Source organism: Sparus aurata, chromosome 12 (genome assembly GCF_900880675.1).
Source record: "Sparus aurata chromosome 12, fSpaAur1.1, whole genome shotgun sequence".
NCBI classification, from domain to species: Eukaryota; Metazoa; Chordata; class Actinopteri; order Spariformes; family Sparidae; genus Sparus; species Sparus aurata.
The window spans coordinates 20,941,200-21,084,577 of record NC_044198.1 but is presented as its reverse complement, the minus strand read 5'-3'; the positions used below and the strand labels follow the sequence as shown (position 1 = coordinate 21,084,577).

General features: G+C 41.0%; 7 protein-coding genes and 1 long non-coding RNA gene across 14 annotated transcripts; 5 read left to right on the top strand and 3 right to left on the bottom strand.

Moving 5' to 3' along the window:
- Positions 1-2,325: 2,325 nt before the first annotated feature.
- On the top strand, positions 2,326-35,812 carry csgalnact1a (chondroitin sulfate N-acetylgalactosaminyltransferase 1a). Of its 3 annotated transcripts, none has more exons than XM_030435875.1 (9): positions 2,326-2,678; positions 2,907-3,011; positions 15,031-16,395; positions 19,102-19,318; positions 21,313-21,414; positions 30,877-31,055; positions 31,203-31,297; positions 31,523-31,604; positions 33,768-35,812. In XM_030435875.1, the coding sequence occupies exons 3-9, from the start codon at positions 15,621-15,623 to the stop codon at positions 34,061-34,063; spliced, it is 1,746 nt and encodes a 581-aa protein (XP_030291735.1). In that variant the 5' UTR covers positions 2,326-2,678; positions 2,907-3,011; positions 15,031-15,620; the 3' UTR covers positions 34,064-35,812. The 3 variants fall into 3 exon arrangements, with proteins under 3 accessions (XP_030291735.1, XP_030291733.1, XP_030291734.1); XM_030435873.1 differs by having other exon boundaries at positions 2,853-3,011; XM_030435874.1 differs by having other exon boundaries at positions 2,808-3,011.
- A 4,096-nt stretch (positions 35,813-39,908) lies between these two features.
- Positions 39,909-47,035, top strand: LOC115592764 (phospholipid phosphatase 1-like). 2 transcript variants are annotated; one of them, XM_030435877.1, is made up of 5 exons: positions 39,909-40,120; positions 42,260-42,426; positions 43,170-43,429; positions 45,325-45,382; positions 46,320-47,035. In XM_030435877.1, the coding sequence occupies exons 2-5, from the start codon at positions 42,403-42,405 to the stop codon at positions 46,431-46,433; spliced, it is 456 nt and encodes a 151-aa protein (XP_030291737.1). In that variant the 5' UTR covers positions 39,909-40,120; positions 42,260-42,402; the 3' UTR covers positions 46,434-47,035. The 2 variants fall into 2 exon arrangements, with proteins under 2 accessions (XP_030291737.1, XP_030291738.1); XM_030435878.1 differs by lacking the exon at positions 39,909-40,120 and adding an exon at positions 40,812-41,048.
- Positions 47,036-55,992: 8,957 nt separating this feature from the next.
- On the top strand, positions 55,993-70,681 carry plpp1a (phospholipid phosphatase 1a). Of its 2 annotated transcripts, none has more exons than XM_030436545.1 (6): positions 55,993-56,624; positions 63,041-63,192; positions 65,062-65,342; positions 67,911-67,968; positions 68,963-69,139; positions 69,359-70,681. In XM_030436545.1, exons 1-6 carry the CDS (start codon positions 56,567-56,569, stop codon positions 69,476-69,478), a joined length of 846 nt encoding a protein of 281 aa, XP_030292405.1. In that variant the 5' UTR covers positions 55,993-56,566; the 3' UTR covers positions 69,479-70,681. The 2 variants fall into 2 exon arrangements, with proteins under 2 accessions (XP_030292405.1, XP_030292404.1); XM_030436544.1 differs by lacking the exon at positions 63,041-63,192 and adding an exon at positions 60,333-60,487 and having other exon boundaries at positions 55,996-56,624.
- Positions 70,651-90,816, bottom strand: mtrex (Mtr4 exosome RNA helicase). 2 transcript variants are annotated; one of them, XM_030436540.1, is made up of 27 exons: positions 90,660-90,816; positions 90,122-90,262; positions 89,634-89,700; positions 89,349-89,411; positions 89,068-89,180; positions 88,736-88,910; positions 88,502-88,592; positions 87,965-88,089; positions 87,691-87,789; positions 87,414-87,531; positions 87,181-87,312; positions 83,275-83,354; positions 82,701-82,811; positions 82,212-82,313; positions 80,951-81,076; positions 80,148-80,298; positions 79,631-79,803; positions 79,477-79,545; positions 79,272-79,397; positions 79,077-79,187; positions 78,787-78,975; positions 76,337-76,500; positions 75,814-75,919; positions 74,229-74,285; positions 73,969-74,131; positions 72,204-72,308; positions 70,651-71,123 (listed from the first exon to the last, which is right to left on the bottom strand). In XM_030436540.1, the coding sequence occupies exons 1-27, from the start codon at positions 90,758-90,760 to the stop codon at positions 71,071-71,073; spliced, it is 3,111 nt and encodes a 1,036-aa protein (XP_030292400.1). In that variant the 5' UTR covers positions 90,761-90,816; the 3' UTR covers positions 70,651-71,070. The 2 variants fall into 2 exon arrangements, with proteins under 2 accessions (XP_030292400.1, XP_030292401.1); XM_030436541.1 differs by lacking the exon at positions 90,660-90,816 and adding an exon at positions 90,429-90,559.
- A 4-nt stretch (positions 90,817-90,820) lies between these two features.
- Positions 90,821-100,759, top strand: dhx29 (DEAH (Asp-Glu-Ala-His) box polypeptide 29). The gene is made up of 28 exons (XM_030436539.1): positions 90,821-91,189; positions 91,649-91,722; positions 91,876-91,989; positions 92,074-92,203; positions 92,286-92,425; positions 92,522-92,665; positions 92,842-92,968; positions 93,209-93,367; positions 93,921-94,089; positions 94,189-94,309; positions 94,418-94,810; positions 94,889-95,155; positions 95,288-95,431; positions 95,866-96,042; positions 96,132-96,272; positions 96,360-96,504; positions 96,589-96,709; positions 96,836-96,920; positions 97,145-97,233; positions 98,032-98,160; positions 98,273-98,348; positions 98,436-98,660; positions 98,752-98,888; positions 99,001-99,091; positions 99,200-99,484; positions 99,560-99,691; positions 99,831-99,927; positions 100,436-100,759. Exons 1-28 carry the CDS (start codon positions 90,997-90,999, stop codon positions 100,489-100,491), a joined length of 4,161 nt encoding a protein of 1,386 aa, XP_030292399.1. The 5' UTR covers positions 90,821-90,996; the 3' UTR covers positions 100,492-100,759.
- Positions 100,760-100,763: 4 nt separating this feature from the next.
- On the bottom strand, positions 100,764-114,199 carry pstpip2 (proline-serine-threonine phosphatase interacting protein 2). Of its 2 annotated transcripts, XM_030436542.1 has the most exons (14): positions 114,043-114,199; positions 112,870-112,970; positions 108,918-108,992; positions 108,131-108,165; positions 107,921-108,027; positions 107,762-107,824; positions 105,694-105,792; positions 104,664-104,709; positions 103,761-103,840; positions 103,567-103,665; positions 103,205-103,301; positions 102,994-103,078; positions 102,849-102,886; positions 100,906-101,828 (listed from the first exon to the last, which is right to left on the bottom strand). In XM_030436542.1, the coding sequence occupies exons 1-14, from the start codon at positions 114,196-114,198 to the stop codon at positions 101,773-101,775; spliced, it is 1,137 nt and encodes a 378-aa protein (XP_030292402.1). In that variant the 5' UTR covers position 114,199; the 3' UTR covers positions 100,906-101,772. The 2 variants fall into 2 exon arrangements, with proteins under 2 accessions (XP_030292403.1, XP_030292402.1); XM_030436543.1 differs by lacking the exon at positions 102,849-102,886 and having other exon boundaries at positions 100,764-101,828.
- Positions 114,200-117,508: 3,309 nt separating this feature from the next.
- Positions 117,509-118,387, top strand: LOC115593020 (uncharacterized). The gene is made up of 2 exons (XR_003986248.1): positions 117,509-117,632; positions 117,745-118,387. It is a non-coding gene; the product is annotated as an uncharacterized LOC115593020 (long non-coding RNA).
- Positions 118,388-119,855: 1,468 nt separating this feature from the next.
- On the bottom strand, positions 119,856-126,328 carry LOC115592890 (Golgi phosphoprotein 3-like). The gene is made up of 5 exons (XM_030436113.1): positions 125,899-126,328; positions 125,231-125,362; positions 123,949-124,063; positions 123,432-123,592; positions 119,856-122,374 (listed from the first exon to the last, which is right to left on the bottom strand). The coding sequence occupies exons 1-5, from the start codon at positions 126,106-126,108 to the stop codon at positions 122,111-122,113; spliced, it is 882 nt and encodes a 293-aa protein (XP_030291973.1). The 5' UTR covers positions 126,109-126,328; the 3' UTR covers positions 119,856-122,110.
- Positions 126,329-143,378: the final 17,050 nt, after the last annotated feature.

The following is a 143,378-nucleotide window of genomic DNA, read 5'->3' as shown; positions in this document are numbered from 1 at the left end:
TGAAAAAAAAACAACATTTGGAAAGATCCCGGGTTTTTTCCATGAGGAAGGAGGAGTGGATGTGATTTACATTACAATTCAGAAATAGGTTATTGAATTTGACATAAATAATTATCAGAGCCCGACCACAACTGGAATCTTGGGGCCAGTGCTGATATCGAGATTAAGTGTGAGGGAACTTCCGATATTCATGTGTCGGCCCATGTACACGCGTTTTTCGCAGTGATCCCTTCAAACGAAATATGAAACAGAAGCAGGATATTTCACAACTTGACAATAAACGTTATATCCGTGCATTGAAACAGTTAACTTCAGTTAAAGTGTTAAAACGTTTCAATTGTTTTGGGAAAGAAATTTGGATAAACAAACCCACTTCATTTTCACGACTGAATAAAGTGTGTGGCGGACCCTGCCACCTTTTCTAGCTTCAAACTGTGTTCTGGGGACCTTCATTTCCTCTGAGAAAAGCTTTTTTATTCAGTCATGGAGATCCCAAATGTTTTTTGTTTATGTGTGGTCTTCATGTTGGCATATATTGGTCAACATATACACTGTTACCAATATATCTGTGATAGGCTAATATCAGCCAATAACACTGGCTAAACAGACATATCGGTCAGGCTCTAATTATTGTTATTATTTGTGGTATTTGAGTGTTTCTCTATACCTTAAATGTGTGTTTGGAGGGGATCTGTAATGCTCACATCCTGTGCACTCTCACCTCTCCATGCCCAATCTTTCCTCGTATCATCCGGCAGTCGGTCTATCTTATTACAGGCCTAACTAATTACATCATCCTAATGGGTGTACGGGTGTGTGTGACTCCATTATCATCTCAGCTTTAAGACCCTGCCAGTGTGTGGCATGATGTGAGGTCAAAGGTCAATATTTTCCCCCCCATTTTTTCTGGCCCTGTAGACTAACACACTGGATGTGGCTTGAGTGTTTTTACACAGTGGTATTGCTGTTTGAGTTGAGTGAAAGACTCGAGCACTTCTGTGTAGAAGTAATTAGGTAATTGAAAACATGCCGGCCAAAGCTCACAGAGGAATACTGTCACCACACAGTTACAGCTGACATCTACATGATTTTATCCACATGGTAGCTGCTGACTGCTCTGTTTTTCTCTATTAGCTTCCTGCCTGCTGCCTGATTGAGAGCCCGGTCTGTGCGGAGACCTCTCAGGTCGCTTTAAGATTAAGACGGATCTTTATGTCGACTTCACGTTTATAGGAGTCAGTCGGACTTCTTGTTGCCTTCGGAAATGAAAGGCAGTAGTGTTTCCTCCTCCTGTAACGGTGTCTTGAATTGAACTAACAAGGCTGTCTTTATGTGCGAGGCAGGGAGGAGGGGAGGGAGGAGAGGAGAGGAGAGCCGCTGGAGCCCGCATGAAGGAGCGCCGGTGTCAAGTTCACAATGGCAACAATCTGGACTTCCGTTCAAGACCTTCACAATAAGACGCGTGCTTGTTTGAGCGCTCTGCGTGACCATAAACATAAGAACTACAAGGCCTTTGTCTGTATGATAATGAGAGGTGGCAGGCCATCTTAGATAATATACTTAGTTATTTTACTTAATTAAAAATAGCAATATCACAGTGTAGCCTAGCCTAGTAATACCTTGCAATAGTAAATACACTTGTATCGGCTATGTTTATTGGTGTTTTTAATATAGGCTACACCGTCTTTTTTTGAGCATGCTACTATAAAGTGCTGTCCTGCACTGCACTATTCACCATTATATATTTCTTGTTCCTTGCTTTCAGGTCTTGATTTTTTTGGCCGTGAGAGCTTTATATTTCAATTGTAGGACATTTAATGATGTATAGTTTGTGATGCATGTTAATATCTTAAGCCTGTGGTACCCACAGACATAATTTCAAAATGCTAACTGTTTTCCGGGTTTTGGGACTTAAAACTACATAATCACTCCACTAGAGACACAGTTCTGAATTTATTGCATAATATGTATGCAGATAAATTACATGTTATGACTAAATTCTTTCTCATTTTCTTTTTGGGATAGTTGGAACATTTAAAAAAAATACATAGTTCAGTTCCAAAAATGTAGAAACTTTGAGGCACTTTCTAATTCTTGAATTACTGGATCTAGAGCACACATAAAGTGGGGATTCAGGAAAATACTTTATTTTCTTTAGAGAGTGTCAGATGAGAAGATTGACACCTGTCTCATGATACAAATGGCATAAATATATAAAGCTACTGCTGGCAACCGCTTAGCTTAACTTAGTTTATCTTAGCATATTAACTGAAGCAGCGGGAAACAGCTAACCTTGGCGTACTTCCTGGATTTCCCCTTGTTGCCTGGCAACCTCACCGAAGATCGAAATACGCCATCACCTAGCTAAACCCTGTTGAAACCGTCATTCTTTTGTTTTCACGCTTGTTCAATTCCCATATAAACAGGATATAGCCTATATGTTAGTCTGATATAAGTGAGGTTTGGAGGAGCTGGTGGCCTACGGAGTCAGGCTAGCTTTCCCCGTTTTCCAGGAACGTTATGACAGCTAACGCTAAGCTAAAGATAACTTCTTAACTCAGAACTTTTCTCTCAAGCAAGCAAACAAGTTTACCTTTAACTGTTAACTTTGGGTCATATTGAAACTGAAACCTACTTAAAGCAATGAATGTTTTTTGGTCAAAATCATCGTGAAGCAGGTTTGTAAGGTAGTTTAGTGGGCTTGTAAAAAAAAACCAAAACATTTTAACTGGATAAAACTGTGTTTTCGCTATTGTTACTAGATTCGGACCCAGTAACACGAAGCTTGTACTGTATTTATTGTGAAGGCATCATCCCTCATGTTCCGGTGTTACTCTGCCTGTCTCCGGCAGGCTTGACGCCACACGGCGGCACAAACGCTCACACCCGCTCCTGCACTCCGCAAGTGTCGGCATTGGACCGGTGGAGGGCTGCGGGACGGGACCGCAGCACCGGGACAAAACAAGACCTTCACTCAGGATGGACTGAAGCAACGACTGGGGGAGCAAGAGGTCAGTTGGGTGCCGGGTGAGAGGGCATGGTAACTACAGATATAGTCAGCTGACAGGCATAATGTAAAAAAAAAAATATGATAGCCACAACATCTTAACCGCGAATTTGTGTTGATCACTCGCACGCTGCTTACTGTTAACTTTAAGTTTGCTGCACTCATGAGACACATTCAGCTACTTTTCATGTGCAGTGTGATCAAATCAAGTCAGTTTCGCTTGCACGTTCACTATGAAAGCTGACAAACATGTGGCTGAGAATAACTTGTATGTCCTCATCCATCCTTGCAGCCGAGACAGACTTTTTCTGTCATATTTAATATAAATGAAACAGCCCTCAATTGCAAATACTATCAAAGAGCAGCCAGGTAATCAATCAGTCGGGCACTTTAAAGCGAAATCAAAAAGCAGGAATTAAAAAAGGAAACTAAACAAATACGCCCACCGTAATTTCAGTTATATAGAGCAGACCGAGATAACAGAATTACATGCACTCAGTGTAAGTGCGGGCTTCTTTTTTTTTTCACAGTGTTCCTCTGCATCTCGCTCACACAATCACAAACACACACACACACACACACACACACACACACGCATGCATACAGCACACAGCATACAGGGTGTGCTGGTGGGTTTTATCAGGGAAAATGGTTCTAATCCTGCTTAGTGCACTCACTAGCAGGCACCTAGCACCCAGAAATATTTGGTTTGCAAGCTGCCAGAGTTGTTTTGCTCATATTGGAAGAATGAGACGGGAGATTATGTGGGATTTGGGGTTGTTTAGCAAGCAGAGAAGAGAAAGACTTTGCAGAGTGTACACATATGCGGTATGCACTGGGTGAAATTACTGACATGCCTGTACCCTATATGAGTGATCCACTGGAATAATTGATGTGATACTTGATGACATATATGTGTCTTTCCGTGCCTGGAAGATAAAGTTGCCCCCTTTAGGTGCTCAATACATGTGTGGTTGTGTGTGAGTGTGTGTGTGTGTGTGTCCTACATGTGTGTTTAGAGCATGTCTGTGAGTGTGTGTCTGCAGCCTGGCAGACAGCATGTACTCTCATGTTTCACAGATCAGATAACAGGATCTCGCCGGACATTTTAATGGCACTGATGTAACGTCCCCTGCAGCGTATTGACATGCTACCTCTGATGATATTACAGTTGCCCTTGCTCGCTCAGATAATGTTGGTGTATGTAAAGCGTCGAATTAAAAGTAGAGCTTATGCACGGCAATCAAGTGTTATTGCCCCTAGGTTTAACTGTCATCATGTGAGACAATATTGACTTTAAACCGCAGGAGGTGGAGCTGTTTCAAATTGTTACAGAACTTGTCGTGATAAACACCAAACCACTTACTGTGTGCTTTTGCATGTGAAGTGGCTAGAGTTGAGAAACGTCTTCTGTTTGGCTGGGTAATAATTTCTGTGTGATAGTTTACCGTCCAGGGAGAAGAGGGAAGTAATGAGCTCTGGCCCTCACTGCTCTTGGCCCGTGGTTGTCGCCGCTTTCACAACTCACTTGCCAAACATTTCCGTACGATAGTTTCTCATTCAGTGGACATCTGTTGCAAGTGGCAAGAATTGCAAAAGTGATGATGCGCAATTATGATGGTGCGTTGCAGGTGATAGGCTGTGATGAACAGTGGCCTTTATGACAGACTCTGAGCCCAGATAAAAGGCAGATACTCCATAAAATGAATTGCACACAAACACACAATTAAAGGTCTTGATTTAAAAAAGAGGAATGAATGAAAGCATTAGTGTCTTACAAGGAGACAGTTCTATGAATTCTATTATACCAATGTCTCCACAACTGGGATTGGTAGCATGTCGTGCTAAAGCTTGATAAGGATGTTTTTACATTTCGGTGATATTTAAGGGGGTTTATGTAACAATTTACTTAATTTACAATTAACATGTATTAATCACTATTTTATTGGCCATACGTGAGCGGATTGTAACGTGGTGTGAAAAATGACACCCCCAGCATTTCTCTTGGTTGCATGTACGAGCCTGTGGAGGATTTGTTCAAGTTGTTTAATGCTGCTGGACCTTGGATTTTTTTGTGAAGAAATCCCAAACTACATATATCACCATCATCAACATGACCGTTGCAGCGTAACAGCGACACTCTCCCTGGACCTTCGTTGTAAGCTCACATTTTGGTTAGGTTTAGGCCCTGAAACGACTTTGGACAACATAGTTGGGGTTAAAATCACGGTGTAACATCTTTAACTTCTGTTACAAGTGATGTTGCTACCCTACATTAGTACTGTAAGTCAAAAGAACCACTCCACAAGATCATGTGCATACATAATACTTTTCAGTCAAGTAATACCAATCTCACATCCACTATTAGAGGCTTTCAGTTTCAGTTCGTCAATATAAAGATTAAATCTTTTCTGATATTATCACCTATTGATAATGTTCCACTTGTAAATTCACTGTCAGCAACTGAGAAGCCTGTGGCAGAGGGAGTGTCTTACCGAACACACCAAGGTTTATTGTATCGCACCATAATTAGGCAGAGATGAGCAGTGCCCTACTGGAATTGTGTTGTGGTTTTTCATTGTGTTTTACTGAATGAGGAGGTGCCCACCAATTTCCCCATTCTGGACAGACACAAATAGCACATTGTAGAATTGTGTGGTGTCTGGTGTTGTTGTATTGGTTAATGAAAGAGATCAATTTTGTTTTTTTGACTCCAACGGGCACTAAAATCAATGTTTGTGTGCCCCATTGTTCATTTTGGATAGAATCAGAGTCACTTGTTTATGATGGCTGACAGATACTTCTTGTGTCTTTATACAGCAACAAAGCACATCGCCCCATTCTCAATAAGAGCCAGACAGACACTCGATGTCCAAATAGGATACAGCAGCTGACATTTTGAGACAATTTGATATGCAATATACCAGTAAACACATGACATAAACAAGGACCCCTTAAGGGATTAGTTCACCCAAAAATGAAAATGATTTTTTTTCTAATCAGCTTTAAACCGTCCGTCTATGTTTAAACTTAAACTGTCATTGCAGACTGATAAAACAGAGATCATTTGTATACTAGGAAATATTTAGTAATGTTTAACCTGTCTTTGAATAACTTGTGCTGGGAATCTATTCTGGTCGTTTACTACTGTGTTATAGTTTTGTATTGTGTTTGTGCTCCACACCATGATTTAGTGATCAAGAGTGAATAAAAAGAAATCTGAATCTGTACCCCCCAGATTTGAATTACACCAGATGAGCGGTATGGAGCCATGTTGTGCCATGTCCTGGAAATCTGGGCTGTGTGTAATATTAAATTCTTCTCCACTTTTTAGTGGCAACAATCAGACAACTTCTGTTAATAATGTTATGTTGTAGTAAACACATAATAACACATTCTGACAAATCAAAATGCCTGATGTAACGGTAGGATAACCAGCTGATCCCATAGCTGAACTGCAAGACCAAAACAATGAGCTGAAAGACATTAAAATGTTCAGTAAAGAGTGTCACATATACAGCGGCAGTAGGGCTGCATTTAATGATTATACTCATTACGAATAAACTGCTTATAAATAGTCAGAAAAGCGTGAAAAATCTCCTCTATCCATCTCTGTTTCTATATTCTCTGCCGCTGCTATGACCCATTTTCCCCATGGGGCCCATTAATGTTTCATCTGATACAATCTAACCTAACTTCGAAGAAATGGGACACTTTGAGGACCAGCGGAGAGAAAGGGAGAGGGGGGGAGGAGGAGGAGGAGGGATGGCAGTGGATGAATGTTAACACGGGCCGCTTGTAGTGAAGTAGAGGAGTGTAATGTGGTGTTTTTTAAGGGCCTTCCAGATGGCACGTCGACAGGAAGGTTCCGGGGAAACCGGCCCCTAATGAATGGGAGGCAGAATCACCTGAGGGGACAGGAGACATCAAAGAAACCTTTCTCTGAGTCTCGCGCCTTCTTTTCCTCCCACATGCTCACTTTATACTGATTCTCTCCATTCTCTCCTCTCACCATGTATCTGATCTACCAGCTTAATAGTTCCCTCAAGTAATCCGTGGGCATGGTTGACGTTCTCACCAGTCTCCTTTTTTTTCTTTTTTTTTTTCCACGCTCATTTTCACATTTATCTTAATTAATCTCTCCTCTCCTCTCCTTGTTTCCTCCCAAGAGGACATTCCTCATTTTTACAGTCAGATAGCTGCAGGGCAAGTTCAGACAGAGCCGTCAGAGCAGACGAAGCCCTGACATTCACTGAGGCCAGCGTGCTCATAAAATGCATTAACATCCTTGACCTGTAACAAATACACAGCCCACTAGAGGCTGTAGGAAGACAGGAGAGGGAGACGAACGCAGACAGTATGGAGCAAAGTTTACACATGGATGGTTCTGTGGTTTATCTGGTTGTTTGCACTGATCACGGAGGCCACTTTCTGAGATAGATTTGATGTGTATGTGAGGAGGGGGTGCTGTTTGAAAGATTAATGCACCCAAGCGCTCTCATATAAACGTGTCTAGTTTTGGGATGGGTATTGGATGAGAAACCCTGAGTTTAAAGAACTTCTTTTTTTTTTTTTTGCATTTTATAGCTGATTTTCTCCAGATAAAATATAGTTTCCTTTAGGATTGCACAATATATATCCTACCAGTAAATTATTGGGCTGATACTTGGAGATCGAGCCAATAATATGAAGCCAAATTGCTTCCGGCATTCACACACTCTGATACAGTGGCTGGCTGTTTGCACCTTGAAAGTTGGTTTGCGATCAAGAGTGGAGGAAGTAGAAGAAGAAGAATATGGGATATTAATGTATGCATCATCGCTTATTACATTTAAGCCTTTCTTACGCTCAGGTGTGCATAAACTACAGATACCAAACTTCTTTCTAATATTCAAAAATGTGAAATCATCGGTTATCTTATTTGGTAGCGGCCATGAAAAGCAGGTAATTATTGGCAATTGGCTGAATATAATCCATGTTGTGCATTCCTATTTACATAACAAATTTTGCAAACCGTGATTATGAAAATGAAATGTACTTTGTGTCAGGCATCCATTGGTTTCCATTAATTACCATACCATCGAAACATCTGATCAGCCTCTCAAACTTTCTTCAGGTGTGTAATTCAACATTTATTACATCAAGGCTGTATTATGTTATTGTGCGGTAGTGTGGAGACTTTTAAATTCGAACTCACATGAAGCTCATCTCACTCATCATGCTCTCCGACTAGTGGAAACAGTTGTATAATGTCTCCAGCGGCTCTTCAAGAGTGAAGTGTGATGATGTCACCGGGGGTTATCTCAGCTTGGGGTTCAATGACGACTCACTCAAAACAAAAAGCCTGTGTGCAATCTGGTGGCCTGGAGTTTGAGAGACCTGGGTGTTTGTCAGTCAGGGATGGTCTAACAAAGAAACACTATTGGTCACATTATGTGAAACCAGGGGTTAATAATGATAGTAAAAAGAGTTCTGTTTAAACCCGCCCTACAAGAAAAGTGCCAAAGATAACACTGTTGTGATTTGGCTCTATATGCAGTAAATAAAACTCACTTGACTTAACTTGACTTAATGATGGTCCTGTCATAGATACCTACTGTGCAGGTTTTGATTTATAGCTCATCACATTCCTTTCATTGACAGCAACACAACAACACTAGATGGATGAATTGTGCCTTATTTATATTCCCAAAGGTACAATAGCTGTGTTCACTGTGGTAGAGGTGTGTTTCTGAAAATGAGAAAATAACAGAGGCTTTTTTTAAAAAACTTGCTTCACGTTGCATCATTCTCATGAGCTGCCGATGCTGAACAGTCCCCATGGTTGTCACTGCTGTTCTTATATGTAGTTTTTGAAAAGGCACACATCAACCTGCGCTGGCAACATGTTAAGGTTCCGTAGCGATGCCTTCAACTCTTAAAGGATAAGTTCAAACAAAAATCTGTCTCATCTGCTCACCGGCATGCTGACGTTGGGTAAAGTTTCACAGCCCACAGGACATTTCTGGAGCTTCATATCATTGTAGTGTTCTCCTAAACCACTGAAGTAGATGCAGACTCTAGACATCTTCATCCATCAGCATGGGTTTGAGTAAATAATGAGTTGTTTTTTTTTCTGTTTTAAAATAAGTCAATTTAATTTATGAAGCCCAAAAGCACTGTCGCTTTGCCTCAGTGGGCTTTACAGTCTGCGGACACCCTCTGTCCTCAGACTCTTTATTCAAGTAAGGAAATACGGTGTAATATAATGTAAGAGAATGCTGCAATGCTGTTTTACTGAGAAGCTCCAGAAATGTTTTGTGGACTTCAACACTTCACCTGACTTTCCACCTGAACTTGCCCTTTAACGCATAGTCAATAATCCTGCTTTAGCCTCTGCTGATCAGATTTTAACCATCCATTTGCTGGACCCTCAACTTTATTGAATGCAACGTTGAATCAATCCAACTGCTTTATATTCATTAAACTTGCAATGATTATGTAACTTTGGCAAAACTTGATACTAAGTGGATTTTAACTGTGATTGATTGTGCAACTCATGTAGCAAGTCTGTTTTTAGATTTGCATAACCTGCAGAAGTTATGGAAAACAATGGCTCTTGAGCATGAACCTGAAAACAGTCAGCGTTTAAGATTAGCTTAAGACTTGAAATCGAAGAGCCCCGACATGGCATCACACTGATGAGATCCTTTAAAGCAGATACACAGTTTCTCTTCTGTGGTTTTCTCCTCTCTTCTCTGCAATTTCTCTCAGACTCAGACACATACTCAAATCCTCTCAATTAATGCATCTGCAGAGTATTCCTGCCTTTGAAAAGAGCGTACACTGTATGGTCTCAGTGCATACATTATTCTTTCAGAGTGACCTGCTTGAGCTCGAATACATTAAATAGCAGCAGCGGGGAAAGAGAACCGGCTCTTTGGATCCGACAGCACGGCCGAGATGCCACATTTGTCATGATGAGAGGGTCACAAGGTTGCTTCTCAAATGCCTCAGACATTTAAAGGTCGGCCTGTGTAGGCTGTTGGACAGAGAGGAGCATACACACACGGATAACCTGTCAGCCATGTGTGATTTCTCCTGTACTAGTGTGACTGTCGACCAGTAACAGGACTGAGAAGAAGTCCACAAATGAGCCTTGCTCAGTACTCTCTTTTTTCTCATCCTCTTATTCCCTTCTGACTCATTTCAATATAGATAAACACAGCACTTTTAACAGGTGTTAAGAGGGAAACATTAATATTTTTGCTGCAAATGGAACAGTTACACACACACACACACACACACACACACACACACACACACACACATACAAATGACCTGTGGGCAGGAAGCAGCAGCAGGAGGTGGGGAAGTGATTTCAGAGGCTGAACCAGATGCTGCAGAGCTCAGCTTTGGGAACATCTCTGGTCACCCACAAGAACTAAATCATCCTCATTCTCCTCTCTCCTTTCCTCTCCTTTTGACAGCTTGATTATTTATTTCATCTCTCTGTGTTTGACCCTCTCCCACTCTCGTCGCAGCATCGCTGTCTATTTCTAGCAGAGAGAATGAAATATGTGAGAAGAGGGGAGAGTACATTTATCAGTTGCCATCTGAGGAAGTGGGAGAAATGTGTCCTCTGTGTTGTTTTTTCAGTTGGTAAACAAGCCTGACAACTTGTAGATTTATTGGTTCTGTTATGCAAAGAGGATTTGGCAAACGCCTCTCCATGAGATCTTTGATGGAGGTAGCGTGAACTGAACAGGTTGAAGCAAATGTGAGGAAATTGTTATCAGCTTCTTGTTCTGCCAGACAGAGTTAGAGAGGGAAGTCGCAGGGAAAAACAGGAAGTGTATAATTTAATGTCAGGGTCACATTTCCCGTTGAAATTAACTGCTGCTGTGATTAAACTATTGAACAGTTTTTTTACAAAAACAAATATGATGAAATATATTGATATACTGTAAAATATGCATATTGTTGGTTGAGGTCAGGTCGAGGTGTTATGGTAAGGTGCCAACGGCAAAGTCACACATTCAGATTATATCAATTCCGTTTGGGTTTACTGGAAAGAAGCGTAGAAAAGAAGTGTATCATCAACAAAGTTCTTCTGTAGGCTATGCTGTTCAGATAACGCAGAGATAAATTGTGATTCAAGTGAAAGACTGCCTTGGGGTAACTTCTTCACTGTGTTAACACGGCTCAGAGTCTGCAGCCATGCTCCGTGTAGGCACATGGATGCTTTGAGCTAAATGCTAACATCAGCATGCAGCATTGCCTAATTAGCACTAAACACAAAACAGCTGAGGCTAATGGGAGTGTCAATAGTTGTGCGGGTATTTGGTTATGAATTAAAGTATTGCACAAATTGTAAAAGATGGCGATGAGGAAAAGTTTTGGGATCATCAAAGTTTGACATTTCACTGAAAACTGAAAGGGAAAAAGTTAGTCAATTGACAAATTCTTAAAGAGAAATCCTCCGGGGTCATTAACGTAAAAAATGCTGATTTGTATGTGAAAAATATCACAACATTTCTTCTAATATTCAGATTTTCCTCTATAGACCATAACAACACTGCACTTCAGGAAACTATGTAAAATTGCTACCAAGAACAGTTTAAGTTTAATGGAAATGCAAAATATTTCCTCTGTGGAAATCTGAATCATTCCTAGTATAATGATATTTGTTTTACACAATGTGCTAAGGAAATATAAAAATCTCATACCAAACATATCAATATCAATATATTCTTTAAAGATAAGCATCATATGGGCACACGTACAATAATTCAAAGCAGGAAATTACAGACGCCTGTGTATGCATCCCTCCACCAAAAGAAATCAGAGATGATTATTTATCTGTCGGTGTCCCTGTGTTGCAGCCGCAGCTATCCCCATGGGGAGTCCAGTAACCAGGACTGAATCGACTCATTCACTCCCAGTGGTTTGACTGTGAGTCTCTGCTCATAAATCTCAGTCACACCAGCTGCCTTGCAGTGATGAATCTTTCTCTTGTTATTTAACAACAGGGTTTGGCAGCTCTGCCACAGAGGATCTGTGCATCTGTTGTGTTTGTGATATCTTTGATGATTTTTAAAAAGTAATATGTCCAAGTTATGTCACGGTGAAAAAATGCAGCGCGGTAAATAACAAACAGATTTTTGTTTCAGTATCATTTTCAAGAATAGCAATGCTATATTTTTTATATTTAGGATGTGCTGAAACTTTTTTCACTGAGTAAGTGCACAAGGATCGCTAGGGTCTAAGTTTCATTGTCAGAGGGTGTAAGGCCTGCCCTCTTCCAGGTCACCAGGGTGGACAGGAGGTCGTGTGACTCGAGCACCACTTGGTGATGCCTCGTCCTGCTCAGTCGTCTCCCGGATCCACTCACTTTACATATGTTGTGTATCAGACATGTTGTTAATATAACTTGTAAACTGTGATTCTTTGCTTTTCTCTGTACACGCGACATCTATTGCATGTCTGTCCGTCCTGAAAGAGGGATCCCTCCTCTGTGGCTCTTCCTGAAGTTTCTTCCATCGTTTTTTTTTTTTGTGTCTTTTTTTCCATCATCATGGCAAGTTTTTCCTCACTCGGACTGAGGGTCTAAGGACAGAGGATGTCGTTCACTGTACAGATTCTAAAGCCCATTGAGGCAATGTGATTGCGATTTTGGGATATATAAATACAATTTGATTTAATTTGAGTATTGGAAGTCTCCAGAAAGATTGGCATAAACGGAACTAGTACATATCCATGATGTCTACAGCTGTATCTATACGTCTGTTTGGGAGAAAATTACTATACTATACTACTAATATATTACTATATTATAATTTACAATTAATTATTGTAAATTGTATGTCCCAGGTGAACATTGTTGTTGATCTGACAAAAACAGCAATTTGAGGCCGTCACCGCTGAGTTCTGGCAACCTATTATGGGCATTTTCATAATTTCCTACATTGTACAGAGAACATGATCAGCAGAAAAATAGTCAACAGACTTATCAATGACAGAAGTTATTGTGTTATTAATTGTTTATTTTTTTGGATTGACTCACGATAAGTGTTTGTGTAAGAATAAGCATGTTGCTCTTGGTTTAACTGTAGTTAAAAAATGCAAAGTAGTGCTTTTGGTCCCTGATAAAAAGGCAAATCGACCTCCACAATGTCAGAACTAAGTGAATGCTTTCATTTGTGTGAAAGGCTTGTGGTCACTCACTGGCATTAGTGTTGTTTGTTATGGGAAGTCATGAAGGCAGGAAAGTCAAAGTCATTTGGGGGAACTGATGTAATTATTTCAAGGTTCCCAGCTTGCGTTCACATGGATACCGGCGTAATGACAGCCGCTTGCGAACCAACCAGAGAAAGTTATTAAGCCGCCACCACACTATTAATGTCACGCCATATTTTTCTGAGGATTTATGGACTCATAAAACGACATCATGAGGATTTTCCTTTAATTGAAAGGATGATACTCCATCACAGCAGCCATATTTTGCTCTACAGCTCTCGCTCATCCACTTCTCCCTGAGCAGCCTTTCCTCAAACATTTTCTAAGTTGGCGGTGGAGGTCCTGCTGGAGAGACGCCCTGTCTCTCCTGATTCAACCGTCTGTTAGAGCACAGTCCAGTATTCACTGCTGCCATATACTAATCCTTTCATTAGGCTCGGCTTCTGGCAGCCCTGTCAAAGAGCTGACTGTGTGGTGAGTCAAGAGAGACTGAGTGATACACAGAGATACATTTACAGATATGTACTGTAACTCAAACACTGAAACAGCCTCCCACAAAAACATATGCATACTCACACATCCTAATACACATCAGTGTCACTCACATTTTCTAAGCCTAATTATCTTAGAATAAAGATTGGAATCAGGGTTAGCATTTGGCATGGCTCTGTCTGAAAATAATCCATAACATTTTTTTCACTTTGGCTTTGGGTTCAGAGGAGTTTGAGGGTGCATTTTGTGAACTTTGGACCGAGCTGTTTACCCTTGTTTCAGGTGTTTATACTAAGCATTTGACATTTTGGGAAATTATACTAATTTGCTCTGTGGCAGTGTTAGATGAGAAAATGTATAAACCTGGTGGTTAGCTAGAAATAGGGGGAAACCGCTAGCTAGGATCTGTAATCACAATCATAATTTGGAGTTTCTGCTGGAAATCTGCGCTTGACCAGTCCATTTTTACACTCAGTTCCTATTAAAGGGGACGGCAACTCCTCTGACTTTTCCTTGCACTCCTTCAGAGGTCTTGACCTCTAGGATGGGAGCCACTTATCAAGAAGTAAACTAAATATTAATGTCTCTTCAGAACTTGGCATAATTCCCTGTTCATATGAAGCTCCGATCCATCTATTATCATCGCTTGCATATTTTGCAGCGTGGCTGGGGAAAACTGGAGCACCCAGAGGTTTGAACCCTGGGCTCAAAATAAACTATGAGAAAAATTTTATTCAAAAACATTGCCTTTGTATCTTTCCTTCAAACTCTCCCATTAGAAATGCTTTATAATGAATGTAATGGTTTTAAATAGACAAGGATGTAATTTGGGGTCTTTTGACAGGGATATCGTATCTCAAGACACACTGTGGTTAAGTTAAACTTGAATAAACACATTTTAAAATTGAACACACTCTAGCAGTACCACACTACAGTCACCTGCTGTATGTATACTGCAGGTGTAGATGAATGTATATGACCCAGATATTCCCCTGTATCCGCTGAACACACTCACAATAACACAAATACGCTGTCATTTGTGTACTTTAAAGCACACACCCTTGCACTCCTCCTTAACATTCACACACATCAGTGACAACATTGTTTTCCGGGAGCTGCAGTCCTGAAGGAATGCTTAGTTTGGCGTTGGCAGTTAAACCCATTGCCATCCTAAGCCAACATTTGAAAGTGGCCTGGCATGTTTCTGATTTTTTAATGACACAAGTGACGTTGAGTAATGTTGGTGGAGGTCAAGATGTTAAGAATAATTTTCTCTCTAATGACAAACATCTGCTTTCTGTTTTCTCTGTCAGGAAAACAACATGAGGAAACCACCGCTGGCCAGCCAGGATTTGCTGTCTAATGAAACAGAGCGTTTTAGGCCCATGCATCACCCTGCTTCATCTGGGCTGATGTGGCTGAATATTCAACCGTTCCCAGACATTTCCCGAGACACTGTGTATGCTTGGTAACAGGCAGGCGGACAGACAGGAAGAGGACATCATGGACTGACTGAGAGAATCAGAGCACATGCAACAGCTGAGTCACATATGAGTTACAGATGATGTAACAATGTAATGATGTCTTCGAGCTGACTGTGGAGCTAATTGGATGAACAGAAAGGGAGACGGTTTATTTTTTACAAGCTCTTGACCCTCACACATTCACATTGCCAATGACAAAACCGGTTACAGTCTCGAGGAATGGAGGGGCAATGACCTAATTCAGTTTAAATGACCTCACACTGATAAGTAGGCAGCCTCCGCTCTGGGTGATGGCCGTGATTGGCCATGATTGATTGGCCATCACAAATGGACTGTTATCATCGAGGAAGAAGTGTGTGAGGTTACATGATGTTTTTGTATGTGTGTGTGTGGATGACTGTTTAACTCTGTGAGTTTTGATGCTACATGCAGCGATGCTGCGGCGTGGAATGCTAGCCTGGGTCTCCCGTGTCGGAGTTGTGCTGGTGCTTCTCTGCTGCTCCCTGTCACTCCTCTATGTGATGACCTGCAGTCCGAGTCTTGCTCTGCCCCGCGCGGGACCCATCCACCCCAGCCTGGGAGGCACACGGCCGGGGGTTGGAGCTGGAGTAGGAGGGCCGGGAGGAGCCCGAGCTCCTGCTCAAAGTGGAAGACCCCCTGGTGTTCAGTCTTATCAGGTGCTCCTACAAGAGCGCGAGGAGCAGCATCGCCTCCACATCTCCTCTTTGAAGAAGGAGATTGCCCAGCTCAAGGAGGCTTTGCAGGAGCGTAGCCAGCAGCTGAAAGGAGTGCAGGAGAGTCTGAAGAGAGCCGCCGGGGGCCCAGCAGAGGGACAGGACACTGGAGCTGGTTTGCAGGGTGGAGGTCTCGGTGAAGCTCAGGGAGCTAGGACGGACCTCCAGGAGTTCCTGCGGAGCCAGCTGTCGAAGGCCGAGGTGAGTGCCGGCACCAGGCTGCCCAGCGAGTACGCAGTGTTGCCCTTTGAGAGTTTCACCCTGCAGAGGGTGTACCAGCTGGAGATGGGGCTGACGCGACACCCCGAGGAGAAGCCTGTAAGGAAGGACAAGAGAGAGGAGCTGGGTGAGGTGCTGGAGACGGCCCTGCACAGCCTCAACACGCCATCATCCCAACAAGATAGCAGGAGTGCAGCTGAAAAGACAAGCAAAGTATATTCACCGTCTGACTTCGTAGAAGGTGAGCACATCAAACATTACGTTTGTGTACAACGTACTTAACAGTATAAATGTCAAGGAAATTATATGCTGCCTGTTTTCAATTTACATTACGAGGAAATGTTAATTAACGTATTAGGAAAGCTTCAAAGTGTTGACCTTGAGCATTCATATTCACTGTATTCAAGTATTTGAAGTGGAATCAGATGACGCCGTCCCCCTTGCATTTCCAAGTTGTATTACTATTGCTGCCTCTGTTGCAAAGACAAGTGGATTATTTCCTTTTACTTCAGATTGTTCTGGTAGAGCGTGCACCCCATGTACAAATAGCCGCGTCCTTCACAGCAGCAATGAACCTCTGTGATCCAAACCCTGCAGCGAGTACACAGCACGCTCTTCCAACTGATCTACCGGGGCACTCCCACAACAAGTTTTTGACATTTAACCGAAACCACAACCTTTCCCTAAGTTTAACTAAAGTACTTTTGTTGTAGGAATCTAACCAAGGTTTAAATATCACAAGACGCTGAACTCCGACAGACCATACTTTCTTCTTCAACCCTGAGATACTTTGATCTTGTTTTTGTGTGTACATGAATCCCTGGAAGGTCAGAAATATGTGAGTGTGTTTGTGTACAAGCACAGGATATCCTCCTAGTTTGTTCTTCAGGGCTCAGATGAGAACCAGGAAATGAACACAGCTGCTCCTCATTCACATGGAGCATCTTTTCAGACATGGTATTTCAGTGTGTGTGTGCGTGTGTGTGTATCTGCTGTGTGTGATCCTCTCTTTGAAGGTCACCATCTTCAGTGTGTGAGTGGGTGGAGGTTTTAAAGTGAGTAATGGGGGCACCTGGCTCAGAGGAAATGAGCCATAGGTCACTATAGGGAGCCTCTTACATGTGTACTGGCCTGTCTAATCTATGTGTGTGTGTGTTTATGTGATGGAGATCTTATGTGCATGTATTTGTGTGCTTGTGTGTGGTCACATAAACAGCCTCTACAATTCCTTAGCAAGACAGAAACAGAGTGCAGGTTGCTCTTAAAGGAGCGGCGACTGCACGCTGCTCAAATTTTGGCTTTTAGTGCTCCTTAATGGACATTGATTATGAGCAAATCTTGTACGAGCAGGGATTTATCCAAGCAACCAGACGAGTGAAAGGCAGCCTAGATCGCCAGACTGACAAAAGCATCTTCAGGGAGCTTTCAGGGCTGCATTAGCAAGCAAGTGAGCTGAAACTGCACACAAACAGTGGAGGTATGCAAAGTGAACCCACCAACTGCTGAGCTCTGTCCTTAGAAAGGGACAGAAAAGTGCAGTGAGACAGAGAGACAGAGACAGGAAGTGAAGGCGTTTAGTCTAAATTGTTCAGCGTGCTTATTAAATGGAAGCTTATCGAGTCCCTCTGGGAAATGAGGCCTCCCATCACAGGAAGCCAGCCAACTTAACAGGAAGGCCTTCATTTCAAGCCGCTATCAGACAGTAAATCTTTGCCCACAGACATCTTTCTGTTGCCTCTCTGCTTCTCCCTCCTCTGTCATTTACTGACTGGCTCTTCACTTTCTCTGTATTACTTATAGCACTCTTCATTTGTAGTTAGGAAAAAAAATGATGAAAACATCGCCTTCATTGACTTTTTATCTCTAAATTTTGACTTTTTTTCCTCATAATTTTCCATCTTTATTTAATAATTATTTATCTCATAATCTGAACTTTTCATATCAGAATGTTTTTATGGTATGTTGTGGTCTTTTGCTTCTTTATTCTGCTCTTTTTCTGTCATGCAAGCTCTCTTTTCAGTTTCGTTTACTTCTGCGTTCTCCCAGTCTGTCTCTTTTCTCACTTTCTGTTTCCATTCTCCTCCAACCCCTTCTGACCTCAGTAGGTCTATTTGCAAGTAATAATCCTTGTAATAGCAGAGTAATTAGAAAACAACATCTCTCTGGAGGGGCAAGCTGACGTACGGCCAGCAACAAGAACATTGGTCTGGATGACCAGAATAGCCTCCCTCTCAGCGTATGTGTGCTGAGTGTGTTATATGAGTATGTACAGTTAATGCTCTTTCCCAAGCAACAGCAGACTGCATGGACAATATCTCCTGTGGCCTAACATGCCCTTATTTCTTCCCCTCACTGTATCAGTCTGTCACAGAGATTTGACAAAGAAAACACGACGGAGCTGAAGCTAAAAATGATCTTACCTTAAAAAATGTTTATTTTTCCAGAAAATCTTCTAAGATTGGATGTTAAAAACTAACAGAGAACAACATGATCCTTGGCACTAAGAGACATAGAGATCTCAAGGGATTTAAACAAAAGCTGCACCCTGGAGAAAGAAAAACAAAATCGCTGCGCCAAAGAAAGACACAAGAGGAACTATAGCCCCAGAAACTAACATTTGAAACAGAAACTCACAGTTGCATTCACATTATGTCCTGCATCATCCATTTTTGTAAGTTACTATTAAGTCAATGTTAATATACTTCCTATTATTAGCAGTTCAATTAATAGAAGTTATTTATTTAAAGCTACAAGATTGAAAGGAACAGTAAAGTATTTTGTGAATTATACTAGCTTGTCGAGAGGGAGATGAGAAGAAATTTCCTACAGCGGTTTATTGTCCCTAGATAATGAAGAATCGAATAAGCACATTTTTTTAATACAGGCTTATATAATGTATATTGCTGTTGTTCATAAACAGCTCATGTCTCTGCGTCTCATCCATCAGGTATCACCCGTACAGAGAAGGACAAAGGGACGCTGTACGAGCTGACCTTCAGAGGGGAGTCGAGTAATGAATTCAGGCGTCTCGTCCTCTTCCGTCCATTTGGGCCGCTGATGAAGGTGAAAAACGAGAGGGTGGACACAGTCAACGTCCCAATCAACATCATCGTCCCGCTGTCCAGACGCACAGACAAGTTCAAACAGTTCATGCACAACTTCAGGTGGGAGTCAGCGATGAAACATTGTGTCTTTATTTTGTTTCCAGCTCTTACTGCACTTACAAAGTCGCAGAAGCATTGTGACATAAACAGAAGCGCCACAGTTAATTATTCAAAATGGTTCTTTGTTTCACACGTAACTAGTTCGGGAAAATGTGATACTCTGTTATTCAAACCCAGTTTCAAATTCAGTTTTACATTTTAATTGGGCAGACAGGGAGAGAGGGAGAGATTAGAAGGAAGAGACAATTTTTCCTTTTTTTTTTTAGGAAAAGGAAGAAACATGTAATTACATTTTTTAAACTGCACTTGAAGTCTTATCAATTAATTTATTTTAGTGCCGGCCGGCATAATCACAATGTAAACAAAACCCAGAGAGATTTGAATGTCTCAAAAATTATGAATAAAGATGACTTTGCAGTTTTTATCAGTCACCGCAGGCCCACAGGAAGTGTCATTTCATACATGTTATTGATACAGCTAATAAGCATCCCAAATGTACCACTTTATACCAAAAATAGATTCAGGCATGTCTGTGTATGAAGTAAATGGGCATTAAAATGTCATCATCTAACAGCAAAACCTGCTTGTTTCAGCGTCAGTTCAGGAAACATCCTCCTTAATGTCTGTGATTCATTGTGTTGCTGCTGCTGCAGCTGCTTATCACAGCTCTTTTTACATGGTAAATCCTGCTTAGTAGCAGTGTTGCAGCCCATTAAAATGCCCCCCCCCCTGGGCAGACCAGCAGTGGTTGATATACGGCATGGAAAGAAGTGTACTTACTTGAAAGACTCTGTGAGTCGCTGAGCAAACACTTTACCCTCATCCATATTAAAGGTGTGCCAGAAGATATTCTGTGTGTGTGTGTTTAGGGTGCGATAACGGCGAGTAACGGCATGTTTATCAAATATTCTTTTTTTACATTCAGACTGAGAAATAACTGCATTTATGATGCACTGTGATATGTTTCCCCAGTGCAGAATATAGAGATAAAATGTGAATTCACACCAACGCAAACAAATTGCAACTATTTGCATTCTGGCACTCTGGAGTTTAAAAAGAAAATGTTGCTCTTTTCACATAATGACATAATAACAAGTGGGTTTTTTTTTTCTACTTTGTGGTTCCAGTGACAAAATGAAGGATGCCTCATCAGATCCCGGCAAAAAATCAATTTATTTCTATTAACGCCAGCTTTTACAGAGAGCCTTTAACACAGCAGCATCTATTATGACAGTGAAAAATCCTATTACTCATGGTTACTCAGCATCTTCTGCACGAATTTAGTCGTTTTAAAGTATCTTGTGCTCATCTAGTTGTGTTTTATGAGACATTTTCCCCCATGTGCTTCTGGGGAAAACTCTGACAAATGTGGCCTTGCTGTGAGAAAGGAGTTGAATTATCTTCAGCATGTGTGTAATATATTTGACATGTCTCCATCAAAGTGCCTGCAGGCATCTCCCACCTGGTCTCTTTTTCACTCACGTACAGTCTCACTTGGTTTTATGTGGAGTCAGAATGAGGAGAGCCGGGATTATAGCTGAAAATGAAGATTATCTTCATAATTAATTAAATTTACGGTTAAATTTGGGATTTATTAGTTCATCTTTTCATCTATAAATGTAAGGAAACAGTCAAAGAAAGAAAATTACAGTCCCCCGGATCCAAAGATGACGTCTTTTTAATGCCTGCTCAGCCCAAATCCCCAGGAGTGGAAATTTATAGTGATAAGCAGTAAATCATCACATTCGGGAAGCTGAACCAGCAAATGTTCGACATTTTTTCTTGATGAATGACTTAAACGATTTAGCTATAAATTATCTGAGTTGTTGTTCGGCTAACCATTCCCGCACTTGCCAGAATCTAAAACAAGGCCTTCATTTTAAAACCTCTAATTTGACCACAGAGCTCTTCCTTCCTGCAACCCAGCCCTGCTCACTTTGAGAGCACTTTCATCCATAATGTCCCTTCCTCTGTGTGTTCGTGTGTACGTACAGGGAAGTGTGTGTGCGGCAGGACGGCCGGGTCCATCTGACCGTGGTGTATTTCGGGAAGGAGCAGATGAGCGAGGTCCGCAGCACTCTGGAGAACACGTCCAGGTGGGTTGGAAGCACTGCCAAAATCAGATCTTTGTATTAGGGGCCAGACGTAGAACACAGAATGCAATTTATTTAATTAAATCAAAAACCGCCGCAGTCATGTAGCCGCCCTGTAAAAATATTTTCCCTTCTTCACATTTTGTTATCTGTCTCCCGCTCTTCCACAACGCACACTCTCTAAACACACACGCACGCCTCCTGGCTCGGCGTCCTGCCACAGCCAGTCATCTATCTGATGAATAATGGAGCAGTGTGCCACCCACACTGAGGAGCTGAGAGCTACCAGCCAAAACAGATAAATTACAACAGACCTGTGATCATCCCTGACTCACGCAAAACCTCTAACATGGACACCCACACCTCTGGAGACAATCGCTGCCGGCTGATCAGGAGTCAGATCCACCGTGAATTGGGCCGCAGATTCCCCGAGGGGGTTGCTATGGTGACGCTTGTCGAAGGTTTTTTTTTTTTCTGTGTGGCCTTGAATCAGTTGGATGTCTAGAATCACACAGCGTCTCTTTGTCCCTCCGTGTCCCTGTCTGCTGCTGTCCCCGAGGGGGAATGTGAAGATAAAAAAAAGGCAGCGTTAAATATCACCTAAAGTTAAAGGTGTCATGTCAAGTGCAAAGACGACAAAATCTGAAACACAACAACAAAACAAACCTGTGATATCAGTGATTTTAGTATGCACGACTTCTTAAAGGAGTGATTGAAAAGGACACACACTGAATGAAGAAGAGTCGGCCAGCGGAAGTAAGTGGCGGTCGAGTCGGCGTCAGAAGAGTGTTGGATAAGTACGCTGTAATTTCTCTCGCTGAGCAGCAGCTCTGCCTTGAACTCTTTCAGGCTTTCTGTATTCTTCTCACAGCCTAACAATGCATTCATTGGTTATGTAGCAGCTTATCTGGGTGTGAATCAGCGCCTGTAATCAGCTCTGTACTCCATTTTTCTTTTATATGGGTTTTAGACTGCGGTCGAGTTGAATGGGAATCATCATGGGAAGATTACTGCCGTTTGTTCCATTATTTTGGAGGCAGACACACACATACAGTATCCAGAGATACAATCACAGACTGCATGAAGGCTCACCGTGCGCATGCGAAATTGGGCTCTGAGTAACTGAGGATAACTTTCTTTATCGAGTTATCTGTTGATTTTTCTGGATCAGTACGTTTAGTTTAGTGTATAAAGCAGTGAAAGCATTGATATGCCAGGTGTGTGTAGTTGAGAATGTTTGCAAGATTTGAACCTTTCTCTCGTGTGCCCTATTTTCTGTCTTTACATAATTATTTCTGTCACTTTTTATGTGTTCAAACAAGAGAAGCACTGTAAATAGCTTCCAGACGAGAGGGACTGAAAATGCAATTCCACCAGATCCATCTTCGTACAGTACCCTTTGTAACCTCTTGAGAAGCTGCTGCATTTATTAACGGAGACTCTTTGACCTGTACGCTACATTCCTGCCTGACATACAGAAAATGTATAAAACTGCAACCGTTGGATTGGATGTTCTAACATCCAATCCAACGGTTGCACCAAAGGAAAAGTCAGAGGATCAACTAAGTCTTCAGGATTTATGGTCTTTTGTCTCGTTGTAATGAACCAATTTCGTGGAATGTTGCTTGATAAATGACTTTGAATTACCACAATTGTCTTTTATTGATCAACTAATCAGTCACACTAATTGACTGATACAGCAGCCTCACTTGGAAATACTAGCGAATTAATCTCATTTAGCTCTTATTAAAATAACTGATAATGGTCATTCGTACCAGCGCAGCCTTTAACCCTAAAAGACAAGGTCCGAACCCGAAAAGAGGATCTGAGTATCATCCAAAATCGCCTCACTCTAAGGAATTAAACTCAAATTGATTCACACAAGGAAGCAGTTCACGCACACACCTTCACTCTCAAACAAGTCAATATCTGCTCCCAGCAGTGATGGCATCATTAGTGGCCGATCTGATTCCACTCTGCCCTTCCTACAAATTAAATTCACCTCCAGAACGTGGTGCGATTTGTGTCAACTCGCTGACAACCTCTAGTTATCTGTCCTTTTTGTGTGTGTGTTTCACATCACGTGCAGTCACACCTCCAGATTTTTAGTAGTACGGTGTCCCCGCTCGCGTTGTTGTTGCCTTTTTATTTCACCATCAACTGCCAACATAAACCACTCGAGGCAAATTTCCAATGTGTCTAGTAAGATCTAAATTGTCTTGGATCTCCTCCATCTGTCTAACCCCTAGCAACTCCTCTTCTGGGGTTAAATGACTCTTAAAGGTGCTTGGATTTCAGGTGCCAGTTATTTGGGTGTGTACATCAAAAGCCAAACCAGTTCCACTGTAACAAAAGCCAGAACAAGTAGACTATGCAAGATCGAAAAACAAATGCTCCAAAAAAATCAGAGCTTCGGTCTTCAAACCCTCTGCCAGACACCAGGGATATTGATTAAAATAGATAGGATCAGCCGCTGAACTTTCAAGTGTATCGCTTCCACATCCATACTTCAAAGCCTGAACTCGGGCGCAAACCATCAGGGGGCATGTACGTTTCTGAGCCTTACACGCAGAAAAATAATGATTCAGAACAACAGCAGATAAAGAGGAAGAGGGAGACGAGGGAAGATAGCTAGTTGGGAGCAGGGAGAAGAATGTCTGATCTGTTTTAAAGAGATACCAGTCGATACGTATGAATAAGCGTCTGTGTGTCAGACGCGGAGGAGAGACGGTGGCTGGGGGGGAAAAACTGTGAGAAAGGAAGTTAGAGGGCAGGTGTGAAGATAAGATGGGAAAGCAAAGCTCGGTGTGAAAAAAAGATTTTTCCCAGCTTGGAAGAAGAGCACAAACAAAGATCCCGGGGGAAGTAGTACGCTAAGATGAAAGAAAGATCCGAAATTTGGGCAGACAAAGAAACGGCGGATGAGATCACTCCGTCGCTCCTCCGTTACCTCATTTTTCTCCCGCGCCACCTTGCAGCCGCCTCTCCAATGAGCCTTTCATGTTATTGTGGCATTTCGTTCAGTTCAGCTCAGGTCAACAACTCTCTGAAGAGCCCCTGACAGCTCTGAGGAGGCAGCAGGATATTGTCGGCCCGAAGGTGACTGAGAAAAAAAATTACGAGTAGAGGAAATGATTGACAAATCACAGAGGAGTTTCAAAAGCTGTCTAATATTCATTTTGAAGGCAGTTTGAGTCTTTACAGACCAACATGGGCCCCATTCATTTAATTACTTTGCTGTTGATAACTTGTTTAGCTTTTCTTGCCTGAGGGGCTGAGCCTGAGAGTGATCACAACAAGTCTACATTTTTTATGGCTGGCACTTACCTTTCCATTACATGCACAGGCTGTTGTCTCCCCAGCTCACTGTAAAGCTTTTTTCCTTCTTCCGCGCAATAGCCCAGAGAGGATACACCAGCCTGCCTGCTCTGCAAACACCAGACAGGTGACAAACAAGCAGGAGAAATGTGTTGTTTGGGAGTCATTGCAGCCATTAAACAATCCCAGGCTGAGGAGAGCTAACAGCTGGCAGTTCAAATGTATTTATGACGCAGCCACTCGCGTAAAGGCCCCCGAAAGGTAGCACAATTTTAAGTTCGCCCCATTGAAATGCAAATTGGGACAAGAGCTATTCATCAGCTCATCTTGTTGTGGGACTCCAGGTGACGCAGAACTGTCAAACAATTCCAAAAACACAATTTGCATGAACTTCAAAATGTGGAGGCCAAAATTCGTATGCAAACTCAAAATGGTTTGCCGAAATAAACAAGATGAAAAAGTGACTCAGAGACTGGGATTTAAGTCTGTGGAGGCAAAGTTTTTTGTTTAACTTGCAAAACAGGTTGCTTATTTAATAGGTGTTGGATTAACCCTAACACCATAAATACAGGTGGAGCATGTCACTCAGTTTGTTTGTTACCTTGGTTCCCATTGAAGGCCCTGCAGTTTTGATTTCCATGGGATGCTCGCGTTGGATGGAATTGTGACCACTGACCTATGAAGAGAAAATCTGAACACAGTGTCAAAGGCCGAGCCCCGTTCAAACCTATGATAGCTGCTCAGATGTCATTAAGCTGAAAACGTTTCACTTCCTGGTAAAATTACCCTGATTTTCCATGGAGCTTCCACATTGTGTGCCTCATTAGAGCATGTGCACTTGAGACTTCAGCCGGCCACCTGTTCTTGGGGGCTTGGGACTGACCATCAGTGTGAACTGGAAACCACGTTCTCTGTCTGAAAGCAAAGGCGGCAGCAGCCTTGGTCATCAGCTGTACACTACAGGCTGCTGCTATTCAATATCCACTAAGTATAATCTCATTACGCAGCTAAAGGGAATTAATTGTTATGAATTAATGTTGCTCCAACACCATTTCCCTCCATTGATCTGTCTGTTGTCTGCTGCTGAAGAGGGGTACCATTTGGAGAAGTTAAATACTTGACAAACTGATGACGTTAGATGAAAAGTCAGAGGATCCCCAAAACCAGAGGACTTGTCTTCTGGGGAAAATGTTGTGTCAATACATCTATTAGTTGTTGAAGGATCTCTGTCTGGACGAACCAACTGACCAACATTTCCATCCCTAGAGCAATACCGCTAGCATGGCTAAAAAAAAAATGCTTCACTGGTATCTCAGGAACGTGTTTGGACTGAGAAGAAGCCTGGATATGGCCACATATAGGAGCTCACAGTCGTGACTTTTCACATTCAATAAGCGCTGTGTCTGCACTCGGTCCTTGAGCTATAACCACACATGAGCAAACACATGGTTACACAGAGGCAGAAAGAAAAGAGGCGCAGAGAGAAAATCTGGTCTCCCTCGTTGTCCTGAGCAGAACTAACAGGATCAGGCCTGCTGCTGAGACACAACATGACAGCTCTTAACAGGCTCCTCACTTCGACACAATTTCAACAATTTAGCCCGTACAAGGTACCAGCCATTACGCCTACAAGAAACAAATTGACTATTTTAGGCCATGATATGGGTGTTGATGCCTGAGGGGAGGAGGGAAGGGAAAAGAGCACAATACAAAAAGTCATTTAGAAAACAAGGATATCGAGGGAGCTTAAAAAGACTCTTCCACTTGACACACAGCAGCAGAGCCTGCGGTCATACTGTACCAGCGGGCTTTTATTTTAGAGACTCAGAAAATGGGTTAGCGGACCCAAAAAAAAATGTTTGAGAATTATTTTAAAAGCTAATGCACTCAGGCGAGCACACTCAGCGTACACTCACCAGCATGAATAATACATCCAATTTAGGCTCTCTGGAAATAGAGACAATTACATTCTCCCCCAAATAAAATCAGCAGTCTGAAAAATATCCCAATCATGAACCCTCCATTTAATTATTTATTACTGTCTTTTAAAATGTACTGTTAATACATACAGCTCACAAAATCATTGCTGGAGAACCACATATGCTTCATGCTGCCAGGTGATGGTTAGCTTAGCTTAGCATGAGGACTGGAAACAGGCAAGGTAAAACCTCATCTGTCAAAATGTTTCAAACTGAAACGACCAACCCCTCTGATGCTCACAAATTAACACATAAATTAGTGACTTAATCCATCGTGTTTAATCCATTCAAGAACCGAAACATAACGACAACTTTAGCTGTAGGCAGATGTTTTACCAAGCTGTCTGTTTCCCTCCTGCTTCCTCTCTTGAAGCAGCAGCATATATTAGCATATCTCATAACCCCATGTTCTCTCCATCTGTATATTAGGTGAGGGATATTGGCTCTCAAGACAGATTTACATCAATTTTAGTTTCCCTCCGCAGAGAAATCAATTGAAGGCTGCAGTGCAAATTCAAACTGGTTCATTGTTTAACTCTGGGCATGCAAATGTTCTATTTAACTTTGCTGAAATTTTACAACAAGGCTCCAAGTAGACCAGAAATCTGTTTTTAAAGGAATAGCTCAACTATTTTATATCTACACTTATATCATTATCATAGAAGCGATCAGTCTCATGACTGTAGGTAAATCTGAAGCTACAGCCAGTTGCTCTTAAGCTTAGCGTAGTTTAAAGACTGAAACCAGAGAGAAAGATAATTCTTGCCAGGGGCAAATGTAACTAAATCTACATACCAGCACCTTTTAAATCTAACATTGTCTCTTCTCTGTTTGAGTCTTACTCCAACACAGAACCTCCTGTAGAAAAATACAAAGAGCCAATAAACAAACAAGATGTATTGTGTTAATATGTGATCTATAGAGGTGCTTGTAGGCAGATTCTTAGCCATGCTAGGTGTTTGTTTAATACAAAAAACTAAATGTACAACAATAAATAAACAAAAAAAAGTGAGTCTGGAGCCCTGATTTAGCATATTCCATAAAATGTACCTTAAAAATAGAAGATATTTTTTCTTAAACAAAATAACATAAAGGTTTATTTGCATGAAACAGCGCATTTTTTTGTCTTCACTCACTGAGATGCTCCTCTTGAAAGTCCACAGTTCTCTCTTCATCTTCCGACAAATGAGCTTGAAAGTTGAGACTGAATCAACATGTGAGAGAGCTGCTGTTGCATTAACATCGTTTGTGACAATCAGAGCTATTGTGCTCTGTCTCTACCATCTGTGTGCGGTCCGGTGCCAGCGGGTGGGTCAGCCTCTCTTGGGACTCGGTTAGATTGTGAAACAGATCGAGTCTGTTTGGATTTATGAACTGTAGACAGACTGAAATCTGCCGACCTACTGACTGACAGCACTTAAACATATAGTTACATAAGGACATCTCAAAATTGTTCATGCTGCTTTAATTATTTTCAGACAAACAAATTAAAGGCTCAGAAGTGGCACTGTGTTTATGGTTTGGTTTATGGCTACCCTGACCAAGATTAAAAGCTTTTATTATGTCTTATTTATGGTCGAGGCTGAGTGGATGAACAAAGGCTTTTACACAGTAACACACACGTTACTTGCTGACTTCTACGCTCATGGCAGCTAGATGGAAATGTGGGAAGCATGATTCAAACAACCTCTGGCAACAGCAGACTGAGCATGTTTCCTCTGGTCATCCTGGTTTCCTCTAACAAAGCTGTGTATGTCTGCCTCTGTTTACCTGCTGTCTCTCTCTCTCTACTGATTCACGTGTTTTAGATCACATGACTGAAGGAGGATGTCAGATCCTGTTTGTTCTGCCTTGGTCGGAAAACCCATTTTTCCTCTGTATTTTCTAACCACAGTCAACACAAGTATGTGTGTGTGTATAATAGTCTGTGTGTCTGCATTCATGAGAAAAGGATTAGTCACCATTAGTGTGAATTGTTATGGTTAAGCAAAAAGGCCACAGCTGTGTACATCTGGATCCAGCTGTGTCTTTTTACTCTCGCCACATCCTTGGAAAAAATTCATGCCAGTGATGGAGGAAGCTTTGTAGTCCCATCCAATAATTTTTCTTTGGTGCCCACTAAAGTTTCTTTGTATTTACTAGTATCTGCGAGGCGAGACCAGGAGTTGGGGAAATGACGCCAGTTGTGCAAAATGTTGTGCTGGTGTGAACTTCTGGGAGAGGTTTTTTGAGGTCATCATGTTTGGGTGGAAGATATTAAATGCATAAAAGGCAGAAAACAGAATAACCAGGATTAGATTCACTGACGAAGTGAGAACCCAGAGCAAAGTTGTAGCCTACTGTACTCCCACTCTGTTGCCTTTTAAGAACCCATTATATGCACCGTACACAGTGTGACAGCTTCATTGTATTTTTGCAACCAGTACCAGTTGCATCATGTCATATACAACGGTATTGTATCATATGATATCATGTCGTCTCGTCTCGTATCGCATCGTATCACATCGTATCGTATCGCATCGCATGGTAATGTATCGTAATGTATCATACCATGTCTTATTGAAGCTATGGATAATAAGCTATAATATCTCATTTTAGGTTACGATACACAGTAGCATATACAGTAATTCATGATATAATATGTACGAATTCTGCATTATCCCAAATGTTTTAAACATTCTTCAAACTCAGCAAAATCCACAAGTTTACTAGAGATAACATTTCAATTGGTCCCTTCCTGCAAATTACCTTGATAGGAAAAAATCCAAGTAATAGACTAAACTTAACATGAATAAAACTTAAAACATTACCATGTCTTTGAATATTTGTGTGTGAGTCACATCAGAAAGATTTTATCAACAGTGGTGATTGTTTAATAGTGTTCAACACCGCAGAGTGTTAATTCATGTTGTTGTGTTTGTGCACTTAAAGTTGGTCAACTCTCACTGATTTCAGCACCAGAGACACCAGTTCTTTCTCTTCTTTTTGCCCTCTCTTCTCTGTAATGTTGTTTGTGTTTTAAAGTAATCACTTCTCGTTGGTAAATGGCTCTGGATCAGAGCAGAATGAGGGTTCAGTCTGGTTGTTTATTCTTCCCAAAGGCCTGGCTCTGCACCTGACTCTCTCCTCCAGAGGAGAGAGTCAGGTGCAGAGCCAGGCCAGCTGTGACATTTAAGTGATGGACTCATTAATGCATTAGTGATTATTAGTATTTTTACTTTTGGTACCTTGTAACAGAGTACTTCTACACTTAAGTAAAAGACCTGAATACTCAATACTGAACATTCTCACTACAAGCTTGCTTCTGCATTTTTACTAAATCTTGATGCCCTTGTCTTGCAGACGGGCAGTGTGCCAAAATCCTGATTAAATATCTCTATTATTTATTTGATACTGTGCTCAAACAGTGCTTGTTCATAAATTTGTGTTTAATCAAATTACAGCAAACTTAAGTAAAAGCAGCAGAGTCCCCACTGAAACCGAGGCTGTGGAGCTGATGCTTCAACTTTCCATGGTCGCTTCAACAAACACATAAACCATCAATCAATATCCCACTTCTTGCTTCTGTCTGTGTCTGTCTGTAAATCGGTGATTTAATTTCAGCCCTTCCCTGTATCCCCTCTCTTTCAATCCAATTAATTTAAGTTATTGGCGCAATGTTTTGATTAAAAACACTTTGGCAATTAGAAGTGCTTTATTTAAGGCAAAGAAATGCTTCAGAAGAACATTTAAACACACACACAATAATTTCGCAATAAGAAAGGGAACACAGCACAGTTAAAAAGAAAATTACATCAATTGAAACAGGAGAAACATAAATAATAAATTTGCATTTCCCCAAGCAAAAGAACAATAGAGTTCATAATTTGGATTTTATATACAGTATTTATATGAATTAATAAACAAATGCAATGAATATATGATAATGTAGTGATATGCACTATAAGGATCGAAACAACTAGATAATGATAACAATATATAAAGCAAGAATATCTCACATTATAATTCCTCCGCGAAATGATGTCTTTAATAAAAGCGGTTATGTATTCTCTTTCCAGTTCACCAAGGAGAGATTGATTATTCTCTTTTTGTTTTGACTAAATTCATCAAAAATGGAATGTCTCCTGGCTCTCTGTCTTACCTAACCGCTATCTTTGTGTCTCCGCAGGGAAGTTAATTTTAAGAACTACACTCTGCTGCAGCTGGACGAGGAGTTTTCTCGGGGACGAGGTCTAGACGTCGGTGCCCGTGCCTGGAAGGGAGGCAACGTGTTGCTTTTCTTCTGCGACGTCGACATCTACTTCACTGCCGACTTCCTCAACACCTGCCGGCTAAACACACAGCCCGGTGAGACATTTAAGATCGAAATATGATGCCATTAAAGAAGTTTCGACTAGTCAAAATCTAACTAGAAAGATAGTGAATTGTCGTTCGTGCTGCCCAGAGGGCAGTGGTGGTCAAGTTGTCTGACCCCTCTGTCTCGCTCCCTCTCAGGTAAAAAGGTGTTCTATCCGGTGTTATTCAGCCAGTACAACCCCACTCTGATCTACGGGAGTCCTGAACACGTCCCACCTGTGGAGCAACAGCTGGTAACTCGCACCAATCAAATCAATCACTTATCCTTCTTGTTTTCTCACTCTCTATGAGCCACTTGTGGAAAATATCATACTCACTGCTGTGCTACATCGCTGCAAGCTTCAGATATATTTCCCTCTCCAGCTGCCAGGTGTTCAATCCACAGAAACACGCTCGTGTTGAAGTGTGTTGGGCTGATATATTTCTGTGTGTAAACTCTCAGGTCTTTTTCTCTGCAGGTAATCAAGAAAGACACGGGGTTCTGGCGGGATTTCGGTTTCGGCATGACCTGCCAATACAGGTCCGACTTCATAAACATCGGTAAATATTACAGAACAACAACGTTTACGGCACAGCATGCACTGCAGTCATGCCCATCGCCACATATTAGCAATGCAGGAATATATAAACAGTTTCTCTTTGGGGGTTGATTATCTGAGCAGAGGCAGAGGCGTTACATAACGCAGGGTAAAAATGGTCTTCCTGGAAGGCTACCAAAATATGTGCAGTGCTATGTTAATGGTTCCATGGCTTAATGGATATGAGAAACATCAGAACACAAATGGTTCAATATTACATTACTGTTCTTAACTGGGGGGAGATTTTATTACATTACTCTGCATGCAACAGCTCTGAGCGATAGCGGCAGCATATATTAGCATATCTCATAGCCACGTGTCAACTCCCCTTTTGTATATTTGGTGAGGGGTTTATGGCTCTCTGGACCCACACACATAAACCCACACACATAAACATGCAAATGTTCTCACTTAACTGTGATGCAATGATGAACAAGGCTCTGAAAAGGCCAGGTCTGTACCCAACATTTTGGGTAAATACACTTTTTCAAGTTCTTGCCAAGAGATATGCGGAGTAGACCTGCAAAGATCTGTAGATTAATCACGGTTGTCAAGTATTGAACGTTTTTTTTTTTTTTTTCTCTATTCCAGCTTCTTATTTTCCGGTGTCTAAAATCCTGTGTTCCAGTAAACAGAAAAGTCTTTAGGTTGTGGACAAAAAAAAAGACATTAGAGGAAGTCATCTTCCTTAAATGATATGAACCAAATGTGTCAAGTTTACTGGGTTTCTCTCTTCCTTCCAGCACCAAGAGACGTACTGCAGGGGTTCCGCACTTGGACCACTTCAGTTTTCTATATTATAAATAATCTCTGTGATAAATCATCAAACGCTGCTTTCTATTTTTATGCAGATGATAGTTATCTATTGCTCATCTTTTTTAATAGTACAAAAATAGTCTGCCTTTGATGTTGTTAGTCATATTTAATTCAACTTAAACTCCTTTTAAATGCAGACATGTTGAAAGTTGGGGTAACCCCAGTAGCTCAGATGGTAGAGTCTCTCCCTTTTCCTGTAAACTATTCAAAGTATCCTGTCAAACAAAGGCACTAAAAAGCCCCAAAATATAAAAAGAATTTAAAAAAAGTCCAATTTCATATTTTAAAATGGCAAAAATTTACTAACAGATTTTCCTAAGATCTCATATGTCTTGAACTGTGGAAAAAGTGATCAACATTTTCACAATTTTCTGACATTATAAGACCAAGTGCTGTTTTTACAGCCAAAGACTAAGCACATTTTTGATGATTTAATTACGAGGATTTATTGTGATTTTAATCTGTATAAAAACGGATGTGAGACTGGTGCACTGACTTCCTATGAAACCACATTTATCGGGGTTTTGGTTTCTGTACAGATCGAACAAACAAGATATAGCATGTTAGTCACTGAGTTTAAGAGATAGGTGGATTTTGTTGTGTTTATACAGAGCCAGTCTATCTGTCTCCCCGTTTCCCCCGTTGCATTCATGCTAAGCTAACAAGCGTCTGGCTGCAGCCTCACATTTACTGTACAGACGTTATCATCTAGCACGTGACAAGTGATGAAAATAGGTGTTTCCCCAAAACGTCACCCTATTTCTCTAAAAGCTGATGAAGTTGTGCTTTTTTTTTTGTTCTACAGAAATAATGCAGTATGTTATTTAGGCCACGAGTGCTTGAACAAAAGCAAATGAACAATTTATCTGTTGGGTTCAAATTCCTGTCTTATCTCTGTTTAGCCCTGGAGCGGGAGATTAAAAAAGAATGACAGAATAATTAAAAATGAAACTGCGGAGAGACACAAAGTGTGAGCAGAAGCAGACGTGATGAGTTCAGATGTCTGGAGATGCAGGTTAAAACACGCCTGGTCAAAAAGTGTTTGGCGGTACATAACATCAGTCCCCACCGCCTCCTCATGAAACAACAAATCAGGCAGTGAGGAGAGAAACTGATTATGATCACACACTGTAGTCTCTAATGAGGATTCATAATCAACATTCCTTGAAGAGGCAGTGAACGCAGCTCTGACAACATTAATTGCTGCATAATGTTTGCATATAAAAAGGTTGTTAATTTACAACAACACATCCTATGACGTCAAAATGACGTTTATTATTAAGCTACATTCCACTTTTCTCGCCTCTAGGAGGTTTTGACATCGACATCAAAGGCTGGGGTGGCGAAGATGTCCACCTGTACAGGAAGTACCTCCACAGCAACCTCCTCGTGGTCCGAGCACCGTCGCGAGGCTTGTTCCACCTGTGGCACGAGAAACACTGCGCCGACGAGCTTCCACCAGACCAGTACCGCATGTGCATGCAGTCCAAGGCCATGAACGAGGCCTCGCACGGCCAGCTGGGGATGCTGTTCTTCAGGCACGAGATCGAAGCTCACCTCCGTAAACAGAAGCTACAGCAGAACTCGAACCCCAAGAAGGCATAAAGCGCTGGTTGAACTAAGATCACCGTGACGACTGCAATCAGTTGAACAATTCAACTGATCTGAACTATGTCAAATTGTAAAGGAATAGTTCAACATTTTTGAAAAAATGCTTATTCACTTTCTTGCCGAAAGTTAGTTGGCTAGAGCCAGTAAGTGGTTATCTTAGCTTAGCATCAAGCAGGGGTAGACTGGGATAAAAATGAAGGCCAATCTCCACATTTACTCTATTTAAACATATTTTGTTAAATTCATTTTTTACTTTTTTTTTTTAAACAAAAAAGGTGGTTATGTGCCAAAATAGTCACTAGATAGAGAGAAAAAATATTTGGTTTTGCGTTGGTTAGAGTCTGGCAAGTTCTGTCTCTGTCTTTATTCTAATCTAAGGATCCGGCACCATATTTACCATACAGATAAGATATGGTACAAAACTTGTCATCTAACTCCCTGCATGAGAGTGAATAGGTATATTCCCCAAAATGTTGAACTTTTCCTTTAATGAAACAATGTGAAGACTTTTTAATACTCTTTTTCAAGGACTCGGAGCACTTAGTTGCTCTGGGAAGGACAACATGAAATAAAGATGACTCAAATCTGAACTGCTTGAGGCGCTCGCCTTGAGAACTGGAGTGGACTTTTTCAACAGATCTCCGGTCTGAAACATCCGTCTGTAGTTTATTGTCCATTTGTAATTTTTTTCTTTGTAACTGCACCAAGGCCTTTCAGAAAGAAAAACAGAAGCAACATTTGAGCTTTGAAGTCTCTCTGAACCGTGTGCCTCCTGTGTATAAAACCCAAACCATCTCCTCAGGATGCTCAGTGGAAATTGAACCGGCCCACAGTTGTTATATGTAGGGAAACAGAGCCACCTAGTGGAGCGAGAGTGACCAGCATGTTGGCAAATAAAAAAAATGAAGGACTCGTTTAAAGCCTGGAAAGGCCTTGTAACACTTTTTTTTTTAAATATATATATATAAATTATTGATCAGTAATCCTCATTCCTTAATTTATGTTTGTTATTATTTTTCAAATGCCATCATTTATAAGAATTTGGATATCTGATCCGGTATTCTGTGTGGAACGTGGGAAAGTGGGAATGATGCTGAGAAAAAAAACATGTCTCTTTTCCTCAAAGGCCTTATAAGTGTGAGACGTACGTATTTATGCCCAAAATATGTCTAAAGATTTATTTTTAAAATGGTTAATTTAATTGTAGGTTCATTTGTGTTCTTTTGTGTCATAACTTATCTGTGGACACTTAACAGATAGAAAAAGGAAAACAATAATTGACTTACAGTGATATTGTTCACTGACGACGACTTATCTTCAGTCAGAGTGAGACTATTGATGTTTAAATTTCTGTTTCTGTCAATCAAATGTGACTCTTGTGTGCCTTGTCATACACACAGAGCGTTAATGAAGAGATAATGTGACATTACATGTGTTACTGCGCAGTCACAGTAACTGGAGATGTTCTTGGTGTAGAGATAAAACTGCCTTGATCGTAACTGTATATTGTTTTTTATACAATCTCCAATAAATCTCGTCCCAGCACTTCTTCTGTCGGTCAGAGCGAGCTGTACTTTTGGTTGATGACCAAAGATGTGAAAAGAGGCACTTTTACAAACATGGTTTTTATTATTTGCCATTGAAGCATTCCTTGTAATGATACGTCGAATAACTGTCTTTACAGTTCAAGTTATTTTTTCACTTCATGTAAATGAATTGAATAAAACATTTTTGTGCATCGTGTGTATTTTATTTTGATGATGTTAATTTTTAATATTATCTTGTGGCAACATTGTGCTTATGACCTGGTTAAGTTAAGGTACAAAAAACAAAACTCAGCTAGGGTTGAGAAAAGCTCCCGTCAAAACTATAAAAAAAAAAAGTGTCAATATTTTATCCTGGCAACTGGGCTCAAAGAAAAGTATTTTTTGTTACTTTTATTTCTTGGCTGGCTAGCAATTATGATACATGGTAATACATAAATGTTATATAGTTACCTTTATTTAGTGGTCACAGACAAATTCTGCAAAAAATGCATGGAGACCAAAAGTGTTCAAAATTGAATAAATTAATAAAAAATTATGTTATAAATAATCACGTAAGGAAATGTGTATAGAAGATGTAATATGACCATGAAAATCATTATGATAAATATAATATAACTATATAACTTGTTTTTTCCTAATTTGAAATAACAAAGTCTGCAAAAAACTGCCAAATTTGACACTTCAGGCCTCCATACAAAAGCAAAAGCTCTGTTAAGATGTTAACAAAAAGTAAAATCTGAACACTTTCACCTTCATGAATGTCAGATTTATTGCAGGACTACAAACTCAGTGTACGATATGTGGCAGTAATTTCTAATTTCTAAAGTTTTTGGAGCTATTTTTTTATTGGTATTCATCACAACTGCCAATATTTTTAAATGATTTTATTAGTGTAATTTAACCTCCACAGCACTAGATGGAGCCAGTGAGCTGATATCAATGACAGTTATGGTTACAGCTGATCTACTACCCTCTTTGTTCCTGAAGGCAACATTAACTGATGATGATTTAATTTATATACCTGTACATACTCAGATTAGTTAATTTGACTGAGACATTCAATAACAGCTGAGTGATTGTTTTTCCCTGAACAGGCCACGCCAGAGTCAATCAAATAAGACGTGAAGTCACTGAGTCATCCTGACATTGGAAAGTGAACATATCCTTGGTTTCAAAACTGACAGCTTAGCGTTTGACAACTTATTTAACAATAATAACATGCTGTAGAATTTTTTTACATATGGCGTGAGGTTTATTATCCACAGAAATGCTGCACAGGCTCATGCAGATAAAACTCTGTCATCCTCATCCAAGTAAGCACTGCAGTGCATACTGAAGTAGGCCTAAAATAACCAGCTAATATCAAATTGAGGTTTTGCCCCAGTTGTGACGTTAGTAGAGTTTATACATGACTCTGTGATTCGTCACCTGTTTTCCCAGCAGCAAGAGAGCCTTAAGAGCCTGACATTTCCATAAACCTACATGTCCACATGTTGAATAATAAAAGTTGTTTTTTAAAAAAGTGCTTTCATGCAATCCTGGCGCCTTCCTAAGTGGGCTAACCCTGGGTTGACACTGTGTGTTTAAAAGGAGCTTGGTTATCCCAGAGTAAAGTCTCTGGGCTTAGGGACAGACCGGGGTTAAGAACATGCTAAGTGAAGAGCCCAGACTGCATTTTACATTTTACTTTTCTGGGCAGACGGAAGATGTCAAGATCACAAAATACATTTACAACAATAAATTTAAGAGTGCGATGTTGCTTTTGCAGTGAGAGTGGATGAGAGCCTGATAGATAGCCAAGTAGCTTAACACAAAGATTGAAAACAGAAGGAAACCACTGGCTGTAATAAAAATCACTTTTTCGTACATATAAAACAAAAATGATATAGACTTAAGTTTAAAAACAACACATCATTGCTTCGAGGGGTTAGGTTACATACCAGACTATTTCTTGTGGTGGACAATATCACATTCAAGATGCAATTCAAGCCCAATGTGCGCTCTCACACAGTACCAAGAGTGAGCCACAGTCAAGGCCGCTTTAATGCACGGGCTTACCTGGGCTGAAGCCCAGGGGCCTCACACGTTCAGGGGCCTCCGAAGTTCAGGTTCACGATGAGCTGAAAAAATCATATTGTTTTGTAACTTGTCAGGTTTTCTGTCAATCACTCTAATCGCACGTTACGTGGCTGCTGATTGATCCAAATTAGGAGTTACCCACGTGGCCCCATAGCCTCTGGCCCGTGGGCTGACCTATCAGAATGTCTATAGTTAGTTTTGAGGTGTGTCCCATGATTGAGTGACATTTAGTGGAAAATGTCGGGGAGGACGTTTGAGAGTGGTGCCCAGAAAAGCAAAAAACTTATTAAGAAAGAGTTGGGCGAAAAAGAATTACTGAAGAGGATCCCGAAGCTTTTTTAAACCAGCTGCTGCTGAAAATGGACCCAGCAGCACCAGGGGAAGCTCGCTATCTCACACACCGGAGGGAGCGGAGGAGGCGCAGGCCGCGCAGGTGGATGGAGCCGGAGAGGAGCAGGGGACCGCCCGCAGCAGTGGAGAGGAGGAGGAGGGGGAGCACACGAGCCCCAGAGAGAGGACCAGGCTGAAAAGCAGTCAGGGGGAGACCCATGTAACAGTGACCCGGGCCGCAGGAGAAACAATACTGATGCAAAAGTGCGCGCTTATTGGGCGAAAATGGGACCGGAGTCCTGTCAAAGTAAAGATGCTAACATGATGGATCACACCCCATGCAAACATGTTCTGTCCTTCTTAATTAATAGAGAGGCGTTAGTGGAGCCTGTTTCATATGTCCACGCTTGCTCTCCATGACTTCTCCACACCGGAGCGCACAACAAGGATGCGCTCCGACTCGGACTGCCCTTCCACCTGGACACCGCATACCTCGACCCCGTACTCGGCCAGAGTTTACCCTACACACGGTTATCGTATTTCTCCTTTCACGGACTCCTCGGCGTGTGTGATTAATCCTTCAGCCTGAGTTCAGCCGCAACAGGAGCGGCTCGAGTGCGCTGCGTAAATGAAGGCCACGCGCGGCCCAGAAAGCATCTGCCGCAGGAGCTGGAAGACAAACGACTCAGCAAGGTGGAGTCACTGCGGGTAGCTATTTACTATATCAATGTTGAGCCTGCTGGACTTGTATCGGGATGGAGGTGTCACTTGGAGACGCGCGTAACTGCGCCGCTGCAGCAGAGGACAGAGTGCAGCAATGATGGCGAATACTCGCTCAAGTTGGCACAGCCATATAAATGTGCCACAAAGTCAACCCAGTGGGAGACTTGGAGATCAGACGCTAAATTCAGATTAGCTGTTGTTAACGCAGTGCTAGCTTGAGCCAGTGTGCAGGCGAAGTTGAGCGCACATAAGGAGAGACAGCAGGGGTTGAGAGCAAGAGTGAGCGGTCTGCAGCGCAGCCAGCAAGAGTCAGTGAGAGCGCAGAGGTTATTATTGCACCTTAAAATGCATACAAGCAAACATGCAAATACATTTATTGAGCACAGAATATATTTCTGTTTCCGCAAATTACATTATGTTTTAAGATTATACTGCAAACCTCCTGTAAATGTTGCTCAGTTTCATCTTTTTGGCACCTGGCATTAGGCCACGTTGCTATCCATGGGGCTGAATGGACTGTGTCTGTGCAGGTGCATGTGATTGGTTCACAGGCCCACTGAGGCCGGAGAACAGGCTTCCACTTTGATCTGTTGCTGTTCTTTGCTTATGCTGTTATTAGTTATTATCAATGTTTGTGCAGACAGGTGATAGTTGGTGTTGTTTTTCATAATATCGTTTGAAATCATATATGCACACATTTTGGTTTTATTATCACCATAAGTTGCTGTATGTGGTTCTCAAATAAAGTGTATTGTGTTTCTGCTCAAGTGGGCTCAGTGATATGTTAATAACAATATTATGGTGTTTTCTGGCTCAAAGAGGGAAAATTCACTGTTGTATGTCTCGAAAGAAACTAATGCATTTTGTGATGTAGATTACCTAGATATTACGCTTTTTTAAAATGAGAATCGAGGGGATGGAGGGCCTACAAAACCTCTCAGCCCCGGGGCCTAACATTAGGTTAAGGCGGCCCTGGCCACAGTTGTTACAAATGGAAAGAAAACAGTAATGTCAGTGACGTAGGGCTCCAGCACATCTGGGACCGTCGCCAGTTAAACTGTCTCACACCTCTTGATTCGCGCCTCTCTCCCGGCCAGGGAGGTCTGCTCGTTCCTTCGGGGGGCCGTCGACGTTTCATTGTGTTTTTTTTTTTTTTTTTTTTTACGCCACTCGCTGGGCTTTCTTTCTTCTTTTTTTTATCGGAAACCCACCGCGGTACCAACAGCAACAGCAGTCAGCGACTTCCATGGTGTTTACTACAACAGGAGAGGACGCCGCGCAGTTCAGGGACTCGAGACGGACAAGAGCGCGAACATGTTCGATACGAGAGGAATCCCCTATGTGGTGATCGACTTGACCTGTCTTATCCTAAGTATGTATATATTTTAACAACAACCCTTTCTTCAGTCCGCTGTGGTTCATTTGTTTTTAAGCTGATTTGTGAGCTGATATAATCCTTGTGTTTGGATGTTTCACAGCCTGCCATCACGTGAAGGGAGTGGTGAATGTCTGAGCAGCACACGAGTGTGACAGCGTGATATAATCAAGCAATACTACCTGAGAAGGTGTGCTTTAACGTCATTTGAGCACGTCAGTGATGCGGTCAGCATGCAGTACTGAAGTGCTCAAATGACGTTAAAGCACACCCTCGAGGGTAATTAACACATGGAAACACATGGGGTCTGACTAATAACTGAAACAAAATCAGTCACTTCAGTAGACTCATATGTGTAATAGAACGTAGTTTACCACTACAGCAAATACCCTTAGAAACGACCTAGCAACAGAAAGTATTTCCTACTAGTCCCAGATGAGTGAACTCTGAGCTGACGTTAATGTTTTATCGCGGTCTCGGAATTTCCCGAACTAAATCAATACTGCACAGATAAACAGAAAATGCATGTTTTTATCGCCGTTTATCGTTTAATTCCTTCCTCACAAATCCGGGATGAAAATGTCACAAACTTCGCCAGCTTCTCGGTGAATTCTCTGGCATCCTTCTGGGCAATAGTTGTCTTCTGCAGGTGAAGTGGTTGCGGCGGAGGAAACGATTCAGCCGACAGGCACTCGCGGCAAACTCCTCATCTCTGCTGTGAGGAGCACATCTACGTGTTATTGAAAGCAAACACAGGCACAATGTGTTTGAGTTAGTTCTGCTATTGTTTCCCATCTCAGTGGGAGGTTTCTGCTCATAAACACCAGCTCTCCTAACCCTGTCAAGAACTGAAGGCGAAGGAGGATGTCCACTGAAAAACTGATGCAAAGTAAAACCAGCAAAAATCGAGTAAATGTAAAGTCCTGTGAGTAAAGTAAAAAAAAAAAAATCATTCTTCATCCTATATGATCTAAATTTTAAAGTTGACTTTACTTTTTTAAAAAGTCAGGACACAGATAACCTCAGAATAAACAAGTAAATTATTAAAATTAAGTTCTACGATTGAAAAAGTTTCAACGATGTAAGATTATTAGTCTATTGGTAATCTGTTTCCTCAATTTTTACAAGTAAAGTCATTTTATCTGATTTTTCTGTTTTTTGTTTTTTTGAAGGTCAGTATTTCTTTTATTCATATGATTTTATTTCTACGCTTCCATATCAACAAAACCAATACCCCCAATCTTAACTAAAAAGTGAAGCCACAACAAAACAAAACTAACAGCCAAAATAACACACATTTAAAGCACACAACAAACCAACAAACTCAAACCAACTTCAGTATGTCACATCTGGTAGTCAACATAAGTTAGATAAGCCACGAAAAATATAACTAAACACATCATATATAAGTTGAATATTTCTCTACTTCCATCTTTTGTGCAATTGTTTTCCAACTGTCCTACACAAGGAAAAACTGAAAAAAACTAAACTAAGTTTTATTAGTATAAAGGCTTTTTATGCACTCAATGCTGTAAGACATTTCCCCACATGATTTCAAATTAAGTTAAAGGTGCAGTATGTAAGAATATAAGAAAACATGTGAGAAAACATTCAAACTATAACTAAAACTGTCAACTGAATGTGAAGAGATAACATAGTTGACAGAGATACGCCGTTGACTGAAGTTAGCATGCTAACCGGTTAGCCCCTGGCCCACTCCGATCCAAAGCTCCTGTGCTGGCCGTGTAAACACCAACATGTACCCCGGTCATCCAAGCTACTGCTGCTCCGGACTGCAGAGGTGCACGGCTATCTGAGCTAACAAGCTAATGGCAGCTGCACTTAGCAGCAGTTAGCAGCTGCTCTGATGTAGCATATGAATTCAACAGGTGGCCAGTTCTTACATATTGCACATTTTAATTTGTTTAAATGATGAATTTATTTTCCCCCACTGTAGCAGAGCAGGAAAGTATGTGGGTTTCCAGTATTTGTATCACTTTCTTTTATACAGTTCATTAATCAGAATGGAGAGAGGAAACTAACATCGTCTTCTTGGGTGGGGGTCCAAGGCACACTGACATGATCTTTTAACCTGTATTTTTATTTTATTTTTTTCTCTCATTGCTTCTCTGCTAGCTGGACTCCCATTTGTAATATTCACTATCACTGGGCCACACACAAACACTATCCGCTGAGACTTTTCCTGTGACTATGAAGGGATCAGTGTCAGGTACCACCATGAAGAAGTCACCATTTCCTATGACTTCTTAGGAGGTGTCATGATTCCCGTCACAATACTCACTGTAAGTGCATCTGTTATGTTTTCTGCTAACAGTTCTGTCTTATGATTCTCATCTTCTTCATGTAATACTCATCTTGATCCACTTCTACACTCTTTTCTTTTTTGTCATAATCCATGGTTGGTGCTGAATACATTATCCCTTTATAATGTATGGGGCTTTTGTATTGCTTGCATACACCACCTGTAGATTAATTTACTAACTGCATGATGTAGAAAAATGTTTTCCAACCTTTTTCAAAACTCTGATCATTCAGAAAGTTGAGCTTTTTATTTTGAAAGCCCTGAATAAGCCTGCAGCTGCAGCAACAGTTTGCAGAAAGACACGAAACAGAGGAATGGGTAATTATCTACCTGTAAAGCTCAATAATTACCCATTATCCCTCATTTGTTTAATTCATACAAAAACTGAAGTGTTGCTGGCAGGCTGTGGGCTGTTTCCCTCTAGTTTACAATCTTTATGCTAAGCTAAGCTAACTGGCTAAAGCTGGTTGTTGCTATTTAGCAAACAGACATGAGAGTGTTGTGGTGTTGATCTTTTTATTTAACAAAAAAGTTAAGCTATTGTTATAATCACTGTTTCAAAACGAGAGAGCTTTGTGTGAAATTTGAGAAACAGGCAGAACTCCATGATTTTAGACCCAGTTATCGATGACGGCTCTGATGTTGTTGGATGTTATTCAGTTGCTTATTTACTCTTCGTATATTTGTACACACCTCTAACTGTGTATCTTCTCCTCCCTACAGATGATCATTGGCGAGTGCCTTTTAGTTTATCTGAAGCGCATCAAATCTAAGTCCTCATTCGGCAGCTATGTCGCCTCTGTTTACAAAGCCGTCGGTACCTTCCTCTTCGGTGCCGCCATGAACCAGTCTCTGACCAGCATAGCCAAGTATAATATCAAGCCGGACTTGGTGGATGTGTGCAAACCTGAATGGAGGCTCGGGAACTGTTCACTAAATTATGACGCCTGCACTGAAGACGAGCCGCTGTCCAATGAGGGCAGGTAGGTCGATGATTTCAGATGTTCGCTGTTAAAATCAGATCCTCATTCAAACTCATAGCTCTCTGGATTCTGGTTTTTGTCGCTCAGCAGCTTAACAGAATCCTCAAACTTTGTGCCCTCACGGAGCAACAAGTTAACATTTATGTAATTCATAACGGTTTTACCACTATGATGCCATGCCTCCGTGAAGCTGTGAAACATTTAGTGTCTAGTAAATATCTGCACTGAGATGACACAAGGCTGTGTGCAGGTAGAGCCATCTACTGCACGAGACCAGAGCCGCTGTGATTGAGTAATATCAGGAATGTGTCGCTTGTTTGGATTTGACTTATCAGCTCAGAGCAGAAGGAAGTACGGTGGGAGGAGAGGATATCCACTTCTGTTTCTGATGTAGGCAAGACCTGCAGTAAATACAGAAGCAGAAGCAGCGATTGTGTCGGCGTATTAATACGTGTTTATTAGGAAGCTTTGAGGAACTTTCGCTTTCCACATCATTTAAAGACAAAGTAGGTTATTCTGTTAACAGAGTGAGTGTTGCCTTCCCGAGAGGCAGCCTTTAAGTCTAAAGGCAGGAACACACCGGCCCCACCGTTGGACGTCTGAAGCGTTTGGGGAGACTCAGACGAGGTCGGGAACAAATATGTTTGGTGTGTTCACCAAGACTTTATTTTTTTTTTTTCAGAAAGGATACTGAAAGCGGAGGCCTCAAGGTGTCTGAACAAACTGCAGTTTTAATGTGATGCCCAGAGGATGTATAGGGCGGCATTATTATTGCATTTACCAGTTGGGTTTTTTGTTACCAAAGTGTGTTTGATCAGCCTGAATTATTCAGTGTTGGTGCTAAAAGTTCACCAAAAAATTTTAATTCAGTCATTTTTGGCTAATCCCTCATGCTGAAGACAAGTCAGGTGAAGTATCGTAAACAACTGAAGTAGATGGGGACTCGATTTAAAATGTAAAACAACAACAACAACAAATAAATACATCAAAAGTCTCCATAGAACTCGTCAGGCATAATCCAAGTCTCTGGAAGCCCTGAGATCACAAATGGTTTTGAAAAGATGCTGTTTACATGCTTTTGAAAACCCAAATCGTCACTGTAGCTGCTAAGCTAAGTGCGTCAGCATGCACCCCGTCTTCAGTGGGTCGAGTCATCAAGGGTGTAAATAATGTCTTTTAATATCAATTTGGGATCTCTGGGCTTCCACATTGCACCTGACAGGCTGTATGAAGCCATTTTATGTTTTTTAAAAACAAAAAATCCTCTTGGTACCAGGAATATTTATACCCTGTGGTCCATTCAGTAGTTTGTTGAGGCATTTCAGTCTGGACCAAAGTGGTAAATTGATCCATCGCTCTAAAATACCCTAAAACCAGTGATAAAGACTTTAATTGTCTGTGTCTGCTGAGGTTTACAGCAGGTTTACGTTGCAGAGTTGAACCCCAGAACCAGGTTCATAGTTAATATTAATCTCTAAATCTTATTGTACACCACAAAGCCCCTGATCCTTCAGTGAGTGCACACAAAATAGGTATGGAGAGCGTAATTTAACACTCTGTGTGTGTAAATTAATGGCTGTTGCTGTGGACGAGGTCCAGACAACACAGCACTGTTATTATAAACAGGTCACTAGGGCAGCGGGGAAGGACTGGAGGGCCTGTTTACTTTTTAGCTGCTGCCATCCACAACATCACACTGAGGGTTCACTGCTCCTGAACGTACAACAAACAAACTTCTCCTTAAACCTGAAATACAGGTGTCCCACATTGTGTTGATGTGACTGACAGACGTCAGGATCTGTTAAACAACAAGATGACCAGGCTTTTTATGTTTGCTGAAGATGATTTAAGTGCATAACAAAGTGCTGAGCGATGCTTTTGTTTCTCTGTTGCAGGCTATCCTTCTACTCCGGCCACTCCTCTCTCTCCATGTACTGCATGCTGTTCCTGGCTGTAAGTACCTGCAACGGTTACATATTGATCGGCATATTGTATTAATCAGTATTTACTGGAGTGTTGTGTTCAGGGGCAGGTTGGCAGAACAGGACATTCTAGTTTATCTAGTAAATTAGATTTTTTTTAAAAAGAACAAAGTCAGGTGTTAGTGAAGTTTTTTACTCCAACCAAATTTACCATCCAGCTGTGGTAAACTTAACAGGCTGCTGATTCATTCAACACTACTATGGAAGTAGAATCATGTCATTAATCAAGAGCATAGATTTTCAGTTTGAGAGCACGATTTCATTCCTTTTCAGTGACACAGCTCCTTCGCATGCTCAGATTTTTTCTCCTCATGCTCACATTTTGTGCTTGCATTTAAATGTCTTCTGCTTTCTTTCAAAATGTCTGCTTGAACTCAAAAATCACATGCCTGTGCTCACATTTCTCCTTCTTGCACACAAAAATTTCGCTCGCATTCAAATGTGCCCTCTGTGCGCTCAGATCTAAGTGCACGCACTCAGAACACACACCTTCTCACAGGTCAAGCTACCTGCTCAGACTCAAGGGTGACCTGTCAAAACTCTGCTCTCGCATTCAAATTTGCTCTGCTTGTGCTCAAACTGTGTGCTCGCACTTGGTTATAACTGCTTGCGCAGTTCTTCTTCTTGCGCTGAGGAAAGTTCTGCTCTCGGATCTCTGCTCACGGATTTTTCTTGTGTATCAACACTGTCAACCAATAGAAGGCCGGCTACTGTTGCCCAATCAGATTATCCCCGCTTCTTTGCGGTTATCTAACTTTTGGCAAGTGCTTTTCCCAAATTGTTGAACTATTCCTTTAATGTTGTTATGAATTCATCGCTTTGAATTCTGTTTTCTTTAAGCAGAGAACGCCTCTAAATGATTCATAATTAACGCTCTTTTTTCTAAATCCTCTCCGTGTATCCTCCAGGTCGTCTTCGTGTCCGACTTTTTCAAGCCATGCGTCGACCCCCGTAAAGAAGCAGACATCCCTCACACAAGCCTGCAGGAGACCCCGACAAATGGAAAGTCCAAACTAAGCTAACCGAGAGGTGGACAATGAACCCCGCTCTGTCCAAGACGCACACCACAACTCTCAGCTCTCTAGCCTTTCATCTTATGCAAATTCTCATCCAAATCCCTGCATGGATTTACAGTGATTTTTACTTCACGGAAGCTACCGGAGGAATGTGCATCCCAGAAGAAGCTTTTGGAAGCTAAACCTCAGGCCTGTTTAGATTTTAAGACGTTATCATTTTAGGCGATTCGCTGTTTTTAGTCCACCGATTCTCAATCTGTAAGGAAACCTGTCGAAGCCTTGTAGACACGCTTCAGAGACTGCTGTAGATTAGAGGCTAGAGACTCTATAAGGACAGAAAACCAACATTTTATTAATGTATGTATCTACTGAGCTGGTGGGAAGACTTCACTGCACGCTCCCACTAAAGGGTCTGACCACTGCTGGAAGGGAGAGAGAGGGAAGGGTTGGAAACCTGTGAATGTAACCTTGCTTTGTGCTTTTTCTGACCTGGAGTCAGTCTGCTAAAGGATCTGATTCAGGATCAGTCCTGTCAGCACCCACAGAGAGGGCCGAGTCTTGTAACTTTGCTGCCTTAAGTCCAGTGTTAATTAAAGGGCTATTTGTTAGAGGAATGTTTGCTTCTCAAGGCTACAAGGTGCTGCACAGTAACACTGACCCTGGACCAGAGGGCAGGGTTTCTGAGAAATAGCAGGTCGGCATCAGAAACCCTGCAGGTGGGGTAAAACTGCTGCAAACCCTCAGCTGCTGACTCCAGGTCACTGCCACTGCCGTCTCACTCTCCAGCCGTCTAACCTCTTACAGTCTGAGTGAGCTCGACTTGCCTCATGTGTGGTTAGACCCTCGAAGAGTAAACGGTCAGTTTCAAGTCCTGTGTTGCCTTTGCTGGACTGCTACCGCTGCTATCACAGCTCCTGTGTATCCAAGAACTAATGTATATGTTACGACCCTAGAGGTCATGAATGTTTCTATTTGTCTGCTTTTTATTATCCCTATTTTACCTGTGAGTATGAGTGTGTGTGAGATTGGTTGCAGGTGTGTTTGAGTGGTTGTAGGTTGTTCCCAGGAGCTGATTGGTTCCAGCCTGGAAATTAGGGTTTAAAGGCCGGCTCCTCCCAGTTCCTGTGGGGGCTCTCTTCTCCATTGTGACTGCCAGCATGCATGTTTGTGTACAATCCGTGTTTGTTAATAAAACCATTTAAAAATGATATTGCTGCTGGTGCTTGGAGGATGGGGAAGGGGGGGAGTCTCACACTCTTGTTGCACCAGGGTTTCCCCTAGGCCCTGGTTGTAACAATATACATCAAGTGAACAGACAACAATGTACTTTTGTATAATTTGTATGTAAAACAAATCACCATACAGACGTCTATTGTAAAAAAAAAGTTAAATATGTACAAATGTCTAAAAGTAGAAGGAAAAAAAGAAACAACAAAGCCATTTTACTTAATATGAACACAGAAGAAACATGTATCATGTCATGAGCCGTCACATAAAATTAAAGCATGACTTGTGTCAAAAGGAAAAAGGAAAATTACATCAATTACAATAGGAGAAACATAAATAATACATTTGCATTTCCCCAAGCAAAAGAACAATAGAGTTCATAATTTGGATTTTATATACAGTATTGATATGAATTAATCAACAAATGCAATGAATATATAATAATGTAGTGATATACACTATAAGGATCGAAACAACTAGATACTGATAACAATATATAAAGCAAGAATATCTCACATTATAATTCTGTTATTCAGCCAGTACAACCCCACTCTGATCTACGGGAGTCCTGAAAACGTCCCACCTGTGGAGCAACAGCTGGTAACTCGTACCAATCAAATCTATCACCTATCCTTCCTGTTTTCTCACTCTCTATGAGCCACTTGTGGAAAATATCATACTCACTGCTGTGCTACATCGCTGCAAGCTTCAGATATATTTCCCTCTCCAGCTGCCAGGGATGACCTGCCAATACAGGTCCGACTTCATAAACATCGGTAAATATTACAGAACAACAACGTTTACGGCACAGCATGCACTGCAGTCATGCCCATCGCCACATATTAGCAATGCAGGAATATATAAACAGTCGCTCTTTGGGGGTTGATTATCTGAGCAGAGGCAGAGGCGTTACATAACGCAGGGTAAAAATGGTCTTCCTGGAAGGCTACCAAAATATGTGCAGTGCTATGTTAATGGTGCCATGGCTTAATGGATATGAGAAACATCAGAACACAAATGGTTCAATATTACATTACTCTATAATCAGTGAGGGGTTTTTGGCTCTCTGGACAGATTTACATCAATTTAGTTTCTCTCCGAAGTGAAATAAATTAAAGGCTGCCGTGAATTTCAAGGTGGTTTACAAGCACACAAATGTTCTCTTTTAACTGTGATGCAATGATGAACAAGGCTCTGAAAAAGCCAGGTCTGTTTTAACATTTTGGGCAAATACACTTTTTCAAGTTCTTGCCAAGAGATATGTGGAGTAGACCTGCAAAGATTTGTAGATTAATCACGGTTGTCAAGTATTGACATTTTTTTTCCCCCCCTCTATTCCAGTTTCTTAAATGTGAACATTTTCCAGTGTCTTAGATCCTCTGTGCCAGTAAACTGAAAAATCTTTAGGTTGTGGACAAAAAAAAAAGACATTTGAGGAAGTCATCTTCCTTAAATGATACTTATCATGTAGAACCAAATGTGTCAAGTTTACTGGGTTTCTCTCTTCCTTCCAGCACCAACAGACGTACCACAGGGGTTTCCAAACTTGGACCACTTCAGTTTTCTATATTATAAATAATCTCTGTGATAAATCATCAAACGCTGCCCTCTATTTTTATGCAGATGATACAGTTATCTATTGCTCATCTCTTTTAATAGTACAAAAATAGTCTGCCTTTGATGTTGTTAGTCATATTTAATTAAACTTAAACTCCTTTTAAATGCAGACATGTTGAAATTCGGGTAACGGTAGGCCCAGAATTTATATTTTAAAATGTCAAAAATCTACCAACAGATCTTCCCAAGATTTCAACTGTCTTGAACTTTGAAAAAAGTGATCAACATTTTCACCATTTTCTGACATTATAAGACCAAGTGCTGTTTTTACAGCCAAACACTAAGCACATTTTTGGTGATTTTAATCTGTGTAAAAACGGATGTGAGACTGGTGCACTGACTTCCTATGAAACCACGTTTATCGGGTTTTTTATTTCTGTACAGATCGAACAAACAAGATATAGCATGTTAGTCACTGAGTTTAGAGATAGGTGGATTTTGTTGTGTTTATACAGAGCCAGTCTATCTGTCTCCCCGTTTCCCCCGTTGCATTCATGCTAAGCTAACAAGCGTCGGGCTGCAGCCTCACATTTACATCACAGACATTAATAATAATAATAATAATAATGATAATGCATTTTATTTGAAGGTGCCTTTCAAAGAACTCAAGGACACCGCACATAACAACAACAGTACAACAAAAACGGGACAGTTTAGTGCAAATAAATAGATAAGTAAGAGGATGCAATTACATGGTGCCGTCTCGGCACAGAATTCAGACTCCGCAGTCCTCACCATACAGTCAACCGGACCAGGTTAGGCAGGGACGAGCTACCGGGGTGAGAATAGTCCAATAGAGTGGAATAAGAATAGGAAAGAGTCTGTGCAGGATTCAGACTCCGCAGTCCTCAGCATACAGGAAGTCAACCGGGCCGGGTTAGGCAGGGTTGAGCTTCCGGGGTGAGAATAGTGCAATAGAGCGGAAAAAGTGGGCAAAAATGTGTGCAGGCTTCAGACTTTCAGTCCTCACCATACAGGAAGTCCACCGGGCCGGGTTAGGCAGGGCTGAGTTTCCGGGATGAAAATTATGCAATACAGTGGAATAGAGATTAGGCAAGAGTGTGTGCAAGCTTCAGACTCCGCAGTCCTCACCATAGAGGAAGTCAACCAGGCTGGGTTAGGCAGGGTTGAGCTTCCGGGGTGAGAATAGTGCAATAGAGTGGAATAGAGAATAGGCAGGCAGGAGTGAGATTATATGATTAGGTTGATACAGAGTAAACCACACAGAATAAGTGTGTTTTCAGGCAAGATTTAAAAGTGGAGGCAGTGTCAGAAGTGCAAATGTCTAGTGGGAGAGAGTTCCAGAGGCTGGGGGCAGAACGGCTGAAAGCTCTTGACCCCATGGTGGTTAGGTTGGCAGATGGGGTAAAGAGCTGGGTGGTAGAAGAGGATCGGAGAGTGCGGGAGGGTGTGTGGATCTGGATCAGGATTTGATAGGGAGCCAGTGGAGTTGCTGCAGGGCTGGAGTGATGTGTTCAGCAAAGGGAGTTCTGGTGATGATATGAGCAGCTGCGTTCTGGACCAGATGGAGTTTATGGAGTGATTTCCGAGGAAGACCATGGAGGAGAGTATTACAGTAGTCCAGACGAGATGTAACCAGGGTGTTTACGAGAATGGCAGTGCAGGCTGGTGTGAGTGAGGTACGGAGGCGGTTGATGTTACGTAGATGTAAGTATGCAGACTGGGTAACATTATTGATGTGGGCTTCAAAGGTTAAGGTGCCGTCCAGGATGACACCCAGGCTCCTTACCTGGGTTGATGGTAGGACAGTGGAATTGTTGATGGACGTGGAGAAGGGGTTGTGCTTTGCCAGGGTGGATCTGGTGCCAACGAGGAGGACCTCGGTTTTGTCACTGTTCAGTTTAAGGAAGTTGAGTGAGAACCATTATTTAATCTCCAATAGGCAGTTGGATAGAGCTGTGGGTGGTAGAGTGGAAGTAGGCTTGGTGGAGATATAAAGCTGTGTATTGTCAGCATAGCAGTGGAATTGAATACGGAATTTCCTAAGAATGTGTCCAAGGGGCAGGAGGTAAAAAGTGAACAGGAGGGGACCAAGGACAGAGCCCTGGGGAACACCACTGGAGACTGAAGAGGAGGAAGATCTTAGGTTCTTGAGTTGGACAAATTGTGTGTGACCAGTGAGATAGGATTTCAGCCAAGCCAGAGGGATGACATTATCATCTTGCACATGACAAGTGATGAAAATAGGTGTTTCCCCAAAACGTCAAACTATTTCTCTAAAAGCTGATTAAGTTGGGCATTTATTTTGTTCTTCAGAAATAATGCAGTATGTTATGTACCGCTAAACACTTTTTGACCAGGCGTGTTTTAACCTGCATCTCCAGACATCTGAACTCATCACGTCTGCTTCTGCTCACACTTTGTGTCTCTCCGCAGTTTCAGTTTTAATTATTCTGTCTTTCTTTTTTTAACTCCTGCTCCAGGGCTAAACAGAGATAAGACAGGAATTTGAACCCAACAGATAAATTGTTCATTTGCTTTTGTTCAAGCACTCGTGGCCTAAATAACATCAGTCCCCACCGCTTCCTCATGAAACAACAAATCAGGCAGTAGGAGAGAAACTGATTATGATCGCACACTGTAGTCTCTAATCAGGATTCATAATCAACATTCCTTGAAGAGGCAGTGAAAGCAGCTCTGACAACATTAATTGCTGTGTAATGTTTGCATATAAAAAGGTTGGGTTTTTTTTCACAACAACACATCCCATGACATCAAAATGAAGTTTAATGTTATCCTACATTCTACTTTTCTCATCTCTAGGAGGTTTTGACATCGACATCAAAGGCTGGGGTGGCAAAGATGTCCACCTGTACAGGAAGTACCTCCACAACAACCTTCTCGTGGTCCGAGCACTGTCGCGAGGCTTGTTCCACCTGTGGCACGAGAAACACTGCGCCGACGAGCTTCCACCAGACCAGTACCACATGTGCATGCAGTCCAAGGCCATGAACGAGGCCTCGCACGGCCGGCTGGGGATGCTGTTCTTCAGGCACGAGATCGAAGCTCACCTTCGCAAACAGAAGCTACAGCAGAACTCGAACCCAAAGAAGGCATAAAGCGCTGGTTGAACTATGATCACCGAGACGGCTGCAATCAGTTGAACAATTCAACTGATCTGAACTAAGTCAAATTTTAAAGGAATAGTTCAACATTTTTGAAAAAATGCTTATTCACTTTCTTGCCAAAAGTTAGTTGGCTAGAGCCAGTAAGTGGTTAGCTTAGCTTAGCATCAAGCAGGGTCAATCTCCACATTTACTCTATTTAATCCTCCGGATGCTCAGTGAAAATCGAACCGGCCCACAGTTGTTATATGTAGGGAAACAGAGCCACCTAATGGAGCGAGAGTGACCAGCATGTTGGTGAATAAAAAATGAAGGACTCGTTTAAAGCCTGGAAGGCCTTGTAACACTATATATATATATATATATCAATTATTGATCAGTGATCCTCATTCCTTAATTTATGTTTTTTATTATTTTTTAAATGCCATCATTTATAAGAATTTGGATATCTGATAAAGTATTCTGTGTGGAACGTGGGAAAGTGGGAATGATGCTGAGAAAAAAAACATGTCTCTTTTCCTCAAAGGCCTTATAAGTGTGAGACGTACGTATTTATGCCCAAAATATGTCTAAAGGTTTATTTTTAAAATGGTTAATTTAATTGTAGGTTCATTTGTATTCTTTTGTGTCATAACTAATCTGTGGACACTTAACAGATAGAAAAAGGAAAACAATAATTGACTTACAGTGATATTGTTCACTGTCCTGTCGCTGACGACGACTTATCTTCAGTCAGAGTGAGACTATTGATGTTTAAATTTTTGTTTTTGTCAATCAAATGTGACTCTTGTGTGCCTTGTCATACACACAGAGCATTAATGAAGAGATAATGTGACATTACATGTGTTACTGCGCAGTCACAGTAACTGGAGATGTTCTTGGTGTAGAGATAAAACTGCCTTGATCGTAACTGTATATTGTTTTTTATACAATCGCCAATAAATCTCGTCCCAGCACTTCTTCTGTCGGTCAGAGCGAGCTGTACTTTTGGTTGATGACCAAAGATGTGAAATGAGGCACTTTTACAAACATGGTTTTTATTATTTGCCATTGAAGCATTCCTTGTAATGATACATCGAATAACTGTCTTTACAGTCCAAGTTATTTTTTCACTTCATGAAAATGAGTTGAATAAAACATTTTTTATGCATCATGTGTATTTTATTTTGATGATGTTCATTTTCAGTACTCAATTTTCAATACTTGTGACAATGTTGTGCTTATGATCTGGTTAAGTTAAGGTACAAAAAACAAAACTCAGCGAGGGTTGAGAAAAGATCATGTTTTGGCTCAAGATACCTGTTTTGGTTGCCACAAACCTCTAACTTCCCATCAAAGCTATACATTTTTTTGTCAATATTTTATCCTGGCAACTGGGCTCAAACAAATATTTTTTTTAATTACTTTTATTTAGTGGTCACAGACAAGTTCAGGGAAAATGTATGGAGACCCAAACTGTTCAAATTGAATACATTTATTAAAAATTATGTTATAGACAATCATGTAAGGAACTGTGGATAGAATGTGTAACATGATCATGAAAATCATTATGAGAAGTATTATATAACTCTGCTAATTTTCACAATACCAGAGTTTATTAATTTATTTTTTTATGTTTGTTTTTTCCTAATTTTTAATAACAAAGTCTGCAAAAAAACTGCCAAATTGAACACTTCAGGCCTCCATACAAAAGCAAACGCTCTGTTTGTTAAGATGTTAAAAAAAAAACCACACAAAATAATGTTAAAACAGACTCACAAATAAGTAAAATCTGAACACTTTCACCTTCATGAATGTTGGATTTATTGCAGGACTTTAGTTTATGCTAGGTGTACAATATGTGGTGGAAATTAGTAATTTCTAATTTCTGAAGTTTTTGGAGCTATTTGTTATTGGTTTTCATCACAATTGGCAATATTTAAAAAAATATATATATATCAGTGTAATTTAACCTCCACAGCACTAGATGGAGCCAGTGAGCTGAAATCAATGAGAGTTGTGGTTACAGCTGACCCATAGATTTACATGTATATATGTCTATGAGCTGACCTACTACCCTCTTTGTTCCTGAAGGCATGGCAACATTAACTGATGATGATTTAATTGATAAACCTGAACATACTGAAACTAGTATGCTTTGACTGAGGCATTCAATAATAATAAGCATTTTTTTTTGTTTGTTTTTACTGTACGGGCCAAGTCATCATGACATGTGGAAGTGAACATATCCTTGGTTTCAAAACTGACAACTTTAAATCGTTTGACATCTTATTGAACAATAATAACATGCTGTAGAAAAAAATGTACAGATGGCGTGAGGTTTATTATTTACAGAAATGCTGCACAGGCTCATGCAGATAAAACTCTGTCATCCTCATCCAAGTAAGCACTGCATACTAAAGTAGGCCTACAATAAACAGCTAATATCAAATTTAGGTTTTGCACCAGTTGTGACTTCAGTAGTCTTACCCAGCAGCAAGAGAGCCTTAATCTATACATTTCCATAAACCTATATGTCCACATGTTTGAATAATGAAAGTTTAATAATAAAAGTGCTTTCATGCTGGGACAATCCTGGCACCTTCCTATGTGGGCTAACCCTGCGTGAGGCTAACTATGGGGTTGACAATGTGTGTTTAAAAGGAGCTAGGTTATCCCAGGGTCTAGTTTTACATTTTACTTTTCTGGGCAGACGGAAGATGTCAAGATCACAAAATACATTTATAACAATAACTTGACGAGTGCTTTGTTGCTTTTCTTGTGAGAGTGGATGAGAGAGCGATAGAAGCCAAGTAGCCTAGCTTAGCACAAAGATAAAAATCACTTTTTTGTACATATAAAACAAAAATGATATAGACTTAAGTTTAAAAACGACATCATTGCTGCGAAGGGTTAGGTTACATACAAGCCTATTTCTTTCTTTTTTTAAAAAAAGTTTATTGAACAAGATAACTAGAAATAACAAGGCAGTTCAATACTGGAATATTAAAAGAACATAATGAGTGTGTGCTGAGCAGGAGAAAACAAAATAAAGAATATATGACTAAAACAAACAAAACCATATAATTAAACTAATAAACCGTGGTAAATTCAAATACAGTGATGGTCTTCAATATGAAGTAAATGTTGATACATTCAGGGTCTGTTGGTTTGTATAATGGTGCACATTTCAGTAGTTCCTTTGCAGATATTAAGTTCATATACGTCATGGATTTACAAGACACTCTTTCTTCTCAATTACAAACTTCCTGGAGTCTCCGCTGGTTGCTTGGCAACCATACAAGTCTCCCGGAAGTAAGTGCGCCTGGGCAGAGGAGATAGTCCAGCACGTAACCCTACATGACACTGCGAATTTTAAACTTACAAACGATATGTGTTAATTCATGTAAATGATCTTTAGTGGTGATGGTAGAGGTGTTTTGTTACCAGTGTTGCTGTTTCCACTTTAGCTGTAGCCTCAAATCTATTTAATTTATTTTCTTAGATTTGAAAGAAACATTCAAAAAGAGATAAAATAATTACAAACACATCAAACTTTCCTTTCCTGTATTCTGTGATTAAATAAGCTGTTAATAAAAAAAATTAATAAAAATTAGAGTATTGACTTCCAACGAGTGCACAAATGAGGTTAAGCTTCGTATTTCCGATATTCCAGCTGGCCCTTTAAGGCAGCACCAGGCCCACAGTCGCTGGTCGCCCTCGCGTGGAGGTTTCCGGGTCGGATAAACGGCTCCAGGTTCAGCGCCACCGGCCACAGCTGTCAGCTGGACAGGTGTTCACCCAGAGAACCTTCCCTCCGTGAGAGTGAGTGTTTATTCTCTTGAGAAAAGAAAAGAAACATGAGAGACTTGTGGAGCTATCGGCTCTGCTGCAGTTCACCGCCAACCGACGACAACTACCACAACAACAACAACAACAACAAGAGGACGTTTCGTTTCTCCTCTTGATTCGCGCCTCTCTCCGGCCAGGGAGGTCTGCTGCTCGTTCCTTCGGAGGGGCGTCGACGTTTCAATTGTGTGTGTTTTTTTTACGCCACTCGCTGGGCTTCTTTTTTTTTTCTTTTCATCGGAAACCCACCGCGGCACCAGCAGCAGCAGCAGCAGCAGCAGCGACTTCCCAAGGAGGAGCATCGTCCCCCTGGTGTTTATTACAACAGGAGAGGACGCCGCGCAGTTCAGGGACTCGAGACGGAGACGGACAAGAGCAAACATGTTCGAGACGAGAGGAATCCCCTTTGTGCTGCTAGACTTGGCCTGTCTTATCCTAGGTATGTATATATATATATTTATTTATTTAAAAAAACAACAACAACCCTTTCTTCAGTCTGCTGCGGTTAATTTGTTTTTAAGCCGATTTGTGAGCTGATATAATCCTTGTGTTGGGATATTTAACAGCCTGCCATCACGTGAAGGGAGTGGTGAATGTCTGAGCAGCACACGAGTGTGACAGCGTGATATAATGTCACTTCACTGGTGTTAACAGTCTTATTTAACCTGTATTGGCGCTACTAATCCATCAATATGTTGATGTCACACGTGTGCAGGGAGTTTTGCTGTAGTTTCGTCTCCATACATTGAGAATGACGTGCTCTTTGTTTCCATTGTATGCAAATTGGAGCCAGTTCATCGTCTTTTCAGTAGTTTCAGATGCTCACAGGCTCCCTAAAGGTTAATGATGGTGTTTTCCTGAGTGCAACAGATGCACCACGACATTAATAATCACTATAATCAATATCATATCCATTATCTTGCACTATTTTATAATGTTTCTGTAGTTGAAAGTCATATTCAGCTTATTATTATTATTATTATTATTATTATTAATAATAATAATAATAATAATAATAATAATAATAATAATAATAATGATGATAATGATAATAATAATAATCACATTTCAGGCCTGAATTCCACCCATTTAAACCAACATATGACTTGGAAACTATGTTTATAAGTGGCATTATTGTCCATTACAGGCTTTTATTTATAGTCATCCAAGTTTCCTGGCTCGTTTAACCGACTGTTTCCCCTCAAAAAGTCCAAAATTATCATGAAGGAAGGTCTTGAAGCTGAACAAAAATATGTATTAGCTACAGTTTACTGGTTACAGTTATCTTCTAAATCCACCTCAAAATTAGCAGGGGATATTGGGATATGTGTGCATGAATATGCATGCGCATTATTTTTTCTCAAAACACAAAATAAAAATTCAGATGTAACAGAATAAACAATCAAGGGAAACACTAAAATATCCAAATATCCCTAAATCATTTTAAGTAGTGTTAACCCACTGTTTAGGAGAGGAAACCTTATCAGAGACTGTGGTGGTAAAAAAGTAAAACAAAGTATATTCTCGGCCAGTCTTTACAGTGTTTACATGTGCATATTCCTGATTTCTACTCATGTAAACTTGCATATATGTTGAAAACTATGTAATAAATGGCACTACTATACAGTACAGGCTTTATTTTAAACTTGCGAGCATTGCTCACCTTAGTTTCCTGACTCATGAAACCACACGGTTTCCTCTCAAAAAGGTCTGAAATCATTTTGAGGGAGGACCTGAAACTGGCGTCAACTACCGTATAATCGGTTAATTTCACTGGCTACAATCTTACATCTAAAACCACGGCGTGAACTATTAACCACCATCAGAAAGTGTGGTGATCTTTACAGATGTTATAAATTGTATTGCTATCCAACAGGTTATATATTAAAGGTTAAAACCAACTAACCACTGAGGACTGTCACAGCTCACCTAAGTTTCCTGCCTCATGTAGCCACACATTTTCCCCTCAGTAGGTCTAAAATCATCACGAGGGAGGGCTCGAGCTGTATTCAGATTCAAATATCAATGAACTACAGTATGCTGGTTCATTTTACTTGTCGTTATCTTACATCTAAAACCACTGTTTCAGATATTAAACATTATCTAGACTCGTAGTAACGCCTAAAAGTAAGTTTATTTCATTTCAGTTGCGTTTATGAATCATTGCTTTGGGTCTCACGTTGTTCTGCAGTTTCAGTTATGCAGTGCAGCCACAGAGATGGTCTTCAGGGGCTTTTACTGCTGTATAAGTCTGATTGTGAATGACTGATTCGTTCCATGACTCAAAGTTATAGCTCCCTTTGAGTCAGGGACGGCACTGTCTACAATAAATCTTACAATGACACATTTGCACGGCTGTTTCTAAATTCTTAAAATCATATTTAGTCTCCAATCCTCAACATCCAGAATCTTAAAATATGTAAACATTGTTCTCCGAGGGCCAGACCTCCGAGATTTCTTTTAATTTGCATCATTTCTTCAGGTCAGCTGTATGACTGTACGAACTATGACTGTGCTGTTTGATGCAGAAGCAAACTCGATTATTCCGCTGGAGACACGGACAATTAGATTATAACCGAGCATCTGTGATAGACTGTCGAGGCTGTTTCCATCAGCTGCATGTGACCTAACGTGCACATGCATGTAGTAATGTTCTGCTCATATGTAACTAGAGCACACACAGCTGATGTAATTTGTTTTTTACTGAGCAGGCTGACATTTAGCCTCGATAAAAGATTAAAATGGAAAGGAACCAACTTGTGTATATGTTTAAATATCCACATTATTCTTTCCGTCTGTGTGTTTTTTATAGATCCAAGAGAGAGTTAAAGTGTAACACTGCTGCAGATAGAAAGTATCTCGGGCGTCCTGCCCTCAGCTCATGTGTGTTTCTGTCCAGACCCTCTCGCATTTCCAGCTGTTGCAGCCAATCGGCTGACAGTGTGGACAGCTGCAGTAACTGCAGTTAGACCACAGATACCAGACTGAATTATAAAGTAGTTTACAGGCTGTTTGTTGAGGTGCATCTTCGTGTGATGGCGTCGCTCCAGCTCGGTAGCAGACCCTCGTTTTCTGCTTGAATGGACGGAGAACTGTGTCTTTTCTTCGCTATACAATGGGCCAAACGGGCCAAACAAGCAGAGAAATGACAGCAGCATTACGTACAGACTTTGAACTGTCAAGAGCCATTAGCATAATCTGTTATCTTTATGGTATTTTATCTGCTGGGAGTGCTTAGCTACGTCCACAGCTCCTTTCACACCGATGTGAGTCAGTGCTCCTGCAAAAAAAGCTTCTCAATCCCCCCTCGCTCCTGAATCACTGCCCAAGAATAACATCATGTTTTAGAGTCATGAAGTCATTGTTGTCGAGTGTCTTTACTGTGTGTAATGTGTAATGTTTCAGTGTCTGCGGCTCAGTGTCAGAGGATATGAAATGTGTTTCAAAACTTACGAAAACAACCAAACTAAAGATGAATTGATCTTAATAACAAGTATCGTCTGTGTAACCTGATGTAGCCTCCGTTTGTCTGCTCAGTGTATTGTCTAAAAAAACTCTACACTGCTGTACAATAAACATGAATGAGTGGATCCCACATACACATCATAACTCGATTGGCTTAAAAAACTTGTTTGATTTACAAATGTGGGATCATGTCATGTCAGTGGTCCTCTGATGGAAAAACATCTGACATATTTCATATATTATTAGTGATTAACTGATAATAAAAGGCAGACACAATTAGAGAAATGCTTAACATTTGCCTCTCTAGTATAGACCTTTGCAGTTGTTGAATAAATGATCTGTAAAGCATTTAGTTCTTTGTGATGTCAAATAACTATTAACTGAGTCTGATTCACTATAAATATACCATTTATTAATAATGACATATCTAGAGATGGACTAATCCGTGGCTGGTTCTGCTCTTCTCATTGTTTTTTTCTGACACTGGGATCTTACAGAATAAAGTCTGACAAAGGTCGAGGTCTCTCATCTCTGTCACAAACATTTTAAATATTATATTCAACTACAGCTCTACGTTCACTTCTATCTAAAGAAGACAGATTTGAAGATCTCAACACTTTGTTCAGGCGCCTGCACTTTTCTTTCTCCTTTGACCTCTTCCCCCTGATCTCTCCGTCCACAGGAGGTCTGCCCCTGGCGGCCTTTAACCTGGGTAAGGTCCGCCCCTATCAGAGGGGCTTTTTCTGTAACGACGACAGCATCAAGTACCCTTTCCACCACAGCACAGTCACCTCCACAGTGCTCTACACAGTGGGCTTCAGCCTGCCCATTAGCTGCGTAAGTAGGGTTCACCTGAGGCATGACGTGTCTCGTGGCAAGTATGTTGACTCGTCACCTGCAGATGTAGCAGATCGTTGTAATGCGTTCTGAGGTGTGCCAGGACATCAGCTCTGGTATGCTGTACGCTGGTGAACTGGCACACCTACATGGAAAGAGGCTGTTATTATTGACGTCAGCTACTCTTGTGCTATTCCTGTTGTGGCGAGGCAACATGTCTGCCGTGAGAAAGGTCTGTTGGGACTGGTAGAGCTAGCACATTCAGAGCCGAGGTTAGCTTCCTGTTTGATAACACTTTGAATTGTTCAGTAGCTGCTACAGTAGCACATTTACTATTACTATTCTACTGTTATTGAAACACTGTTATTGTTTCCCATCTCAGTGGGAGGTTTCTGCTCATAAACACCAGCTCTCCTAACCCTGTCAAGAACTGAAGGCGAAGGAGGATGTCCACTTAAAAACTGATGCAAAGTTAAATCAGCTAAAATCGAGTAAATGTAAATTCCTGTGAGTAAAGCTTTATACTAAAAAAAACCCCAAAACAAACATTTTAAATCCTATACAATCTAAATTTTAAAGTTGACTTTGCTTTATAAAAAGTCAGGACACAGATCACCCCAGAATTACCAAGTTAATTACTGAATTTAAGTTCTACGAGCTAAAAAATTTCAACAACTTAAACGTATTCTGCTGGTAAATTTGAGGTGATCCGTTTTCTCAACTTTTACAAGTAAAGTAACTTTATCAGGTTTTACAGTGAAGGTTTCTTTTATTCATATGATTTTATTTATACACTTCCACATCAACAAAACCAAGACCCACAATCTTAACTAAAAAGTCAAGCCAAAACTAACAGACAGAACAACACCCATTTAAAGCACACAACAAACCAACAAGCTCAAAGCAACTTCAGTATGTCACATCTGGTAGTCGACATAAGTTAAATAAGCCACATCAAATATAAATAAACATACAAACACAACTGTCCTACACAAGGAAAAAACTGTATCAAACTAAACTAAATTTTATTAGTATAAAGGCTTTTTATGCACTCAGTGCTGTAATACATCTCCCCACATGATTTCAAATTAAGTTAAAGGTGCAGTATGTAAGAATATAAGAAAACATGTGAGAAAACATTCAAACTGTAACTAAAACTGTCAACTGAATGTGAAGAAATAACAGTGTTGACAGAGATGCAGTGTCCACTGAAGTTAGCATGCTAAAAAGCTAGCCCCTGGCCCATTCCGATCCAAAGCTCCTGTGCTGGCCGTGTAAACACCAACATGTACCCCGGTGATCCAAGCTACTGCTGCTCCGGACTGCAGAGGTGCACGGCTATCTGAGCTAACAAGCTAATGGCAGCTGCACTTAGCAGCAGTTAGCAGCTGCTCTGGTGTAGCGTATGAATTCTACAGGTGGCCAGTTCTTACATATTGCACATTTTAATTTGTTCAAATAATAAAACATTATTTTTTTCCGCTGTAGCAGTGCAGGAATGTATGTGGGTTTCCAGTATTTGTATCACTTCTTTTATACAGTTCATTAATCAGATTGGAAAGAGGAAACTAACTTCCTCTTCTTTTCAATGAACAGTCGAACCCCTAAATATTTTGGACCATATATGCAAAAGGGAATTAGCAATGTTCTAGTTGGGTAATAATAATAAGATAATATGAAGTAAGTTTCCACTAATCCATTTTGTTTTTATAGTTGATTTATTGGCTGCACTTCCTACTGCTGTTTTTAATTAGTGCAGCAGACATGCAGGCTGCGTGCTGCGTCCCTCCGCTCCTTAAAATAGCTGGAATGCTCTTCTGGAACAGAGCGATTGTTTTTGGAGATGGACGGAGGCAAGAAAGTGCTGCTGCTGCTGCTGCTGCTGCTGGTGTGTGTGTGTGTGTGTGTGTGTCTGCCTGCCTGCCTGCCTGCCTGCCGTCGCTTACTGCTTTGTGGTATGGGTGATTTATGTCTTCCATCTCTGTCTGTAGTCTTTCATGTATGATGAGTAATGGTATCACTAACCTGTAGCACTTTTCTTTAATGTTTTTGTAGACCCAATTTTTAGCAGCTGGGGGAATATGTAGGATTTCGGAGCTGGAGAGTCCGTGTGAAAGAAACTGTGTAACGTTAGAAAGTTTCAGATCCCTCTTACGTCTCAGTCGCTGACAGCTTCAGCTCTCTGCAGGTTTGGTGGTGAGAATTCAATCTAGAAACACAATCCCTGAGAAGAAGAAGAAAAAAAAACACCTGCTGCACCTGCCACAGCTTCAGAGACGAAGTAACGAGGGCTCACGTCTCAGGAATGCCCAATAACCTGCTCAGAAATGTCATTTTTCTCTGTTAACATCAACATGTAACCGACACTTTAACCATTTAATATTTGCACCTTCCTGAAAGTTTGACAAGGACGCCGCCGTCTTCAGAGAGGATGCAACGACCCTCTCACGCGGCTGCTGTGTTGCATCGTGGGTCGGGGGGGTCCAAGGCACACTGACATGATCTTTTAACCTGTATTTTTTTTTTTTTTTTCTCTCATTGCTTCTCTGCTAGCTGGACTCCCATTTGTAATACTCACTGCGCGGCACAGTCCTTTCCGCCGAGGCTTTTTCTGTAACGATGATACAATCAAGTACCCCTATAAAGAAGACACCATTTCCTATCAGTTGTTAGGAGGTGTCATGATTCCAGTCACAGTACTCACTGTAAGTGCATCTGTTATGTTTTCTGCTAACAGTTCTGTCTTCTGATTCTCATCTTCTTCATGTAATACTCAACTAACCCACTTCTGCACTCTTTTCTTTTTTGTCTTAATCCATGGTTGGTGCTGAATACATTATCCTGTAATAATGTATGGGGTTTTTTTGTATTGCTTGCATACACTACCTGTAGATTAATTTACTAACTGCATGTTGTAGAAAAAATGTTTTCCAACCTTTTTCAAAACTCTGATCAATCCGAAAGGTGAGCTTTTTATTTTGAAAGCCCTGAATAAGCCCGCAGCTGCAGCAACAGTTTGCAGAAAGACACGAAACAGAACAGATGTAAAACTCTTCACAGGCAGCGCAGCGGTAAGCTTCTTCAGTCGATGCTGAATGGAATTTTAGAAATGTGATGGCAGGTAAAGAGCCGACGAGACTCAGGCAACTCAGTGTGTATGAAATGAAACAACCCGTTTACAAAAAGCTGAATACAGCAAGTTCAAAATTGATTAAACTGCCATTTCCTACATATAAAACATCCCTTAGCTGTTGTAAGTTAAAGGATAAGTTCACCCAAAAATGTAAATTCAGTCATTCCCTATTTATCCCCATGCTGATGGACAGTCAGGTCAGTTTATTGTCTCCACAAGACATTTCTGGAGCTTCACAGTGTTGCAGCCCTCTCCTGAACAACTGAAGTAGATGGGGACTGTAAAATGTTTTTTTTTTTAAATGCATAAAATGGTTCTGTACTGCTTGTCTGGCATAAACCCAAGTCTCTGGGAGGCTCAAGATCCCAAATTGATTTGAACGGACGTTATTTACACTCTTTTTTTAAGATGAAATCTGCACTGTAGCTGCATCGAGGGTGAAAATATGTTATTTTCAGATCAATTTGAGATCTCTGGCCTTCCGGTGACTTGGATTACACCGTAAGACTTTCTCTAAAGACATGCTATGGACTTTGTTGCTTCAGCTGTAATGCTGTTTTTGCCGTGAAGCTCCATTAAAAAAAAACAATGATTGGATTTAAATGTTTGTGTGAACTTTTCCTTTGAGGAAGAGAGCTCTTTAATATTAAAATACCCATAAGCAGGAGTTTTTACTTCTCCTTTTGAAAGCTTTTTAAATATACAGGAAGTAAAGCTGCAAACACTTTTATCACAGACACATTCACATACACCTGAACCCTGACACACACAACAGAAGGGGTTTATGGATCAAATGTATGACTGCAATTGAAAATTTCAAATACACAAAATGTTCTAGTATAAGATCTGATCAGAGGCTTTTAATAAAAACGTTTAAATGAAAAAAAACCCTGATGCATTCATATTTTAAGTGGACATCATCCTGTGGAACATTTGGGGGAAAATTTGACTGGATCAGCACCACTCTCATATCTCCCTGTTCGACTTGAAGCTACAGCCTGGAGGTGGTTAGCTTAGCTTAGCTTAGCATACAGACTGTAAAAAAGATCACCCTACCAGCTCCTGTAAAGCTCAATAATTAACACATTATCTCTCATTTGTTTAATTTGTACAAAAAATTGAAGTGTTGCTGGTAGGCTGGGTTTTCCCCAGTTTCCTCTCTTTATGCTAAGCTAAGCTACCTGGCTAAAGGAGGTTGTTGCTATTTAGCAAACAGACATTAGAGTGGTGTTGATCTTCTCATCTAACAAGAAAGTTAAACTATTTTAATCACTGTTTCAAAACGAGAGCTTTGTGTGAAATTTGAGAAACAGGCAGAACTCCATGATTTTAGACCCAGTTATCGATGACGGCTCTGATGTTGTTGGATGTTATTCAGTTGCTTCTTTACCCTCCGTATATTTGTACAAACCTCTAACTGTGTATCTTCTCCTCCCTACAGATGATCATTGGCGAGTGCCTTTTAGTTTATCTGAACCGCATCAAATCTAAGTCCTCATTCGGCAGCTATGTCGCCTCTGTTTACAAAGCCATCGGTACCTTCCTCTTCGGTGCCGCCATGAGCCAGTCTCTGACCGACATAGCCAAGTATTCTATTGGCCGGCTCAGGCCGCACTTCCTGGATGTGTGCAAACCTGACTGGAAACTCATCAACTGTTCGGCAGGAGTTTATATCGAAGAGTTCACCTGCACTGGAGACCAGACACTGTCCAATGAGGGCAGGTAGGTCGCTGTAGCTCAAAGCTTTTATATTGTTTGATAGTCTGTTGATTGTTTTAGTCATTTTTCTGAGCACAAATCACGTGTTCCGATTCTCAAATATGAGGATTTGATGCTTTTGTGTGTCACATGTAGTGTACCAAAAAGTCTTTGAAGAAGAGACTCGTTAAGATAATATTTAAGGCCTGTACACAAGTACTAAGTGTGACTGTCAGTTTTACTAAAATGTTATTTTAATACGATATCTTAACGTTTACCTAAGAATGACTTTTGAGTACTTGTTACAACACTGCAGCAGATGAATCATTGATAAAATAATCAGTTGCATTCCTAGATGAGCTGCTGAATGAACTGTGTTGTGGATTCAGATGTTTGCTGTTAAAATCAGCTCCTCGTCCAAACCTTTAGCTCTCTGGATTCTGGTTTTTGTCGCTCAGCGGCTTAACAGAATCTTCCAGGAAAAGCCTCAAACTTTGTGCTCTCCCTCATTGTGTAACACGGTGTATGTACAGAGAGTCTAAAGGTCAGATGTGTCACGGAGCAACGAATTAATGATGATGTAATTCATAATGGTTTTACCACCATGATGCCATGCCTCTGTGAAGGTTGTGAAACATCTGCTGTAGTAAATATCTGCACTGAGATGACACAAGGCTGTGTGCAGGTAGAGCCGTCTACTGCACGAGACCAGAGCCGCTGGGATTGAGTAATATCAGGAATGTGTCGCTTGTTTGGATTTGACTTATCAGCTCAGAGCAGAAGGAAGTACGGTGGGAGGAGAGGATATCCACTTCTGTTTCTGATGTAGGCAAGACCTGCAGTAAATACAGAAGCAGAAGCAGCGATTGTGTCGGCGTATTAATACGTGTTTATTAGGAAGCTTTGAGGAACTTTCTCTTTCCACATCATTTAAAGACAAAGTAGGTTATTCTGTTAACAGAGTGAGTGTTGCCTTCCCGAGAGGCAGCTCAGAGCTGAGAGGAAATGTGCCCACCGCCTGTCTGTCTGGGTTATCTCCTGTACATTTATGAGGGTGTGGTACAGGATACGGTGATTTGTGGCAGATATCCAGAGCTTTCAATGTTTATTTATTTATTTTCAGCGCCGACGTGTGTGTTGGAGGGAAGCCATGGAGCTCATAAACGCAGCAGGAGAGCAGAGAGGAGAGAGAGGAGCTCAGGATCATTTTACTGTAATCTGATGCCTCCTTTGCTTAATTTAACTATCAGAGCAGAAAGGAGGCCGACTGTCAGAGCTGTTCTGAATGTGTTCAGCATTTAATAGGCAAAGATGCCCAAAGCATCTATAGTGCGTGACGAAAACGTATTATTCTTCGTAAGGTGGGATTCCATGACAGACATACAAGTATATATTTCATCAGAACTACTGTCGATATACAATGAGCGGAGGCCTCACAGGGTCTGAACAAACCGCAGTTTTAATGTGATGCCCAGAGGATGTATAGGGCGGCATTATTATTGCATTTACCAGTTTGGGTTTTGTTACCAAAGTGTGTTTGATCAGCCTGAATTATTCAGTGTTGGTGCTAAAAGTTCACCAAAAATTTTAATTCAGTCATTTTTGGCTAATCCCTCATGCCGAAGACAAGTCAGGTGAAGTATTGTGAAAAACTCAAGTAGATGGCGACTTGATTTAAAATGTAAAACAACAACAACAACAACAAATAAATGCATCAAAAGGCTCCATAGAACTCGTCAGGCATAATCCAAGTCTCTGGAAGCCCTGAGATAGCAAGTGGTTTTGAAAAGATGCTGTTTACATGCTTTTGAAAACCCAAATCGTCACTGTAGCTGCTAAGCTAAGTGCGTTAGCGTGCACCCCGTCTTCAGTGGGTCAAGTCATCAAGGTGTAAATAATGCTTCCACATTGCACCTGACAGGCTGTATGGAGCCATTTTATGTTTTTTAAAAACATAAAAAATCCTCTTGGTACCAGGAATATTTATACCCTGTAATCCATTCAGTAGTTTGTTGAGGCACTTCAGTCTGGACCGAAGTGGTGAATTGATCCATGGCTCTAAAATACCAAAACCAGTGATAAAGACTTTAATCGTCTGTGTCTGCTGAGGTTTACAGCAGGTTAACGTTGCAGAGTTGAACCCCAGAACCACGTTCATAGTTAATATTAATCTTATTGTACACCACAAAGCCCCTGATCCGTCAGTGAGTGCACACAAAATAAGTATGTAGAGCGTAATTTAACACTCTGTGTGTTTATTAATGGCTGTTGCTGTGGACGAGGTCCAGACAACACAGCACTGTTATTATAAACAGGAAGTCACTAAGGCAGCGGGGAAGGACTGGAGGGCCTGTTTACTTTTTAGCTGCTGCCATCCACGACATCACACTGAGGGTTCACTGCTCCTGAACGCAAAACAAACAAACTTCACTCCACCATAAACCTGAAATACAGGTGTCCCACGTTGTGTTGATGTGTCTGACAGACGTCAGGATCTGTTAAACTCCAAGATGACCAGGCTTTTTATGTTTGCTGAAGATGATTTAAGTGCATAACAAAGTGCTGAGCGATGCTTTTGTCTCTCTGTTGCAGGCTATCCTTCTACTCCGGCCACTCCTCGTTCTCCATGTACTGCATGCTGTTCCTGGCTGTAAGTACCTGCAACGGTTACATATTGATCGGCATATCGTATTAATCAGTATTTACTGGAGTGTTGTGTTCAGGGGCAGGTTGGCAGAACAGGACATTCTAGTTGATCTATTTTTTTTTTTCTTTTTTTAACCAAGTAGATTTAAAAAAAAAAAAAGAACAAAGTCAGGTGTTAATGACGTTTTTTACTCCAACCATATTTACCATCCAGCTGTGATAAACTTTACAGGCTGCTGATTCATTCAACACCAGCAGATATAAATAGACTCGGGGACAAAGTCCTGGCACCAACACAAAGCTCCCTCTCTCTCTGTATTGAGGGGAAATTAAAGGAACAGCAGCTGACATTTTAAACATGAACCTCCAAACAAACCCTGGAGTGCTTTTTACTTTTCCTCCTACTGACAATTAAACGACCACATATGCGTCAGAAATTAAGTCGGACAGTAAGAGAAGAATGTATCAGGATGAAGCGATTTAGCTTGTTTGTTGGACACGCCCTCAATTCGATAGAAACAAAATGTCTTGTTTATGACGGAATGGAACATTACATTCAGCGGATTCTTTTATGACAGCTCACCCTGCTCAGATGTTGTGATATTTATCAGTCCACGTTTTACTGATAACTTTTATCAGCGATGATCATTTCGAGGTCTGTTCCTCAAAGCGAAATGCAGCTCAGAACTTGAAAGACGGAGGAGGAAATAAATATTGGAGCGGAAGCACAAGAAAAGAGGATGTTTGTTTAATTCAGGGACAGTTTTCTTCCTGATAGATTTGTATCTAGTGTGGAAGTGGAAATGGAAATGCACTGAGTCATCTGCAGCTCATCTTCCTGACACTCCTGCAGGAATGCTGCCTGCCACAAGACTGCCAGACCTACAACAACACTCCCAGTCCTTTGTTTCCCAGTGACACTTGTATTTATTGCGAACAATCTCTAAACATAGCTGCTCCGTACTTTTTTCAAATCAAGGCCCGTCTCTCTTTCTCAGCTCTATCTGCAGGCTCGACTCCAGGCTGAATGGGCGAGGCTGCTGAGACCCACAATCCAGTTTTTCCTGATCGCTGCCTCAGTGTACACAGGACTTTCAAGGGTGTCAGATTATAAACATCACTGGAGCGATGTGCTGACCGGGCTCCTGCAGGGCGCCCTCATGGCCCTCCTGGTGGTACGTTATGTTTCCTAAAGTCACGTCACATATGTGCCAAGTTAAAAATCAAACTTGAGTGATACCGATCTTTTCATCTAACTATTGACAAGTGCATTTCCCAAATTGTTGAACTATTCTTTTGATGTTTACGAATTCTGTTTTTCTTTAAGCAGAGAATGCCTCTAAATAATTCATAATCAATGCTCTTTTTCTAATTCCTCTCCGTGTATCCTCCAGGTCTTCTGCGTGTCCGACTTTTTCAAGCCACGCGTCGACCCCCGTAAAGAGGCAGACATCCCTCACACAAGCCTGCAGGAGACCCCGACGAATGGAAACCACTTCGAGAGTCCGAACTAAGCTAATCGAGAAGTGGACAATGAACTTTGCTCTGTCCAAGACGCACACCACAACTCCCAGCTCTCTAGCCTTTCATCTCACGCAAGGTCTCATCCAAATCCCTGCATGGATTTACAGTGATTTTTACTTCACGGAAGCTACCGGAGGAATGTGCATCCCAGAAGAAGCTTTTGGAAGCTAAACCTCAGGCCTGTTTAGATTTTAAGACTTTATGATTTTAGGCGATTCGCTGTTTTTAGTCCACCGATTCTCAATCTGTAAGGAAACCTGTCGAAGCCTCGTAGACACGCTTCAGAGACTGCTGTAGATTAGAGGCTAGAGACTCTGTAAGGACAGAAAACCAACATTTTATTAATGTATGTATCTACTGAGCTGGTGGGAAGACTTCACTGCACGCTCCCACTAAAGGGTCTGACCACTGCTGGGAGGGAGAGAGAGGGGAGGGTTGGAAACCTGTGAATGTAACCTTGCTTTGTGCTTTTTCTGACCTGGAGTCAGTCTGCTAAAGGATCCGATTCAGGATCAGTCCTGTCAGCACCCACAGAGAGGGCCGAGTCTTGTAACTTTGCTGCCTTAAGTCCAGTGTTAATTAAGGGCTATTTGTTAGAGGAATGTTTGCTTCTCAAGGCTACAAGGTGCTGCACAGTAACACTGATCCTGGACCAGAGGGCAGGGTTTCTGAGAAATTCCTTAATTCCTCCCTTTATCCACACCAAGAGTTAAAGGGGTCCATCCTCCGTCAATCAGTATTTTTTGTTGTAATCCTGCTCATAAACAAACCTCTTTGGTGGAGGTAACTACCAGAGAACAGAAACCCTGCTGGTGGGGTAAAACTGCTGCATACCCTCAGCTGCTGACTCCAGGTCACTGCCACTGCCGTCTCACTCTCCAGCCGTCTAACCTCTTAGGGTCTGAGTGAGCTCGACTTGCATCATGTGTGGTTAGACAGCTGAAGAGTAAATGGTCAGTTTCAAGTCCTGTGTTGCCTTTGCTGGACTGCTACTGCTGCTATCACAGCTCCTGTGTATCCAAGAACTAATGTATACATCAAGTGAACAGACAACAATGTACTTTTGTATAATCTGTATGTAAAACAAATCACCATACAGACGTTTATTGAAAAAAAAAAAAAGTTAAATATGTACAAATGTCTAAAAGAAGAAAAAAAGGAACAACAAAGCCATTTTACTTAATATGAAAACAGAAGAAACATGTATCATGTCATGAGCCGTCACATAAAATTAAAGCATGACTTGTGTTTACTTTCTCGTCAGATTATGCACCACTTTGCTCGTTGTAAGCAAAAAAACAATAAAAGCATGAATGTTCAATGAATAACTGAATGAAAAGTTTTCACATCCTCAGACAAACATCACTCATGTAATTCTGACTGCGGATAACTCGGCTGAACAGGACGTGACAAAGTTCAGGTTGTTGGGATGAAAACAAATCTGATCTTTTTCCATGTGAAAGCCAAATTAATTAACATTTTGGGGTCAATTTATTCTCAGTGTGACAAATGTGACACAAAAAAGTGAAGAAAAATGGAGAGCCAAGAGATCCAAGAAGAGTTTATCTTCATCTGCTGGACTTTATAGATAGAGACTGGCAGCAAATACAATGTCCCTCTTGATCTTCGTTATGCCTGCAGAGACAGAAAATCATTTCTAGCTTCAACAACAAATCTACTTTGACTTTAAAACAGTGAGAAATGTTTCAGTTATGTGTCAAGAGAATAAATATTTACAGAAACACATTTTTTCTGTTACTGGCATACACACAACAAGTCAAGTAAACACACTAAGAAGTTTTACACCTTCTGGGGGAGTGACTGTAAATAAACACATGGGTGAATCATGTTTTAAACTTTCTTAAATGCCTGTGGAGCAGAGATTATACAATTTGTGACTTTTGCAAATGTCAATTCATCTGCCAATTGTTTTTTCTCAAGCAGCCGTCAAGGCGTAGTCCCCACATACACAGATACATGTGAAAAAAGAAAAATCTCCTCAGTCCAGACGAGGGTTTTAGCACCGTTACAGAAACAGTCTCCATCCAAACTAACAAATGGACATTTACCTACACTAGGTGCACCTGTGCTGATATAAACAGGAAGCAGATTGTTTTTATGATTGCAGCAGGACGGCTTTTCCCAGAATCCTCCAGGAAAATGCTGTTTTTATTTAAACATCGTCAGCAGCTGTTTGTCTCTCCTTTCCATCATTGTATTATCAGTGTCCGCTTGTGTAAATATAGATACTATAACATCCTATCCCAATCCTTCTATCAATTTACATGTAACTTACGTGTGTGTACAAATTTAAATATCCAATATCATAATGCACAATCAGAGTTCATATTTGCGTTAGGAAGCGATATCGGTGTCTGTATCAACGTTTCCAAAAATATAAATGTTCTGATTTTCTTCACCCTGAAAGGAGTTTCCCAAAAGGTCAATTTTCAGTGACCTAAACACTGTTGACATGTGTACAAAAGGCCAGATTGTGTTCGTGTGGACAAAAAAAAAAAAAAAGTCAAATTCAAAAGTTAAAAGTTCACTGCTTCCAGCCTCTGATGTGAACATTCTAATGTTCACATCAGAGGCTGGAAGCAGTGAACTTTTGACTTTGTTACCTAAATGGTTAACCCTAACCCCCTAACCCTAAAGACCACCAGTTAATTTCCTGTTGAATTACTTATTACTTATCGCCCTGATCTTTCTTACCTTCAGCAAACTTGTTCTCCAGTTCAGTGTTGCCGATGGCTTTGGCTGCAGAACACATTTGTCTCAGAACCTCCTCCAGACGACGCATGCAGCGGATGATGCTCCCTGCAGGAGACACACACACACACACACAGATTAAAATGTGTGACAAAACTTGACAAAAGACTCCTTACTTTCTACAGAATCTCTTAATAATTTCATAGTGGTTTCGAGGAATGAATCATGTATTTCGGTTCTAATTGTGAGGAACAGTGTTTATGTAGCACTTTTCCAATTAACCTCATTAATTCAAATTAACTGTGACTGCAGCCCAGAGAGTCAATGATGAATCGATTCATATTTCATTTGGTCTAAATGGAGCATTTCTGAATTACTTGGAAATCTGAGACTAAATTAAATTCCCAGTAAAAGGAAATGACACAGCTGTTAAATAAAATGTTAATCAATCATCATTTATTTCCCAATGCTCCGTTTCTCTCCGTCACCAGCACACTTGAGCGCATCTGATACTCCCTCAAGTTTCTCAACTCTGCATGACTTGCTTATTACGCTGACGTTTAATATTTCACAGCTGAAGTCAGTGTTGGGAGTCGGAGATAAAACCTGAGGAGGATAATGGACTCTGAAGCGGATTAAACCAATCCACTCATAATAAATTAATAATGCGCAATAGATGGTGAAGAAATCAAAAGGTGAAAAGGATTTGTAAAGGTCATGTTGTACTTGGCAGAGGTGGAAGAAATAGTGAGAGCCTTTTATTAAAGGGTAACTCCACCCATTTTACGCATTCAAGTTCGTTCACAGGTCTCTGGGAGTTCTACTGCAGATGTGAAAAAGTAGAATAAAGGCTTTTGTGGGCTCCAGAAGAAGCTGCATGTAATCTGATAAACTGCCTCCTGTGATGTCACTCAACAGCCACGTTGCATTGTTGGTAAAGTAGGCGCAAGGGTGTATAAAGCAGTCCACTGGTCTGGACTCGTTATGGCAGTCTAAAAACAAACAACAAAAGGCTGTCGCCTTTTTTATTTTACACATTCTTCCTTGATGTAGAGCAGCATTTTACTGTTTATTTAAAGGAGTTAAAACGCTCTTCCACTTAGAGTTTACTATTTCAGTCCAGTGGCTCCCATGCTGAGGGTCGGCTCCCTTCAAAGGGTCACAGTGTAAATCTGAGGGGTCGTGAGATGATTAACGTGAGAATAAGAAAACATTAAATTCTATGACGCAAATTTCCATTGTTGCCCCCCCCCATATTACCCTATCTTGGATTTGTGTTTGCAAAGTTTGGGATTTTTTGCCATTTTGGAACTTGAACACTCATCAAATAAATTAATCTGAGAAGATTTTAAGAGAAGTCAGTCTTTGTTTGACACGCGCTCACGTGTGTTTACCTACACGAGCTCGCTTTGAAGCGCTCACAAGCTTTGAGAGCTCCTGGTTTAATCTTTAACAATTTAAACTCAAACAATTTTATGAGTTTATTATGTGTTTATTTAATGTTAAACTTTAACCTGAAAAGTCACCTGTAACTTCAGCTGTTAAAACCCTGTAGTGAAGCAGGAAGCATCGTGAATGAGATGCAGTGGAGTAGCCTAAAGAAGCATTCAGTTTAAATGATCAAAAACAAGAACCTGTGCACCGTAGTCTCCCACTGAAAATCTGTTAAAGGTGGACTTGGACTGGTTTAGAGGATCTAATACTGCCTGTATAACACCTGTATTATAACTTCCTGTCTTGTTTGTTGATGTAAGTATTAGCGTTGCACCTTCAAAGACGTCGGTCATCTTGCAGATTTGAGCAAACGTGGCGCCGTTAGCCCAGGCGTACACCACATCCATCAGATGAGGTTTAAACTGGCCGAGGTACGTCTCCTCGTCCACCTCCAGCTTGGCGTCTGCAGAAACTTTGGCGATGCGTTTTGCACACTCCTGTAAAACAACAGACAAAAACAAGTGTTCATGTTTTCACCAAATTCAAACGTTCAATGATTAGAAACATATTCAGGTTTGTTTAACGTCACCTCACCTGCATTTGTCTCAAGGGTGCGGCTAGTTGTTCAGTCAGTTTGGGCATCTCACTGGCCTGGAGGGCAGAATGACATCATCAATGTTGTGATAGCAAACGTGTTTGAGAACAAACTGATCACAAACAGAATCCCTCTGCTGTTTTTCATTTTACCTCAACACTAAAATTAAGCTGCTGACATTTGAACATTTGAACGTCCTGCTTCTTTTTTAACAGAACTGTTTTATATGTTATAACGTCAATACATGTTTTGCATGTCTGTCCACACTGAAAGGGAACCCTCTTCCGTGGCGCTTCCTGGGGTTTTCCCTTGTTAAAAAGGGGTTTTGTTTTTTATTCTGGGAAGTTGTTCTTTACTCTTAGGACAGATGATGTCACCGCACAGACGGTAAAGCCCACTGAGACATTATGATTGGGATTTTGGGCTAAATAAATAAACTAACTTGACTAGAATTTGACCGTTAGCCTCTGAAGGTCCCCGTCTGTATTCTGTTTACAAAACCCTTTTCTCACTCAAAGTGGACAATTTTAAGCAATGTCATTAATATATAGTTTGCCGCTAACAATTTATCTGTTAATCCTGAATTATATATGACACATGCTGGTCGTTTTTATTAGAAACTGTTTTAACCACTGACTTAATCGATGTAGCCCGCTCTGTTTGCATCAAACATTAAGGGTTAAAAGAACAGTTAAAGTAAACACAAAGTTACTTGAAAGATAAACTAAATAACACAAAATAATGACTTCATTTAATGAATTTCATTTTACGAACCTATTTTGTTTTTAATCACAACTGAGGTCAAAATTCTCGCATATACGGTGTTGCCAAATTAAAGCATATTACCTAAAACAAATCACAGGGAACCCTTTATCTAGAACAGTTAATCTCTGTTTAAAGAATGAGGGGACAAAACAAAACAGAGTCCACACTGAGGTGGAGAGAATGGCTCCTTCCTGTGCTGGTTGTTATCGTCGATTGAAGCTCTTTAAATGTCAGATTATGTCATTGGTTTATTAAACACACGCAGGTTGGATGGTTTGCTGTCATCTCAAGCTAAACTAGCAGCAGGTGCTCTTTAGTGACAGGCGACAGCTGTTCACACACACACACACACACACACACGCAAACACACACACACACACACACACACACACACACACAAACACCCACACCCACACACACACACAGTGGTTGTGTATTGGTATGCATTAACAGCTGCCTGTCGTGGTTCCCTCTCACAGAAGACAGACAATGAGAGCCGTGATAGAGTTAAACAGGAGTTTGTTCTGTTGTTCTGAGGACTGAGCGGATGCCGAGCCAAAGAAAAGGTTTGTTGAACCATCTGATGCTCGATTGCCTCGTTGAGAGAACAGGCTTCATTAGGCAAGACAAACACACATCAACCTCGGGTTTCTGTTTTGGTTGCATTGCAGGGGAAGAGGCCAAGAAATGCGATTGGGGCTTGAAACGTGTGCGATGGGGGAATCAGCTGTTTATTTCAAATGTTTGGGAGAGGCTTAAATATCTGTTTGTGCAGAGAATTAAAAGGAATCAAAAGTGTTTGTGGGCATTTGTTCCTACATTCTCCTGGAAGACGAAGCAGGACAGCAGGGCGGTGGCTTGTTCGACCGTGAGATCGTTGAAGAGGCCGTTGAAAATCATCTCCGTCAGCAGGAGCTCGTCACCACTGGAAACATTCACACAGACATTGATTAAATGCTTTTTATTTGTCATTTTATCAGACAGGAACTTAGACATTTCTTCCCTGTTTGGCAGGGGTGTTGGAGGCAATAAGGACAGGTGAATGAAGATGTTCCCTCATGTTTCGGCCCAGTCAGGACTCACAACCACTCAAAAGCAATGTCCGGAAATTTCCAGAAATCATGACCATGTCACTCAAGATAATCCACAGATGTTGTTGTAAGCAGGTTCATGATGGAACTATTTTCTTGCTTCAAACCTTCACCCATAAAAGGAAGCATCATCTACTTAATGTTTAAATCCTGCACTGTCCCAACTACAAGCCTCCTGCTCATGATTCGATGCCGTTTCCTTTGAATTAAGAAGCATTATTACATCTGTATTATATGACAAAGTACCCTACCTGCTTATTTCACATGCGACACGTCCTTTCATCTCGATGACATCGGAGGGACTGGCGAATCCGAGGCGTCGCAGAACTCTCTTCCTGCACTTCAGCTTGTCCATCTGCAGGACAGTCCGAGCTTTCTTCAGCTCTCGCTTGGCTGTTCGAACATCTGCTGCGATCTAAAATGAAAACACGCAAACGTAAAAAGTTTAGCGGATACAAAATTGGGGAAGCGCTTCCAGGGTTTCTATAAAAAGATTAAAATGATTAAAAGCTCTGTGATAACTGCCAGCTGTGATGTGCATGAGCTCACTTTAAACACTTCACTAACTGTCACAGTGATGAAGTGGAATGTTTGAGTTATCTGCCAACAAGTGTTCTTCAGTTTTCTTATCTGTCCTCAATGATTTCCATTATCCACTTTAACCTTTACAACTCAGGGTCAAAAAAGGAAACACATGTACAGAGATGTTACCAGAAAGGTTTATTAATCAGAGATAAGATGTATATTCTAGATAAATCAACCCTATTTTTCTCTGTACTGGTGTGAGATATTCAAAAGGTCTATCACACATGCACTCAGCACGCTACAGAGTTTAAACTTTCTCATGTTCAAGGTAGCAAACGCCCAAAAAGCCCCACGACAAAGAAGAAGCATCAAAACCACGACAGTAGGTGTTGCAACAGGCCTGTAAAGGCCAAGCGGAGGTTAGCTGGAGAAATTAAACAGGATTAGCAGCAGAGAGCTGTCGAGGTATTGTGGAGATGCTGACAGAGGAGCAGGATAATCCCCCACTCGACCAATCAAACATAAAGTAATCCAGTTTACACTCTACTATAAAACCCTATCATTTCACAACACACAGAAAGCCATAGAGGGATGTAAATGTTTATGCAAATTGTCAGACATGGTCTGGTTTGCCTTTTTTCCACAACTCGTAAAGCCAACGAGGCTGCTTTGCGTCCATCACACTCTGCCTTTTTAACTCCCCCGGTATGAGTAGTGTACTGGAGTGAATTGATCTGAATCATCTGACTGAGTCCTTGAAAAACAACATAATTATATCTTTGTATGTTTACTTTTTTAAAATGTAAATGCTTCAGGGACAGAATTGTATTTGGAAAAAAGGTGCACATTCTGACTTCCCCAAACCTGATGTGTCGTTGATATTTTGTTACGGGATCAAATTTCGCTTGTTCTAGTGTTGAGTTCCTACACTGTCCTGTAAAGGGAACGTTCTGTGATTCAGGAACTGAAATTGGTTTATTTCAAATACAATGCAATCAGCTGAATTTATGTTCCTCTCAGGATAAACTGCAAAAAAATTTGATAATCACTTTTCTCATACTTTTGTAATAAGCGCCACCACAAGGCCAAGCATGACTGTACAATGTCACAAAGTCCCTCGTCTGGCTGTGACAGAGTTATTTTAAAAAGGTCCAGTGTGTGGGGCTTTCGTAGCATCTCGCAGTGTGGTTGCAAAAACGGAACACTATAACTGTGAAATGCCCACTCTAGAGCTTGTTTTTGGTTTGTCTGTTCTAGGCTACCGTAGAACAATGGCGGCCTATGTAGAAGTGGACCAACTCCTTCTGTAGATATAAGACATGAATCCATTCTAAGTTAATGTAAACACAATATTTCTTAATTTCAGGTGATTATAAACTAATGAAAACTTAATTGTGAATATTATTTTTCAAGATATCCCCTTAAATCACACACACCCTGGACCTTTAAACAATTAAATGCATGAAAATAATTAATGTATGGTTTTAAATGGTAATGGTTGTTGTCTCTCTACAAGTGCATTTGGGGTATTTGGGTTTACAGATGGCTGTTTTGATTTTAATATGTTTTATAAGAATTTGTTTTGGTCACTGATTTGTTTTATGAGAAGAGTGTGAACCGTGCCCTCTTTTTGTTCCGGACTTCTTCGTGGGAAAGCACAGAGAGAATAAATGCAACATAGACCCTGATTTGTTTTGTTTTATTGTCTGTAACTGCAGAAGATTGTGTGGAGTTGTGCTGCAGCCTTGCAATAAAATGCTGAAATGTCAAAGGAAGTGTGGTCCTCGTCACTTACACAATACTACGCAGAATTAAACCCACCTGGTAAAAAAAAAAAAAAGATTCTTTCCCATGATTGCTGTGGTACGTTTTGTTTTGTTTTCAGGCCTATAACTGAGGGTGAGGCAGTGTATGAATAATGTCCTTTCTGTCTTCCTGTGTTTGTATGAGTATATGGCCAAAGCCGACCTGTCTGGCAGGAGGAGACAAAGGAAGGTCACCTAACAAAAGGTACCCAATGTTGATAAAAAAAAAATTAAAAAAAAGAAATACAGAAAGAACCAAACCCAACTGTGGTCTGTCATTAAATGGCTGGCTTTCAGTAAGGTTTGACGTATAACAGCATTTTCTATGGCTGGCCTTTAACTCTACCACACATTCAAAGTCAGTTACTCACCAGAGCTTTCTTCTCACAGAGAGAATAAACAGATTCCAAGTTGGGGTCGCTGTGCAGGGGGTGGGAGTACATGCGGTGCTCAAAGGCCTCCACTTTCTGAATAACTTTCTTCAGGGCAGGGTCTTTGATGCCCATGTCATCGATGGGGTCGAGCAGAGGAACGCCATCTGGAAAACGTTTCTGTACCTCCTGCAGACAAAATGTTTGGAGGCAAAGAAGCAATAATTTAGATCATGATTCCAGTTTCAGCTGTGCCATTTCTTTGTATTCAAGATGGCTACATCTTGTACCTGTATTGACTTGAGCATGAGCTGTCTGTTGTCAAAGGGCCTCAGGTCTTTGGGGATGTAAAGGCGAACTGAGCTGATGGAGGTCAGGAGATGGAGCATCACTGGGACCACCTGGAAAAAGATTAGAGTTACAGTCAAGCGAGTCACATCGATGTATGTTTTATGCGTGTTCTGCTGTGCATTTGTTTCACCAACCTGCATCTCTCCCGTCTCCCCCAGAGCAGCAGGTTTAGCGGCTTCAGTTGCAGCATCTTTAACGCTGTCCTTACTACAGTGGACCAAAACCTCCACCACATACAGCGGCTCCGACTCTGTACTAGTCTAAAAGAGGAAAAGCATATTAGTCACAGAAAAGCATAAATGGTAGTCACATCTGTGTGACACTGTGACACAGACTTACCTTCACATTAGACTTCTTGCAAAAGTTTACAACGACACCCCAGCCAAAGTCAGCATCTTCGTTTTTCACCTTTGGGATCAAAACAAAGAGTTGTTAAATGATGCATTAAACTCCACAATTTCTGTCATCAAACTGTAAGTGTGTGAAACGCTACCTTGACAAGTCGCCCAGGCTGCAAGAAGGGCAAGCAGTATTTGGGTTTGTGGATGAATTCTTGTATCTCTTTCCCAAGTTTGGCCAGCTGCTGTCTGATTTTAAAGTAAGTGACCACGGCTTCTTCGTTGGGAATCTCAATAGTGTGGTACTGCTCCTCATACTTCTTTATTTCTGCACGGACAAAAAAAATCAACAATATGGTGAAAGATCAGACTAGAATTAAGCCAGCATATAAATTGAGGATTTCCATTCATCAACTTCTCGATATGGAAGATATCATTGTGGAATCAGACTCAAATTGCAGTCATTACAGTCAAAAGTGTGCTTGTGTTTATCTTCTGTATGTCTTTATCAAACACAGTTGTTTGCCATTTATTTATTTTGCAAAATACAGCCTCTGAGAAGATTTTGGCACAGCACAAATTCAGATGTCAGTGACAATGTGGCCGATCTATTCAGTCCTATTATATGTTTAGGTCCACGTGCCTATTTGCACTAAGGTTGGGTATGCTTACTTTCCACAACACCAGGCAAAGCCCTGTAGTGTTGGAACTGGTAGAAAGACTTTTCCAGCATGTACTCCGGGTTGATCTCCTCCACTCGCAGCAGGTTGAGCACCATGTTGTAGGTCAGGTGGAAGGCACTGTTTAAAGGATCTGCTGAGCCCTGCAGAGCACAATAAAAAACAGACAGAATAAAGATAAAGATGAACAGAAAAAGAAAGGCTTTTGTTACAATTATAAACAGCTGTGGTTAATCACATGTTTTCATTGTGTTGTTAGCAATTTACTGAAAGTGCCAAGAAGCTACGAGGTCTAAATAAAACCAAGCTGAAATCACTTTTCTCAAATTAAACAGTGAGGAGGATCTAGCTATCACACCCTCTGAAACTCCACAACCACAGATATGTGTTTGACAGCTTTCTCCAAGACACCACTGGAGTTAACGTCAGTTTTACATTAACACAACCTTGTTCAAAAGCTACACAGCTACAAATTTATAGCAGCTATTAAAGTGTCACATCAAAGACAATAGACTAAGAGCTTCTGGCTTCCTTATGACTGTGAATTGTCGAGCTTCTGACTGAGCACCAAATGGCCTGCTGATCCATAGAGTAACAACTTAAGAGCCACTTCAGCCAATTTCCATTCAATCGTTCAAACTAATTGTCGGTGAGACTGCGGGAAGTGTGTCACTTATGGGACTGAAGCAGAAGGAGGTACGGACGGCACTGAAGTGGTTTGCAAATGCGCGATCGCTGACGAGCAGTTGTATTCAGAAAAATGACTTTAATACATAGCAGCCATATGCACGGTACCTTGAGTAGCTGTTTGCCAATAGCTGGACTCATCTTCTCATCCACCATGAAAATAACAATGCCCCTGTCGTCCATTCCTCTCCTCCCAGCTCGCCCAGACATCTGGATGTACTCACCTGAGGTGATCTAGATCACACAAAAACACACACAACATTAAGAAAGAGAAATGTTAGTGAATGCTTTCCTATGCCTGTAATATGACGGACGTTTGTTTAACAGACGAAGAAATTATACTGCTGAAAAAAGGCAGGGAGACACTGTATTGCATATTTGAGTGAGAAGATGTAATGTTTTGGAAAATGATTGAGGTATTTCTACAATCTGCGGCTAGCCAAGTATCTGCATTACTAACATGGAGATCTAGATGATGAATCTGTCCGACCCGTTCTCCACAAGTCTCTGAGGACTACTCTCTGCATAGCACATGGCTCCGATTCATTTCCACATCTACTGCTCTTTCAGCAATAAAAATGCTGAAAAAGTCTGATAAGATTATTTTTGTGTTGAAATAATCTGATCTTCATTTCAGGCATGCCATGAGATCAGCTCTTGATTTGAAACACAGTGCGCTTCAGGAATGAGAGCTTTGTGTATTTAAACGTGTGAGTGCCTGCGTGGAGCTTTGGCACCATCAGATCCACCAGATGTTCCTGATGAACGTCTTGGAGGGCAGTTTTCCTTCTCTCCCTCTCTCTCTCACACAGCCTTTGTGCGTGTGTGTGAGCTGGAAATCAGTGTGTATGAAGTGAAGATGAAGGGTGCTTCGAAGTGACGGCAGCTCCACACACACAGCCCCCAGCTCTTATAAACAATACGTGGCTGTTTATGTGGCGTTGTGAGCTGCAGGACTTGAAGACCTTATAAAGGCCTCACAGCAACACACTGTGCGACGACTCCACACTGCACACGGGGCAGAACTGTTGTTTTAAAGAGATAGCACAGTTTATGGGGAGCTGCACTATTTTAAACTGGCTACTTACTGAGGGTGCAGTAACCACAGCTCCCCTTAAAAGGCAGAGGAATATTTCCAAAGATGGATGCCTGGTTTACAGAAACTACACTTTTTGGGCTCATTTTCTTAATTATGTGTGCCCACAGCCACAGCTATGGAAATTGCAGTTACACAACATAATTTGCTCTTTAAGACTTTGGATATAACATAGGATGAGGAAAATGTAATGAATATCCAGACATAATTTCCTCTTGACAGGACAATTGACCAATCATGTGACGATAACTGTGTGTGTGTGAGAGCTCTTACAAAGCGATGATTCTTGCCATCAAACTTGCGGGCGCTGGTGAAGAGCACAGTACGAGCAGGCATGTTTATGCCCATGGCAAATGTCTCTGTAGCAAACAGCGCCTGGGGTTGAGAATTAAAAAAAAAAAAAACAACACAACATAAGCATAATATCAACGTAGTATTCTTACAATTGTCATTTTCAATCCAGTCTGCAAAGTTACCCTTTAGAGTTTTCACACAAATTTATGTTTGCATTGAAGGTTTCTCACTAGAAGGCATTGCGTGGATCCTTGAGGCTTAATAAATGTGTTCAATGTGTTTCATTCGTCATGAAAATCATTTATATGGTACGTATGTGATGATTGAACTAAAAAATATCAAACCTAATGTGTGATAGTGTGGGTTGAACATTCCTTGAACAACATTTACAATCACTTGCAGTAACCTTGATTAGACTAATGTCAACAGTTAACACTTCAGTGTGTTTTGATGCAGAGACAGTGGTACCTTGAGCAGGCCTTCAGAGAAAAGGATCTCTATGGTCTCTTTCAGGATGGGTAGAAGGCCTCCATGATGGATACCTATCCCCCTCTTCAACAGTGGCAGCACATGCTCCACCTGATGAACACCCAGGGCAGTGAGAGAAAGATGAGCGTTTAGGTGACAATGCAAACTCAACAGTTCGTTCATAGATGGAGACAGAGTGGAAAAGCGCCTAACCCTCGTAGTGGAAATGTGTGATGTTGGCTTTGCTGATGCTCGTGCCATAGTGGGTTACCCACTGACAGCCATTACCTCAACACTGCTGGTTTTTATAATGTGACTCAGCACAGCGGGGTAGAATAACAGCCGCACAGTGTTTGAGCGCATGTTGACATTATGTGTGCAAGTATTTACAGTAAAGGCAGTTTAACGGTCTTCTCGTAGCAGAAAATGAATGAAAAATGCTGAGGGCATTTTTTTTTCTGAGCTTTTACAAGGTGGCAACACAAAAACTGGAGTGAGAGTAACGTGATGGTCTGAAAAACATCACACGTAATGGGAGGAAACAGAGAGCAAGATCTGTCTTCCTCCTGCTCACCTGAGGGAGTTTCTTGTCTTCGTCTGAGAGACAGTCCACAGCGTTGTTGAACACTTCCTCCACAAGACGTTTCTCATCATCTGGAACACAGAAACCGTGCGTTTGCTAATAACGTCTTCTCACAGCTGTTCAGAAAATGTTCTAAATATTAGCTTCAAGACATTTTTTTTACATCCTGAAACTGTGCGTCTCAGCTTCTCATCCACATGGACAATTTGGGGTAATTTAAAAATGTTGCTTCAGATATAATTTTTTCTGGCACGTGTGGTCAATGTGGGACAACGCGGAGAGTAATTTAGTGAACTGCTTGCAGGAAAAGTTTAAACACCAAGGTTGAGATTGAGCAACAATATAATGATTCGGCATTTGCTGCAGGTCTGTGTTAACTATAGATTCTATCTGATGAACGAAACAGTTTGTCCAATTCATCCCATTTTGTAGAATTTACTTTCAGTTCTTAAAAAATATCCATAACGTTCAATTGTTGTTTTAAAGCCACTGATTGAAGCTGAGTGCTTGACTGCTGCCACATTTTTAACTGACACTTTTCTTGTAATGGGTTGCATGTGAATGTACCGAGTGTCCCAACCAGTGCTTTATTCTTTTTAACAATCATTTGCTGTGGCTGGTTAGCTATACATGTCCATCCTTGTCCATGTGGAAACTTAGTCACAACTCTTTCTTTATCCATTTTGGGTGCCAGTGTTAGTCATAAACTTGGACTTCCACAAAACCCCATGTTGTTTTTTTAACGTCATATGACTTCAGTGTCAGTGAGAATTATTTTAATAGTTTAATAACAAAGCATTACCACAGACAAATACACTCAGAGTCCAAAGTAAAAAGAGTGGTTATCCAAGGCCATGGCTCCAGCCAGTACATCCTCTTTATAAACACAACACCCAGAGTCACAAATCTAAAAACACCTCCACTCACGGCCCCTAGAGCTAGCACAAGTTCATTACACTGAATGTCATTCAATGAGCAAGAAGTCTTGTGTTTTTTCCAGAGGAAGTTAAGAGGGCATCTGAAAAGGAAACTATTCCACCTCTGAGAAGCATGATCGCTCCATAATAATCAGATCTTTGACCTTAATAACATGCAGGTGGAAAAACTGTGATGTTGGTGTTAAAGGAAGGGCAGCAAAAGATAAAGGTGATTCCTCTAAGGGGCTGTAAACATCACGCCAAACTTAAAGGCATTCTGCAAAATGAAACTTGTCAGGGGCTTTAGTAGCAACTTCTGTCAAGTCTGGGACAATGACTCAAGCGACACATTTGTAATCTTTGCTTTGGCAGAGATCTTCATTTCAAACCTTGTCAAGTTCACTCTGGGCCAAAAGCCAGGATAGTTCAGTGTCTGCAGCATCAGTTTTCCCCAAAAACTCCCCCACCTTGACCTAACCGTTGGCCTATTGTTGAACAAAAGATCACATCATCAGGAATTATCCTCTGTGGTCCCATGAATATCCAAATCGGTTCACAGCTATGTGACCCGTAATTGCTGAAATTATGGCTCTGGACCAAACTGCTGGATGAACAAACATAGTTATTATGCTGCTGTACAACCAGAAAACTACTACTGCTGCACATCAGCATCACAACAACACAATCTGGTTTAATGTCCACCTGTCATGTCTCTGCACGAACCAACCAAACATGTATAATTTGTCTGTTTAATGCTGCAGTTCTGGACTCGGTCAGCTGGTTTGTGTTTCGGCACCAGCCGGTCCCCTGACTCCAATGCGGCTCTGCCATTCCACAAAACACTGCCCAGAAACTATGTGTCACAGGAAGGGAGAGGGGGGGGGACTCTGTCTTTAGTGTTCACAAAAACAGAGTGCGCAGAAGATACTGATGGATGGAAGAAAGAAAGCAGAAAAGGTAGAAGAGAGAGAATGGGGGGTGGAGAGAAACCAGGAGAGCTACGTGGCTCCCTCTACTCATTATAACCCACCTACACATACAAACAGAGGAGCTCCATAACACCAACAACCTGCCTACATACATGCTGCTTACACTATCTGGCTTCTCCACTATTTGCTAGAGAGAATTGGCCCCTATGAGTTTCCAAATGACAGACAAAGAAAGAAAACAACTCTAAGGATTGAAACTCGAACTGTTAATAGTTAGGTTTATACCAAGGCTCACTCCAAGTAAAGATGTCAGGAACATTTGTGATACAATTTTTTTGTAGTGATGAGAAACATGGCTCACATTTTGTCATGAACGTTTCTTATTAAAAGATTTGAAGCAGCTTTCATTTTTTATCGATCCTGACGGCCCCTGCAGACAAAAGCAATAAGGGCACAACTGCCTCCTGACATAAAGAGCTCAATCTGGCTCGCACATGCATTTGAAAGGCAGTCAACAATTAAAATTTTAATTGACATGTACGATATGGATTTCTTTTTTTTTTTCAAATATTTTTTGGGCCTTTTTATGGCCTTATTGATAGAACAGCTGAAGATATGACAGGAAACAGGGAGAGAGAGAGGGGGAGTGACACGCAGCAAAGGGACCCAGGCCGGGAGTCGAACCCGGGTCCACCACAGAGCCTCGGCACATGGGACTCGCGCTCCACCAACCGAGCCAAACGGCGCCCGTATGGATTTCTTTTTAAGCGGAACTTTCCTAGTAATAATAACTATGTAGAAATTACCAAGCTTCTCGCTGATGGTCTAAATTTCTTATGTAGATCATCAAGAGGTAACTGTATTAAACTTTCATAAGCAGTTAACAACTCCTTCTACCATGTTTAATAAAATAATAATTTCAATCTGACTTCTACTCCTGGATACCATCAGCCTCATTTTCTAAGAAAATCTTTAAAAGAAAATTCTCACAACCCATGACGCGTTTGGAAATGAGAAATTATGGTTGGCAGAGTTTTTCCATTTTTTTGTAATATTGACGAAAAAATTGGCAGCGCTGTGTTGGGAGAGCTCAGCCTTAAAACAAACCTCCTCATTTATAAAAATGTCACAATGCAGGGAAAACAAACCAAAGACTGGGGAAGAAAATGTTTCCCAAGTAAGACTTCATACGCATCATGTTTTATTTCACTGACAGTGCCTGAGGCAGGTGGATACGAGCCAAACTCAATCTACGGCTGGATTATCTCCCATCCAGCAGAGATTTGTCCTCATGAACCAACATCACTTATCCTCTGGCCCGAACAGCAAGACCAGCTGTGCAGGCACAATAAGCCATATTCATGGCATTCGCTCAGTGGGGAGGATTTATTCAGCTCGGTTTGCCAACAATTTAGCATTTTGGTGTGAGGTTTCGCTTGCCTAATTTCAACTCCCTCCCTGACCCGCATAGCAATTTGACACAAAAATGTATTTATTTTGGCGTTCCAGTGTGCAAAGACAAACTGCTCACCAACTCTGAAACTCACCATGAACGTCATCATTGATCGCTGTGCCGACATTCTGAATTTATATCTGATCAGAGAGTAACGCAGCGAGCAGCCCACAACATCAATTTAGCTGAGAGGAAAATTATATCCAGCTGACATTCGATCACTTTCTACTAGCAAAATAGAAAGATTGGTAATTGCTGCATATGACAGGGAACAGACAGACAAAACCGACATCAAAGACGAAGGCCTGCTGTTGTATCGCCTCATGTCGCCTGTGTCTCAGCCAGAAAGTTGCGCCTGAACACACCACAAAGGCGACAGCTAACTGCCAACTAGTTGATGCATTCTGTGCCAGAGATGTGCCTGTGAGAGATGATTGCTCTCCTAACCACCAGATGGCAGTAGTCTGTTTTCGTCATTCAGAAAGAGAAATCTGAAGACTAATGCCTACAGATAAACAACTTGCAAACTCTTGCTAATATAGCTACTTCTAACTAAGAACATGTCTGATAAAAAATTTTGAATAACAAATACACATACCTCTGTTAAAATCCAGTTTGGCCACCTGCAGAGCGTAGGCTTCACACTCTTTCTTACTGAAGCTGAAAATGATGACAGGCTGGAAGTTCCTCTCCATGATCATCTTCACTATCTTGAACACGCTGGATGGACCTACAGATATCATGTATGTGAGTAACATGAATTATGATGGAAATTACTGATTTTTAACGTTGGGAACTGACACACACACACACACACACACACACACACACCTCTAGTGCCTCCTTTCCGTCCTCTCGGGTCCCACTTGCCTCCTCCACTTCCCCCAGAATCTCCTGTGTCTCTCAGCACCTGCATCGCTGTGTTGAAGTTGTCCTCTCTGAAGTCTCCCTGGAAAAGAAGTAACACACACAAATATTTTATGACTCATTATGAAGTATGGTCCTAATCAACGCATCCAGGTAAATCTAGGCTTCAACTGGATTAATTAGCCACTTGTATTTCATAGCTCTGACAGACCCCAAAAGGGCAGTTTGTGTTGGAGCTTACATTCTCATCAACAACAAGGTGGAGTCCATCGCCCCCTGCTGGGAAGATGTAGTGTTGCAGTGGAGTGGGACGGTAGTCTGTGTAGACTACATGGCATGGCTACAGGAGACAGAAACGTCTTGTTAATTATGTTGCACAAAGGGCAAAAAACAAAAACAATGTTGGTGACCTTTTAATGTAGACAGACATTGTCCTCTCCTCGTATTACATAAAATAGGAGGGACAAAGAAACTTAACCCTTATAAATATATTATGAGCCAGTACAACATTCAACCTGCTTATGTAGGTGGCAGATCCACTCAGCAAACTGCCTGGCATTGGGGATGGTGGCTGACAGGAAGACGTAATGCACATTGTCAGGAAGAAGAATGATGGTTTCCTCCCACACCACACCACGCTCTGAAATACACAAAGAGTGATTTGTTATAATCAAAAGACCTCTCTGAGAAATGTTTGTATTCTTATCCAGAAACCCCGGGCCAGCTGCCAAGAAATGAAAAATCTTCTGTTATCATGAACTAAACAAGCTGTTGTGCTGAAATATGATAATAAAAATAATCTAATCTGTTAAAAACTCTTAAAGTCAAATTAGTCTTTATTTTTGCCCAGTAGAGGAAAACACATTATCTGTACATTCATACAGCAAGTCTAGAAGACTTGCAAACAAGAAAATTCTTTGAGGAAAAAGTCAATACAACAAACAAAGAAACAATCTTGAATCATATGTATATGCCTGCTGGGAATGTATCTATTGATATGAGTGGTTCCTGCAATAGGGCCAAATGTTTTCCAAACTGTATTCGGTACGTACCTGCATCTCTCATGTAATGGATCTCATCAAAGACGACCCACGCCACCTCCCTCATGATCTCAGAGCCTCGGTACAGCATGCTCCTCAAAATCTAGGAGTAAAGCGGTTTATCATGTCAGATCAACCTCTCAGTGCTGTGTCACAATTTCCAAACAACCCTCTAAAATAAAAAGTGATGTTAGACAAAAGTTTTTAATAATGCAATTTTTTTTTAAAGATATAACTTTATCGTACCTCTGTTGTCATGACGAGGCAGGAGGCGGTGGGGTTGATGGTGACATCACCAGTCATCAGTCCCACATCCTGGAACTCCTCATACATTTCCCTGTACTTCTGGTTGGAGAGGGCCTTGATGGGGCTGGTAAAGATCACTCTCTGTTTCTCTCTGAGGGCCAGTGCAATGGCATATCTACAGAAGGAGAACAAAGGGTAAATCAGGTGAGATCACTAATCCTCCATTACCATAGTCAATGAATTACAACTGGAAGTAGGTCTAAAAAGTATTTTCACTGGAAATGTTAACAAAAAAAATCCCTCATGATCTCATGTTAATTGAAGACACTTACTCAGCACAGACTGTCTTGCCAGCAGAGGTGTGTGCAGATACAAGCACGGACTCATTGTTGTCAATACATAAGAGGGCCTCACGCTGGAAAGGGTCAAGAACAAAAGGGTACTCCTGCAAGACAAGCAAGACATGTCAAAAACAGTAGGAGTAATGTTAGTTCATGTAAACCAGCTAGACCTTAAAATATATTGTTACAAAGAATGATTGAATGCTGTATTAATTCATTTCAGTGTTACTGGATGATAAAATATGAATTCCACGAGTAATTAGTTATTATACCTTTGCTGCTTTCCCCACACGTGGTTTCAGTGGTTTATATTCATCACTGGCAGGCAGAGCAACCTGTTAGGAGAGGCAGAACTTTTAACAACTCGAGTTTGACATTCGAAATCAGAGAAATCAGATAGATGACGAATTAAAAGAAAATCCTGGGATCTTGTTGGAATATAAAATGACAACAAACTAAAACACCTAATGAAAATGAACAATGGTCATTACAGTAGAGTTTCAGAAATGTTAAGATTTGTCATCCATCTGTTACTTTGCTTTATATATGTTCTTTACCTCATGTGAGCATCCTTCCACAGTCTCGACTTGCTCCACCTTCACCTGGGGCATAAATTCTGCAAGACTGAAACAAAACAAACAAAACACCTGTTACCTACAGAGTAACTTATAACACATTCTGAATCATCTCAAGCTGATGTCTGTGTGTAAATTTGCTTTAGGTTTACAAAAGAATGTTATTTTTGATGGCTGAGGTAAGTGTGAATGTCTTTGTTGTTGTTTTACTTCATATTCTGGAGGTTAGCTTAAATTGATAAGATTGCAGGATTGGTATATACACATTGACAAAGTATTACAACTACATATTCCAACTGACAGCACTCAGTCATAATAACATGCAGTTGAATCAACACTTCCCTAATTTAAGCTTTAACAAAATGAGATTAATATTTATTGCTAGGGGTACATAAGCAGACACAACTCACACCTGAGCACCCTGTACAGGTACACAGTGTTACGGTAACCTATAATGTAACTCTTCTCACTTTAGGTCATTAGCAGACACCGCCTCATGTCGCGGTCTCTTCCCAAACACCACCTCCTCTCCACCGTCACTATCCGCCTCCCTCTTGGCCCGGGGAGATGGACCACCATCCTTGTCATTGCCATTTTTACTTGGAGGTTTCCTGGAAAAGAGGGAAAACAAACAAGTGAGAACTGCGGTGAGCTAGCTAACCCCGTCTTGTTACGTTACACAGGTACGTTAACAATACACTAACGGTTAGCTGCCTAAATTAGGATACTGTGACTTTAAATCTCCCAACCTCACACAAAATTAGATAAAAGATATACCTAACACACCAAAAATATCCAAAACCCTATTCGAGTTCACGTTTATGAACAAAATCCGGCATTTTAGCATGTGTTTCACTAACGAGCTAGCTAACTAGCATGTTGACGTTACTGACGCTGCTTCACTGTATGGCACGAGCACACATGATGCTACGTTCAGGATCCCTGGACAATCGACGTTTCTGGTATCAAATCGTCAATCGTAACAATGCAACACGCTCAGTAACCTACCCAATATCTGGTGTCAAAGACGCGGGTATCTTTTTGGCTGTCGTAGTTTGTTGTTCATCGTCAAACACGCTGAACAAACTATCTCCAAAAGCGTCTGCCATGATTGTTAGGGGCACCTTTCCCACAATTCAACACGAGGTTTTGCCCGGTAATACTTCCGGGTACGGCAGCCGTGTGGTCCAAAACGTACCCTGCCTGACGTGAATGTGGAGGAGCTCACACGTTAGCGATATTTTGTGCTCTCTGTCCGCAGCGACCACCTCTCAGGACTTTGTATATGACTTGGCATCACCTGGCCACATAGAGGAGGCGAAGATAGGTGGTGTTTTGTGACATAATGGGTGGAAAGAAGAAGAAATCGGCGGCGCAAGCGGCCGCTCCGTTGGCCCCGGCGGCGGCTGGAGCAGCGGCAGCAGCAGCGGGGAGGACTGGTGCTGCTGCAGCGGGGAACGGCGTGGTGGTGGAGGAGGCGAAGAAACAACCAGGCAGCAGCAAACAGGCTAAACCAGGCAAAGAGAGCAAATCAAAAGGTGGGTGTTAGCTGGTTGATGTAATAGATTCATAAACACGACTGGTTACCAGTCGCCAGTCAGTGACGTTGTCGGAAAAGATGTCGATACGGTCATTTTCATGCTGTTGTTATGTGGAGGTGTTGGTACTGTCATGTTCAGCCCTGTGTGTTGTATTATATTTGTGAGATGATGTTAGTGTACTTACACTGCAGCACCTAAGCAGAATAAACATATCTGACAGGTCACAGTTTTATAAAGTTCTCTGTTGCCTTTCTTCTTCTCATAATAAGACACTTTGCAGCTGTTGTATTTGCAGCTTATGAGAAGGGTAAACAAACTGAGGTGACAACATTAGGCAATTTCCAAACAACACAGCCAATCATGTAACCAACTGAATACATAGTTATCAGAATAAAAACACTTGATGGGTGGTGGAGCCATCGCATTTGAGACATTTATGTTTTTTCCCCCCTCCAGCTCCAAAGACCTACAGTCTTGCCAACGCGGCCCAGGTTGACACGGGTGGAGTCTCCGACAAGTCCATTCTTAAAGTAAGTCACTGGTTCCCTTCTGTTTGTCTATTGTGCAGCTTATAACACAATAATATACCATACATAGTGGCGTAATCTCATCCCATTTTATCAAGTGAAATTCGCACTGAAAAACACTGGAAACGTTGATAGTGATTTGGCCTTTTAAAACAGGTTACCATCCAGGCTGACCTGGAGAAGAAGATCATCAAGCTGATCAACGACTTCAGAGAGGAGAATGGCGACAAAGGGCCCATATCGGGCAGACTTACGACCAAGAAGTTGCTGGTAAAGACAAAAACGTCCCCCTGACACTGAGATTTGTTTCCATGACTGAACGTTGCGTTCAGGTTGTCTTGTTTGTGCCTCCAGGACCTGTACACAGCTCTGGAGAAGTTCAAGTTCAAGAGGGAGCACATTGAGGACGCGATGAAGAGCAGCGTGCTGTACGGAGGGGATCTCCACTCCGCTCTCGACTGGCTCTGCCTCAACCTTAAAGATGGTAACCGAGCGTCTGCGGTCATTAAGGTGTCATCACTGTGTAGCATCAAATCTGTGACTTCAATTTTCTGTTTTTACATCAGATGAGCTGCCAGATGGTTTTAGCCAGCAGATGCAGGAGGAGAACCAGAGGAGCAGGCCCAGGTTCCAGCCTCCTGCTCAGCAGAAACCTGCTCCAGCAAGCCCCAAAGCGCCCGTCAACACCCACAGAGAGACCGCCAAGGTTTGTCTGTGTGTTTATTCTATGTGTTATGTGTTAGCCATACAGATGTTGTACTCTTACACCAAATGTACCTGTATATATGTGGTGTTTTGCCAGGCGACAGAGAGGGATGAAGCTGCGAGCATGAAGGATTGGATCTTAAGGTATGCAGAGCAGAGCAGTGAAGATGAGGAGGAGGAGGAGGAAGAGGAAAGAGGGAAGAAGACACACAATCCTGAACTGGATGAAAAGTTTGATCCAGTAAGTTAATTTAAAGCTACTTAAAACTGAGATCTCTTTTTGAAAATGAAAGGAATTGTTCAACATTTTTCGAATGTGTGATCATTCCCTTTCTTGCAGAGCTGTTCATGGACTCTGAGAGTTGTGTCGTTGTAGTGACGTGGTGTACTGACTGTGTGTTGTTTCTTGCTGTGTAGAACGACAGGTATTTGATCCTCACCGCTCAGCTGTATGACGCCAAAGATATGGCAGCTACTGCCAAGACAAAGGGAGACAAGCCAGGCCAGAGGATGGCACAGGACAGGATACGCGTCATACAGCAAGGTGAGTGTGCCTCAGTTCTCACATGCAGAGATCAGAGAGATTCTTCCAACATACTGTCTGACTTACGTAGAACAATTGTCTTAATGTTTAGAGTTTAATACCGTGTGTTCCTCAAAAACCTAATCAGGGAGAAGGACTGCAAATTATGCATCACTTGTATTCTAGATACAACAATGCCAACATGTATAGTCCCTGTCAATTGAAATCTGAAAAATAAATAAACGCATTTCCTGTTTCTAGAAATGAAGCAAATGGAGTCCCACCCGGTCTTCAACCCAGCTTTAAAAGTGGTCGACGTGCCTCAAAAGGAAAAGAAAGTGCTTCCTGCCAAGGAGGACAAAGAAGACCTCAGCTTCAAGTTATTCGAACAAGCAGAAAAGCAGCCGCCTGCGGAGAAAGGTTAGTTCATCATGTGACTTCAGCACAACACGTTCAAAGGTATTTTTTTGGATTTAGCCTGAATAACTTCAGGTTAAAATTGTAAAACTGCAATTCATGTGTAATATACGGTAAAGTATCTCTGCAATAGATGTTCTATACATGTAGGTCACATCCATATTGCCATCCCTAGCCACACAGAGGAGTCTGACACTTCACCTGCGTATTAAATGTATTATTATGGTATACTTGTTCAGATCCCTATTAGCTGTGTCCTAAAGCTACTCTTGCTGCAGTCCACATTCTAAAAAAGGAACATGCATTTAAAAGACATTGAACATAACACTTCAGATGTGAATATTCTGATTTATTAAAAGAAAAAAGTAGTTTTCACATATTTGAAGTGTTGTTGCTGGTAACCATATTATTCAGGTTTTTATTCATTTATTCAGGTTCAGGTTTCTGGGAAAATGGATAAACAGTATTTACTTAACCCATTTTTACTTTAAACTACAAATAGACAGGGCTTTGAGAAAAAAAAAGTCCTTTTAATGATGATTTTGTTCCTTCGCAGTTGTGAAAAAGAATGAGCCAAAGGACATTCGCAATTTCGACTACACTGCTCGCAGCTGGACGGGGAAGTCCCCCAAACAGTTCCTCATCGACTGGGTCCGGAAGAACCTGCCAAAGAGTCCAGCACCGGCTTTTCACAAGGTCGCAGCTGGTCGATACTGGAGATGCAAGTAAGTCAGCAGTTCTTTGTTATTGTGCCATACGCTCTGTTGTTTTTAGTCAGCATATAACTAAATATGAGGATATTTTGTTCTGATTGTATTGATCAGGGTGCGTGTTCAGAGGCCAGATGATGTTCTTGAAGTCTGTCCGACGATCCTGACTGAGGACAACATGCAGGCTCAACATCTGGCAGCCACGCTGGCCCTCTACACCCTGATTAAAGGACAGGTAATGCATGCGGAGGATACCTTTTGTTGTTTTTGTTTCAGCTTGACTCACATTTTCTGTTGTGTCCCCATTCATCTTAATAATTAATTTACTCTAACCACCCCACAGTCGGTGCACCAGCTCCTTCCTCCAACCTACAGAGACGTGTGGCTGGAGTGGAGGGACAGCGATCAGCAGAAACAGGAGGAGAGCCGCACTGCTGCCAACAAACCTCGAGACCAGTTCATCTCGCGGCTTCTGACCAGACTCAAACAGCAGCAGAACCAGAACCAAGAGCAGGAATCTACATCTCAAGGCCAAGTGGGGCAGGGCGGGGATGCAGATGAAGAGCCCGAAGAGTCCTGGGAGAACCTGGCTGGACTTGATATTGGGGAGGGAGGAGACAATCTGGAGGACAAGAGTGAGAAAAGAGGCGTGAGGAAGGAAGGGGCAGCAGCACTTGAGGCATCCAGAGAGCTCTTAAAGAAGCTGAAGAACTCCTCAGTGGCCCACAAGCTAAAGGTAGATATCCTCAGATGATTTCATCTTAAAAATACACAAACTGATAGCGAGTACTTAAACCGCTATCTTTCCTTCAAGGCAGAGCGAGAGCAGCTTCCCGTGTTCCAACACCGGCATCGTGTCCTGGAAGCTCTACAGCGCCACCGTGTGGTGGTGGTGGCCGGTGAGACGGGAAGCGGAAAGAGTACTCAGATTCCTCAGTTCCTCCTGGAGGAGCTGTTAACGGGAGGTAAGGAGGCTCAGCCCTGCAACATCGTGGTGACGCAGCCCCGCAGGATATCAGCCATGAGCCTGGCCTGCAGGGTCAGCCAGGAGCTCGGCTGCGAGGATGGACCGGGGTCGAAGGTGAAATACATTTTTAACAAGACGTCTCAATTCTTGATGTACCTTTATGTGTGTCTTTGTGATATTGTGGGCTGAAAGGATACACTGTGACCTGCTTTAATGATCATGTTTCATGTTGAAATCTCGTTTCAGTCGTCGCTGTGTGGGTACCAGATCCGGATGGAGAATCAGTCTGGGGAGTGGACCCGCCTGCTCTACTGTACGACCGGAGTTCTGCTTCGGAAACTACAGCACGACAAACACCTCAGCTCCCTGACGCACATCATCGTAGACGAGGTACAGGCGGTGTCATGATGAACTGGTCGTCGGTTTCATGCTCTTGACAGCCATCAATTAAATTTTCAAATGATATCCTCCACACCAAAGCCATATTGTTACATTTAAATAATTGATTTAAAATGTAATCACAATATTTCACCCTGTCAACTGGGAATAAAAAGAACAGTCACTAGATGGCAGAAAGGTGCTTTATAATGACAGCTTTATAATGACAGCTGGTGCCTGCAAAAAGCCAGCAAGATAATAATTTAGGAATGAGCAATATCTGTCTTTTTCAGCATATATTGATAACCAATAATAAACTGCTTCTCATCGTGATTTCTTTCATCATCAGTTCGTGATTTTTAACAAGACACTGAGTTGGAAAATCTGTTCTAGTGCTTTCCTTTCATCATCCAACGATCCCTACATCCTCGCCTCTAACTCCTCAGGTCCATGAGCGCAGTGTCCAGTCGGACTTCCTGTTAACCATCCTGAAAGATGTTGTTATGAGGCGATCGGACCTGCAGCTGATCCTCATGAGCGCCACAGTGGACTGTCAGAAGTTCTCCAGCTACTTCAACCGCTGCCCCGTCATCAGCATACCTGGCAGGACTTTCCCAGTGGAGGTCAGAGGAGCTTCAGTTTGTGTTTGTGGATATCAAAGATACGCTGGAGGTAGCAGGATATTCTGAAGCTCCTGTGTTTTTGTCTCCAGGTGTCCCACTTGGAAGACATTGTGGAAGAGATCGGCTACGTCCTGGAGAAGGACTCAGAGTACTGCCAGAGAATTCTTGAAGACGAAGAGGAAGTGAGCATCTCTGTCACGCAAAAAGGTGGCAAGACTGTGCAACACCAGGTAACACCGTCTCTCTGCAGCAGTAACACAGAATGCATGGCAGTGGTGTGTGTTCTGTGTATGTGTAACCCTGCCTGCCTCTTCCAGGAGATGATATTGAGGGACCCCTCTTCCGGCTGGGACCTGGGTCCAGATCTGGACCACTTCAGCAGCAGGACTCGGCACGTGCTGCAGTACATGAACCCTAATAAGATCAACATGGACTTACTGGTTGAGCTCATCGCCTACCTGGGTACAAAACATCATCTCGCTTGTGTCATACAGCACAGTGCACTTAAGTCTTGAGTTAAATGTTTGTATTTCGATGCTCTGCCAGATAAATCCCCACAGTTTGCCGAGTTGGATGGAGCCATCCTCGTGTTCCTCCCGGGCCTGGCTCACATCCAGCAGCTGTACGACCTGCTCTCCTCAGACAAGAGGTTCAAAGACAAAAACAGGTGACAAACACAGACTGATGTAATATACTGTAATCCAGTGTGAGCTCAAAATCACCAGGTGAAATGCACAAACTGTTCTTGTTTGTTTTTATTTGGCTCACTGTGGTTTATGACTGGCTCTTTTAGGTTTAAGATTGTCGCTCTGCACTCAACGCTTTCGTCGAAGGACCAGGGTGCTGCTTTCACAGTGCCACCTGCTGGAGTTAGAAAGGTACTTTATATGATGAAGCCTTCAGTAATAGATACACAGAAAAATCAGAGTAATGTTATGGGATTCAGCACAGTCCTTTTTTAAAAATCTCTGTTGCCGGTAAAACTAGAACTAGAACTGATTCTTATGATTGTTTTGTTTCTTTTTAAAACTTAATCATGTTTTTGGTGCTCCATTAAAAATAACATTCACAAGTTCTGAAAATGTCTTTGCGTCTCCTTTAGATTGTCTTGTCGACTAACATCGCTGAGACAGGTGTGACTATCCCTGACGTCGTGTTTGTCATCGACACTGGAAAGACAAAGGAAAATAAGTAAGGCCACCTGAACACTGAACACCAGAAAAATCTGACATATCGTGATGTTGTTGTTAGATTTTTTTATTTATAAAGTTAAAACAGATCGTAAACTGAAGTAAACTGCCAGATCTTTTTCATGGATTTAGTCAAAAATAATCAAAACATTGATTCTATGAGGCGTAAAAAAAGTAGTGCTGTGATTTAAATGTGACGGGATATTTTCAAGGATTGTAAAGTGCTTGCATATTGGATAAAGCCCTGGAAAAGCTTTATATAAGCTCAACAGGGTTACAGGATGAAAAGTCTACCGAATGGTGTTTCAATTAGTTTTCCTTAAATATGTCATCCTGCTGTAGAATGCTATCCGGAACATAATTTAGGTTGTTTATATCACAGACATATCTGATTTGATGTGATGAAGGGCAATAATAATTTAAATGTATGTTTTGTGTCTAAATATGCTATGTACCACCGCTGCAAGTTGCTGGAAAGCTTGAAATTACCGCTTGAAAATGCTCTAATAGTGCTTGAATTTGACGATGGGAAAGATGTAGGAAGTCTAGACGTAGGAGTAGTGGACAAATGTCAAATCTATCCATCACTCCAAACCACATCTGCAGCATACATTATGTGGGAGCAAGATCTGTACCAAATTTCATGGCAAATTGTTTCATGGCAAAGATGTTGAGATATTTCATTCTAGACCAACGTGGTGTAATTATTGGCCTCTAGCATGGCTGATAATTACATTAATGGGACACGGTGAGTGAATTCTGTTGTAGAGATCTGACTCCAGTCTGCTGTGTCACTCAGGTACCATGAGAGCAGCCAGATGAGTTCTCTGGTGGAAACATTTGTATCCAAAGCCAGCGCCCTCCAGAGGCAGGGGAGAGCAGGACGTGTCCGAAACGGCTTCTGCTTCAGACTCTACCCAAAGTTCAGGTACGGAGGGTGGTGGTGCATCATGGAGCAAAAAAAGGAACTATATAATGTAGGTCAGACTCCTGTTTACAGTCCTGTGCTGATCTGTACTGCTCTTGTTTAACCTCCTCAGGTTTGACTCCTTCATGGATTACTCCATTCCAGAGATACTTCGAGTCCCACTGGAGGAGCTTTGCCTTCATATCATGGTATATAAACCGTTCTGTCACCATATATGGAAACATTATCGAAGCTCCTATTTAAGATGTTTTCTCCTCCTCTCTCGCCTCTGGTAGAAATGCCAGTACGGCTCCCCGGAGGACTTCCTCAGCCGGGCGCTGGATCCTCCACAGCCCCAGTCTGTCAGTAACGCCGTCAACCTGCTGAGGAAGATCGGTGCGTGTCACCCCAACAATCACCTCCTCACCCCTCTGGGACTCCACCTGGCCAGTTTGCCCGTCAATGTGAAGATCGGCAAGATGCTCATCTATGGAGCCATCCTCGGCTGCCTGGACCCCATCGTACGTCCCACCGCCTCGTTATTCAGAAAATAAAACACTAGTTATCTAAGGATTATTACTACTTTATTATCTCACTATATATTTGTTTCAGGCGACCATCGCAGCAGCCATCACGGAGAAGTCTCCCTTCTCCACGCCGATGAACAGGAAGGAGGAAGCCAACCTGGCCAAATCAGCCCTGGCATTGGCCAACTCCGATCACCTGACGATATACAATGCATATATGGGGTATGGACAAAGACAGACTGAGTGCAGGCAAAAATGTGATAACACTACTTGCTCAACACCTCTCTCTACTTTCTGTTGACCTGTTCTTCTGTTAACCTGTCGTTATTGTCAGGTGGAAGAACTCAAGGACTGAGGGACAGAGAGCAGAAATGTCCTACTGTAGGCAACACTTCCTCAATCGTACGGCTCTCCTTACAATAGAGGTAACGCACAGCTGCGTGCACATTCTTTACTGCGACTCTCAGTTTGAGTCAGATTATGTCTCTCTTCCACCTCTTGTCTAATCTCATGTGTTTGACTCTTCTTCCCAGGATGTGAAGCACGAGCTGATGAGGATGATGGAGCAGGCAGGTTTCTGGTCGTCGCGCTCCAAGCATCAGGCGGCCGCTCTGCCCAAGCAGCAGGTCTCAATCCTGAACGCGGTGCTGACCGCGGGGCTCTATGACAGCGTGGCCCGGGTCTTGTGCACCCCCTCCGTGGACGTGCTGGAGCGAGTGGCCTGCACGGTGGAGACGCCCCAAGGCAAGGCCCAGGTCCACCCATCATCTGTTAACCGCAGCCTGCAGACACACGGCTGGCTGCTGTACCAGGAGAAGGTACGGGGGAAGAGTGTACATGTCTATCATCTGCTTTTTTGGGTCAATTTGGTGCTAATTAAAGTCAATCCACAGGTGAAGTACAGTAAGATCTACCTGCGAGACACCACTCTGATATCTCCTTTCCCCATGATGCTGTTCGGAGGTGAGATTGATATTCAGCACAGAGAGAGGCTCATCACTCTGGATGGATGGATCCACTTCCAGGTCAGAGGTCACCGGGGTTTCTCTGGTTTCTCTTCCGTAACAGCAGCAGCTGTTTTCTTGCAAATTTGAATTTGTAGGCCAATGAATTAGATCTTCGTCCAGGTTTATTTTATTAAATCCATGTTGTTCGCCCTCAAAGGCTCCTGTTCGGATTGGTGTGATCTTCAAGCACCTCAGGAAGCTAATGGACTCACTGCTCGAAAAGAAGCTGGAGAACCCAAGGATGAGTCTGGAAGGTAAACCCGAGCGTCTGCATACAACTTATGGCATGAAAACTGCATACAAAATACTGATTGACCTGTGTTTATGGTGCATTTCTGACAATAATTAATCAAATTAATTTCCGTTGCTCTCTACAGTTTATAAAGGCGTGGCCAAAGAGTCGTTTTACATCTGGAATTTATATTATTAGCTATAGTCTTCCTCAAAGTTCCCATATTGTGCTCATTTTCTGCTTCATACTTTTATTCTGGGTTTTTAATAAACATCTTTACATGCATGATCAAGTTAAATAAAAATCTTCGTCATTTTTAGTTTTTCAAGCCAAATGACCGTTCTGTTGTTTACAGATAGAATTCTGTTTTGCTAGTTTTGAAATATATGTACATTTCTGAATAAAATCACATTTAGGTTAATTATATAAAGCTAAACAGGTTTCAAGCTGATGTTTCTGTGAATAAAAATACAATTACATTTCTGTTTGGTTTTTTCCTATATCTGATTTTTCGTCCTTGTCTGTTGTAGGTGAGAGGACCATCCAGTTGATTCTGGATCTGATCAGATCGGAGCACGGCCACTGAACAACCTGCATCCCAGTACATTTTCTTCCTCACAGAGACTGGATGCAGGGAGTGCTTCCTTTTTGTTCTCTGTCCCTTCAGACAAACAGCACCCAGCATACGGAGAGCAATCCTAAAGACAAACTCATGGATACGAAAACTCTTACTCACATTGAGGCTGACTGTATTATATGAAGTGCAAAGACAGTGCTGAAATTCGAGAGGACAAATCATTAAAGAGAAAATTATGTTGCCAAATGTGGCGGGAATAAAGCTGTACACCTTTTTATTGGAAACTTTTATTGTGTCGTGGTTGATAGTCAAAATAAAATGCTGCCGTCACAAGTACATAAATAGATGGTGGTTGTGGAGGCAGGGACAAAACAGAGATTAAAGGTAAAACTGCAATAAAATCAGGAATAATCACAGATTAGATGAACTGTGAAAAGAGAAATATTCATACAAGTTTAATTTGATACAAAACCAACACCAGGCCAGCTGTACACAGAAACGACTTAATCCATCTTTACTCCTGCAGTTTCAAACTCAGTTTACATAAATAAAGCAAACTCAAAGTGCAAATATTTGAACAATCCTCCTTTCTCACAATAGAAAAAGAGCCTTTGTTAAGCACATTCATTTAAAAAGACTTTCAAAACTGTGTTGCAGGCTGAGTGACAAAGAACAGAACTTAACTAAGGAACAGGGTGTGAAGTAATCTCTATATGCACACTGTGAAGACAAGTGTGTGTGATCACCAATCACAAGATCGCTGTCAGTTGACAGACCACTCTCACATCTAAGAGGAAATGAAAACAAGTTAGCAGATGACACGTCATCTTATTTTTTAAAAACTGGATTGAAATGCTGATCCACAAAATAAATACACAACTGACAATAAATTACAATGCAATCATGATGAAGATTGAGCCTTGTGCAACATAAACATGTGGGTAATAAATACGCTCTGTATCCAGACAGGGGAAGTGACATGTTATGTTTATTTTAGCTGGGTGTCCTGTTACATGTATTATAATCTGATTTTCCAGAATGTCCTTTTCATCAAAATACTGGATCAAAGACTTCATTTCCTAAAGAAAAAACTACAATGACATTTACTGTTCTGTTTATAACAGAACTAACGTAATAAAAACATGCATGGACACAATTATCACACTCATTTCCATCGGGTATATGTCCTTATCTTTACAGGAAATACCAGTTGAGGAAGTGATTACACTTGTGTAACCTTCATGTCCGTTACAAACGGTACAACTTCAACTCGTCCAGCTGATGTGTGCGTTAGTACTGGATAACGCTGTACCCTGCGTCCTGCACCGTTGAGTAGATTGAATCACCTGAAATCAAAGCAAAGATGAAAGCAATGTGGTTGAATAAGAAAAGCAGTAGTAAGGGTGGACATTTAGTTTATAATAAAGTAAACATGTACCGCTGTGATCCTACCCCTCTCACTGAAGTTACGTAGTGCAGAAACAAGTGATGGAGGGAGACATAGACACCATTCAAAATGATTTTGAAGCTGTTAATTTAGGTAAAACAGTTATATAATGTTGATTTATTATACAGTAAAATGTTCCATGATTTGTAGACGATTGTTCAACACTTACAATGAGTGTCACCTGACAGAAATGAAAGAGGTTTCAGTTGTCTTAATGTTAATCAGATGCTATCCACCAGCTACTTCAGCGACTGCCCCATCACCACCATTGGAAAATAAAATAATATGGTGTCCAATAACAAAAGTGTTAAAGGTGCACAAAATGAAAAGAAAGAGTCCAACAACACGGCGCTACCATAAATCAGGCTCAAGGTCCGTGATAGAGGAAACCATTCAGTAACGGTTCTTGCGCGACTTTCTATTCTAATAGGGAAGCTCACCCCTGCCTTAAATCTACACAAACAACAATATGGCCGTCATCTCCGCACCAGAGAGGAAAATCACAACAAGTCTGGTCATATTGACAGCTTCAGTTATGTGAAGGGAGAGTTAGCTTTGCGATGTAGCTTGTGTCATGAAGGTCATGTCTCAGATTAATACAGATGCCTCTGTATGATCTGAGAGAAGATCCATTAAGAGTTACTCTTAATGCCCCTCATTGTGTTTGATTTGTGTTGGTTACGTCACAAAATGAAAACTACTTCCAAAACACTATTTTTGGTGTTAAGGAAGTCTCAAGTTTGCTTTGTATCATCTTTTGTCTAAAAGGGGCCATCAGAATAAACAGGAAATGAAAGTTCCCCTAGAAGCTCTAAACTCACTTGCATCCTGCCATGACCAACCACAAGCTGCTCAAACCACAAGCCTCTTCCTCATAAAGCAAGCAACACACCGCTCACAGTCAGTGAGTAAAACATACCTCTACTGTGGTTTGTTGGATCAGGTAATGGTCCCCTCCTGCAATATCACATCAATATAGTCTGTGTTCTCAGGATGAAGCAATGAACTGAATGAAATATTATATGGAAGGGCGGATGAATAAACAGAGTCGCTATCTTGTTCACCTGGTTACTGGTGGAGGCAGTCGAGAGGGTGGAGGTCCAGCTGGAGACTTTTGACCACTGTAGAAGTTCTCATACACAACAGCAGCTGATATAGAAGAAGACAGAGATGAATCAGTGCATGCTTGTGTTTTTCTGATAGCTATCTTCTTCCATGGGTGTACTTTGCATCCAAGCACTGGTTAATTGTTAATGAACATTCCTGTGTTTATACCTGGTGGTTTGTCACCAGTCCGTCTGAGGTTTATGAAGTGCTCAATATCTTCCTGGACATCACACTGCTCCAGTGACTTTCTCACTTCCTCATACAGCTGTGAAGACACCCACACCCCCACACACACACACACACACACACACACAAAGACATAGACCGTAATAAACAAGGTCAGATGAAGCCACGTCTTTAAAGATACGCTTGGAGATTTGTCCAAGAAAGTTTTTCATTTTAGATTCTTCATAATACATTTTTTCTTCATTAGTGAATGAGTTTAAACCTGCATTTTCACATTAAGTACATTAGTTTGATCCATTGTTAATATAAAAATATTGATGACTGCAGCTGTGAAGTTAGAGTACCTCATCACTGCTCACACACTGCTGGGAAAGCTGGTTGAGGTGAGTCCAGACTGTGTTTCTCAGGAAGTTAATGCGCTCCATCGCCTGTTTCTCAAACATCTGTGAGGGGAAACATGACAGAAACTTTTAGCTCATTTACACAGTATACATACTGTTAGTCCAATTTTAACCTTTGTAATCTTTCAAAGTCTTACCTCACAGGCCTTGATATGTTCCTTCAGCCAGTCATCGTGAACCTTTCCCAGTGTGGTCACATTCTGCTGATACAACCTGTCTGCCAGTCAAACACAAACATCAGTATAAACAGTACAAATATGGCAATAATACCCAAACATACTGTATTAAACACACAGTCTCCCAAGTGTTGTATCATAGTATTAGCACTGTAGTCATATTCAAATCAGCCTGGTTAATGTAAAAAACAAAGTTCCTCACACATCACTTATATCGATCTTAAGGGTTATCTAACAAAACTGAGAGCGACTCAGTGAGGCTGTTCTTTGGCACAGCAGGGCTTTGAGCTAAATGCATATCTCAGCATGCTAACATGCTTTGAAGAATGATGTTCACATGCTAATGTTAAACAGGCTCAACCATGTTCACCACATCAGAAAAGTGTGTGAGATATTTGGTCATGAGTACTGAAAAAAATGTGACGCTAGCTGAAAAGTTTTTTTTTGGAATAGAAATTCAGAAACTCAGAAATGTAATACTTACAATATTGTTGAGGTAACAATACAACATTATATATATTTTTTATTTTCCTAACTTAATAAATGAGCCTTCCTCAGAGTAAAATAAGGTCCCAAGAACACAGTTTGAAGTGAGAAAGGTGAAAAACTACCTATTGCACCTTGAAGGGATCACCTGAGTTAACGGTATTCCTCTTGTGTGGAACATGGATGTGCATCCAAAATCACATTGTGATCTATCCAAAAGCTTTTGCTCAATGTGACTAACAACCACAAATGTGAACCTTTGTTCAAAGGTTAGAGGTCAAAAGGAAGGGGATCTTCAAAATCATAAAGATTATACTAGTGTATAAGTGTGTTGCATGAATTAAAGGCAACATGTAGCAGGCTTTTTTGCAAACATACCTGCTTCTTCTGCATTCTGTTTTGCTTGCTGTGCTTTTGCGTAGAGCTGAAAGATGATGAATAAAGAACACACTGTCTTTAACATCGGATCTAACGCATAACAATCAAAGAGCACAGAATTTACTGATCAACAGATCATATGAAAAGTGTCTCTCGGTTGCATCTCAGGCAAAAGTCAGGCACAAAGTACACGGAGGAAGTCTGAGGTACTAAGATAAAATGGAACATGTTATTGTTATCACATTCATGTTTTAACAGTAGCCATATCTGCATCTGAGTCTAAAGTGAGTCAGCCAGATAGGACTAATCACACACACACACACACACACACACACACACACACACACACACACACACACACACAAAGTAATGATTTCTTCCTTTCTCTTGTTTCACATTAGGGGACAAACACAGTCTGAAAACTTTCCCTAAATGGGACATGAGATGCAATAACGCTTATCATAATCTACTCAGAAGCATTGTAATTATTTTTATAACATCACATGGCCAAACAGCACTACAGTGTGCATTTGGCTTCTAGAAATCTCTTTCCCACACACACTCTAAATGTTGTGGATAAAAGCTTTCTAATCGGTCTTTCAGTGGTCCATTAATATGCTGTTTACATCCTGTTTATGAATGAAACTAACAACTTTTATCATTACTGATTCATCTGAGAGAGTCTTTAAAATGGTGAGAACTGCCCATTGCAAATTTCTAGAGCTGAATCTGGTGTCATGAATCTTATTCATGATGTATGGCAAAGCCCTCAAATCTTATGAAAACTATCTTAAATGATAATGGAATATTACAATTGTTTCCATTAACTAATAGCACGCCTTCTCTTTATATTAGGCGACTGACATACTATTGTATGGCTCCAAATTTTTATGTGATGTGGACCAAAATAGGCTAAAAACAACTGTTGTGCGAGTCAAAATGTGGAGAAAATAAATGTTCCAAGGTTGTATTTGATCCTTTGTTGTAACATATTTTATATCCATCAGAAGCTCCACTTCTATCACTCTACCTTCTCTATCTGCTTGGTGTTGTTGGTGTTGGCGTTTCGGTTCACGTTCTGATCTGCTTCTTCTTTATCTCGGCACTTCTGCTCGTACGTCTTCTTTGTCTGGGGACAGCACCACAGTCAGTATTAAACATCTACAATGCACGATAAACATTTATCCCCACAAATTTGATTAAAGGAAGCAGCACCAGCGGAACTGGATCAAGTCTGTCACAAGGTTCATGGTGTACCTCCCGGCCGATTTAATCTACTGGTATCTAGTTCTGTGCAAAGTGCATGAGAAGTACTTCTTCTTTTGGCAGTTATTTTCACGGTGTTAAATGATGCCACGTGGAAAACTTCGTAGACTGGTCAACACAACTTCCCTCACCAAAGAGGAAGAACGGAGTGACCATTGTCACTTTTTTCAGAGCGCAACTGAAACTCTTCAGACATTTATCATAAAAGGACTATCTGCCGTTGTCACTTTGTTCACTGGCAGTTCTGTAAAGATGAAAGACTGCGCCTGACTGAGTGAGCATGTGAGTGAGTCACAAAGCTATATTATTAGACATTCAAGTGCTGCTCTTTCAAAGAAAAAATAGGTGACATCAACAGGATGCCTCTAAGCTTTGCTCATGTCTGTGCGTGCCACCATGAGCTATGAGTGCTCACAGTGGGCTATTGTGCTATTTTATTGTGGTATTCTCTGAAATGCTGGGGGGTGTGCACAACAAAACATTATGATGAAGCGAGAAGTCAAGAAGCACTGCCATCAAAAACACCAGAGATACATACATACTTTGCTATACAGCTCCTCAGTGCTCAGATCTAGTCATAGACATACTGGATTGCCATCACACGATCCCAAGTCAGTTTTAGGAGCAACAAATACATTCTATCGAAACGTAGGCTGAATATCCTGTGAACAACTGAACCCTATTTACTCAGATATTATTCATTCAAATGTAGATTTTTAGGCTCTTTCTTTTCACGTTTTTTTAAGCATTTAAAGAGAAATGGCCGACTGTTTAAAATCCTTGAGCTATGTTAATCTGGCAAATGTTTTTTGCTTTAATTTATCATCATCAAGTAAATGTTAATGGAAGAATAGAAGATCAGTAGAATAATGACACCATCAGAGTCTAGATTGGGTCCCTATAAACCTCTCTTTCACTATGCAATTTTGATTTCCTCCAGGCAGGAAATCTCCTGAAAATGAAGGCGGACAGCAGCAACGATATTACCGCTGGAAGACGGTGGAGGAGGGAAATAGTCCTTTTGAAACAAACAAACGAACAAACAACAGCCTTTGAACTTGTAAAAGTTGAAATGAAAACCCTGGTCTGAAAAATTGATGATGATGACGTGAACGACTTCCCCAGGAGCATGCTGACCATACATGGTAGTGTCTTATACTAGGTTTGACCTAGTCTTTCCTTTCCTCTTACCTTAAAGGTAGCGCAACAGCAGTATTAGTATTTACAAAATAGGAGGCACATCGCAGAGAACCTGTAATGGACGTCAAACATTTCTACCCTGGTAAAGAAAGCTCAGAAACAACTGTATTTCTGAAAGGAAAATTAAAAGGGCATGATTTCTGTACTGAGTTCTTCTACACATTGGAATGGGATGGGAAGGCTCTGAACAGAACATTATTGGTAGCCATCTTCTGAGCATCAGTGTCATCGGTGAGGCAAGGTGTCTGCACAGAGCCCAAAGGATGCTGAAAGTCAACAACCACCCCAGCAACAGTCTGTTCATCCAACTGGCAAAAGATACAGAAGAACCTGCTGCTGTACCAGCAGACTGCGGAGTAGGTTCTTTCCTCAGGCTGTGACACTCTTGAGTTTTTCTTTTGTGGCATAAAATAACAACAGCATGCATTTCATTTGTAGCTGTAGAATGATAAATAATATAATCCTGATTTTGGCTTTGGTTTGGCAGATCAATCTCTATGGGTCATTAATCCTGCGTGTGACTCATAACACACTGCAAGGAAATGAAACTGAATAGTTATGAGGGGAAATCCAAAATTGCCCTTGTAGTATTTCATGTCAGGCCTTTAATAAATGACTCATATTTTACTTACATCCATTGTCTTCTTGAACTGTGAGGTCTTCTGTTTGTGGAGGGCATCCATCTGTTGCTCTAACTGAAATAGAAAAGTTGTATTCAGTTACCAACTTAATATGTGCTGCAAAATGGCGCAGTCACCTCAGTTAATCACAGTGCTGACAAAACAGCTAACCTTTTTCCTCATTTCTTTTTGTTTTTCTCTGAATTCTTCCACTTTCTTGGCCTCCTCCCTCATGCCGTGCGCCAGTTGTAAGTGTGAAAGGCTCACATGTTCAGTCTCTGCGGGGGTTAAAACATGGTTTACATTCTGAGCTGGACAGAAAAACTAAAACTGAAACAAACAGTAAATGTATTTTAAGTATTACTGAAATTTAGGACTTACGTAATTTGAACATATCCAAGGATTTTTTTAATGTGCTAAAAAGTCAAAAGAAAAGAAGATTAAAGAAGGATTTCACACAAAATTTGTATCTGATGAGTTCACAATGTGAGTTAAATACACACAAGACCCTTAGATATGAGCAACACACAAAGAGGAAATTAAAGCTGCAGTGTGTGACGTTTTAAGACTTTTCAACACCAGGCCTTTTTTATTCAGGAAACTGATTTTCTTTTTTTACTTTTGTAAGACCTGCAATGACTTGCTCAATGAATCAAACAATGCATTTGTTAAACAATATGTATTGCAATAATAATAACTCCAAAGGGTGCCTTAACTGAAAAGGATAATAAACCCCTGTGATTTCATGATTTAATAATAGCTGCCCTGTCTCATCCTCCCCGCTTGGTCTTCCTTTTTCTTTGCACAACACCTCCAAACAGAAACAGCAGAGACAATTCACACGGACTGCATGACCACAAACATAAGGGGAACTAGACTTGCTGATACAGTAACAAAATGTCAACATTGACAGATCAAATTTGACTGACTTTAACATCTTTAAGGAACTGCTAAGTAACGCAATCCCTCATTTCTGCTTTTGAACAGCCACAGAGTGAAAAATGACCCCAAGTTTGGTGACCCGACTTTAACATTCTTTTGATCTTTCTGTTTGCATTGGAACTGAGTCACAACTTAAAAGGCACCTCTTCACTTCTCTAAAGAAAGACTCTGTAAATAGTTCTGATCAAACACATAATAACAGCATCCAAACACTGTGGTTGCTTACTTCATCTCATTGTGTCCACACACCTTCTTGGACAAACCAAGGAGATCTTTGGCGTACTTCTCTTCAATTGATGCCCTGAAAGAAACAACCAGAAAAAAAGTGAGTCCAGCATGCAAACATATTGAATTTTGAATTAAGTGAATTTGGTCTCTATCAAATCAAAACAATAAACATTTGCTGGCTGTTGTTTGTGATGTGCAAGGTGGAGCCAGCAAGATCTGGAAGAGAATGTCAGTTGCTCAGAAATTACTTTCTAATTTTTGGGATTGAGCAAGTGGATTTTGTTTTTTCTTCACTCCTATTTATCAACCTGACTGCGGCAGCAATCTGCAGGGATTGTCAGGTGTTTATCTCTCTATAAAAGCAAGGAATCTCTGTCTGTCTGTCTGTCTGTGTGTGTGTGTGTGTGTGTGTGTGTGTGTGTGTGTGTATTTATCAAATATCTCTGCGGATCAGGATCAGACTGACCTGAGACTTACAACATGGCTGCTGCGTGTTTCAAGGGTGTGCGACTTCGCATTTGTTTGGACTGCAATGACACTGTTAATAAATTATTTCATAAATGCTTTACAAATTCGTGAGCATTGTCCACCGAGCCACCACAGTCACGTGCGCACCAGAGCCAATCACTGCAGAGCCCACCGCGACATCCCACCTTAAGAATCAAGCAGAGTTATACCTGCAGCTGCACGAGCTGGACTGGGATTTTGCCGGCGGTTCGGTCCCGTTCTGTTCGGTGCATCTAAACTGAATGTTGTGTATTAATGAGACTAAAAGAGTCCAGACCGAGTCTGTTCGGGTCTGAGGAGATCCGGAGACGCGCGAACAACAAAGTGGAATCGGAATCTGTGGATGTTCGTGTGTAGCTAGCCGCTAGCCACACGGCCCACCTCCCGAGGCGACGGACCGGACGCAACGGCACGTCCAAAACCGGACTTGGGGTAAATAATGTCCACCACACTTTTTCGCGAACATTGCCGTCACGTTTGCTTTGTGTCTGGTGCAGGAAGAAACGGTAAAAACAGGCTTTTGTCACGAAAGTGTCCAAGTTTGGTTGTTGAGGAACAGGAAGTTGTGTGAGGGACAGAGGCGGTGATGCAGACAGCGACAGAGAGAGCGAGTTTTGAGAGTTGAGAGATTTGTGACATATGGCGTGTTTGGAGTGTATAGTTAGTGTGTTATATGGTGTTTGGTGTGGTGTGTTTAGTGTGTTTAGCCTGAGGCATTGCCTGCATTTAAATGTAAATAGATACATATAACTGTACATTTTAAAAACTTATGCAAAAATGTAGCAAACAACAATTTATATTTGCATTATAACTAATGCAATTGGTTCATTAAACTGTTTGTGATTTTCACAGTAAAGAATAACTTTTTCCTACTCTGATTTTATGTTATTTTGTGATTTTAGGTCCATAGTGTTGATATAATATGTAAAAATAAAAAAAATAACTGTACAGTCACATATGCGAGGTTGTGCTGAAAATAATGACACCAAACAAGACAAGGTAAATAGTTCTTAAGGTGAAATAATATAATGGTATAATCAAAAGTTATATCCCTGACGTCCCACCTTCAAACACAACCTCATTTTGCCATCCATGAAAAAGCTACTGAACCTCCCACTTTTCTATAGGAATACATGCTTCCTACGGGCAATGCACTAGTATTCTGTAATGTTGGCAGCTGACTGGAGATGGAGGAGACTACTTGCAGACAGGGGAGAGGAGAAACAAAAGTTGATCTGAATTTAAACATACAGATACATACAGATTTAGTGGCAATGAGCCAAAAACAATTCTATATTTAATGATGCAAAAACACAAATCATCCTGCAGTCAAACATGCTTTGCTGATGGCAAATACGTAATTAAACAACCACCACTGCAGATAAAAATCTATCTGATGTGACTCTAGTCGTAAATGTTCATGGGTGAGATGAAGTTTTAAAGTTTTATTCAAGTTACCTTTCATCTCATAAACTGACCTCCCTATCCCGGAAGTAGTGGCAGGCGACCAAATGAAACGAACGATGTAAGCAAACAACTCAACAAATTATACAACATATATAGACAGAAGTCCTACATATATCTTCATTGGTTAAGAAAAAAAATCGTCATAGGACACAACCGGATGGATTCATTTTAGTTGTAATGATATACATTTTTGTTTAAATCATTTTACTGCGTCTCCATAATCCACAGGGCCATTACACACTAAAAGCTTAAATCAAATGACAAGGTTCAGTAAAACAAGGGATTTCTGTGAGACTGTACGTGTTTGTCTGGTGCAAAGGTTTGACTGCATGTCTGCACAAATAACCAATCTATATTCTTTTTTGCAATTGTTATTGTGATAGGAACAAATTCAACAGTAGACACAAACTGATTACTGATCCAAAGCTCCACTTTTAATAAATGTATTTAATACATTTTGTGACGACTTCTGGAAATCTAAAGTTTATATATGTCCATGTTATGTTGACTAAAGATTTTGCAAATATTATATATGCCTTACACTCACAAGCTCTCATTTCATCTCATACTGACTCTCTTTTCTTTCTTAATGTCACCTCTTCCATACAATAGCTCTAGCATTTGTCCATACTGTATTTTTTTCTTTTTTATGTGACTACCATTACAGTATTTTGCTAACTTAACTTGTACCCTGTGGTTTGAAAAAGTGCTTTTCTTTTCATTCTTACATGAGTACACATTCATGTATTTTATCCTATACCATGCGTCCCTCCTATATTCCCAGTTGTGTGTTTTTTTCTGCTGTGAAGATGCCTCTGCTCCCTAATCATTAACGTTGAAGTTGTTTGAATAATTGTACTGCAATTTAACCAGATAAAGTTAGTGTAGCGCCACTCGCTGCCAACTCCATTTGGATGTATGTGTGGGTGTGTGTGTGTTTGTCTGTGTGTGGAAGGGAGGAAGGACAGATTACTTATCAAATGAGGAAGGAGGAAATAAAAATTCAAATGTCCAACTTTGTATGACCCGATTATAAAGTCTACCTAGATGATGCTTCACAATACTTTATTTGTTATAAAAGGCGTTGGCGCTACAGTACTGAATGATAGGAAACTCTTCATTCTTTGCTTGTCTACCACAATTCAAATCCAAATGCAAAACAAGCTTTAATGTGGTCATTACAGGTCCAGATACAACAGTTGTTTACACCACAGCATTGACCGACTGTTGACTATTGCTGGCACTTTTTTTTTTATTTAAATGTTGAAAAAAACAAGCATACAAAGTACAACTTTCTTGAAATTATTTGCTCCTTCTCTCAATCTCTACCACAAACGAAGTCTACTTTATGATTTCTTTCTTCTATCATTATCATGGCTTATCACAGATATATCAGTATCAGGGAATTGTGTTTTTAGAGATTACAATGCAGAAAAAGATGCTTGTGATAATGTTTGTGTGATGTTTGATACACACGAATTTGGGGGATCATCGAATCACAATACATTAATATTTAAACTCTCTTCAAAAACACTTCATAAATGCTAGGACTGGCCAAGAAAACTTAATATCCCAAAATTTTAGACCAAAGGCATCGACATTGCCAGAAATACTGCAGAGAGGACTAGTGTTACTTTCACAAAATACTAACACAATGAGATCTTTGATAAATAATCATCAGTAAAAGGGATATAATGACTAAGTGGGTAAAGACAAGTACACCTGTCTGGTACATTCAGAAAATCACACCACTTTACTGTAACGCAACCTTTAAAACCAGGAAAAGACAACAGTCATGCCTTATCACCAACAACAATAACAATAAAATACCAATTTATTTTCCCAGCCCTTTCATCGGATTGCACAATAACAACTATTACAGCTAGTACCAAAACCAGCACAGCCGTCCACTAACTTAGAGCTGGGATGCAGATGCAAATATTTTGCTTCATCACATTTATAAATCATTGCCTTACCTGGCTTTCATGAAATCCTCCACCTCCTTGCATGTCCTCCTGCCATCGTTGAGATACAGGATGATAGCATCATAGCCACCAGTGGAGGTCAGGTCAGTGTTCTGTCAGTGAGGTAGAAAGTATTTAATTCAATTATACAAATATTATTGCTTCAAAACAGATTCCTATCAGACAGACAGCTCCTTCCCCCATTGCTCGGACCAACACCCATCCCTTTACCGTAAGAATATCAGGCTGTGTCTAAACTTGTTTTACTCTAAAATCACAATGAAGTTCCCGAGACAACGCTGAACACAGACAGAAATAAACGTCTCAACATTAAGATATTGGCCACAGAGTGTAAATTGATGTTTTCGACTGCACTTCTCCATAATTTAGGTAAGCTGAAGGTAGCAACCTATAATCAGAGACCTAAACATGCAGATGTCAAAATCTATCAGTTATTGAGTTCATATCTCCATTGAAGACACATGAGGCCACAAGAGTCCACAGGAAAATTTAGTCTGTCATTTAGCCAGAGATGGACCGTAACATGAGTATTTCCTTTAATGCTACTTTAAACCTCGGCTGTAATACAATTAAGAGAAAACACTGCAATTGTAACTCCATTACATGTATCTGACACATATAAAAACTACATACTTTGCAAATTAAGATTTTACAATATGATCTTTCTATAAAATATGATGCATTGCTATCAATTAAACTACCCAATAGCATGTAAAGTAAATTAAATGAACAATTACATGCAGCTCATACATGAGTGCAGGAGTAATACTAACCCTTAAAAAAAGTAGCCTTAAGTAGCATTTCCAATACAAGATTTTGAACTGTGTTGTATTAGTTAATTTACTGTAAGTAAATGATCTACATACTTCCTCCACCACTGCATACTATTCCTGCACCACTACCAGAACATAAAAGTGGAACTTATTTCATGAGGTCGAGAATAGTGTGTTTCTAATTCCCGTCACAGACAGATTGATGAGAAGAGAAGAGAAGAGAAGTGACAGCGAAACAGAAATTAACGCACTTGGTCAGTTAGCAAAACATATAAACACACCTGTTAACGGCAGGATTTACAAACCAGTCTGGCTTTTGTAAACCTAAATTAGATATTAAAAAAATTAATAATGGATAAAGAAAAGTCAACACACTGCAGGAGAAACTCACCCAGAAGAAGTCCTTAAAGCGTAGGTTTTTCATAGCTGCTGACAGGACGGGAGAGCCGTGTTTCAACAGGTCTATGTGCTCACTAACTGACTGACTGACTGTTTCTAAAGAACCAAGTGAGAGCTGCTGGGCACACCAACGGCTAAATTGACGCATGCGCAGTGATGATGATTGATTTTTTTTTTTCCCCCTCCTGTGCTCTTAGCAAAGAAACAATTTTAATTTTATATAATATAAACATAATATTTAATTAGCCTACGTATTATCATTATCATTATTATTACCATTATTATTTTTCGAAGTAGTAGTAGTAGTAGTTAGGTAGTTGGTTTGTAGTTATCATTTTGTTTGGTCTGTATGATGAAAATTACATGTAATAATAATAATGATAATAATAATAATAATAATAATAATAATAATAATAATAATAGGAAGAATGTGCTGCCATCTGGTGATTGATGGTGGTATGTTCATGGTTTACAGGTCGCCAGTTCAGGCGTAAGGAAAGATAAAAAGCAATTATAAAAATAATATGGAATATACTTGGCTGGAAAAGTATGCAAATCAACATTTTATCAACTCACAATATGCAAATATAATAGACTGTTCTCTCTCTGGACTTTAACTGGCTTTCTGTGGTTGGTATCTTTTTTTGTTGCTGTTGTTGTTTTGGTTTTTGGTTTTTGAATGTGGGTTATGTGTGCTTGGAAGTTGGTTAGCAGTTTTATTTGGTCTGTCTGATGAAAATTACATATGATTATAATAAAAAAGGATGTGCTGCCATCTGGTGATTGATGGTGGTATGTTCACGGTTTAGAAGTTGCCAGCTCAGGTATATAGGTACAAGTGAAGTCAAAAAGCACACGAATAATATAAAATATAATATAATTGGTGGATTTTTAAATATGAGAATATTTATAAATATTTACCTATTTATATCTGTATTATTTTACCTGCATGCTTATTTGGCAGTTTCACTCTTAAATCAACCAAACCTGTTGCTTTTATTTTGGTCGTTGGTTATATCATTTGTTTATTCTTTCTCCCAAAGGTACAAATACACACCTTGCCACTGCTGCACCCACCACCCACAGTGATAAGGTGGTATTTGTTTCCATGAAAGCTTGTGCAAGATATTTTCAACAACACAACAACAATTAGAAAGTCTGTTGACTTGACATACATTTAATCACATGAGCACTGTGCAGGTACGGTTACTCTGATAAGCATGTTCATAGTTCATATATTGAGCTTGAAAACACCTTCTCCCTACGCACTACCTTCAGGATGTGGCGATAAACTGGGGGGACAAAACATTTTATGACTCGGTTATCAGCAGCGAGGCCGGCGGCTCCACTATATTTATCTGACAGTTAGGCCTAATAGCTTTGTAGACACTTGAAGATATATCTTACATAAACATAATATATATATAATCACATTATAAGCTAATTAAACAAGTGCATTTCTAAAGATTAAGGGATAAGTTCTCCCAGAAGTAAAAATGTAGGCATTATCTACTCATCATCACGCTGATGAAAAGTCAAGTGACAATTTTCGGTCCACAAAACATTTCTGGAGGTTCCCATGACAATAATTGACATGAATGGGGACTTCTCTTAAAATGTAAAAAAAATAAAAAAATACTCAACTGGAAAAAAAATACAGAAAAAATGGCTCCATACACCTTATCTGGCATAATCAATCATAGTCTCCAGAAGCCAGCCAAGATTTTATTTACACCCTTAATTCAGACGTGGTGCACGCTAATGCTTTTAGTTTAGCTTTAGCCACGGTGGAGAGTTAAGCTTAAAAAACAGGTGTAAATTTGGGATCTAGGGGCTTCCGAAGACTTGGATTATACCAGACAAGCTCCATGGATTCATTTTATGTTTTTCTGTTAGTTGTTTAAAACAAATACCGATCTACTTCATTTGTTTAGGAGAATGCTGCAAAGCTGATTTGCTGTCAAGCTCCAGAAATATTGGTTGGTAGAGCAGTTAATGACTAAATGTTCTTTTTCATGGTGATCTTAAATCGGTGGTTCAAAACGTATGTGCCTTGTGATCCCTCCTGAGTCCAGCTTCAGGTGTCTGTGAGTTGTTCTCAGTTCTCCTATTGGTTTCATTCTCATTCTAGACCTACTTGTAACTTTCATACTTTAATTACGTACACTGGGCTTTTTTTTTTTTTTTGACATTGGAATCATTTTGATTGAATTCTGCTTGAGTTCCCTTTTTTCCTTTTATTTACATCATAAAGTTTCGGTCACAACTTTCTGCAAACCTCTTCAGTTTTACTGTAATCTTCCTCATCTTTCCGTGATTTTGTCACGTGTCGCACTGATCCACAATCAGTCATTCCTTTTAACAAAAAGCAAACATACTAGTATATTGTTGTAACTCAGCCAGCGTGTGCTCAGGCCACCTGACTGCAGCCTGCTGTAGTTTCCTGGGTATTTCCCTGTTCTTGCAGAGGGGAAGAGCCTGCTGCCGACAAGCCTTAACATGTTCACGATGCCTGTGGTGGGCAGAGTTTTGAGACCTCGTGATCCTAGTGTGAGGCAGGGATCGAATGAACATTATTAAAACTTCCTGCACTAATTTACCTTTGAGTTATGCTTTAAAAACCTGTCAGTCAGTTAATTCTCTACAGTGAGTCACTTCCCTGGTTGTGTGTGATCCGACTGTAGGCGGTGTTGGTTGAATGAACGGATGTTTGTATGTAAAATAAACACTTCTCTGTTGATCACATGACATTTTGAGCATGCAAGTGTTTCTCTTTCTTCAATGACGTCAGTGTTGCACATGAAAAACAACCACCGTCTAAATATCTTATCCCTATCAGCCCGTTAGGACACAAAATCAGACACTGATGCTCCCCTGAACCCTTGTTGTGCGTTCAAACTTTACTCCGAAAGAAAGCGATAAATCTTTATGGCGGTGGTTATATAAGTGTTATAAGAGTTCTTAAAATTGAACAGTGCGGTCCATCATGATGACACACTTCTTCATGGCACACTGGGGCTGGATAAGCTGTTGTTTTGACTTTCTGTACAAAGTAACTTGTGACCTCATTCAAAACCTCATTAGGTTTTTATGCGTTTTTAAGTTTAGTTAACCGTCTAATGTTGTCAAATCACAATACATTTTCAAATTCAGTATTTGGATGTGAACGACGCCCCTATGCCCATATCAGCATGTTTTAGGTTAATCAAAACTGAAAGTACAAACACCAACTCAGAAAAAAACAAAAAAACAATACAGGTGTGTTTTGTGTTCCACGAAGTGTAAAAGTGATACATATTTTATGTAATGCTGTTGACTAAAGGCGCACATGACTTTGTTGTGGACAGAGAAGTCTACCTCAGAGTAGGAGGAACTTGGCTGCATCTGACGGGGATTCCTTGCCATAAAGTTGCGTCACAGCCAGTATTTAAACGAGCACTGCTATCATTAGTTCAAACCTGTTCCTTCTTGTTGAGCTACAGCTACAGAGCTATTTAAGCACCGAGAGAGACGAAAAACTGAACATTTGAAGCTTTTTTTCTCTCCTCTGAAGCACTATCGCTGTGAAAATGACTGGTCACGGTGAGTTTCTAAGAAGATTTCATTGAACTTGACCTGGTTTTAGTTTTCTTTCATGTGTATCATATCATGGATGTTCAACCAGTCTTATCTGAACTGTGTATTTTGCCCTCAGATCTTGATCTCGTCGATATCTGCGCACACGAGCTCCGCGAAGTCGGAGACAAACTCTACTGGAGATTCAAACTGCTGGAAATACTGATCAAGAACTACAAGACCGTCACTAAGATCAAGTGAGACGTGACGTCAACGTACAGAAAGAGGAAATGGAATTTTCTGAAAATTGAAGTCATCCGGAGCCTTTAAGCAGAGGAGTCTCTCATACGGACTCGCCACTGGTGTCAAAATGGTGGCTTTCACATGGGATGTAAAAGCTTGTGGAAACACCCTTATGGAGAGGTTGGATGTGGACTGTCAGAGGACTGCTGCCATATTCAAGACCGGGGCTCTGAGGAGAAAAGCCACATGTGCTTGATGCTGTTGATCCACTGATTCAGAGCCATGGGTGACTGGAACCAAAGTGGAACATCTGGATGGAAGTTGTCTGCTGTAAAATGCTGATTGTCACATGTATTCTGTACATACTACTATATGTGGACATGTATGCATGTTAAGCTCTATAAGCCTGTCAACTGATGTAGACTGGAGATTTTTAAGACTTGGAAGAATTAAGTCATAGTGCATTTACGCTAAAAATTGTCTTTCTATATGTCTTTTCTGGGATGATCATGAAATGTCAATAAAATATCAACGGTTAATAAGTCTAGTATCTGGTGATGTGTTTCAAGCAAGTTAAAGGACAAGTTTGACATTTTGGAAGATATGTTTCTTTGCTGTCTTTGCTGAAAAAAGACTAATACTCTTTTAAATGTATGTTTAATGTGTAGCTGGAGCCAATAGCAGCTTAGCGTAGCGTTAGGACTGAAAAACTGGGACGAACAGCTATGATTTTTACACGTCTGTACAGAGTTAAACAGGTTATAACATGAGCTTTAGATGTGCTTGAAGGCAGATATTTTTTTTTCTCCAATGAACAGATCCAAGTTAGCTGTTTCCTTGTTTTCAGGCAACATGCATGGTTTGCTGATTTTGTGCTAAGCTAAGCTAACCAGCTAGCCTACTGACTGAAGCTGACCTAAATAGTTTAGCATGCAGACATGACAATGGTATCAATCTTCTCATCTAACTCTCGGCAAGAAAGGTAGTCACAGTATTAACTTTTTGACAGAGCCAGGCTAGCTGTTTACCTATTGCTTTCCAGTCCTGTTGGGCTAAGCTAACCAGCTGGCTGTACCTAGCCTACATAATGTATTATGCACACATGACAGTGGTATCAATCTTCTGATCTAACTCCCAATAAAAAAGAAAAATACATTTAGCTAGAGCTGGTAGCCACTTAGCTTAATTTAGCATAAAGACTGAAAGCAGGGTAAAGCTTTTAATTTTTCACAGAGCAAGCTGCGCTGTTTCCCTGTTTATACATTAATGATTTCCAATCTCTGTGCTAAGATAAACTAAGCTAAAAGAAGCTAAGCTAAGCAGCTGCTGGCTGTAGCCTACTCTAATTTAGCATACAGAGATGGCAATGGTATCAATCTTCTCATTGAACTGTCAAGAAAAAAGAAAATAAGAATATTTAGCTGGAGCCAGCTGACGGTAAGCGTAGCTTAACATTAAGACTGGAAACTTGGGGAAACATTTCCGTACAGACTGAACGGGTCATAACATGTTAATTGGCTTAAGCCTCATGAGCTCATGAGTTACCGGTGGGCAGATTTCTTTCTTTAGTACAGGGCCAGCAAAGCTGTGGTGTTAAGTGTTTTGGCTAAGCTAAGCTAACCGGATGTAGCTTCATATTAGGAGCAAAATGGTATCAATCTTCTCATCACTCAGCAAGAACAGCGAATAAGAGTATTTTCTAAAATGTTTCCCCAACTAACCCTTAAGGCACAATTGTCTAACATTCCAAAACCCAAACATATTTACAGCATTTTTGCTTGATATATTGCTTACACAACTGATCAATTATCAAAGCAGTGTTTGATTTACCAAATGTAATAATCATTTCAGCACTGGATGAATCTGATAAAACTACACCACTCCATGTGTTTTGCATTATACTATGTAACAAGTTGAGTTGGAGGAAACGATATCTCACACAGATTAATTACTCTTCAAGTGTAAATACATGGAACAAAAAAAAAAACGACAACAGCAAAACAGTGCTAGATTCAGGCACTTAAAGGATCCTTACTTTATTTTGTGTGGTAATACAAAAGCATACAGAATTATACAGGATAGGAGAGAAGATCCCTTTCATTGAATTCCATTAGATCGTACACATAAAATGACTAATAATTACATACAAGCCTTTTCTCTGTAGCTACATCCACAAGTACCCCGGCCCTCCACCAATAGCATGCATGGTCTCTATGCTGTAAACGGAGCTTGATGCTTCTTCACACCTATTGGTATTTTTTTTGTAGGTAGAAAAAATAAGACAGAACTATAAGTATGCCATGAAACAATACGTGTAACTTCATACATAGATCAGACTCATCAGACCAGAATGATGGTTACAATCGTGATTTTTTTACATTGTACCAGAAGTTATCCCAGACCTGCAGTGAAGCATGTTTGGAGATATCAATGCAACGGATTGCGTGTTGTTGAACAGTTTCAGTCTTAAACGGGGACTAATCTGGGGCCCAAGTAACCCTCTCATCATCTGCATGTATGAAACAATACAACATCTCAGGTAGAAATAACATCTAATTCTGACATGACATACAAACTGAGAGATACATCATATTGCAAGAAGGAAGCTTAGAGGGTCGATTCACCCAAATGACAAAATACACTGGCTTCCTTCCCTCTGTCGGTATATTGTGAATTCACATGCATTCAACAGTTTTCAGTTATGAACTCTTCGGTGCAACGCCATTCTAAGTAAAAATGTTTACAGTTTGGGCTTGTCACAGGAAATTCCAGTCAAACAGGTTGCTTCATATTTTTTTCCTCTACGGCTGATGTGCATCTTGACAGGAAATGCCATTTTAGATCCATATATTGAGATAAGAGGCAGATATCTGATTCATTTAATCAAAAGATAAATGAAATTGAAACTACCTGCATGACTGGCGTTAAGTGCGAAAATATGTTTTCTTGCATTTGGATGAGTCGACCCTTAAACATCCGTTCAGCCCGTTCGTATAAGCAACCGCGAACAATCCTTTCGTAAATCTTTATGTTCACAGCGAGCCAGCTGTTCACTTTTCCTGCATCTTTACATCTCAACTAAAAATTTTAAAAAAAGGAGCAGAACCCTTTTTTAATATATATATTTATATATTCTGAGGAATGATTTTTTTTAGTATTCTTAAAGATCAATAGCTGTAGAAAAAATAAGTGAGATTCCTTTTTTAACCATCTTTGCCCAGGTTCATACTTTTAAATCTCACCTTCACCACCCATGAAAAATCTCTTTAAATACGATCCTACCTACAGGGCTATTGACTGTGCAAAATAGTTGATAAATGGCGGGCTACTCCAAGCATCTATTAGCAACATAAATAGAAATGGAAGACTGGTCTCACTCTACAACAGAATGGACCCATTGCAAAAAAAAAAGCAAAAGCAAACCAATAACATAAAGACTTTAGCTAGACTCAAGTTTTAATTCTTCATTTCAGTCTGAGACTATGGCGGACAAATTACCTGGCTAATGATGCAGCAACTGAACTCAAGCATTTTGTGTGTGTTCCTCTCTTTCCTCCTCAGAATACAATGAGGAGGAAAGAGGGAAAAATAGAAATTAAATGAGGATACAGAGAGAAAACATTCAGGTAGTCTATTCTAACAGTAACCCGAAGCATGTACTCCCAACAGAAGTGGGAATGAATAGGTGGAAGCAGGAGACCTGCGTGAGTGCAAAGAGCATCAATAGCAGTGTGATTTGCTATCCTTTATCCTTGCATAAGCGTGTGGGAGAGTATGGAGACGAGACCAGGACGTGATACTGGCGAGATCTTGTCGTAATGGAGAGATGATGTTTCCTTAGTGTCGAGGGAAACTTGGCCCCAGTCAAAATCTTCATATTCACCATGACTACTGCTGCCCCCTGCTTTGTTCTTTGATGTCATCTAACATTAACAGAAGCCCGTCTGTTCATAGTGTCGATGTTTACAAGTATATCCAGCCTAGCAGTGGCAGGTCGTTTACCAGCCAGTCATTCGTTTTTTCGTTCAGAGACCGTTCAAACCAACCAAGTGTTACTTGGTGAGGCCCACCACCAATCAGATTGCACTGGGTTAATATGGACTACCACCAAAATGTCATCTGGAATAGATGTACAAACAGGCTCCCCAACCAAAACAGATTGTCTCATTAAAGTGAAGTCCATCTCATTAAGTGAAGTCCTTCAACCAATTAAATAACACAGACCATAGCCAGATCTTCCAGTCCAACCAATCAAGGGGTTTTCATTTAGTAAACGCTGCCACCACGGCCCACATAAGTTCGTTGGCGTTGGGCTTCGCGCTCTCTTTCTCCGGCTCCAGCTCGAGCAGAGTGTGGACTCTCTTCATGCCCAGGTCGTACTGGTCATCTTGGAGCGGGGCGAAGGCATTCTCGAGGACGTCGGACGAGTGGGCCAGGAGGATCAGGGCCAGGATCCGTTTGTCCATGCGGTGGGGATCGTTGACCCACTTCTCCAAGACGGAGTCCTGGACCTTCTTGACGAGGCGCTGTAGGCGGTAAGAGTAACACATGTGTTTTACAGCCATTATATGCAACACGTTGATTACGTACATTCATCAAGTAAATGAACCCTGAATAGGGTAATAACAAGATTAAAGAAGCTGTAACACATAGATAGAAGATACTTTTCAGCCTCTCAGATCTGAAGCTACAGGCAGAAGATGATTAGTTATAAATATGTAAGTCATAAAAAACAAAGACAGCTTGTTTTTTTAGTTTGTTATGGCAAAAATTCAGGCAATATAGATAGATAGCTTTCTTCTGATTAAAACTACATAGTGCACCTTTGACAAACAAGTTTGGTGCAACTGACATTTCAAGACAGGAACATACTCATTTTAGATGAGGGCAGTAAAATTGTTGTGAAAAATACAATTTCCTTAATGGGACAAAAGGTTAAAACATGGAGTAAGAAGCTTTTTGCCCCCTCAAACTAAAACAGCATAATTGTGCTTTTATTAATATCAATACACCTTGCTAATTAATTTAACAAAATATATAATAAGATGAGGACACTATCCTCTCAATGAGACCTCAAGTACACAAACTTGCGCCCTAAGGACAACACCAGCATCTACACAGATCAGTTTTTATGTAATTTAACATGCTGCAGCGAACTAGCTCATCAGCTGCCTGGTGTGAAAACTGATGTTAGCAGTTTACTTCCACACAAAAGAACATGTGTTTGGTTTCACATGGCAGGACAAGACATGTGTCTACATTTGTAACCTGACATAGTATACAGTAAATACAGTATACAGTAGCTCGAAATATTTTATCTCAACGAGAGCACAGGATGCATGATTTGTCGAGCAGATATGCCGGCTGTAGCCGACAGAAGAGGCGCTTTAATGTCTGCTGGACTTCGACAGGATGTTATTGTGTTAGCGAGGGTCAAACTTGCAGACAGTTAAACTGAGACTGTGACTTTCACCCTCACCCTCAGTCGTAAAAGCGGAATATGCATGTGCGCAGACTGACCATAAAATAGCATAACTCAAGCTGATCACAAGACAAGGAGCCACTGAACCCTGGGGATCTTACCTGTTTAATGGTACTGTTGGTGAGCGGATGTGTGGTCATGTCAAAAAGCAGGAAGTTCTGTTTCTCTGTGGTGAGGACACCCTTCTCGACCAGGTTTTTTGCCAGACGTTCTCGAACGTTTCTCAGCTGGTAGTGCAGCTTCAGGGGATTCCAGGTCTCTCCTGACGGACAACATGAGATCCATCTTAGGACATTAAACACACACTGATACACATACAGTACTTGATATCATCTTCACACTTTAAATGCCTGAATTGGCAAACTTTTACTGCTTCAGCTCCCGGATTAGTTTAACCTTTGTTTTAATGTTGTTAGCGACAATGTCCTTATACCGGATATGAAACATGAACATTTCTAGTTTAACTAGTATCGATTGTTTTAATACAAGATGTAACTAAGATTTTAATTAGAGTATACAGACAATGAAATGAAAACATGTCACTCAGATGTCCAACAGGGGAACAATAAGTAGATTAGACCAAGGTTTGGTTAGCAAACTCGGAAGGGCTTATCTCACCACTCAGCAGCTCTATCCAGCTCTGGACTGACTCTGGAGGCTGGGTTTCCTTTATGTGCTTCAATGCCTCATCGAGTAGCACATCTCCTGTCGGGGCATCTGACTTGCAGATCACCTTGGACAAACAAAGGGAGACGTATTTGAACTTGATGCCAGTTTACTTACACCACACACTCACATCCTGCGTGAACAGGAATTGCCACACCGGCTCCGAAACTGTATGTGGCAGCAAGGTTAGTAAAGGGAAGAGCGCGGATCTGGATCATCATGCCCTGGGCTCCCATGGATTATTGCGCTTTTATGTTTGACTATCTTCTTATATCTGTACATCTGTAAAATGTAAATCTTTTTACATTCCAATGTTTTTTTTCTGCTAATTATCCTGTGTGGCTTGTCCTCTTCAGGTGACAACGGTGTAGAGGAGTCCGTGTGACTCTGACAGCACTTGGCGATGCCCTGCACTTGGCGATGCCCTGGGCCTGCTCAATCAGCCACACCAATGTAGGCAAGAGTCACACATTTCATCACTGGTGCAGACGTTTTTTTTTTTGTTGTTGTTGTTGTTGTTTTTTTTTCCCCCAACAAGAAGAACACAACATGAGGGCAAAAGTCTTCAAGTTTAACCATAAATTCTTGTCACAGCTCTGGAATATCAAACAAACCATCTTTGGCAAAGTCTTCCTTTTTAGCCTTTCTTGCACCGAGGGTGTGCATGAAAAAGCATAACAACGTTGTTTTTTATTATTGTTTTTTATTATTATTTTAATTCGTATCATCTGTAAGAGTCAGGTAATTATCGGTTATTGTAACGGCTGACAAAATCCATATGGTGCATCCCTGTAATTTACCCTTAACAGATATTCTGTCAATGAAATTTGTAAACTGGCTTTTTAGTGTTCTGTACTGAACATGCCACATCTGTTGCACATCTGCCCGCCCTGGGAAAGGGATCCCTCTTCTGTGGCTCTTCCTGATGTTTCTAAGACCTTTTCCCCCATTAAAAAGGCTTCCCCCCCCAATATGCCATGTTTTCCCTTTGTCGAATCAAGGGGCTAAGCGACAGATGCTGTCGATCACTGTACAGATGGTAAAGCTCTCTGAGGCAATGTGATTGTGACTTTAGGCTGTGTTAAAAAAACAAACAAACATTGATCTTAGAAGAAATGCATCCTTCCACACACAGTTACAACACTTGACTTTGCCTTTCTGTTTGGGGTGTTCCGAGCACAAGACGCTCGCTTATTTTCCCCCGGAGCCGTGAACACATCAGCATACTTCTCACCTTCCTTGAGAGCAGGCTTTTCCTCCGCACCCCGCAGGCCTCCAGCTGTAGCCTCCCTCTGAGGGCCAGTTCGACCAGCATACACCCGCGGAGACCGGAAGAAATACAGTCGTTCCAGAAAGACGTGTAACCCTGCGGAGGAGGAAATACCGTGAGCTCAAGGTGCAGCAGCATATATGTTAGCTTAGCTGACGTGTTGGTCGGAGTGTGTGCTATGTGAGGTGCGGCGTTTTTTTCAGCTTGGAGAAAAAAAAGGAGGCACGTCACTGATAAGAAGTTGTCAAAGAAAACTGTCACGGTGACGTTTAGCTACGACAGCTAACGTTACGTAAACAGTAAACTGGTTAATCAACATAGGCTGGATGCTGTGTTGCAATGCAAAAATACAGATATAGGTAGATATAGATACAGATAAGGTTAAATAATTGGCACGGCTAACTTAAATTAACTGTAGGCTACACGACATAATTGCTAACCTGCTTCTGAAAACAGACTCTGAGCTGCGCTGTGGTCAGGCTAACCTAGCAAACATTAACCGCCGCTCGAATAAAGCAAGTTAACTTTGTTGACGTGACGCAACGTAAACATAATGTCAGCTACGTTCGTGTTGGATGAACTGGCGTCGAAAGGAATAAGCCTGGCCGAGGGATTAAAAAACAAGCCCACACCTCTCGATCCTTGAGGCCCAGGAGCAACACTTCCTCCATCAGTGTGAGCCTTGTTTCCTTCGAGTCCCCCTTATCGTCGTCGTCCTCCTCCCCGCGGCGCGCCTCGTCCTCCTCCCCGCCGGAGTCCTTCTCCTTGTCGGCGGCGGCGCTGCGGATGGCCTCGGTCCTCCGCTGGACGAGGCCCGAGTTTCTCTTCGCGAGAGAGGCCATAGCTGGTGCTGCAAAACGATCAGATCCGAAGAAAAGCGCCTACCTCGACCAGCCAGGAAGCCACGCAGCATGTAACCTGGATGGTAAAAAAAAAAAGGGGGGGGGGGGAACGGTGAAACGGTGGACCGATCGAATAAAGACGGCCGTTTACGTTAAGCTCGGCTCGGGATTCCTGCTTCGACTCTGCCCACTTCCTGATCCAACATGGTGGCAGTGACGTGCAACCCGATCCGTGAACACATCTCGCCTGTTGCATTCAAGAGCCATCGGAAATACCGTAAATCCGAAAGTTTGAACACATCTGTCGTGTCGACCAAAAGCTTATAAACACAACAAACTGAATTTATACACAGAACGCGTATTTAATGTTATTAACACTTTATTGAGTACAGTTAAGATATAAAGATTTGTTCGAGTGTTACAAAAAGGTTTTAAAAATGGGAGAAATAGCTTTTGCTAAAATGTTCATAGGCTAGTTAATTAAATATGGGTTACTCTTTATATATTGTATTAAACATAAGTTAATAGGAAACAAAGCCCTTAAGTTATACGTCATATAAGATATAAGATTGTCCTGAAAATAACAATATCAGTGGAATAAAAGCTACAAAAAGCTATAAACAATATTTTTCCCTTACTTGCTGGAAAGTATAAAGTATGAACTAGCATAAAGTTGTAGGAATACTGAAGTAAAAGTACAAGTATAGCTTTTTTAAAAGATGCACTATGTAGTTTTGGGGAGAACACAATTTCATACTGTATTACTTTGTTTATATTTGGCGGACCCTGCCACCTTTCTAGTTTCACACAGTGTTCTGGGGACCCTATTCTCCTCTGAAAACAGCTTGTTTATTCAGTTGTCGAAAAGAATATTAACAAGTTTGTACTATTGCCTCATTTATATTGTAAATAATCATTAAATATGGGTTACTCTTTATATATTATATTAAACACAAGTTAATAGGAAACAAAGCCCTTAAGTTATACGTCAAATAAGATACTAATAAGATATAACAACAATGTTGATAACATAATAAAAAGTTGTCATTTATAAGCACTTAAAATACATTTGTTGACAATTAATAGACACTTAAGAACGTTATCAAAAGCCTTTGGATTTTCTTATAATGTGTAATAGCATTGTGTATATGTAATGTAATGTATTATTAAACCTTTACTAGGTTTTTGTTGCTTTATTAATATTAATATATACTTTACTAGGCCTTCAGTACAATAGCAGAAGGTTCTTATATAGTCTTATTCACCTCAGTAAACATATTATAAAGACTTAAAGGCCTATATTACGTTTTAACTACAGCTTATTACGAGGTCCAGACTTTTGCTTGAACGCATCTACAGTGATAATAATAGCCTACAGTCAATGTGCGTGGGTGTGGAGGAATCTTGAAAAAGGAGGGTACATTGCTTTCAGCCAAACTTGTCTGGTTAAAAGTTTAAAACAAGTCTATGAGTAAAAAGATGCCTCCTAGCTCTGATTTGTTTTGTTTTGGACATTTGATTAATACTGATATACACTGAGTTAACTTACATGATTAAGATGATACAAAAATTTTAATATCACCCATCATAAGTGTAAACAGTAAGCAGATAGCCATTTCTTTTACAATATGTTATATAAAACATTATCATTCATATATTAGTTTTATATTCAGAAAATATAAAATATATACACCACTGCAGATAATCAATCAAACAAGCCACTAAATACACAATGCAATATAGATTTTCAACACAAGGTGGCAGGCTGCGTGTAGGAGATGGAGGAATAGCCCGCTGGTGTTCCTCCTCCACTCATCTGTGCCAGACAATAGCTGCTGCTGAATGCTATTTTAGATAAAGATTTGCATACACATCTTCTCCATGTGATCTCCTTTTTTGTGTTACAATGGGATTGCGGAGGGCACATCACATCCGCTGAGAGAAAAATCTCAAACATGTCATGTTGGTTAATGTAAGCATCTCTAGCGGTGAGGCTGCATACTGTTGGCTGGAGCTGCAGTATGTCAGTTATTATAGGACCGCTTCATCGCCGGCAGAGGTCCATTTGTTGATGACGACGTAGTGAATAAACTCCCATAAGTCCTCCACTTGACCTCACTCCCCCCTCCAACTCCCACACTCCAGGATTCTCCTCATGCCGTCCCAAGCTATCAGCCAGATATGATGGAAGGGCAAGAGAGGAGAAGTGGCAAGCTCGTGCCAAAACCACCCTGGCCCTGACGCTGGAACAACTAAATGGAATTCAGCCGTTAATAATGTCATTAGATGCACTTGTGCTTTTTCTGCTGTGATGTCGAAATGTCTGACATTTAAAGGGAAGGAACACATGTTGTCGGCACCGTCATCGCCATAACTAAACATTTTTGTATTGTGTACAAAAATCAACAGTCACTGAGTCATTGGTCATGTTTTTGAATACCGTACTTAGGCCAGTGACACTGCAGCACATATCAGGAAGAACAATAAAAGCGGATGTAAAAGGAGGAGGGGAAAAGGTCGGGAATCTGTAGTGGAAGTCAAACTCCCTGTTAACTGTTTATGCAAAGTGCTATCAGGGAGTTTTCATGCCGTGATCAGTGCAGTGTTGTCCTGCTTTACTTCAAACATGACAGAGGTCATTATATTACAGGAACTTCAGGTGCAAAATACACCACGTAACAGCAACATACTGTGTGACATATGATCCCAAATGCACAGATTTAAATGTAATCATAATAATGTTAATATTTAATAAACTGAAACTAATTAGATGTTAGATGATTCATGACATATGCATCCTGTGCTTCCACCTCGAGCCTCATGGGTGATTAATCTCTGTCTGAAGGACAAACATACTAAAGATGCTAATTTTACTTAAAAATGTTTATGAATACACAAACGTGTCATGTCGTTAGGTACAAAATAGCTCTATGATGTTGCATGACTGCAGTATTCCTCAAGAGTTCTCTTCCAGAAAGGAAAATCTACATAACGGTGGTGATAATTTTGCCATAATATTGTGTATGAAGATGTTTTTGAGTGTTGCTGCGTTGAGCGTTGAGCCTGCATTCAATCCGTCAGAGAGGGGGAGGAGTCCCACACTTGCTTCGGGGAGACGTAGCCTTCCTTGTATGGTCAGTCGTGTCAGGTACCAGGCGCTGCATCCCCACCAGCTGTGAAACATTTAAAGACAAGACAGCTGCAGTGTTCATTGGAGAACTGGGGCTATACCTTATTTATTGGAATTTTTCCCTCCTCGAACAAAAATCAAATCAACACAATAGATGGCCAAGCCACAGCATGGGTATTTATCAGCTTGAAAATGAGACTCAGTAGTTGATCAGCTTTCTTTAGAAATGTCTACTTTGGCTTTAATGTCCTGAAAATAACAATATCATTGGAGTAAAAGCTACAAAAAGCTATAAAAGATATTTTTTCCCTTTCTTGCTGGAAAGTATAAAGTATGAACTAGCATAAATTTGTGGAAATACTTAAGTAAAAATACAAGAATAGCTTTTTTAAAGATGCGCTATGTAGTTTTGGGGAAGAACACAATTTCATACTGTATTTATATCTGGCGGACCCTGCCACCTTTCTAGCTTCACACAGTGCTCTGGGGACCCTATTCTCCTCTGAAAACAACAAATATTACTGAGTTTCTTTTATTGCCTCTTTAATATTGTAAATAATAAAACTGAAGTTGAATTTCTTCTCCCAAACTAGAAAGTGCCCCTTTAAATGTCACGACCACCTGTAAGGAATGAAATGTATTTCTCCTCCCTGAATGTGGCGTATCATGAATAAATGAGCTTACTGCTGACATCACAGACTGATTAAACGATCTCCGCTTGATTCATCCTCGATGACCTCTGTCGAGAAAGTCATAACACATTACAAACAAGCTGCAAGTAACAAACGTTGTCTTCTGTCCTGACGTTAAGGAGCCCGTAAGTGTGGCCCTAAAAATTCCTCGGATAGATTATTCCCCAGATGGTTGGAAATATGCTCTGTGTAAACACCCATCTCTACAACCATCGCTACCAAAACAGTCGCCCGACGCTCTGACCATATAGGTAGCATATTTGCACACAGTCCAAGATGACAAGATGTGCAAGCGTTTGGTCTGGAGAACATCTAATAAATCTCCTGTGTACAGATGTAAAACAGTGCAGAATAAGGGGATACTAGCTTAATCAGGCTAAAACAATAAATACAGGCTGGTATATTATACTTGAATGTTTAAAAAAAGCATGAAAATGAGCAGAAGTTATCCATCTCTCCATCTCAAAACCACCGTAGCTTTAAAAAGTAAATATCAGACTTGACATAAATCTCTCTTGACATATCAGCACATCATCTGCTGCCCCACTGACACTATTAATAAACCTTTGTGTCCCTGTGAAGCCTACCAGAGATCTATGATTTCAAATGGTCCAGACTCAACATCTGTATTTTTCACTTGGAGCAGTTTTTCTCACTGATCCTGCAGCTCCGGTCCTGACAAGAAGCCCAAATCACTCCCCAGAGCTCGAGAGGAGGCCACACTCGGGCCCATATTGGAGCCATTTCCTGTCTCTGGAGTGGGCAAAGGGTTGACCCCTGGTGCCCCCTCTACATAAATGCACAAGAACACACTTGCATGCACACATGTTTCAAGACAACACCCCCGCAGAGAGAACCGGGGGAGTCACTTACCATCGCACTGCAGTAAGTGAATCACAGATTCTCTGACTTGGCCGCTACACCTCATCTCGCAGGACAATAATGGCTGAGAAAATATAATTATATTAAATCGCTTGTGATATTCAAAAGCCCCGGTGAACACTAGAAGGCTGAGAAAAAGCAGGATCACAGTTTTGGGGGTCGTATGTGGAGCGCTCAAGAATGGAGATGCTATCAGTTTTCTCGCAGCTTGTGTCAATAATAAGAAACAAGATAGGAAAATGGGCCAAACTGTATGGAAATAATTAGAGAACTAAAGGTCGCAAATTTCTCTGCTGCTGATTGTTCCTGGTGTGAAACAGAAGCTTGGTGCAATTCATCGAGCCATTATGATCGCGGCACGTCCAAGGACATGCTGGCTTGGAAGGCCGGGTGGGCTAAATATGGCTGTGTGGCACAAGCACAGCCGACGGAAAGAAAACTAAACAAGAAAGAGAGTGAAAGAGAGAGAGAATGATGAGGTGAACGAAATAAAAGCAGCAAAATAATGTCCGTTTCAACATCTGCTCCGGCACGGCACAATCACGGGAAGTGCTTCGCCTTCGCCCCATTCACAGTGACATGAATAATAAACATAACAATGAGGCAATACATCCACGGCGTATAATGCAATTGACCAAAGAGTGATTTTTACATCACAGCAGAGGCCTGAATGCGCGTATAGAAAGCCCCATATCTAGGACACGGATCAGTCAACAGCAAAGGGAAGCCTTTTATCACGTGCATTCAGCTGAATGAAGTCGTTGTCTGGGGATCAGCCAGAAACAGAAAACGTGATACATCTGAAATGTTCATGGAATCATGTGAAACATTTTCGACTTTCAACATTTAAAGCACAGTCTCAAAAAAAGAGTTAGCTTGATTGAGACGGCTGATTATTTGGCCACAGTTTTTTTCAAAGTGGCGATACTATTATATATTAATAAACGATGAATCTACCCAATGGAGAAACACAGTGGAAATACGAGGAGCTGAAAACAAGCTTTATTAACAAAAAGCTGAAATAATGCAAAAAAGACAAGAATCTAAAAAAATCCAAGAAGAGCAACCAACACCAAAGCAAGGTAGCAACCACGTAAAAACAAGCGGAAGAAGAAAACAGAAACATAATGCGAGCTCTAAGTGCATCATGCAACATGGTGCTGCAGGGCTGAGATTATTGCAGGAAATAAGCTCTGTGGCAAACACAAATGTATTATGTTTACATGTTCACAGATGAACACCACTTTTGTGCCTTTTGGAGAGTCGATGCGATCGGCAGAATTAGGCCACAATGTGACAATCTCTTAAGCTTGTGGTAACCGTGGTCCTTATTTCAGGCATTTAACCGAAAACCCATTTATAAAACCCATTAACCTTAAAATGGGGGAACCGGAAGTGCAGCAGTGCTAACTGATTACCAGGTTTTAGGACTCATTCCAGCAGTAATTCATAGATATCATAAATTCTGAAACCAAAACGAATTTTTTTTTTTTTTTTCTGTTAAGCCTCCAGATTGGTGTGATCCTCCCTTTCCTCTGTTCTCCCTGGTAGATTTCTGCAGGAAGCCTTTAACAATGGGACCCCTCCAGAGGCTCTGAAACCCAGCTGTAAGAAACTCCACACACACACACACACACACACACACACACACACACACACACACACACACACACACACACAGTACAGACGCATGTGTTACATTTCGATTTGCACGTACACACACATCCATAGAGCACGCACAGTAAAAGTCAGCCTTGCAGCCTTGGATTCCATTGTTAGTGTGATGAAACCAGTTGACAGTGGACCAACACTGTTCACTCAGGAGGCCTCTGATCGGTGTGCAGAGACCGGGAACAGCTGATGGACCAGCGGCACAGCTGACCTCGTGCTTAACAGTTGGTTTATTTGCTCAGCAGAAGTGATAGAGTAGTCGAGATAAATCCTGCTCAGTTTAAGGCAAAACAACCAGCGGTGGAAAGTGTAGATACCTTTAACCAAGCCCTGTGAAAACGTACCTCCCACAGGCGACACTGAACCAGCAGCTGGAATCGTTTGCATATTTCTCTACATTTAACATTTTTGTATATCATATCTTTAAGTTCAGTTTTTCCGACGATACCTCTTTATTTCAAGCAAAGCAGGATTTCTACCTGAAATAGAGTACTTTTACAGACTTTTCTGACTTATAATTAAGTAAAATATGCAAATACATGCTTCTGCACCACTGACAACAACGTTAAGGTGATTTAACTGTAACAAAACCAACTTTAACAAAACCAACAAAACCCTTGTTCTTCTCAGATTCATCGAGTGCCTGCTGCGATTAATCCTGACCAGGGGTACGTTTCACAAAGCAGGTTCAACAAACTCTGAGTCTAACCCTGAACTCTGAGTTGATCTACTCTGAGATAGGAAACTCTGAGTTTTCGGTTCCAGAACAGCTGATTTGAGTTAGTTTGATCAACTCAGAGTAGTTTAACCTGGAGTTAAGCACGTGCACCACAAGTATAAAAAGACAGCAACAATGGAGCCCCAATTCGACGAGTCACCATGGCAACGGGGAAGAGGAGGGCTACGTTTTTCAACCCACTGAAATTGGAAATATTAATGCGTTCATACGGTGAGTTTGATCACGTTTTTAGAAGGAAGTGTAACACCGCTGCAGCAGCAAAAGAGAGGGGGACGGTGTGGGAGAACATTGGTGCTCGGGTCAGTGCGTAAGTTTAAATGTAGTCCTTTGCAATCAATAATATTACAGGGGGAAATTGCTTGTGTGGTAGCCTATTAATTTATTTAATTTAGGTGCAATCCCGGCTGAGAAGCGCACTTGGCTGCAGCTTAAGATAAAACATAAAAACTTTAGACCTCGGCATAATCTCATGGGGGGTACCTCATTTTGATCATGTTTTACATTGTAAAGTAAATATTAAGTGGCTGTTTGACTGTACAGTTGTTTTATCCCCAACATAATGCTGTTTTCACACACATAAATGTCTTCTCATCTATATCATGTTCTGTTAAATAATTAAGCCTATTTAAACTAACACAGACTTCTACTCAGCCAACAGAAAGAAAGCAGATGCCTGTAAAACGGGTGGTGGCCCCTGATAGGAAAACGATAAAGATGGGTAGTAGCCGTTTCAGGGCGAGGCACACTTTTCTGACTGCTCTGATACAGTTGCCTTGCTCAAGTGCTCTGTGTCTCCGACGTTGTATAAAAAACTCCCATTTGCAAAAAAAACGCAGCGCAGCACACAATATCTGCTGGGATGTGAGAGCATGACTTCGGTTGGTAATGTTGGAAATGTAAGGACGGATTAGGTTGTGTATGTTAATGATGGACTGTAACGTGAAACGGTACCGCTCAAAAAGATAATTGTCTGGAAATGCAAGAACATCTATGCGCAGTCTGATAATCATCTCCCGACGAATATTTAATTCTCCGCGCAGTAATGCTGCACCTTCATCCACGGGATCATTATCAAAAGGACATGCCATGGTAGTGAAAATAGTCGCCACCTAATATAACTTCTAATGTAGGCCTACTGACTGATTTTTGCAATGATCAATGAGAACTATACTACGCCAAAACTCGCCTGCTGACTGATGAATGAGGAAATCAAATACCATGTGTGGCTGAAAGAGGGCGGAGACAGAGAAACTCGAGGTTTGTTGAGAAAAACCTGGTCCCGACCAGGTTAGGTTCATAGAGTATGTTACCATGGTTACTGACCGAGAGCTTAAGTTACCTCTCTCTGTGAAACAGGCTAGAGTTACCCCTCTTTCTCTGGTTTGAGTTATCTCCCTTTGTGAAACGGAAAACTCTGAGTTTCCCTCATTTCAGGGTTAACAGACTCAGAGTTTTCACTAAACCTGCTTTGTGAAACGGACCCCAGATGACTTCTTCTGCTGTTCCCTATTTGTGGTCAGAGGCCGACCGATGTTGACCCAAAACACGGATTTGTGGTTGAGAAAGTCAAGTCAGAGTGAACCTGATGAGGAGGCGCGGAGACCTCATGATCTTAATCATCGTCTGGTAACTCGAGGGGGTGGTAGAGTACAGACGGGTCAAACACACACACACACACACACACACACACACACACACACACACACACACACACACACACACACACACAGTATTCCCACTGAGTGATATACCTGAGGAGACTCGACCCCCTGAGAGCCTGAACTGGGGCGTTCGTGCCCTTCACGGCCCCTGGACTCATATTCACCACAGGGGGCCAGTCAAAGTCAGCAAAACTAAATATGTCAGAAATCTACATCCTCACGGTTCTGACATGAGTATCCATAAACAAAAAAGAACACTGCCGGCAGAGTTAAAGCCTCCCTGCCTCTAATTTGACTGTTGTAAACCAACACTTGTGTAACTCAGTAACAGATCTCCTGTTCACTTTACTGTACTGCGACATACGGTGTTCCTGATGTGGGTTTGTTATGAATATTTCGCTGACAGTGTTCAGCTTTACCACCCATGACAGCCAACTGATAAACACATCTTTTACCTGGTATTTGCATGGCTTATACATTTTAAACGGTTGCTATAACATTACACCGAAACCATGTGGGGGAAAATACCACGGAGGTGTTGTTGAGTAGCTACAACATAGAATACTACACTGTACTATATGATATTGTAAATAAAAGTGTGTTTTTCAGAAAGTCTGAATCTGTCCCAGAATTTTACAGCGACAGGGGACCAAATGAAACGCACTCATTATCTTGAGTGAACTTGTAGATCTCTCTTGGTTTGAACAATTCCGGAAGCATCTGAAGTATGTAACACAATTCACAACAAAGGTCTGATTGTTTCTAGACATTTTAATGCAGAATCCTTGCATATTCTCTTTAAGCCTGTCTGGGTGCGTTAAATCAAACTGACCTCCTCCAAAGTTATGTTCTTGTTAGTGTAAAATTCCCTCTTTGTGTTACTATCTGTCCATCGCAGCTCAGGGAGGAAACACTGCTTGGAGGAAACACAAGTGGTTTGTGATTGGGCTGTAAATTTGGGAAATACGCACTTAATTCAACTAACTGTACTTTTAGCTGAACTGTAAAAAAAATGTTTTCACACAGATCAGGAACTCAGATTTTGTCCCCTACCATTTATATCAGAACAAATACAGCATGCTTTCAGTCTTCTACCTGTACTTGTTAATCATATGTAATCTTGAATTTCAACCAACTCTTAAAGTTGTTAGATAAATGTTAAATAGGCACAGAGTTGGAAAAGCACAGGGGTTACCAGATACTATAAATGCTCCAGTGTGTTTGACTGACAGTGTTACAGTGGGGCAGCGTGGAGAGCAGGACCCTGAAACTGAAGCTGCTAAGTGGAATTCAGCTGTTATTAATTGTGTTATTTACCAATACAAACTCTCATCCATGAAAAACACTCAATAAAAGTTTTCTTCTGCTTTGGATTTTGTGCATCTACCCCCCTCGACATTTGTAAAACATCATGACATGTGACGTTTCAGCATTACACTGAATTCTTTGTGTGGTCTCCGCCACATAAATTGAGCTTTGTCTCATTTTGTAAATCATGGCAAGTCCAGAAAGGTGGTGGGTGGACGACAGTGGTCTACTGTGATGCCACTGTCTACTTGTTGAAAGGTCAGTGACCAGTGGGTTGAAAGGTCGGTTTACAGAAAATGAATAAAAAGAGAGAAAAACGGATCCTGCTGAACTTTCTCTTGTGCTAAGTTACGACCGCCTCGCCGTCTCCTCCCGACGATGCTGTCATGTCAGATGTCACGCCAAGAAATGACTGCACCCTGAGCCGAACGTGATATCCTCCAATCACGATGGATGTGTGACATGCAAAGAATGTGATGTCACATGCTGGAAAACAACTGTGCATGTCGTTGCGCATGTGTACATGCCTGTTGATATACGTGCACGTTTGTCCACTGAGACAAAAGAGAAAACTCGTCAAAGCAGTTCATTCTAAAGCAGTTCAAAAGCTTCATGTTACAACTTTTTTGAAGGAAAACTGGTATGAAATTGCCTGCGTGGACTGATTTCAGTACAGTTTCTTTCAACAATCCCCTGCACTCAGAAAAGCCCCACCAAATTTCCTGTGCACTGACACCAGGGTCTGGGGACATATCACATTCCTGTCATTGTTAGGCAGTTGTAGTCATACATGGTAAAACACAGGAACATAATGGCCCGTCCAAATTGTGGAATCTGTTGCAAGCAAAACTAGAAATGATACTGGAGCAACATGAACTATGATGTTCTGGGATCAGCTCCAACATGACGATATCAGATGACCTGAGCACTAACATCATCGAGCTAATATGCTCACAGTGAATGTTACAGTAACAGGCATAAGTTAAGCAGGAAAATTGTTAATCATGTTCATTATGAGTTTAACATGTCAGCATGCTTACTTTTGCTAAATAGCTCTGTACATAAATGATGGGAATGTCATAAGTTTTGCAGGTATTTGGTCATCAACCCAAGTGTTTGACAAAAACTTCAATTCAAATTACGCTTTAAGCAACAAATGTCAGCATGATGGTGGCGCTAGACGAAAAGTCAGGGTATCGCCAAAGTCTGTGAGATACATTGTCTTGGCATGATTAATGGCTGTACCAAATTGTGTCCCAATACGTTCAGTAGATATTGTGAAATTAAACTGGATAAGGCAAAACATTTGACTCGCTGGTGGTGCTGGGACAAAAGTCGAGTGATCGCCAAAGTCAAATAATTGTTGGGCCATTTCACTTAAAAAGGAAATATTGGCGGATCACTAGCAATAGGGCATTTAAGTACAATCTTGAAACACTTAAAAGATCCTGTACATCTGTGATATCAGTTTTTATGGTTGGTTGTACACAGATCATTTACAAAACGTATGATTGTTAATGATCTAAACAGTCTGTTACTGCCAGCTCCTGCCAATAACATCATCTGCATAAAATTCAGCTCGATGGCAATGAAACTAGAGGCCCATCTTTTAATCTCCGCCTCTGTCTTATGTCTTACATCACCTCGGAACCATGAATGTAATCCATCCAATTGTTGCTGAGAGATTTCAGTTTGGACCAACCGACCAAGCAACGCTGCCAACCCTGGAGCCGTGCCGCCAGTGTGACTAAAATGTTTCAGATAAATGGTTGTGCATCTCAAAGTCTCTTAATGCTGATAGGAATATACTCATTTGTCTCTGTCAGTAATGACTGTATTCTTAGAGGCGGGGATGCATGTGAAACAATTTAAGTTATATGGCATTTCATGACACGAGGGCTTGAATATGCAAGCCAGTGAGTTTGGGAATGTCAGTGTTATGCATGACTTTACTCAGCAGAGAAGAACGATTCGCCACCGTTAACTGAGGGCAGAAGTGCCCAGAGAGTCTGTGGGAGAGAGAGAACCACCGGCGAGGCTCTGACCGACCCCCTGACTATGTGTTGACAGGGTCAAAAAGGGTCAAGACCCTGTGCTGGCCCGCTGCGGAGTGATGTGAAGCTCCAGGTCTTGTCAGCAACTCAGAGAGGGGTGATAAGGCCCCATGAAAGGAGGAGACGGAAGAGACCTCTAATTGCTGTCCACATGTGTCAGATTGTTGTTTTCGCCTGCCCAGGGGGGAATTGGAGGGTGTCTTTGAAGACGGTGGGCTAATTTCTGCTCACATGCTCCCATGAAGGCATCAGAGTCTGAACTGAGGATAAAGAAGAAACACTGAACTTACTTGACTTTACGCTTCACAGATTTCTCTCACAGAAGAATTTCGATGCATATCTATCAATTTCCAATCCTGATTGTTTTAGTCATAATTCGAAAGACTATAAGCTCTCATGATCTAAGACGAAGCTGATGTTTACTACCCAGGAAATAAAGCCCAAGTCCTCTTATCACGTTGGCGTTCAACCGCTTTTTATTATGAACTATTTCCTGTTTTTTGGATGACTCGCTAAACATTTGTTGCAGTCAGAGCATCAGTATAAAAGACTTGAACAGGGACAAGAGAGTGGACTATAGGGAGGCTACACTCAAGATATTTCCATTTGCTCTCCTTGCTCTGGTTAATGTTAAGAGTTCAAAACATAGTCAAAGGCTGTTCTCATCAAAGAGGAATCATTAAGGATGGGTCTGCTTTGTTTCACACTGAGCTGACAGAGGACTTTCTCTTTTTTTTTTCACTGAAGTTCATCCCCGGTATATTTGCTAAGTCATGCTGGCAAGAAACCACTGACACTGCTAGCACCAACAGGGCTCAGTCTTATCTTACACATTCGTTGGCTTGGTCGTAGATTAAAAAACAGATTTAAAGTCTCTACCACAGTACAGAGCCAACATGTCCTTATATAGAAATAAGCTGCCGTATCTGTCCTATCGTTAATGCAGCTCCTGGCTGCCGAGACAAACTTGGAAAGCAGAATTGGCTGCTGTACCGTGTTCTGGTTTTGTCAATGATATTAAACGAAGAAAAAAAACATCCTCCTCTGTGATAATTTTTACATTTCTAGGGGCCACTGATTATCCACACATCATTCATTTCACAAACTGTGTGCTCTATAGGTCCATAACAGGTGCGATAAAATATTGTCCGTGCAGATGAATGAACAGTCGCCAGACAACAGTGATTTGTCTTTCGATGGCTCCTCAAGGTGGCACGCCACTGATTTCATTCATAAAAGCCAGTCAGTGTTGTCATGGGAAGCCTGGGAGGAACAGTTGGAGCCTTGTCAAGTCTGAGAAACTCAGTCCGAGGTTGTTATCAGGGATATCAGGGCTGGAGACTGGAAACTACAAATCTTTAACAGAAAACAAGCGTTAGAAACTGGCCTCGTCGAGTACAGAGGAGAGGAGAGTTAAAGGAAAAGTTCAAGGAAAACTTTATTTATGTAGCACCTTTAAAAACGACACCTTTTTGATGCAGATTCAAAAAACGTAAATAACACATTTTTGATGGAGTTTACAGACTTTCATTTTGTTTTGCTACCCTGTGTTGTACAACGATGAATAGATGAACTTGTACCCTGTAATGCCAATATTGAGGCTTCAAAATCAGCCCACAAACCAATGAGTGTAAAATATTCACTCTTCTTTTTGCTCAGGTTTTGGTCTCCACCAACTCCTGAGGTGAAAACCTGACATTTGACTGCTAAATACTCCACTATGTAGTCAGCAAGATATAGATATTCAGAGATATAAATTCAGCCAGTACAGAAAGACATTCCTGCATTGATTTTGAGTCAATGGGTCAAATGACCTGGAAGCTATTGATATGAACTTGTTCATATTTGACTATATGATTGAGTGAAGGGTCTGGGCTGATCACTGCTCATTAGATCCATTATTGATTTAACAATATCGATAAGTGCAGCTGTCTCAGAGTTTACGGAAGTCTTTTAACGTCAAATTTGTGTCACGGATATCATTTAAATGTCGTCTCTCATTTAAATGTCGTCTCTCATTTAAATGTCGCCTCAAAGCTGTCTCAAAGCAACAGAAGATACCATACATAGTATGCGTTTACTGTGGGCTGTCATCTGCACTCTACACACAAGTACTGTCCTCTTGTATACACTACAGATTCCTCAGATGCTCACTCTAAATAGCTTTCAATGGAGGGGGTGGTGGTTGTTATTGGTCATAGAGGGTCTACAGCTCAGCTTCAGTATGACTCAATGACTGACTCGGCCTCCAAATAAATATTGTCTGTCGGACTGCATGAAGCCGGGTAATTTCCTTCACTTAAAGGGATTTACTGAGCCTAGGATGCACTGTTTGTCTTCATTAGCTCTCAGAAAAAAGCTCAGTAAATCTACACTGACTGGAGAATATGAGTGTGTTTTGTACTCAAAGCAAAGTATTTGTGAAATTGAATGAAGATGCCTTTGATTCATTAGGGTCCCTGAGAGCCTCGTATCTCCTACGCTCCTAATGCGCTCTTCCTGTCTGCATGTATACAGACATTTAAAGGGGGAGGCAGAGGTAAAGCGCATTAGAATAGACCCCTCTCGGCTAATGGAGGAATATAGTGTGTCAGGATGAAAGGCGAGGGACGGAGGAAGGGGAGGAAACTGCACAGAAGTCAAGAATGAAAACACGCGAGCGCCACTTTCTATACATCTTTGACTGGGAGAAACAAAAGGATGTGAGCCGGCTCGAGGTGTCTGAGAGGATGAGGAAGGAGGGGGAGATGGGTGGGGAAGGGTCCGTCGTGGGGAAGTACAGGGAAACTAATCAGAGTCTTCCTGACTCTCAGTCAGATATCTGCAGGGCTGAGGACAGGAAGGACTCCTGTAAACTGTCTGAATCTCAGGGAGTTCCTGAGATCCCGTCTGATAAAGCTGCGTGTCTTTGTGTACATTGACAGCGTGCACGTGTTGTGCTTGGCATTTGTTGAGAACTTCCATATTTTTGTTTCACCGTATCGCGTGTGTTTGCATTGTAATGTAATGAGGAAGGGTTTACAACAGGATATACTGCATGTATAGTAAATGTGTCATTCCGCGTGCCAGCTGATATAATGATGTTAATGTTTATAGCTCTTTGTGTATAGACATTCATAATATTTACACACAGAAACGGGGAGGGGTAACGCAACGTTTGAAGACATGGATACAGGCAAACAGGTGTGTGTGCGTGTGCGTGCGCCTGATTGTTTGGGTGTAGATAAAAAGTCACAGTAATGGCAGTGTGACGTCACATGTAGCCAGCACGAGAGAAAACTGCACGGTGAATGAAATGAAATATAAAATGAGGCTTCAAAGTCAATCATTTGTGAAAGTATCCAGTCCACATGTGACAAAATTTCGTTTTCCACACCCTAACATTTTAGTTCACATGCAAAAAAAAAATGTTGCATTCAAGTGATTTCACGTGTCTTGGGAGAAATGATCCTTTCAAACACGTGTCAAACACTGTGGACGGGTGTATTTAAACCAAAGTCAACAAAACAGCTCAAGAAGAAGAAAGTAACATTTGTGATGTTTGTGTAAAAATAGATGAACAGTGTAATTTAAAAACCCCAGTCTCCTGAGTGAAAGTATTACGCTTAACCCACTCTGCCACGACAGGTCGCTCAGAAGTGGTTTTCGTCGTCGTTTCAAAAAGGTAAAATGGTGGTGCGGGAGTGACATTAATTACGATGTTCCAGGAACGACACCGACACGCGTCACCGAGCTCTGACATCAGAGCAGCTGGATCGGACCGTCGCGATGATGATCCAGGAACGACGGTAATCATTGTGTTCAATCTGGCGATGTCAGAGAGAGACCTTCTAATCCACATGGCCACATTTCTACATGTAGAAGCTTAAATTCATTCATTTCATCACATGTAAAAATATCAAATTCATCTATGGGACTTGTGCAAACAAAAGAGTAGGTAGCAACTTTTTTTTTTTTGGTTTTTGCATTTTATAATAACATCTTTATTCCCCCTTGAATGAATGTCACCCACCACCCTTCCTCTAATAATCCGGATCGTCTGTCTGGGCTCTTTTTCGAGTCCTCTCCAGCTGTATTTGGCACAGAATCTCAGACTATTTGTAACCCTGCACTTTAAGCAGTGTTATAAGTCACCGGGGGCTGAATTAGTTGTTTGTTCACTCCAGTACAGGAACTGAGCTACTGGCCAAAGACAAGCAGCTGAACTGATGCGTCACTCACATTTGTTTCTTTAATCCTAAAAACCTGATTTTGAAATGTTTGGCTTTGGTGTCGGATGCAGATGTCAAAGATTAATTTACCGTTTCCGAGTGTATGTGTCAAGATCAGATGTACTGTATTTATTCAAAACATCAAACACTGAATGAATGAACTCATTGTTTTACCTAAATGTAAAAATAACAATATTCATATTAACGAAAAAACCTGAAGTTTGGCTTGTAGCTGGTCGCCGCTGCAGTCTGGTTGATAAACAGGAGTGAAGATAAATCCACTTTTTAAATCCCAGAGTTTAAAAATGAGTCACTGAGCTCTCCTCCTGTCGGTAAATGTCTCCAGATCAGAACCAGAATCCGATGTGACTCGAGGTGTTTATTCCTCCAGAAGGTCCGCCTCTGCACCTGACTCTCCCCTCCGAAGCTAGCCGGATTATTACATATCGATCGGGGGCCAAAAAGATCATTGCAAGCTAACCACAACACAATGCAACGTGTCTTCTGTCACATCATAGAATATTAATGCGTCACTTTATATATAGTGCTGATGAACAGCGGCCGTAACTTTCACCACAGAACCACAGCTGGTGAGTCCGTGTGGACCCGTGGGAAATGAATGACTTACAGGGGCGAGGGCTGAGTGCCAGAGGGGCATAAGAGCAATTTTACTGAACTTATCAGGGAGCAAAATCAACACTGGTAAAGTTTGCAGGAAAAGAAATCTGCTCTACATCTTCCTCCCTCAGTGTGATTACAAAATCATGTCTATAATTAGAGGAAGACTTATTTTTTCACATTAAAAACTTCATTTTCTCACACTGAATCCCTCAAAATGTGTCCAGATGTGAGATGCACTTCAGCACACTGACATTCTCTTTGACACGACGCGATTAAAATGCGTCTCTAATGTCTAATTACA

Coding starts and splice junctions, on each gene's coding strand:
- csgalnact1a (XM_030435875.1), top strand. CDS start 15,621: ATGCTACATGCAGCGATGCTGCGGCGTGGAATGCTAGCCTGGGTCTCC. Junction 31,056..31,202: donor CCGGCTAAACACACAGCCCG/GTGAGACATTTA, acceptor GCTCCCTCTCAG/GTAAAAAGGTGTTCTATCCG. Junction 31,298..31,522: donor CACCTGTGGAGCAACAGCTG/GTAACTCGCACC, acceptor TTTTCTCTGCAG/GTAATCAAGAAAGACACGGG.
- LOC115592764 (XM_030435877.1), top strand. CDS start 42,403: ATGATTCCCGTCACAATACTCACT. Junction 42,427..43,169: donor TTCCCGTCACAATACTCACT/GTAAGTGCATCT, acceptor TCCTCCCTACAG/ATGATCATTGGCGAGTGCCT. Junction 45,383..46,319: donor ACTGCATGCTGTTCCTGGCT/GTAAGTACCTGC, acceptor TGTATCCTCCAG/GTCGTCTTCGTGTCCGACTT.
- plpp1a (XM_030436544.1), top strand. CDS start 56,567: ATGTTCGAGACGAGAGGAATCCCCTTTGTGCTGCTAGACTTGGCCTGT. Junction 56,625..60,332: donor CTTGGCCTGTCTTATCCTAG/GTATGTATATAT, acceptor CTCCGTCCACAG/GAGGTCTGCCCCTGGCGGCC. Junction 67,969..68,962: donor ACTGCATGCTGTTCCTGGCT/GTAAGTACCTGC, acceptor TCTCTTTCTCAG/CTCTATCTGCAGGCTCGACT.
- mtrex (XM_030436540.1), bottom strand. CDS start 90,760: ATGGCAGACGCTTTTGGAGATAGTTTGTTCAGCGTGTTTGACGATGAA. Junction 81,077..82,211: donor ATGGCAAGAATCATCGCTTT/GTAAGAGCTCTC, acceptor TGTGTGATCTAG/ATCACCTCAGGTGAGTACAT. Junction 71,124..72,203: donor GGAGAACAAGTTTGCTGAAG/GTAAGAAAGATC, acceptor CTGTCTCTGCAG/GCATAACGAAGATCAAGAGG.
- dhx29 (XM_030436539.1), top strand. CDS start 90,997: ATGGGTGGAAAGAAGAAGAAATCGGCGGCGCAAGCGGCCGCTCCGTTG. Junction 91,990..92,073: donor TTACGACCAAGAAGTTGCTG/GTAAAGACAAAA, acceptor TTGTGCCTCCAG/GACCTGTACACAGCTCTGGA. Junction 97,234..98,031: donor GGAAAGACAAAGGAAAATAA/GTAAGGCCACCT, acceptor TGTGTCACTCAG/GTACCATGAGAGCAGCCAGA.
- pstpip2 (XM_030436542.1), bottom strand. CDS start 114,198: ATGCGTCAATTTAGCCGTTGGTGTGCCCAGCAGCTCTCACTTGGTTCT. Junction 112,971..114,042: donor GCTTTAAGGACTTCTTCTGG/GTGAGTTTCTCC, acceptor CCTCACTGACAG/AACACTGACCTGACCTCCAC. Junction 101,829..102,848: donor TCCAACAAACCACAGTAGAG/GTATGTTTTACT, acceptor CTTTGATTTCAG/GTGATTCAATCTACTCAACG.
- LOC115592890 (XM_030436113.1), bottom strand. CDS start 126,108: ATGGCCTCTCTCGCGAAGAGAAACTCGGGCCTCGTCCAGCGGAGGACC. Junction 125,363..125,898: donor TGGGCCTCAAGGATCGAGAG/GTGTGGGCTTGT, acceptor CCTCCTCCGCAG/GGTTACACGTCTTTCTGGAA. Junction 122,375..123,431: donor CCAACAGTACCATTAAACAG/GTAAGATCCCCA, acceptor TACCGCCTACAG/CGCCTCGTCAAGAAGGTCCA.